The sequence below is a fragment of the Lepisma saccharinum genome, chromosome 4 (genome assembly GCF_977018435.1).
Source record: "Lepisma saccharinum chromosome 4, izLepSacc3.1, whole genome shotgun sequence".
Lineage (NCBI taxonomy): Eukaryota > Metazoa > Arthropoda > Insecta > Zygentoma > Lepismatidae > Lepisma > Lepisma saccharinum.
Genome location: NC_139232.1, coordinates 46,749,228 through 46,873,665, shown reverse-complemented (window position 1 = coordinate 46,873,665; position 124,438 = coordinate 46,749,228). Strand labels below are relative to the sequence as shown.

The window sequence follows — 124,438 nt, the reverse complement described above, 5'->3', positions numbered from 1 at the left end:
TACGAATGATGTCAACAGTTTGGTGAGGAACGTTGCTAACGATGAATCTCTAGTACAGTGGAGTAGCAAGTGGTGGGTGAAGTGGGCTACCAACCGGAGCCTCGCATCCCGTGGGGCTGATGCAAAAAAAAAAAAAAAATGTAATAAGTATAGAAGTGAGAAAAATATATGGAAAAGGCTATTGTTTATTGGCAATAAAACTGCAACATTGTTTTCTTTCATGGCTTTAAATTCTAGTTGAATGTTACAATTTGAATGACCATATTACATAATTAGTATTTTAGACTCCACAGTCGGTATAAATCAGTTAGAAAAAAATAATATATTGAATCTGTGACTATTGTTCATGTTAAGGTTTTAAGGAAACTCTGAAAAAAGTGTACTTAATGTGCAGAAAGGCTAATCGACGAAAACTTTGTAAGGTGTATCTGAATATTTGTATTTTGCTGAGAATAATTCTGACTGTTTCTGTACCTCCTACATCCGCTGAAAGAAGTTTTCCAGGTTAAGTTAATAAAAACCTAGGTCCGAACGATCATGTTACAACGACGATTGTCAGGACTGGCAATATTATCCATAGAGAACGATATTGCCTCAACTTTTTCAAAAGTCGGGAGCGAATTCAGCTCAAGGAAAAGCAGAGAAAGACATTTTTAGAGTGATTGAAATTATTAAATATCACTTTAATCAGTAATTAATATTATTATTGGTTTAAATTTGTAAAATACTTTAGCTGACATATATATGTCTGAAGACTTTGTATTGAACCACATTGAAATTTCAAATTTAAAGAACGGATGGGGGGCTCGCTTTTTAATCTCGGCCAGGGCTTCGCGATAAGTTGCTAGGACACCGCTCACATTGACACATTTGTCCAACTGGGACATGCAAGATGTTCTTCATGTGCACTTTTTATGTGGAAGGGTCATGAATAATGTCCAGTATTCCGGCACATAGATAAAGTACGCAATGCCATTCCCAAGAGAAAACCGGGGTTGTTGTCTGCGAATGTCATTCTTCACCATGACAATGCAAGAGCCCACATGGTCAATTTGACAGCAACAACTCTCTGAAAGGGTTATGCTCCATATTCTTACAATCTGGAATTAGTCCTCACTGATTATCAGATTTGTTTGAGCCACTAAAAGAGCATATGAGAGGGAAGAAATTGAAGACAGATAAAGCACTGACAAAAGATGTCCTGCAGTTTTTTCAAGAGCCAACTTCACCAAAGGACTCGGAGGAACTGACACAATGATGACAGCGGTGCATGGATGCTCAGGGGGATTCATTTGAAAAACTCTCATAGTTTGGTGCTTGTAGGACTTTCCATCTTTTCCCTACAAATAAGTCTCAACCTTGAACGCCCCTTGTATGTATTATTGACTTTATTCGCATCAATAAATGTTGAATTTACTTAGGCCACAAGGCCTTACACTTCCAAAGAGTAATGCTTCAGAAAAGTTCAGAATCATGAATGAAAAATGTTCAAAGGCTCCTTTAATCAAAAATTATCTATATTAAGTGTTCTTACATTTAGAATCTTATTGTTCAAAAAGATGCAGTGGTTCAGCAGTTATAGCCCGTTAATCTTCAATTTGGCCCCTAGTAACAAAAGGGAAACAAAAGACTTTTTCAAACTGTGCTTGTTAATAATAGTGACAATGGATGTATTGTTTTGTAATTCCAGTATATAATACCTTTATACGTAAACTAATGAACAAAAGAGACAGAACTAAAATACAGTGTATAATTTTCAAGAAATGGCATGTCAATTGTTGCCATGAACTAACACGTGGTCAGGGCAAATTTCAACAATTTGGTCTTTGCCTCTGCATCCCCCCTGAATCTGTAATTGTCAGATGTTGATTAAAATGTTGCTTTTTACTCCTTCATGCTTGTAGAATTTAATTTATTCAAAACTATGCAGTAGTTAACAAGTTATAGCCACTTTTAAAAATCGATTCCATAATATGGTGGTAACAAATGACTTTTTCAAACTTGGCTTGTGGTAGTAACAATAGATGTATTGTTTTGTAATTAGAGGATGTCATTCAGATGTACTGTATACTAAAGATAAAATCCAGAATTCAAAGGTTCATATGTGGCGGTTGAATTTTTGACCATACTGCCACTAAAAGTTAATCTTGCCTTTCACAGCATTTTCACTTGGTTATTGTGCTGCTATAACATGGCTGGAAGCAACTTTCTTACCAGCAGATTCTTCTGTAAGACCGCAACTCTGGTTCAGAGATTTTTAAAAAGTAATGATGTACCTTTGTCACAGTACCAAAACTTTTCACATTTAGAATACCTATGGTCAGTGTTCGAAAAATTTTCTTCAAAGCTAGGCACCAGCTCTGAAAACCAGGTGCCAGGAAACTACCTACTAGCAATTGTGCATCCTACAGTGTGTTTCGAAAGTCGCACAACCCAAACTTTGAAAATGTATATCATGAAAACCATAACAGGTATTTACACCAGGTTTTCTGCACTAAACTAATCATGTACGCTATCACTGGGTTAATAAATTGATGTTAGCATTTATCCAAATAAAAGCAATTAAATTATTTTGAAAAATATTGTTAATTTGCTGAAAACATCTGAGAATTGATTTTCAACAATATATATCAACGTAGAAAATTTCAGGGAAAAATGCAGGTTTGACCAGGACTCGAACACGGGTCTCTGATATACCGTGCCATTGCTTTAACCACTAAGCTACTGAGCCGGCCTGGCCTCGCCTGATTTTTCACTGTCCCCGTTTTACCTGCATGGAATCTTCTCTGCCAGTGCTACGACAATGGGATTTGTTGCCTTTGAAATACAGTAGACTTCGACGTTGCCTGGTTCCTCCCACCGTAGAGATGTTAATTATTGAAGATCAGGCACACACAGGAAATGTACTACGTAGAAATTTTCAGCGAAAATGCATCTCTATGCTGGGAGGAACCACGTATCTTGGTTTATACAACATTTAACCAATGGACAAATTTATATACACGTCCATAAAATTTAGGCGTAGGGATGTGACGACCTCATCGCCCAGTGACTTGTTCACTGCAATTAGTCAACCAACAGAGTGAAATGGTCAACATTTTGCTCTGTTGGGATTTACCGAGTTATCCTGTCAAGGCTCTATGAGCGTCCCACAATTGGCATCAGTGGGGTATGGTTGGTGGATTACAATTTGATCCTCCCAGCTAGATCCGAGGGATCCGCTGACCAATGACAGGTGCGGTCCTCTATTCATATTGGGGGTTAGGCGTAGAACTGACAACTCTGCACTGTAAAAAGACATGTCAAGAAACAGCAATATGAGACCATGGATATTCCGGAGGTAAAATATTCCCCCTTTCGAATCTCCGGGCGGGGACTACTTTCGGAGGTCTCTGGACTAAGGATAAGATCTACATTAGGAATAAGGATATTAAATTAGCCACCTGGAATGTTCTGAGCCTTTACCGGCCTGGAGCATTTCAGTGTACAGTTAATGAGATAGTTAGATGTAGTAGCTGAAAGCGGCCCCGGCGCCCACCCAGCGTCGAATAACATGGGTACCTGGGGGAAACACTGGGGGGTAAAGGCAGTCAGGGGCGTGATGCTGATCACATCACCCCCATTCACGACCGGATCAAGAAAGTGTGGGGCGTTACCCCCACATCCTCTATACGCCTTCATGGCATGGTGCTATGCACAGGGGAGCACTTTTTCTTTTTTTTAGCTCTCCAGAAAGTTAGGTGGCCAGGAGAAGGGACTGTAAAAAACTTTTGGAAGAGGCTTTTTCATAAATAATAGAATTATCTCGGCTCTTAAAACAGTAGAATTTATTAATGATAGGATATCATATGCAATTTTACAGGGTAGGTGGTGTAAAATTATTTTAATAAACATACATGCACCAATGGAAGATAAAGATGATAATACTAAAGACGATTTTTATGCAGAGTTAGAACAGGTCTTTGATAAATTTTCTCAGTATGATATGAAAATTCTGTTAGGTGACTGTAATGCACAGATTGGCAAAGAAGATTTAAACCCACGATTGGTAAATAAAGTCTTCATGAATTAAGTAATGATAATGGTATAAGATTGGTTACTTTTGCAACCTCAAAGAATTTAATTGTGAAAAGTAACACTTTTAAACATAAAGATATCCATAAATATACCTGGTCTTCTCCAGATGGTAAAACTCATATTCAGATAGATCATATTCTCATTGATTGAATTGAATTGAATTGACTTTATTGCTGGGCAAGGTTCAGCTGTTGCTGGTCTACCACCTAACCCCAAAAAGTACATATTAAAAATTAAAATAAAATAAAATTCAAGATTACAAAGAAAATGAACAAGAAAGTACAATAAAATACAAATGGAATAAAATCTCATACAATAGAATAGATAAAAACTAAAAATTAAAATTAAATTCAGATTACAAAGAAATTGATCAAGAAAGTACAATAAAATACAAAAGGAATAAAATCATATACATTGGAACAATATTGGCAGTGAATTAGACAATAAAGTAACTGAAGTCGAGAAAGTTGATAGTAAGAAAAAAAAAATTCTGGCAACTCACAGTATTTATCATTATTCATAAGTTGATTTACCCTGCTTCTGATCGTTGATCAGTGATTCACGGAGCATATCGCGAAAACGTCTGAAGTTTTGATTTTTGGTTAGATTTGGTAGTGCATTCCAGGCTTTGGGTGCTGCGTAGCTGAAAGAGGCCTGATAAGCTGAAGTTCTGCAACGAGGTAAGCTGAAACTGGCAGCGTTTCTGGTTGAATGCGAGTGAATTTTGCTTCTGAAGTTTAATTTTGAAAAGAGGTAGTTTGGGCTCTTGCTATTAATTATGTTGTGCAGTGTACAAAACAAGTGCAGTTTTCTCCGTCCTGCCATGGAGAGGATTCCGTGCTCATTAAGCACAGGGAGAATATGTTCATACTTTTTTGTTCTATATTACATATCTAATGCATGCATTTTGAACTTTCTGTATTTTTATTGGAAGCTTTTTCGTTATTCTTAGCCCGTAAACGACGTCACAATAGTCAAACAGGGGGAAGATAAGAGACTGCACTAGGTTTAATTTTATCTTAGGAGAGAGAAAGTCTACCAGAAGATAGAGGCTTTTTAATATCGAAAATGCCTTGCCACATTGTTGTATCACCTGCTCAGACCAATCGAGCCGCTGGTTCATGATCAGTCCTAGGTTTTTTACTGTTTCAGAAAATTTAATACGCTGTGTGTGAAGAATTATTTCGCATCCATTGATGTTAATATTAATATGTTTCAAGAGACTGCCTGTTCCGATAATTGTAAATATTGATTTGTTTGAATTTATTACTATCCCATTTGAAGCGCACCAATCGCTTATGTTCTTCAAATCTTGGTTTAAAAGTGCGACCGCGTCCTGCAATTTTGATATGCGTGTGGATATATACAATTGAGTGTCGTCAGCATAACAGTGAACGTTGCATATTTTCACAGACTTGACTAAATCAGCGGCCGAGAGCGTGAATAGCAGTGGACCAAGGATCGAGCCCTGAGGCACCCCAGCTCGTACGTGAAGTGGAAAAGATAGCTCCCCTGTCTTAACCCGCTGTTTTCTTCCACTAAGATAAGTTTCGAACCATTTAAGTGCAGTCGGCGAGAATTTATAATAATGAAGCTTGGCCAGAAGGAGCTTATGCGGTATAGTGTCAAAGGCCTTGCTAATGTCGAGCAACACCAGTAGCGTTAAGTTAGATTGATCCACCGATTTAAAAATGTCGTCGGTTACTTTGTGTGCTATGGTGAGGGCGAAAACCGGATTGCTGCCGGGGAAGGATATGAAGTTTGTCAATATGCTTTCGAATTTGATCATTTGCAATTTTTTCGATGATTTTTGAAAGCACCGGCAGAATGCTGATGGGCCGCAAGTCATTCACAGAAACCGGGTTCTGTTTTTTAGGGATGGGAATTACCGTTGCCTCCTTCCAAGAATCAGGGAAACTGCCCGTGTAGAGTGAGTAGTTGATTATGTGCGTGAGCGGTGGGAGGATATGATGAAGAGAGAGCTTTAACATTTTTATTGATATGTCATCGGAACCAGATGCATTTGATTGGATTTCGTATATCGCTTTCCTGATGCGAGAACCATCCACCTCGCAGAAACTGAACGCCTCTGCACTGTGGTCGAAACTGCTGGCGTAACATTTCTCATATTGCTGCGAGACTAGTTCTTCATTAATTTCAATTTTGGAGGATACGTTGACGAAATGTTTGTTCAGTGCGTTTGCGTCATTTAGTGCGAGTGGAAGGCTCTCCACTTTGTTTTTCCTGCCATATCCCAAGCTTCGCAGGTGTTACCAAATCTGTTTCGAATCGTTGGATGAATTAATGATGTATTCAAAATACGCCTTTTTTTCTTGTCTTACGACTGAAGTAGCGAAGTTACGCAATCTCTTATATTCATTCCAATGGTCAGGATTATTTGTTCGTTTAAATTTTAACAGCATGTTGTCGCGTAACCTCATAATTAATTTAACATTATCTGTAATCCAGGGTACTTTTCGTTTTGTTGCACGAAGGCATACTAGTATAATTGACCTTAGTACACATAGAGGTGCTTAGTAATTGCTAAATTAAGAGAAAGAAAGCAGTGATAAATCAAAAGCAACAAAATCTAAACGTTATAAAATTGAATATAGGAAAATTTGCTGATGAAAGAATTAAGAAAGATTACCACATTAAACTGTCAAATAGATTTGATGTTTTGCAGGATTTAAATGATGATGAAAATATAAATAAAACAGACGTAAATAAAAATTGGGAGCACATACATAATGCAATAGAATCAGCAGCTAAAGAAAGCACAGGATACCATAAACCAAGGAAAAGTAAGCCATGGTTTGGTAATGAATGTCATAATCTAATAGAAATTAGTAATCAGGCTAGACTTAGGTGGTTAAATAACTCTGATGATACAAATCTAAGCAATTATAATGTAGAATAAAGCGAGAAGTTAACCGCACGTTTAGAAGTAAAAAAAGAGATTACTTGAAACGCAAAATTAACGAAATTGAAACAAACAGCAAAAACAAAAATATCAGATTTATATAAAGGTGTAAATTAATTTAGAAAAGGGTGGCAACCTAAAGTAAACTTGATAAAAGATAAAGACTGATTTTCTAGCTGACCCAAGCAATATTCTAAATATCGTGCGTTCATTTCGATCTTCAGCCGAGAGATCGGGAGAAGCGTGGCGAGCAGCGCTGATGGAGATGTCGACATCTGCGGCCTGTAATGCCCGCTTATTTTTATGGACATATGCAGACATTTTTATAAATATTGCAAAACGAGCACTAACCTGTGTTGTAAGAGTTGTTCAAAGTGATGTCCACCTACATTCACACATTCCTGGCCTCGTTTGATGAAATTTTGATACAAACGCAAAAGTTCTTCTTCCGTAATTCTTCCAAGTTCTGCCGTTATATTGTCTTTTAGTTCGTCGATGCTATGAGGGTTATTTCGGTAGACTCGATTTTTTAAGGTTCCCCACAAATAATTGTCACATACGGTAAGATCTGGCGAACGTGAAGGCCATAAACCTCTAGAAATTATTGTCGTCAAACACCTCCCTTATAGCGTCCAAAGAATCAGCGGCGGTATGGGCTGTGGCCGAATCTTGTTGAAAATACCCATATTGTCTCTCATTATCTGAAAACAACTGAAAAAACGGCGTGAGTATTTGTGTGCGGTACCTCTCTGAAGTTATTGTGTCTTCAAAAAATATAGGACCTATTATTCTTTTTGCACTTACAGCACACCATACACCAATTTTTGCATCATGTAACGGAACTTCGTGTATTATTCAGGGATTTTCAGTGTCCTAGTATCTACTGTTCTGTGAACAAACATGACCACGCAAGTGAAACCATGCCTCATCCAAAAAAAATATTAACTGTGGATCAACAATATCATCTACAGAGCAATCCCTAACATTCGCTACGAGACTCAGCGGCAAGTGGCCCGGCATCAGCGCTTCTCTTTCCCGGTGAACGGGGTCCGCGACAGTCGCTAGAGTCGGCTATTAAAATTAGTTTTCATATTGTGTACTAACCTTGACTACAGAAGGTGTTGAAAATGATGTTCCTCTTCTGCAACAAATTCCTGACATCTCCGAATGAAATTGGCAATTACACGTGCAAGTTCATCTCCCGATTTCTCATACAATACTCTCTTTTAACTCACGGATGGTGTGCGGATTGTCTTTGTATACTTTATTTTTTAGAGTTCCCCATTTTTCTTTTCACTTTTATTCAGAACTGAACCTGTTACTCTAAACTTTTTTACGAGGTTTAATATAGTGGTCCTATGTGGAAAGGGAACTCCAGGAAATTTCGTTGCAAAAACGTCGTCGGACTTCTCCACAATTTCTCTTTTCGAAGTAACACTCGACAAGATAAATCCTTTGTTGTAATGTAAACTTTTGTGGTGCCATATTAAGCCACAATCTTCAACACACGGACACGACACAACACAACTTCCGAGGGAGGATTATACTGGCGTCAGTCTGCAACATCAACAGAAAGGGAAAGAGAGCGAAAAAAAACAGACTGTATGCGACTGTCGCGGACCTCGTTCACCGGGAAAGACAAGCGCTGACGCCGGGCCGCTTGATTCTGAGCCTCGTAGCAAATGTCAGGGAATGATCTGTATAATATTCTGCAAAACCCAATTACAGAAATTTACTCTACTTACGTTGTCAGGGGGCCGTAATTCTTGCACCATAGAAACTCTCTACAGTTTACATTTTAGTAGCTTAGTGGCTGTATGTGCTGATGATTCTGACACGCCCATCTCCTGTGAAACACGGCGTAGAGGTTTGTTTGGAGAACGTTCTAACGATGCACCAATTTCATCGAGTTTTGCTTCGATTAGAATCCGTCGTTTTTGCTTAGCTGTTTTAAAATTTAACGATCCAGTTTCTCGTAATTTAAGGACAAGATGTCTAACCGTATCTCTATGTGGAGGTGAAACGCCTGGGAATTTCTGAACAAATTGCCTACACACGTCTCGACACGAGTCTGTTTTCAAGTAAGTGTCATACATAAAAATTCTTTGTTCTAACGTGAACCTTGCGGCTGGCATTCCAATCGTCTCACTGACACAACACACATACACACTGCAATAACACAAACAAGTAACGGCAAGTAACCAAGAATAACACACTTGCGCACAGTACGAAATTAACACACTCTTGGTTTACATCTGCTCGCCACTATATTCACAGCTCTGTCTTCATCTAGTCACGAAGGAACCAAAAACTCGAGCTCGGAGATTTCGGATTGCCGGGAAGCTCACGAAAACCACTAATTTTTAACGGTTTCATCTGCAGCGTAATCTTGATACAGTGTTGCACATTCGAAACCTCCAAACGATCCCCATCGACACAAAACTCTTTCAAGGATATAAACTTAAGCAGGTGGTTACTGGTCAAAACTATGATTAAAATCTTTTATTATCTGTGGCTCTTAACATCGTTTCTAAAGCGTATTTATTTGTGTATATAAGGGCAGAACTTGGATGAATTACAGAAGAACTTTTGTGTGTTATAACACAGGTTAGTGCTCGTTTTGCACTATTTATATAAATGTCTGCATATGTCCATAAATATAAGCGAGCATTACATGCCGCAAATGTCGTCATCTCCGTCAGCGCCGCCCGCCACACTTCTCCCGATTTCTCGGTTGAAGATCGAAATGAACGCACTGTAGATGGAAGAACTACTTTAATGACCTTTTAAATGTTCATGTAGGAGATAAATCAGAAGTAAATGAAGTGCACACAGCAGAACCTTTAGTTCCAGAACCTAACTTGACTAGTTAAAGGTGCTATTAAAAGGCTAAAGAAAAACAAAGCACCTGGCATTGATTTAATACCAGCTGAGTTAATTAAATATGGTGGAATATGAATATGTCAAATTCATAAATTCATTTGTTTAATATGGAATAAAGAAGAAATACCTCAACAGTGGAAAGAATCCATAACACTGATAAACAATGAAATACTCCTTTAAATAAAACTAAGTGATCTTTATGTATTCAGATGTGCTGATAACGAATATCGCATCCGTTTTCCTGTATCACCTAAAGTTTTTTGCAGAACACCCACATTTTATTGTTTTATGGTTTCAGGTCTCCGCACCCTGCTCCGCATCCGACTTAACGTTTGGTTCCTAGCAAATGGATAAGAACTTTTCAGCGACCTTGTGTGTTTATGACTGGCACTTAAAATTTAGTGGAGGAAACATCTGGCAGTAGAGAAATTTCCTGTTTCTCTGTTAAAATTTGTTCTTTTGTGGGTTAGTCGAGTCTTAACTTCCTTTCCGATAACTTCGCGAGTAGCCTTTGCGAGTAGCCGTATTTTATGTTTGTGTATGTTCCTGAAATTGTGAATGTAGTATTGTGTATAGTGAAGTGAAGTGTAAGTTGTATTTTAACAAAATGATCAGAGCATTCATAATTGTTTTTTTTAAAGAAATATATTATAACTGAATTAATGAGTTCTCCATGTCACGCAAATGTGTGAATAACCCGAACTTGTTTTTTTATGTTTACGGGGAATTTACTCCGAAGTCACAGAGAAATACTATCTCTCCTATAGTGAAAAAAGCATATGAGTTGTATTTTAGAAGTAAAGTACTAGACGAGGGAAAAAGCTGGGCACCAGGTAAAATTTGTTGTAATTGTTCGCGAACTTTACGTGGTTGGCTTAATGGCACTCACAAATCAATGCCCTTCGGAAACCATGTAATATGGACAGAACAGAAAGATCATACTACGGATTGTTACTTCTGTTTAACAAACATAGTGGGATATAGTTCTAAATCAAAACATTCTATATTTTATCCTGATGTTCCTTCAGCCAAGAAACCTATGAGTCACGATTTTATACCAATTCCGAAGCGTCCTCAAGAATAGACAGTGGATGAAACAGAACCAAGCAGTGCTTCTCCAGATGACGAACCTGGACCCTCATATTCAAACACCGATCCAAATTTTCCAGATCCAAATATACCTCACTTTATTTCCCAATCCGAACTAAATGATCTAGTCAGAGACTTCAACCTTTCTAAAGTTCAAGCGGAATTATTAGGTTCTCGTCTCCGAGGGTGGAATTTATTACAAGATGGTGTTAAGGTGTCATATCGGAAACGACAACAATTACTGACACATTTTTTTTCTGTTAGTAATGAGTTAACTTACTGCAATGATGTAGTAGGCCTTCTGCAAGAACTTGGAAGGAGTCACAACCCAAACGAGTGGAGACTATATTTAGATTCATCTAAAATAGTTTAAAAGTAGTATTGTTGCATAATGGGAATATATACCCATCAGTACCCCTTGCCTATTCTTCCACCGTGAAGGAAACATATGAAAATATGGATACAATATTAAAAGTGATAATTTATGAAAAATATGGTTGGTATATATGCGGAGATCTCAAAATGATTGGTATACTGTTGGGCATGCAATCTGGGTTTACAAAATTTTGTTGCTTTTTTTGCGAATGGGACAGCCGGGCAGAAGATTAACATTACAACATTGTGAATTGACCCATATGAAAAAAGTTAATTCCTGGAGAGAAGAGTGTTAGGAATCACCCTCTACTTGAGAAATACAAGATTTTGTTACCACCGTTGCATATAAAGTTAAGGCTCATGAAAAAGTTTGTTAAGGCTTTGGATAAACACGGTGAGGGTTTTGGGTACTTGAGAAAAACATTTCCAAAACTCAGTGATAGTAAGTTAAAAGAAGGCATATTTTTTGGGCCGCAAATCCGTGAGATCATTCATGATGACAACTTTGTGGAATTGCTAACAGAAAAAGAGAAATACGCATGGTAAGCTTTCAGACAAGTATGCTGTAATTTTCTTGGAAATGTGAAAGCTGACAACTACAAGGAACTTGTTGAAGTGTTATCAGCGCATGGGGTGCAATATGTCCTTGAAAATTCACTTTTTACATTCGCATTTGGACTTTTCCCCCCTTAACTTGGGCGCGGTTAGTGAGGAATGAGGCGAGAGATTTCACCAGGATATTTCTGTCATGGCGAAACGATATGCAGGAAAATCGGTACAGAACATGTTAGCAGACTCCTGTTGGAACCTCAAGAAAGAGGTTTCTGGTGGCAGTTACAAACGACAGAGTTCAAAAAAGAAATTTTGAAAATGCCAGTAAAAATGTGTTTTTTTCCTTTTTTTTGCATGAAATTTCTTCATTGAACAGTCAAAATCGGTCCTATATATATTGTTTAATTTTTTTTTATATTTCATAGTTATTCACTTCAATATTTAAATCTTATTTCATGAGCAAACAAACAAAAATAATTTCAAATTTCGATGTATTATTACAAAGGGAATTCAATTTTTATTAGAAACAAAAAATGAAAATCCAGGGAAAACGATAGGTGATACAGCATTTCTACTTTCAGATTTGGATTCAGCGGGGTCGAATTATAAATAATCACCTATTTTCGTTCAAAGGAGCAAAAGAAAGTTTGAATTTGTTCATCAGTGTAATTGTTCCTGCGTTTAAAAAAGGTGATAAAATGAACTGCAATAATTAGCGTGGAATTTCTCTACTTTCAACAACATATAAAATATTATCTAACATTATTTTAGCAAGACTAACCCCATATGCTAATGAAATTATAGGTGATTATCAATGTGGATTTAAACATAACATCAAATTTTTCACATTACACAGACACTTGAAAAAAAGTGGGAATATAATCAAAATGTCCATCAGCTATTCATTGATTTCAAAAAAGCATATGATTCGGTCAAGAGAGATAGATTATATAATATATTAGTAGAGTTTGGAATACCTAAGAAGCTTGTTAGTATGATAAAATAAAATTCGTGTGGGTATTAATGTGTCTGACAAATTTACAATTCATGATGGGTTAAAACAAGGAGATGCATTATCTCCACTGCTCTTTAATTTTGCCTTAGAATATGCTGTTAGGAAGGTAAAACAAACTAACGCTAAAATTAAATGGTGCGACTCAGTTGCAGATGATGTAGACTTATTAAGGGATGATATAAATACAATTAAGAATAATGTTAAAATATTTTTCAAAACTGCTAAAGAGATAGGTTTGGAAGTTAACAAAGAGAAAACTAAATATATGCTTACAAGCCGAAACCAAGTGTTAGGTAATAATCAAAACCTAATTATTGATAACAACTCCTTTGAACCAGTTTCCAAATTTAAGTACTTCAGATTAATACTAACAAATGAAAATTAATTAAAGAGGAAATAAAAAGCAGGCTTAATTCAGGACATGCATGTTACTTCTCTCTTCATAAACTTTTGTCTTCTCGTTTAATATCTAAGAAACTGAAAGTTAAAATATACAAAACAGTAATTTTGCCTGTATTATTTATTGTATGGATGCGAAACTTGGTCCCTTACATTGAAAGAGGAACATAAATTGAGAGTAGTTGAAAAATAAGATCCTTAGGAAAATATTTGGACCTGAAAGGGATGAGGAGACAGGCGAGTGGAGAAGGTTACATAATTTGTATTCATGTCCAGATATTATTAGAATGATTAAATCAAGAAGACTTAGGTGGGCAGGCCATGTGGCATGAACGGGAGAGGAAAGAGGAGTTTACAGGATTCTTGTTGGGAAACCTGATGGTAGGAGACCTGTAGGAAGGCCAAGACGAAGATGGAGGGACAACGTTGAGATAGACTTAAAGGAAATCGGTAGGGATGGAAACGAGTATATAGATCTTGTTCAAGATAGGGATAGATGGAAGGCCTGTGTTGCTGCCGCCATGAACCTTTGGGTTTAAGAAGGCTAGAGAGTTAGTGAATTAGTTATGCTGGGAGGAACCAGGCAATGTCGAAGTCAGGGTGGCTACAAACAAGCAGAAATGAAATTCCCTGACTTTTCCAGGTTTTCCAGGACAAAATTTACATTCTTCCCTGACAATTACAAACTAAACTAAATTGCTGTTTTTGCAAATGGAAATAATAAACTCATACAGATCCACGTATGGTTTTGTTAAGTACCAATATTATATTCTATGAAATTGACTTAATTTCTCTATTCTCTATGATTTGAATTCAAACTGCAAAATAGTGAGTTTGGAAAATTATTACAATTCACAAGATTACGGAATTTTGTCATATGCAGTAAGTTTAAAATAAAATACTTGATTATTTTTAAAGTTACGACTAAATGAGATAAGAGTGATTGATTAAGAAATACAATTTGTAATTTATCAGTCTCCTTATACATTACCATGAGTGTGGACTCATTTTTCAATGCATAAAGCTACTTCTCTCTTCTCTGTAAAGCAAACAACTTAACTCTTGCATATAAGTGAAACAACTGAATCGAACAAAATAAAGTGTCATATTTCCTTCACATTATCAATGGGATTTCTGCTTCAGTACAGTATATCCAAGTGGTTATACCATTAATGCATACGAAAAGGGTATGTATTAGAAATGTAACGCAAGGAATTTATAGAATTGCATTGTATAGGTACCTCATTTAGCTAAGCACACATTAAAACAGGAACACACTAATAATAAAAGCTTCTGAAAGTTCATATACGAGGGGCATCCTGTAAAAAGCTCCAATGGTGCCTATACACAGCACAAGTGGTCAGAGATAGACACACACACATGCAGGCAGGAAGAGGTGGCATGTAGCTGTAATCTGGTACAGTTGCAATGCAGCCGTTTTAGGACAGTTCTAGGTTAAAGATTGCAGCTCTCAAACAGTCTCCCACCGATTGTGATGTAGCCCACATTGCACACTCAGAATTTGGCACAGAGCCACCAGCAATCGTGTGAGGTGTGCAGACCGGACGTCGTGAGTGATAGTATGGTCAGATGATGGTGCAGACAATTCACGGAAGGCCAATCGAATGTGCACAACCCCATAAAGCTGAGTACACACGGACCCTTTGAATCACTTCAGGTGAGAGATCTTGACACACTCCCTGTACAGCCCTGGCCTTGAATGTACAGACTTTCATCTCTTTGTTTAACTGAAGAGGTTTCTGGCAGGGCAAGGATTTGACAACTACGTACACTGCGATAGAGATAGTTCCAGTCTTTGCTGTCAGACACATATAACATGGGCATACAAAATTTAGTGCCATGCTACGACAAATGCCAGAACAACGTGGTGATTAAGCCGAAAATTAGGTTAGGACTCACTGTTACTAATGCAATAAATTACAACTGATATTCATGTTTTTTTTTTATGGCTAATCGGTAGGGACCTTGATATTTTGTTATTTCTTTACAAATTGGTGTATTTTCTTATTTTTTACTATACGGTGTTATTTTCCCCAAAATTCACATTTTCATTTTAGCGCATTTTCTGGCAAATATCTCAAATTATACCTTCATGGTGTTTTAAACTACTGTTTCAAATTGTAAGTCACATGGCTTACGGCTCTTCGTGAGAGTTTGATATCTTGAAAGTTATTTTGGAAAAGTTATTTTCCATACCCCTTTTTTTAATTTTATGCTAAGGATTTTAGATAATGGAATTATCCCCGTACATACTGAAGGGTGCATAATGACCATAAGTGGCGACGCACCCAAAAAATTATAATCAATCAATCTCACGTGACAGATACCGATATATTATGGCACCAAAAATTGGCATTATCTTCTTTTGACTTGTTAAAGTTACGTTTCCCAAAATTCGCGTTTTCGTTTTAGAACATTTATCTGCCAAATATACCGAAACTTAATACTGCATTGTGCTTTTAAACTATTATTTTAAATTGGAGGTCACATGGTCTAGGTATTTTCGTGACAGTTTGATATGTTGGAATAGATTTTTGAGGAAGTAAAAGTAAAGTGCTCCCCTGCACATTTCCATGAAGGTGTATAGGAGTGTGGAGTTAGGGCCCCACACTTTCTTGATCACGGCTGAAGGTGGGGGTGATGTGATCAGCACCACGTCCCTGGCTACCTTTATCCCTCAAAGTTTCCTCAAGGTACCAGCTTCATATGATGCTGGGTGGGTGCCGGAGCAGTTTGAATAGGTGTAAAACATCTCAGTTCTCGCCTGCAGGGATCAATCCCGGGGTCTCTTGCATAGTTGTCAGACGCCCTAAAGACTGAGCTCCATTATTACTCGCTCGATAAATGCCAATGGTGCGCACTTAGCTTGGTAATTCAAAACACATCTCGTGCGACAAATACAAAGATGTGGCTCCCGTGTGACGGTAGATACGCACTCGATCTCCTGTAAGAACCTTGCCACTTTGCTTTGTGATGCAAATGGTTTTGATAGAAGTTGAAAAATCGTGGGAAATACATGATTTAATGTGGCTGTCGGAATTATTCCATGTACGTATAACTCTACAGTTGACTCTTGAGTAAAATGTTGGAAAACTTGCATGTTCTATGTAGACAAACATGTCCTAGAAAAGACGAATGTTGGATTTCATTGAATTTTTCGTTGTTCTAGGACATTTCTTTTAAAAAAAATTGCTAAAAATGCCAACAATTCGCATTATTTTGATATTTCGAACGGGCGAAAAATGTGTCCAGACATGACTGCACATTCCTAAACGTAACTTCGCAGCAATTACCATTTTTCACAGTTTTGGCGTTTCCGAAAAATCAATGTCCCTACTAATCGGAAATTACTTTCTGGCTATCCCTCGTATAGCAGGGCTGTCAGAGAAACGTCAATTCTTGAAGAAAGTGATTTGCTTTTATGATTGAATGATTCGAGTAAATATATTAAAATATTTACGTAATTATTATTAGTATTTTATTTCATAATATTGGACATTGACCTTACTCAGTGAGAGATTAATGACCATCTCTCACGAGATTAAACAGACAGGACAGAGAGTGGCATTAATTTCATTGCAATACTAGTGTTGCAGTAAATTTGAGGTTGGGAGCATGCACTTGCCAATTTTTATAACGTTCACCAATGCAGATTTATGTTTCACTTTTTCGTGATAGTATTCAATATATATCCCGTTTGGTTGGAATCTTCTTGATATCTAAGAATAGTGCAATGCCATTGTAAACGTATGTTAACTTGTGAGAAACCAGTAATACGTCAGGATGATGAAAGAAAACCTTCATAAGCACTGCTACATTAAATAAGGTGAAGTGAGCCAGAAGAGTAATAACATTCCAGCAGCATATTTGCAGTCTAAAGCTCTTCTTGTTTATGCATTCGATTTTTGTTGGATGTTGCAGTCCATGCAATTTCTGTCGCATGTTGTAGTGAGATACTTTGTCGGGTGGCGATATTCGACAAAAATCGTATGTATCAATGGAACCTATTTGTTTCAATGTTCCTTCAGTTTGCCCAACAAAATACCTTACTACGACGTCCGACAACTATCAGACGGCGCCACCCACTCTTATCCCCTACCATCTGTTGACAAGTCCCCTTACTACTCCCATACGGACAACAAAAAATGATAATTCAATGCATTTTCCACGTAATATTTAGTCTTAACCTTTACTCCCCCGATGATATCATATGGTATCATCAGAGTAAGGTTATACTGGCCCGATGATACCATATGGTATCATGGTGCTGATTACGAAATGAATGTGCTTTTTGGACCTTCATTCTCTTATGTTTGGGTGGAAACTCTGACACAGGTCTGAAGCAAGCCTGGGAAATTCATATTGATGACCAACCTCCCCCCTCTCCACAACATATCCATGCCACATTTCTGAGCAGTTTCACATTTTAGCTCATTATTCAACTTGTATGGCACCCAGGAACATGAAACATGTTTCAATCTCTTTGGAAACGTCCATTCTTTGAAGAGAATACTAAGGTTTGCGACTTTTCCCCAAAATAGCGGGAGAATAGGGGGCAAACTCCAGATTTTTATGTTTCTTTTATTGAAATTTCGTGGTCACGCCCCCAAACCCCCCTTCCTCGGTTCGGCGTTCTGAATTGTACACGGTTGCATGCTCTGATGTTTTAGCTGCAAAACAAAACTTATCCGAAGTAGATTGCTCCCATAGTGCCAGAGTTATACCCAAAAATGCAAATTACCTATTTTTCGTAAAAAAAAAAAGAAAAAAGAACATTTTGGGTTATTATTCAACTTGTATGGTACCCAAGAACATGAAACATGTTTCATTCTCTTGAGAAATTTCCATTCTTTGAAAAGAATACTAAAGTTCGTGCCTTCTCCCTATAATAGCAGAGGAAGAGGGGGAAACTCCAGATTTTTGTTTTTTTCCATTGAAATTCGATGGACGTGTCCCCCCATGCCCTTCGCCGTCGGTCCGGTGTTCTGAATTGTACATGGTTGCATGCGCTGATGTTTTAGCTGAAAAACAAAACTTATCCGAAGTAGATTGCTCCCATAGTACCCGAGTTATAACAATTTTCCTCCAAAGAGTGTTTGAATTTAAATTTCCCGCCAAGAAGCCCGGACGAGAGAAATTTCTCTCTCTCTCTCCTCCTGCCATCACTGGTTTCTGGCGCCATGGTTGTGTTGCGCATAAAAGGGGCCTAAAAGTTGAGGCCGAAAGTTACAAACGAGATTTCCTGTTCCCGTTCAAAGTTCCATAACGACATCTTTAAATTAATTTAAAAAATAAAAATGAAAAAAGTCAATTAAGACTAAATTCCCTGACTTTTTTTGACGCCTCAAATTCCCTGACTTTTCCTGGTTTTCCAGATCTGTCGCCACCCTGGAAGTCTACTGTGTTTCAAAGGCAACACATCCCGTTGCGGTAGCACTGGCAGACGATTCCACACGGGTAAAACAGCGACAGCGAGAAATCATGCAAGGCCAGGCCGGCTCAGTGGTTAGAGAAATCATACGGTATGCCAGACACCCAGGTTCGAGTCCTGGTCGAGCGAGCACTTTTCACTGAAAATTTCTACGTAGTACATCTCCTGTGTGTGCCTAATCTACAATAATAATACCAACTCTTATCAATTTGTGGGATCATTTGTTGGTATTTGACTAGTTGTAAAACAGAAGCAGGGGATTTTACTTGAAAACCCTCTTGCACATGTGCATAAGAATGAGTAGTAAAATACTTTTCAGCAATGCACACACGCTACTCCAAATAATATGCCATGCTGAATCAATTAAAAGAACAGGATAGTAGCATCGAAAGTGAGCGAAGAGAATTCAGTGTAACCAGAGGCAGACTACGATTGATTCTCTCAAGAATCAAATTTCGGCACAAAATCTTTATGATTTTTCACGTAAATGTGTTGACAATATTTCAACTTGCTAGCATTGCCATATACTATATCCCAAAAATGGCCCTTTTTCACTCAACCCATAAAATCGCCAATAAAAAATCCAACAAATGTTGCACATGAGCAATATTGGTAGCAAATGACAGATTGACATGGCATCAGTCATCAGATATCTAATTATGACCCTTCGATAATTTCTTACGTTTCCTTCTTTCGAAAGAGCATTTCTGGAAAAATTTTAACGCTGCCTTCCACCAGTTAATTTACCTAAATTTTATGTGTGGAGAAAACTGACAATTTTAAGCATTGAAAAATATCTCAATGGATGAGACTTTATAATGCAGAAAACCGGTGTAAATCTCTCTTACTGTTTTCATGATATACATTTTCAAAGTTTGGGTTGTGCAACTTTTGAAACACTCTCTATAAGAAGCTGAGCATCACGGTATTCAAAACATTGCTAAATCATTCGAGAAAACAGGAAATGGGGTGTTTGGGGAAAAAAGAGTAAGAAATTATTACTCTGGAATGTTCACAACGCTGATTTTTAAAAAAAATTGCTAACTTACGCTGTACTGCAATTTGAACTTAGAATCATCAAAATTTCATACATATTACAGCATAAGATCACAGTCGTCAGGCTGAAATTTTTAGTCGCCATGGCGACCTGCCTTTTTTGAGCCCTGCCTATGGGGTAGCATTATAACACTTATCACCTTAGCAAACACTGAAGTGAATATAAATAATTCAACATGACACAACTCCATATGTAAGCAAATACAGACATTACAGCAGATAAGAGGTGCCACATTCCAAAGGAATAGATGTGTTCCTGATAAGCAGTTGTTCATCAGTTAACTCTACTGCAAAGGATTACTTATACAAGATTTCACAAGAAAACCACCTGCTTCGAGACACTACATGAATCATGTTCTAGTATCACGATAACCAAATGAATGCATTGCATTAACGAGGGAACAATAATCCATTCCACTACAAGTAGACCAATGCACATTAAATGAAAATATTGCATGGAGTTTGTTCATACACTAAAGCAGGGGTTCTCAACCTGGGGGAGGTGTGGTGAGCAATGAAAAATATATACATGAATTATCCCCTTAAAAAGTTGTGGCAAACACAAATCCCTTGTGTAGGTCTCGGAAAAGAAACTTCTGCAAATAGTTCTCTCTCATTCATTGTGTTCTTAAGAAATAAAACCAAATGATGTAGCTTAAAATTTTAACTGCAGTGAGGGCAGAATGCTTTGTAATGTAGGCCTATTAAGCACTTTTATTAATTGATGAAAATGTTCTATCAACAAAAGTATTAGTATTTTTTTAATATCTGTAATAATAAAAGCATTGTAAAATATTCTTTGAGTTAGATTTATTAACCCTAACAGCACAGTTTTGTACATCAATAATTCATTACGCCTAGAGGGAGGGGGCGTGGACTAATTTGAGGATGCAAAAAAAAAAAAAGGGGCGGTGCAGGCCCAAAAAAGTTGAGAACCTCTGCACTCTGTAATCCTTTCAGATGGGTAGGTGGGAGAACAGCTGTGTGCTGAACACACAACTTCATAAAGAATTTAAAACAAATATCCATTCTTACAGTTCACTAGTTCAACACAATATATAATGGCACACATTCTTATAAAAAATACAGGGGTTTCAGATATATATCCATTGTTCAATTATGTGCTATTATTTAATTCTAATTCTTTGCAAGTGAAATGCACATTCATATTGGACGATGAACTTGTGCAATATTAGGAGATTTACCTTTCTGTTTACAATTAGCTGTATGAATTTATATACACAAGCAGTTTCTAATCGAGTTTCTACTTGCCAAAACTTTTGTACACCCATCTTCATGTAAAGGGACATATATCACAATGAAAGGAAGCAATAAACACTTATGAAACAAAAAGATTTCCACCAAAGAAAACAGATCATAACTGTTGTTGCAGGTAAGCTAGAATCTTCATGTTGGGCTCATTTTAAAGCTAAAGGATTGTCCTTTTAATAAAAAATAAACTTCCTTAGCTGCAATCAAAGGCCTTTTGGCGCAAACATTAAATTCTTACACTTTTGACAAAAAATGTTATAACTCAGACTATGACCAATCTACTTCGGGTAACTTTTGTTTTGCAGCTAGAACAACAGGGCATACAACCATGCAGAAATGAAAATTCCGAAGTCAATAAGAGGGGTTGGGTGGGCTGCAGCCTCCAACTTTCAATGAAAAAATCGTAACAATAGGGTTTTTTTCACATATTCTATAATGTAATGCACCCAGTAACATAAAATGATTTTCATTCGGTTGAGAAAGAACCATTCTTTGAAAATAAGGCTGAAGGTTGTGTTCTCTTCCAAAAATAGAGGGGGTAAAATACCCATTTTTATGATTTTTTCATTGAAAGTTGGAGGCTGCGGCCCATCCAAACCCTCTTATTGCCATTAGCATTTTGATTACTGCAGTTGTATGCCCTGATGTTTTAGCTGCAACACAAAAGTTACCCGAAGTAGATTGGTCAAATAGTATACGAGTTATAACATTTTTTCAGGGTGGCTACAAACAAGCAGAAATGAAATTCCCAGACTTTTCCAGGACAAAATTTACATTTTTCCCTGACAATTACAAACTAAACTAAATCGATGTTTTTGCAAATAGAAATAATAAACTCATACAGATCCACGTATGGATTTGTTAAGTACCAATATAATACGTGGGCAGATCGGAAAGTAACGCACAATAATTTTTTTCTCAAAAAGTTTAATATGTAACAAAAAACAAACAAATCACAAATGAACTGACATCTTTGACCTACTTTTCTACATTGTCACCAAGTTTCTCAACACATTTCTCCCATCGTGGTACCAGTTTCAATATGCCCTGTTCGTAGAAGTCCGTTTGGTTGGAGTTTAGCCATCTGCGGACTGCTGATTTCACTTCCGCATCTGTCGCAAAGTGTTGACCGGCCAGGAATTCCATCTTGGGACCAGAGGAAAGTCCGATGGTGCCAGGTCCGGACTGAATGGTGGTTGCTGGAGCACCTCCCACCCAAATTCGGTGAGTTTCTCACGAACAGGAGCAGCAACATGGGGACGGGCATTTTCACGAAGAAGTTTGACACCATCAGCATGAATGTTGCGGCGTTTGTCACGAAGGGCACGACGCAACTTAACCAAAGTTTTAATGTAGACTGCAGCATTCACAGTGGTCCTGTGTTCAGCAAAGTCCACCAATAACACACAAAACATGTCCCAGAACACTGTTACAAGCACTTTCCTAGCAGATTGAGTCACTTTGAATTTTTTTCGTACTGGGGAACCAGCATGTTTCCACTAAATAGAGGCCTGCTTGGTTTCGGGCGTGTAGTGGTACGCCCACGACTCATCACCAGTGACGATTCCTTTCAGAAAGTCATGCCCTTCTGCAGCGTAACGCGTTAAGTGATCCATGCCTGTCATCATTCGCTGGCCCTTGTGGTGGTCTGTCAGGATCTTAGGCACCCAGCGAGCACTAACTTTACGGAATTTCAACGTGTCATGAACAATGTGGTACACCGCACCATAGGAAATGTTGAACGTATGCGATAAGGTTCGCAGGTGCACACGCTGGTCGTTCACAATTGCTGCCTCAATGGCACGGATATTCTGCGGAGTTGAAGCTGTAACCTGCCGCCCGGAGCGTGGCGAATCACTAAGGTTCACACGGCCCTCTTGAAAGAATGCACACCACCTGGACATTGCTACGGTCCAGACAGTCGTCCCCACGCATGTCCCTGTGAATTTCACTCGGTGTATGGTCTTTGGCTCATAAAAATCGAACCACACTTTGCTGCTCTTCACACGTGGACGACAGTAACATGCACGGCATGTTTGTTTCGTAGTTCAGGCTTCTCTCGCTAGAGCTGCAGAGGGGAAAAAAAATACCCTCTGTGGCGCAAACTTCAAACTCTCTCGTCGTACAATTTCAGCATTCCAGCTGCAATATCTGGGGAGAAAAAAAATATTGTGCGTTACTTTCCGATCTGCCTAGTATCTTCTATGAAATTGACAGTTTCTCTATTCTCTCTGATTTGAATTCAAACTGCAAAATAGTGAATTTGGAAAATTATTACAATTTGCAAGCTAGGGCAGGATTATGGAATTTTGTTATATGCAGTAAGTTTAAAATAAAATACTTTATTATTTTTAAAGTTACAACTAAATGAGATAATTTTTTGTTGTTTTAGGACAATTTCTATAAAAAAAATTGCTAAAAAAGCCAACAATTCGCATTATATCGATATTTTGAATGGGCGAAAAATTTGTCCAGACATTACTGCTCATTCCTAAACATAACTTCGCAGCAATTACCATTTTTCACGGTTTTGGCATTTGCGAAAAATCAATGTCCCTACTAATTGGAAATTACTTTTTGGCCACCTCTCGTATAAATCAGTAGATGGAAAGTGAAAATTTAGCAGGGCTGGCAGAGAAAAGTCAATTCTTGAAGAAAGTGATTTGCTTTTATGATTGAATGATTCGAGTAAATATGAATTAAAATATTTACGTAATTATTATTAGTATTTTATTTCATAATATTGGACATGACATTACTCAGTGAGAGATTAATGACCATCTCTCAGGAGATTAAACAGACAGGACAGAGAGTGGTGTTAATTTCATTGCAATACTAGTGTTGCAGTAAATTTGAGGTTGGGAGCATGCACTTGCCAATTTTTATAACATTCACCAATGCAGATTTATGTTTCACTTTTTCGTGATAGTATTCAATATATATCCCACCTGGTTGGATTCTTCTTGATATCTAAGAATAGTGCATTCCATTGTAACCGTACGTTAACTTGTGCGAAACCAGTAATACGTCAGAATGATGAAAGAAAACCTTCGTAAACACTGCTACATTAAATAAGGTGAAGTGAGCCAGAAGAGTAATAACATTCCAGCAGCATATTTGCAGTCTAAAGCTCTTCTTGTTGGATGTTGCAGTCCATGCAATTTCTGTCGCATGTTGTAGTGAGATACTTTGTCGAGTGGCGATATTCGACAAAAATCGTATGTATCAATGGAACCTATTTGTTTCCATGTTTCGTTCAGTTTGCCCAACAACATGCCTTACTACGACGTCCGACAACTATCGGACGGCACCACCTGCTCTTATCCCTTCCATTTGTTGACAATCCCCTTACTACTCCCATACGGACAACAAAAAAATGATAATTCAATGCATTTTCCACGTAATATTTCGAGGCTTAACCTTTACTACCCCGATGATACCATATGGTATCATGGTGCTGATTACGAAATGAATGTGCTTTTTGAACCTTCATACTCTTATGTTTGGGTCGAAACTCTGACAGGTCTGAAACAAGCCTGGGAAATTCACATTGATGACCAACCTCCCCTCTCCGCAACATATCCATGCCACATTTGCTCATTATTAAACTTGTATGGCACCTAGGAACATGAAACATGTTTCAATCTCTTTGGAAACATGCATTCTTTGAAGAGAATACTAAGTTTTGCACCTTCTCCCCAAAATAGCGAGAGAAGAGAGTTCAAACTCCAGATTGTTTTGTTTTCTTTCATTGAAATTCGGTGGTCTCACCCCGAAAAACCCATTTTTTCGGTTAGGCGTTCTGAATTGTACACTGTTGCATGCTATGATGTTTTACCTGCAAAACAAAACTTATCCGAAGTAGATTGCTTCCATAGTGCCAGAGTTATAACAATTTTCTGAGCAATATGCAAATTACCTATTTTTCGTAAAAAACAGTTTCACATTTCGGCTTATTATTCAACTTGTATGGCCCCCCAAGAACATGAAACATGTTACATCTCTTTAGAAATATCGTTCTTTGAAAACGATACTAAAATTCACACCCTCCCTGAAAATAGAAGGGGAAGAAGGGGCAAACTCCAGATTTTTGTTTTTTCCATTGAAATTCGGGGTTTGTACCCCCAAGCCCCATTCCTAGGTCCGGCGTTCTGAATTGTACACTGTTGCATGCTCTGATGTTTTAGCTGCAAAACAAAACTTATCTGAAGTGCTTGAATTTAAAATTCTCGCAGAGAACTTTCTCTCTCTCTCCTCCTGCCATCACTGGTTTCTGGCACCGTGGTTGTGTTGCGCATAAAAGGGGCCCGGGGCCGAAACTTACGAACAAGATTTCCTGTTCCTGTGCAGTTTCACAACGATGTATTTAAATAATTTTTTTTTAAAAAAATCAATGAAGATGAAACTCCCTGACTTTTTTTGACACCTCAAATTCCCTGACTTTTCCTAAACCTGGGAGAAGTTTGAATTCAGGAACACCTTTGACACCAGAACAACTTGTTGTGAAAAAGGTTTTCTACAGACATAAGTGAAAAACACCACACCAGTGTTGCCCTTTAGATGAAGTTCGTGGTTTTGTGATGTGTGTTCATGATCATGCATGGTGGTTGGATGTGTTGTCGATGTTTGTGAAAGTTCTTATGAGGTTATCAGTTTTCTCCATCCACATGGTTCTTGTCCATTGTATGTATATCCCCAACATCCAGACATAAGAATTCCCATCCAGAATGTTCTGACTAGTGTAGATCCAAGAACTGAAACTGGACGGACATAGACTTCAGAATAGAAGAATAGGAAATGCCACTATCTGCACTATACATAATGTTATTTGTAGGGGCATGCATATTTCGTTTTTGACGAAAAAACGAAATTTGAAAAAACTCATTCTAGTGTTAATTTTTCATGTTTTTGAAAGGTGTGAGATGCATTTTGTGACCATGTTTTGTCACGAAATAAACTGCAAAAAGCGAAATTAACTCTTAAACACGAAATTTAGGGTTTATTCACCGACGCGGCACCTTCTGAGGTCTGAATTATCCTGAGAGTTATGCAATTCCCGGGAAATTGATTCATTCTGCTGTTATTATTGGAGAAACAAAAATTGACTCCTTTACACAGAAATAAACTTAATACTCGGATAACTACATAAATGGGCTATTAGAAGTGAAATGTTAATTCTGTGGAATAAGTGTAGTTTTTAAATCAAATGTAGGATTATATTCACAATTTTAAAACCAAAATGTATTTTTATATACCACTTTTGATCCAATTTTTCACCGCTATAACACCGATATTTTATTTTATTTACCGCTTTTGAACCCGAAATTGACTAAGTTTTTATACCGAAATTTTGCTTTTTTATTTACCAAAAATATGTGCCTCTAGTTATTTGTTGTTATTATTATTGTGTACTTTTCTAAAAATGTAAACATTTTGCATCATTCCCAGTGTTTGTATCTCAGGCAATGCACAGTAACACTTTTTCGTTAAGTGTTCCCAATGCCATCCGAAGATGATATTTCTGTCACTTATAGACAACATATATTGTATTAAGTTTCAAAAATACCGTATTGAAAATATGACCTTGACATTTGAAGGTAGAGAAGTTTGAACAATCCTTTAGCTTTAAAAAGAGCCCAAGATTCTAGCTTACCTGTAACAACAGTTATGATTTTTTTTTCTTCCTTCGGCACCAAGAATCATATTTTCCCTAAGTTGGCAACCTTGCTACACAAAAAGTACGCATCGCTGTTGGCTGTTATTCTGTAAATATTATTTTCCTCAAATATTACTAACTCTCACATTTTCATGCAATTCGGAAATGGTGAGGTCGGAGGCTGTGTGATTTGTCATGGAATGGTACCATGCAGGAAGAGTACAAAATATGGAAATTTCATTTTATGGGTACAATTAATGTTTACATTTCCTTTCAATTTTGATTATGCACTCTTTTCCTTTCTTTTCGCTTGTAGATTTGACAAGAAAAATCTTGCCCAAGTAATCTTGTCTTAAACAAGTTCAATTAAGCATAACTTCAATGTTTCTTGTGTATGAATTGCATAATACTAAGATAGTAAAAAAGAAAGTACAAACATTTCATTCTCTGCACAGCTGTTTCACACATTTACCAGCAAACAAGAAAGGTTTATAAAAAAGGACACAGCACAGTTACATTTAATATGTTATATTTGTTTACATTGTTTAATAAATTTAAAATTTGAAAGAAAAATGCCAGGCATTTTAGAATTTCACAAAAGCAGACATTATAAATCAATTTAATGCAAATTACCAAAAATTGTGCAGCCAAACGTAAAACAATTTCTTACAATTTTAATTCAAATCAACCTGAAAATTCACTGAACCAATTAAAGACCTACATTTTTTTATTTGACATGACCATATACCTATGAAATTTTCTTAAAACTTTGTAGATTCTCACAAATGAAACAAAAAGGTCCAATATTGCATTACTCCAAAGCAATTATTCCTGAAAGTTCTCTCAGCACAAGTAGCTTCTCTCTGATGCTGATATTGTCCTACTAAAAAAATGATTTCCTTCACTTTTAATGGTCCACAAAAATGTCCGCAGCAACCCACATGTAAACAGTCCAGACTCACTGTTCTTCAATCAATCATCAGATCTTCAAAATCGTTGATGTCCCACAAATAAACACCACAGGAAGCTAACTATGTATATAATTTATTAAATGATGCACATGAAATTTGGCCATGCATTGACCACATTAGTAAGTAATGTGCACAATACAGGACCATTTTAAAAGTTTGTACCAATTCTGTACATAAACATGAAACCTAGCTTCAGCAAACACTTTCCTTTTTTTTTTTCTTTTTTCAATGACATTTTTTTCAGATGACAACATCAGTTACCAATACATGAAAACTTTAGATTCACGGATTTCAATTTCTCTTATTGGCTTCTTTAACAAAATAATACTAATGCTAAAATATCTGAAAACCAGATAGATACCACGGTAGCTCACTTTCAAGTATGCTATCTGTAAAAATGTCCTGTACACAAACCACAAAACAGTGAAGGAATGTAACTTTTGTCCAACTGTATGCAGTACTCAGATAAACAAGTAGTGCTGCATGAATATCTGATGGTTCAACACTATACTCATCAATCATTATGTGGATGATAAAAAACGAGATGGTGAAACTTGCTGTACAAATGACTTCATCTCCACTGTTACTTGCACTCTCAAAACCAACCACCAGTTTGCTCTTGATAAACTTCGATCACATCATCATTTTCCATCTCAAGCTGAAAGGAAAAAAGAAACAAAAAAAATATATAAATGGAGAAATATCCACGATTCCCTTCATAAAATCTACAACATAAATTCACACCTAGCCAGCCAAATATTGATTGGAAACTGCTTGGAATTAACTCGGAACATTTCTACAGAAACAAATTGACATAAACTGCCATACTTCACAGCAGCATTTACATACGAGACACTAATTATTCAATTGAATAGATGCATCATTATCTAAATATTCTAATCATGAGAACATGAATGTTATGCAGCATTTGGTGCATTTTCAGTCACTTGTGCCACCTGTCGGCAGCCAGCCAGCCAGATGGCAGCTCCCATCAAATCATGTGTGATATCTCTGCTACGGAAACAGCTAGATACTAAATGACTGGAACTGTAATTCTGAGTACCTACAGATGGGGGACAAAATAATACGAACACCTGTGAAAAATTCTGGTACTGAAGTCTGCCACCTAGTGGCCGTGAAGGGGAAGGTATTAGTCTGTCAACGGCAGTCATTGGTGGTGCATTCGTCTATCGTTCGCTCTCAAGAGACGCTGCAATGTCAGACCTGACAGAGTTCCAAAGAGGCATGATTGTTGGAGCACGTTCAGTTGGAGCCACGGTGACGGAAACCACAAACCTTGTGGGGTGTGCAAGGAGCACAGTATCAGCCGTTATGACAGCGTACACGACACAAGGTAAGATGGCGTCTTCAAGGCACAACAGTGGACGAAAGACAAAGTTTGCTGCTCGGGATAGGAGTGTGTTGAAGTGCATAGTTGCCCGAAAGCACAAGCAATCATTATCCGAGATAACATCTGAAATAAACAGGCATCTCCAGGACCCCATTTCAACCAAAAACTGTCAAAAGGGAACTCCATGCTGCAAACATTCATGGCAGAGTGGCAATTCGTAAGCCGTTGTTGCATCACGTAATGCTGTCAAGCGACGCCAATGGTACAGAGCTCACAGAAGTTGGTCTCCACAACAGTGGCAACAAGTAATCTGGTCTGATGAATCAACATTCGGGGATCATCTCCATCCTTTTGTCCAGACTTTATTTTCTGGGGAGCGGCCACTTTTTCAAGACGACAACGCTCCCATCCACACTTCTGGGTCTGTCCAAACATGGTTCGAAGAACATGACGATTAAGTAGGACATCCTGAATGGTCCCCACAGTCTCCTGACTTGAACATTATTGAACAATTTGTGGGGATATTTGGAGTCCAAACTGCATGCTCAAAGTCCTCCTCCAGCCACACTTTCGGAACTGGAGACTGCTATGGAGGAAGAATGGCTCCATATTCCCTTAAACATTGTGCATAACCTTTATGCGTACATCCCATGTCGCATACAAAGTGTACTTCAGTCACAGGGTGGTCCAACCCCATATTAATAAAGGTTTTCTCTAATTTCACAGGTGTTCGTATTATTTTGTCCCCCATCTGTATGTACAATCAAAACAAGCATGTACCTTGTCACAGGAGATGTTGTCCTCATGCATCCATACATTTCTGGCATGTTTTTAGGAAATTTCACGGAGCTTTGGTAAAAAGACATGCTAAAAGAACACCTAGCGGTGCCAGAACGGCAACTGAAACACATGGCTTTGCACATAACTTGTGAATTTCTTAACCCCATTCCACTTCAGTAAATTCAAGATTTCATTTCAGTCTTATTTGTACAAGTGTTAACATGTTAAAAGTGCTCTTGTGATTTTCTATTATTTATAAAGTGTTTATCAAGTGTTTAGTGTTCCAAATGTTATTTGTGTTTTGCTATAGCTTTAATAATGGTACATACATACACATTACAACAAAAAGTATATGCATCACACCCCCACACAGTAGGGGGAATATTAGGAGAGAAAATGAAGCTATTTCAGAAGCCTAACTGTTGCATGTAAATAGAAATTTCCTGAAAAGATGCCTGCTTATTTTCATTGTAACTGTAATTCTGAGATCTTGAAGTCATTTCAAAACTGGCAGCTTCCACAGCGAAGATATCACATGCAATTTGTGCATCTTTACATGCAATCTGTGCACCAATTACCACTTTCCTTTGTAGAAAAATAATTTGAAAATGCTGCAATTATATTAAGACACAACTCCAACACAGATTGCTAGAAACCAGTGGCACTCATACTCCTATACAGTTAGCTCTCGACTTTATGATCCTGGATATAACTACACTTTTTGCGGGAAGTATGAAAAATTGGCCGAAAAATAGGTTTGTTGCATTCATTTTATTCTGTCGTCATTCCTTTAATGAGCGCTCTACCCCTCGCAAGTGGGTCTGATCTAAAAATAGACACCACTACACCACGCTTGAGTGTGCTATTATGACTTGGATTTGTGCATTGTGTTTTGGATTTCTCTTGGTTTTGATTATGACGACTTACACTTTTTTTTTATACTTTCATTTGATTTTGTCAACAATTTTTGATGGTCCACACTATTTATTACTGATTTCTAATTTTGGCAAAATGAGTGGGAAGAGGACATTCTTGATGATGATAAAGTAAAGAGATCATCCAGGAAGTGAATGAAAAGAAAATGGCAACGACAGAGATTGAGCGACGGCATGGCATCCCGAAGTCCACGATTCTCAAAATATGAGATGAAATCGTGAACACAATGCAGAAGGAAGGCCACAATATAAAATCTAAAAATTTGAAGGGTGCGACACATGCAAACCTGGAAAAGACTATGCTGGTTTGGCCAGTATAGAGCACAAAACGTGCCTATTAATGGACTAATGATGCAGAAGGAGGCCAACGAATTTGCTCTGAAGGTATGGATAGAAAACTTTTAAATGTTCAAGTGGGTGGCTGGAGCATTTCAAAGTGTGTCATCGAATATCCAGCCACAAAGTTGTTGGTGAAAGCTCATAGGTCGATCCGCAATCAGTGAGTGACTGGCTGCCCTTTTTGGGTTTCATTTTCCAGCAATTGTAATGTTTTATTTTGTTAATGCAATTTTTTACATGGTCAATATATATGTACATATAAGGAGGTAGAATTATGCATCCATGACCTCCATTAAAAGCATCATCCCACCATTTGCTTGGACTTACTGAAGAAAAGCATGGAGAAACCTCATTTCACGATTATGTTGCTTTTGTTTTTTAAAATCATTCTGCATCTGAAATGTTGCTCGTGTGTCCATAGCATTGACAGGCTGGGAAAGCATCAAGTAGTGATCCAACCCCTTTCGCACACTATACTGATAAGACTTCTCTTCAACACCCGCAGTACCAGTGCCTTGTTCTTTAAAACTCATTCAACCACCTGTCCCCCCCCCCACCTTTCCTTCCAGCCAGACTGATCATCGGGAGACTGATGCTGCCTGGTGCCAGTGTTTTGTCTAGGTGGCAAACCTCCCCTGCCCTTATCAGCTAAGAGCCACAATGACTCATCCAGAAGAAAAATGACATGGCTTTGAATCTGCAGCTTCACAAGACTGACATGCTTTGATGTTTGATGATTATGAAATATGAACACCAGACACAGAGCAAGAAGTTAAAGATAAGCCAGTTTCTGTTCTTATGCTGCTTTCTGAAAAACATAACCATAACTATCTTGAAGCTAACACTATAATAAACAACTTGAACACGCAGAGCAGTGCAAGAAGGAAATGCAGGTTCTAAATATAATATAACATAATCGGTGCTTTTTCTTCAGAACCATTCACATGCTGAGAATAAGTGTCACACAACGTTCACCCTAGGAAAGAATGCCAAGACAGATAAAAAACAAAACAAAAAATATAATAAAATTTATAGGAAAACTATTAGTGGAAGGGGGAAGTTAGCCCTCTTCCTAAAGACAACAATAAAACATTAACTAACCTGAACCTAAATAACAATCCCCCTATTTTGACACATAAAAATGCATTAAGTTTGACAACTTGCTCTGAGGTCAGTATATGCTATCAGGCTGATCTTCAATGGATACATATGCATTTTAAAGTGGGATATGCATAACTGAAATAGTACACAACCTTAGGAGAATTGGAAGGAACACAAAAAAAACTAGACATACCTGCTTGGGTGTTTCATCATCATTTATTCGCCTACCATCAAAGAGAAACCTTAACGAAGAAACTGGAACACCCTGTGGAAAAGGATACAATAATGATTAAAAGGGAAACAAAAGGTAAGCTACACACATTAATAGGAAAAAATCTTTATACCTAGAGAGAGAAAATGGCGGACAGCACAGTACAAGCATAGCGAGAGCTCCCGAAACTTCTCTTCCACTAGGCTGGTACATTTAGCGATCAAAGTCTATTTTCCAAATAATCAAGTGCCAGCATTGTCAGGGTTCACGTCAAGCCTCTTAGTGGTGACGTAAACATCGTATAAAGACACTTTTACATAGAAAAAATTTTGTTGCATTCTTTTAAGACTTTGTTGAATGTGGTTTCAAATCTGGTGGAAAGCATGGAAGAGCGACTTCGGGAATTCGAGAATCGCCTGCGGGACGATGCCGAGCAGCAGCCATTCCTTGGAAGCACCGACACCGAAGTCCAGCCGGTGTTGCAAGATCTGAGCATGGCCTTCCTGGATTTCAAAAAGGAGTCCGAAGAAACGCTGAGATCCGTGAAGTTAAGACATCGAGACTCTCAAGAGATCTTCAAACGAAAATGCCAGGAAGATAGACGATCTGGAAATGTACTCCAGGAGGAACTGCCTCCTGTTTCATGGCATTCCCGAAACAACCAGTGAGAACACAGACGAGCTTGTTCTACTTCGGAGTAATGGCCACAAGATCTCGGTCACGATGGAGGACTTACAAAAAATTGAGTGAAAGTGGAGGGGAAAGGACACCCTGATACATGGACATGAAAATTCTCAGCATCCATTTTAAAACTGCATTGTACATAAATTGTGCAAGTTTCTTTTTACATATATTTTTTATTGGTTTTTGTGTTTCCGTGTTAGTGCATATGTTTATATGCATGTGCGTGTGACTAAGTGTGTTGCAAAGTGTTTTCATTGTTCTGCAAACATCATCTTTTCTGCCTCCTTGGTAAGCAGATTTATAATTCTATATATTTATAATAATATACCCCTCTAGATCATCCAATAATTTGATACTCAACTCTCGGCGATGCCTGGAACCAGTAAATTGCACACTGTAAATTTGGCAATGTCCCTGTCCAGCCCATTTGCGGAACTCTTTAGACTTGTCTCCCTCCCCAGGAAGTGCCAGCGACCCCTTCCCTCCCCCTTCTCAGCAGCTGATTACAAACTTTTTTTCCAAACCCAGGTCAACTTTCACCGCCGGCAACCTCAATATAGCACACATAAATGCCCAGTGCCCTCAAACATTTGCTCTAGATCCAAAATATGTTTTCACGTCCTTCCACGACACAGCGTCTGCTCTGAACATCTCCATCTGTCCTCTCAACCCAAATCACCACACTCCAACCTCCGAATCGTGGGTCGACTAATGCATCTCCAACACATCACGCGCAATAAGTACCCGGAATCTCTTACCACGACATGATATATTTATCTTATCAGCTGCTCCTTCCCAAGTACAAAGCCAAACTTGTGTGTTACACAGACATTAAAAACAAACGATGCGCAATTATATGTCGACGCTGCTCTTGATAAACGTACTAATAATAATAGTGTTAGGTAATAATCAAAATCTAATTATTGATAACAACTCGTTTGAACCAGTTTACAAATTCAAATACTTAGGAGTAATATTAACAAATGAAAATTATATTAAAGAGGAAATAAAAAGTAGGCTTAATTCAGGAAATGCATGTTACTTCTCTCTTCACAAACTTTTGTCTTCACGTTTAATATCTAAGAAACTAAAAGTTAAAATATACAAAACAGTAATTTTGCCTGTAGTGTTATATGGATGTGAAACTTGGTCCCTTACATTGAAAGAGGAACATAAATTGAGAGTATTCGAAAATAAGATCCTTAGGAAAATCTTTGGACCTAAAAGGGATGAGGAGACAGGTGAGTGGAGAAGGTTACATAATTTAGAAGTACATAATTTGTATTCATGTCCAGATATTATTAGAATAATTAAATCAAGAAGACTTAGGTGGGCAGGCCATGTGGCACGAATGGGAGAGGAAAGAGGAGTTTACAGGATTCTTGTTGGGAAACCTGATGGTAAGAGACCTGTAGGAAGACCAAGACTAAGATGGAGGGACAACGTTGAGATGGACCTAAGGGAAATCGGTAGGGATGGAAAAGAGTATATAGATCTTGCTCAAGATAGGGAAAGATGGAAGGCCTGTGTTGCTGCAGCCATGAACCTTCGGGTTTAAGAAGGCTAGGGAGTTAGTTAATATAATATAATCAACATTATTATTATTATTGATTTGCTTTATTTTACTTTGCTTCTTGTGCCGCGTTTGGCTCATTTGCAAAGATGGGGATGAGTGATATGATGAAATTCATGAATGGACAGTCACAAACATCCATGCCCAAGCCAGGATTCGAACCCACCGGGTCCAACATTGTTGTTGTTATTATTATTATTAGTAGTAGTAGTAGTAGTATCAAAGACTATTATCCTCGTAAATTATGCAAAAAGGGGGTAGACGTTGGTGCTAAAGCATTTGTGTTCGAGCAAATGATTTAAATTATTTTTTCTCCACAAGACACAGTAGTTTGGATCCCACTTCAAACCGTAGGTCCAGTCCCGATTAGCCTTTCTGTGCATAAAGTAGACTTAAAACCACAAATCAATCAATTTTACAACACTTTTAATTTAGATAGAGGGCCTCCCCGATGGCGCAGTGGTAGCGTTGTTGCCTTGCAAACAAGGGGTCCCGGGTTCAACACCCCGGATAATTCCATCAATCAATCATTCATTCATTCATTTAGATAGTTCGGCACGCAGGGCCGACTCCCGCTGCCTCCTAGCTATGGTTATGGTTATAAACTTGAAAAGCAGGAACTGCAAGCGAAGAGAGAAAGAAAAATTAACGAAAATAATTATTTGGAGAAAAATTCAAGTAGAATTCACGCATAATTCCCAGTAAGTAGCCACCCTGAATGATATTGCGAGTAAAGCTAACAAGAAAATTTTTAATCCACCCTTTTGCAAACTGAAATCACTATTGATTTAATAGGGCACAAATAATTTTATGAGGTGCCATGGCATTCTCTCCTTCACAACTTTTATCATTTAGATTGTTTGCCAGCCAGGGCCGACTGACTCCCGCCGCTCCCTAGCTACCGCTCGGAACTTGCGAGATTAAGAAAAGCAGTTAATGCAAGCAATGCCACCCTGCCCAATTGTTTGCACCACTTATATGCACACACAAATATAGTAACAATATGAAGTGTCTGTGTGATTCCAATGTATACAAAAATCCTAATTTAATTTAATTAAACGGTATATTTAAAACATTTTATTTGAGGTCCTTAGTTTACATTGGCCATTTCACATACTCAGACTCGAAATACATCTACAAACACAAGTCACACAAATGTTATGGTACATATTTTAATCTGCGAAAAATTGTTGATTGTGTAAGAATTACAAACTCAAATCTACCCGATCATCTTCAAGAAATCTTATCTTGCAATAATCTTCCTTCTGTCAGATTGCTGTACAAAGGACAGTACCAAAGTAAACAGATCGAGAGAATTCTGTTTTATTTTTCACACATTATATTCCTTCCTCGATAAAAATAAAAACTCAACTGTGAAAATCTTGCCTCAGGACAATTATCAATATGTATAAATTCAATAGGATTTGGATTAATAAAAGTTGCAATTTTTCACATCTACGGAGAAAAATTCAAGCAGAATTCATGCATAATTCTCGGAGCCAATAATAGAGTTCCCACAATTCAAGGAATTCCTGATGAGTAGCCACCCTGAATTAGTCTACTTTTAATATTCAGGATCATTCACCGAATTTTATTATCAGAGGTTGTATATGAATTTATGGCCTAGAAGAGTAAAGGAAAAAAACGATGAACTTTTAAAATAAATTCCTATTATTAGTTCCTTTACTTGTAATGAGTTAATTTTAAAGAGCAATTTAGTGAATGACAGTGCAAAATGTTTAAATTTACTACAATTAATACAGGAAATCCAAATTAAAATGAACCATAACACTCATTGGGTGGCAAGGTCATTACATCACATCTCAGTTCAACAAAGAAACATTTGTCAAGACAAAATTCACACATTATTCAGTCCGTCGCCACCCTGATATTATTCATTCAGTACTATGTAGGATGAATGATGAAATATTTTTTAACGGAATATGAAGTCCTGAAAACTTCTACCTATTATAATGTAAAACTACAAGGTCTAGAGCAAAGAAAAACTGCTTATCTACATAAAGACTACAAGTACACAAAACTTCATGGAAAACTGTGGCAATGGGTGACATTTCAATACATTATTGGATGAACTGACATGGAATGAAGCATATTGGAGGTTAAAAACTAAAAAGACTGCCCTGCCAAGATGTAAGCACAGCAATGGATGCTTCCAAAAGAAATACAAGGAGCATGTAAACTGGCCCAAAACAAATTGAAAACTTTATATTTTTTTTACCAAGGAGAGGACCTTAGATAAACCAACCTCACATTCAATTTCACAATTATTTGAATTTCCTTGTTTTTCATTGATTTTGTGTCAACTTGGGTTTGATTATGAGAATGATGAAGGCACAAACATGACAAAATCAGGTCTCATTTGGGACTGTCAATAGCAAGATTGGACTTTAGCAATCAAACCACCCCACCACTGAAGAAACCAAGCTTGATAATATTAAGTGATTCATGCACACAGATCAAAAATTGAATTAAAATCCGGATACTTACTACACGTTCACTGTAGGATTTCTTAAGTTTACCCATTTGAGTTGTCATTTTGACTCTGAAGTGTATTTCGTTGGAGTCCTGAAACAAAGGAACAATCATCAGAAATGGAAAAGTTCAAACCAAATGCTTACATGTTAAATGCACCACTAAACACTACAGGTAAAGAGGAAATAAAGGTAAAACTTATCGCAACGTATCACGTGGACATATGGGGGGTGTAAACAGCATGACACTTGGGCCACATTTAAGGTCACTATATTGAGGAACACACTTATTACTGGCCGCAGGACATTTCTAAAAAAAAAAAAAAACTCCGGCCTGATATATCTCATCTCTCTCTCTGAATTGAATCCAGGTGCCACTAGGCATGCTACCGACTGGACCATTTGTGCCTAGTGATGAGGGAGATTGGGGGACACATGATCCTACCATGCAGTGCTTTCCCAAGAGTTCTACAACACCTAAAAACTTTAAAAAGTATCAGCATCAAGGGTAATGTAGAGAGTTACAAAAATAAATTTTGGCTTCTTACTAATTACGGCTAACCTATGCCACTTGCAGTGTCAGTTAAGAGTTTTAGAGGTTCATGAGGCCATATTTTGGAACTACCTAAATAATTTTACATCAAGAGACACACATTGGTCATTTCTGCTGGTTACTAATTTGATTTTGCCGTATGTGAGTTTGTGCATTATCTACCCAATGACATAGTGGTAATACTGTATTATAATCAGGGAGTACCAGATTTGATCCCCAGTGGAGACATATTGCATAGCAATTCGGATTCAATTTTAAAAACTGTAGGCCCAGTCCTGATTAGCCCATCTGAGCATAAAATGAACTTAATCCAAACTTTCATGTGTTTATGTCATCGTATCATTGACCTTTTAGAATCAAAATGATTTGGTTATACTCAAGTTGCATTCCTGTGATATGTCAAAAATGAAGCAAATGCTAAGATTAAACTATTGGATGCTTCACGACTATTAAAAACTTTACTATTCACAATATGTACGCAGAACTACATGCATATATACCCCATTTAATACTTAAGATCAGTATGCTAGTACACTTCGCAACTTCTTATTTGACCGCCCTGAAAAATTTCAAAGTCCGGAATTCGTAAATTTGGCAGCATAGAACTTCAGAGCCAACTAAGAGTAGCCAACTTTGCAACATTTCTTCTTCCTGAATGAAAACGCTCGTGAATTTTTTTTTCATTCTTTCACATTCCATAAAGTAAAGATACCCTAAAGCACTAATAAAATACATGAGTAGACAAAAAAATGTTAAGTAGAAATACGAATGTTGAAAATATTTCAAGATTCCTCGCTCTGAATTTGAAAAGAGGTAAATTTATGTGCATTTTGAAACACTGAACAAGTTCTCATCCACTTGGAAAGAATTGCCGTCACATTTGAATGCAAGGAGGCAAATTCATGATGATTTTATACGAAATTTTTATGAAAGATACCTTGCACAACACCAAACGATTCTGCAAAGTGTGTCTTTTCCTTGGTTATTGGCGAAAAATGGTTCGAAACTCCGGCACAAGGTTTCTTCAACTGAGATCAACGTGCTTTACTGAGGTTTTCGTTAGAAATCTCCTGGAGTAGTTGGTTAGATGACAACACTTTTCATTTTTTACTGTTTTCGTCAAGATCGAAACATCGTAGGTTCAAATCCCACCCCTTCCTGATTATGTTTTCTTTTTTATTTACCGAATACGAAGTGTTGTAATAACGTAATATAAGATTATATGATATTACTGTAAATATTTATGCGATGCATACTCAGTGGCGGCGATTGAGTTCCAAAACTGATGGGGCAAGGTGTCAAAACTGGGGGTTTCCCTTGGGAGATAAGGTTTAGCATAGTGGGAGGGCAACTGTTCCTCTACCCCCCCCCCCCCCGTCTAATCGTTGCCACTGTGCATGCCTCAAGTAATATTTCTACTAATGTTCTTAAACTTTCAGTGATTGGCAGGATGTAGGAAAAACTTATCCTTTCATTCAGCTGTCATAAGTTATGTTAACACATACGCGTATTTTAAGAACTTATATGTCATTAATATCTGTTCTTAAACAGGATGTTGTAATCAAGGGGTCCCGGGCTCAACACCCGGTGGAGGCACGTTGCTTCGGATTCTAGTTTAAAATATAGATCCAGTACCGAATAGTCTGTCTGTGCAGCAAGTAGACTTAAAACAACAATAGAGAAACATATACAAATCAGCGGCGTATACTCTGGGTCATCTAGGTAATAGCAGATGACCCGGCTGTATTTCTTTTTTTTTTTTAAAAAAAAAAAAATGTATATATATACACATTTCTTCCCAATTTTCTTCCAAACCAATTTCGATGCATACATTTCCTTGCTTCCAGCGCGCGAATACTTCCAATCGTTTGCCGCCGAATGTCCGGGAACCTGTCTCCAGCCGGTGGAATGTCTACCGGGAATCTCACCCTGACGTCATTCCTCCCGCTTCCCTTTCAACCCTTGGCGAGGAGGGAGGAGAAAGGAAAGAGGGGGAGGAAACATTGCTTTTCAGGCGCGGTGATTCCGTGCCCAGGGTAAGCTCCTTCTTGTGAGAGTCCACCGGTCGCACTCTCAACCTTCAGAGCCTCTCCATTCCCTCCGCTGAATAGGGAAAACATACCCGGTAGAGTGCGAAGAACAGGAAAACTGAATAACATGGGCAAACCAATTCTACGCTAATTTTCACTTTACATTTGCTTCTGTCTTGCTGATTTCTGTTACTTGAACATAAATTTATCAAAAGGGAAAAACTTAAATATTGAAGATGAAGCAAACTGAATTAAAATTCAAAGCTTAAGAAATTAAAGCACCTATTTGCTGACTCCCCCCAATCCTTGTATTTACAAAAATAGTGATTGTTTCTCCTCTCTAATCTTCAAAAGCAGCGAGAATACTTATTTCACGGAACTGAATATTTTTTAAAGGGAAAGATATGAAAAATAAATTATATATATTAGTTAATTTAAGTTGCTATATTCCGCCTGTTTAGATTAATAGTGATGAAGATGAACGAATTAAACATAAACGAAAAAAACACATCAGGCACGTAACCAGGTGGAGGACTCGGGGGGGCTGAAACCCCCCCTCCCCGAAATCCTACAAATATCTAATTTAAAAAGTGTATAGTGATAATTAATTTTACTTCATTAGCAGGATTAAACACTTTGCATAATACGTTGTAATAATCTGAGATTCATCTTCAGGACTTCTAACCCCACTGTTTCAACTTTATGTGGCGGCTGCTAATAAGGGATGATCCCCATCCCGAAATAAAATTCTGGCTCTGACCTGCAATGATTCGAACTTTTAAAAACCTGTCATTTCGAGCTCGGAAAGGGATTTTTTTTTATCATTCATAGGGAATTTCTTTCTGAGCCAGGAGCACAACAACAGAAGTTTGGCGCGTGAAACTGAATGCTTGTAGTCGTTGGCTTCGTGTTTATTATTTATTAAGGTGTTAGTGTTTGTCGTGATAGTGCTGTGTTAAAGGGTAATGGATGTGATACAAGATTTGCTGGTGAAACCTTTTGGAACAAGATCTTTTCAGGAGAAGTTGCAAATTGTTAATACAGATAGGCCAGTGTCATCGCTTGAACTTATTTCTACACACAAAGACAAAAATCGGGAATATGTGAGGCATATTCGCAAGCAAATTATTACAAAACACCATGGTTGACAGGAAGTATAAGTGTTAATAAGCTTTGCATTTTTGTTGGCCGTGCTTACTTTTCGGGGCTGAAAAGAATGTATGGACGCGTGGCTGATACTGTAATCTTTGCAACACTTGTGTCAAACATGAAAAATCCAAAAGTCACATAACTTCCTTTGTTAAGCTGCAATCTTTCGCAAAGACACGTATTGACGTGAACTGGACAAACAGCGTGCTTTGGATGTGGTACGGCACAAGTGATCGGGTCCTGGAGTAAGTTGAATTTTGCACTTAAATTAATATTGCGGGTTTTTATTTTACTAGTGCACGTCTTTCATTTTATATTTCACAGGCTGTTTTTTATAGCTTTATAATACTGTCTTGTTTTATTATTTGAAATTCTACACGTATAGTAAACTGCAATAACGAGAATTAATTGATTGTGATCGTAGCAATAAGACAAATATTCCGACACAATATTCCTAAATCCAATATGGAGCTTGACATAAATTGCACGGAAACTTTTGGAGTTTGAGGATCAAAAGGTCGGAGATTACCCACTTGTTAGAACCAGCATACACCACTGATACAAATAGAATGTTCTTTGCTTGGAAGTTACGAGTGAGTAGCGTAACCCGGTCATAAAAATCTTCTATAACGGCTGAGGGCTCGACGTGCTGACCCCACGTCACCTCATACCAGTTGAAGAACTCACACCTCTAGGTAGAATTGTGGGAAGGAGACTGGCAGTCGGGAGATAGGCCAAGGCCCTATATGCTCGTCAATACTCGTCAGAAATTCAATCAAATTCATTCAGCTGTGCGTCATAAGTTGTGTTAACACACATTATGAGTCAATAATAATAAGTTAAGAAATTGACAAGACGTTTCTGTACTGAAGGTAACTAGAGGTTGTTTTCTTGTAACGTCGTTACTGTGTCCAGCTCGGCATTGTGATTAAAATTACTCTATCTGCATGTTCACTTTCCTCTTACATAAGTTTTCCTTTCGCGAAAACATCGTTCCATAGTTTCCAGTTTCTCAATATATTTTTCTATGAAGTGTTGAATATAATTCTAGCCTGCTTTCCACAAGCTACACAACTTCTTCCTCTCTCTCTCTCACTCAGAGGTGCAATGTAACATAATTTAAGAAGGCCATTGTTGCACAAACGATAAACGAACATGTGTTAAATTCGGTAAGATCAGCAGGTAAGGGAAGCTCGATTTTAGCTGCAAATCAGTGCCTTCGTTACAGGAAAATCCCCAACAAAGCAAGGAAATAACTAATGAATGGTTATGCTTTACGATCTTTAGGGTTAAAAATAGGTGATCTCAATCTTTAAAAGAAAACCGTTTTCCAGATAGAATAGGTGTATGCATGAATAGAAAACAAAAATTAAGATATTGTATTAGCTGTGGAGTTCATTCTGTTGTAGCTTTGTGGCACATCCGGTAAAGGCACCCATTTCCAGTTCCACTTGTGTCTTTGATTAGGGTTCGAGCCTCACTTCATCTGGATATTTTTATTTATATTGAGGCCTGTAAGACAATAATATATGAAAGGTTCCAAATTATTTCTTACACGAGTGTATTTTTTTTTTAATTTGTTAGTCCTGAAAAGGACTGTTTGGGAAAATTGAACATTTATTTAATATCTTGTCCAGTAGCCACCTGCATCTATGACATGTCTCAGGCGTCGAGGAACGGATTGCACAAGATGTCGAATATACCTGTGCGAAGTGCACACTTCATTCCACGCATTGTTGACGTGGTCAAATAGTTCATCACTTCTGCGAGGTGGTGGATCGGGCCAGCTTTCTTTCAAACATCGAACGACCTCGGCCCACATATTTTCAATTGGGTTGATGTCGCATCCCATGGGTGGCCAGTCAATTAGATGTATGTCGTTTCGTTCAGAAAACCAACGCTGAACGATGGCTGAATCATGGATGGAGGAGTGGTCTTGCTGGAAGTCAATATTTCCCTCGGGATACAAAGCTCGCACGCCAGGAACCATAACATGCTCCAAAATGTGCACATACTGTATCCCGTTGAGACGTCCTTCTATGCGGTGTAGGTCACCTCCGCCACCGAGAGATATCCAACCCCAGACAGGCACGCTCACGCGTCCACGCCGACGTGAGTTAGCAAAAAAATGGGGATCAAATCGTTGTCCTTGACGCCGGTAGACCAGAACCGGACCATCATTTGCAGTAGAAAATACTTTCTCGTCTGAGAAGATTACTCTATCCCAAATCCTATCAATATTTTCTTCAGCAAATGCTAGCCTATCAGTTCTGTGTGCATCCGTCAAGACCTCCTTCTTTGCTGCCCTTCGTGCCCGTAAACCAGAAGCAGCCAGCCTCCGCCGAACTGTCTGTGGGCAACCAGGAAAATCGGCCCTTGCCTTGAGTTGAGTGGCTGACTGGAATGGATTGGCTTCACACTCCGCTATCAGCCGATCGTCTTGCACTGGTGTCGAAACACGGCCCCAGCTCTCGCGTCTTTTCCGTGATGCCTCACCAGTTTCTTCGTATCGAGCCCACCACCTCCTTGCTGTCCGTGCTGGAACGCCATACTGCTCGCCAGCTAAACCAGGTGACAATCCAGCTCCCTCGATCAAACCGATCACTCTTTCTCTTGTGGATTTGTTGTAGTGCTCCATTCTTCGCGAGGTTTAAGAAAGAAATGTTGCATGCCTCTGTTTAGAGCGTAGTTCAAAGGAAATAAGGTCTTCTATTGGTATAGTTAATCACGTGATGCTGCAGTTGGTTCAAAGACGACTTCCAATTACATTCAGCCATGAAAAGTTTCGTACGAATTCATACCAGAAAAGGATGTCAAGAATGATAAAATAAATTTAACCATTATTTACAATTACATTACTTTCATTTAACAAATAAATAAAGAATAATTATGACAAATGTGCTACAACGAGTGCTCTTTACATCCATGTGTAAAAGTATTTGGTATTACTAAACACGCACACACGTTCGGAACATCTGTAGCGTAGTTGTAACGTTTCAGACAAGCATACATCTTCTTACGTTCATCTTTTCTCTTTGAGGTATTGGTTCAAACCCGGCTCAGCTTTCACGTTTTTTTTTATGTAATACTTAATAAAGTTTTTGTCACAATTTTTTCGTCCACAAAAAAACAATAAAAACAATAATTAAACGATCTTCTCCCCAAAACAATAATTGCAACATCATATTTATTCACATAATAAATCTATTCCACTCATAAAATTGATTCCTTCGGGTCTTAATGCAACATCACCGAAACATTCAAGTTTCAATGTTCATGTTGGAAATTGAACAATAAACAGTTTTGGGGACACATTGCTTTATATAAAACCTCATGTTATTATAGCAATATACACAAGACGTCGAATGAAAGTATGCGTAAGGAATACTCTTGAAACTCTAGAGTTGTAATCATGCGATTTGTTTTTCATAGAGTAATCTGTTATATTCAAGGTTAATTATTTCAAATTTTTTGTATTCAGTAAATATCGTACTTCTGTGTTCACTTCAACAGAAAAGAAATTGAGCGGCTAGGATTTGAACCTGTGATCTTTCATTTTAGATAAAAAAAATACACGTCTTACCAACTGTTCTACAAGGAAATAGACAAAAAGTTTCCTAACATGGTTGCGGCAACAACCACCTGCCAGTGCTCCAAACATTTCTTTGCCACAGATTGTGGATAAGTTCCTCTCTACACAAATGCCCGGTATTTTGCAGTGTATTTTAGCTCAAATTTTGCCTAAACTCATGCGAACTTTGATGAAGAGGATTTACCGGGATATCAACGAGGTTATTTCTGGATAGGCTTCCGAGGTTTCGAGAGCTCTTTTATCTTCAGGGATTGAAGGGATGACGGATAACGTGCTTGTTACTGGCAAGCGTGGTCGTAACTGCGATTCCTCATGCTGCCGAATTTTATTTTCGGAAGGAGTATGGTATCGGACGTAAAATATATATATACTGTTCTTGGATGATCTCTCTGTGTATATCAGGAGGTGGCAGTAATGATGAAGCGTTTAGAATTTTCGGAAACCATTTCAATTATATTACTGAATCACGTGCCACGTGGAATGGCAGAATCAAGTAACGTATAAGCAAGTCTGAGGGTGGCTGTTTTGAATATTGCGAATTTGGTGGAAAGTTCGTTAGATATACTTTCTGTTGAAATAACAGTATTATTTTGTTGAAATTAGACAAGTATTTTGGATATAAAGCAGTGCCGAATTAATGATCATTCTCAAGTTTTGCATTTATTAGATGTCACGTAATATATAAATAGTTATTAGTAGATTTTTATCGCATCGGCCTCGGTCGCAAAAGGTATTTACTTACGTTTATTGGGGATTTATTATTAGATTTAGATGCATTGGAAGATCGAAGTGAGGGGAACAAGAACAGTCATTACTAAATAAACGACATCACATAACCAATCTTAGCGAATTGAATACATTAAACTCTCCCGTTCGTTACAAAAATTCAATACATCAATGTAGTGGATTATTTCCTATTATAATTGTGTGTGTTTGTGTGTTAGTATTTTGAAATAATTAATATTTTAGTTGTGGAGTGAAGAGCGTACACAATACTTATCTTAAATTCCATTACTTGATTGATGATTTGGTTTAATTTACTTCGCCTTTGTGACGTTTTTGGTTCATCGCGAAGATGAGAATGGGTGATGGGATGATGAAATTGATGAAGGAACACTTACAAAGAACACCCATGCCTGACAAGGATTCGAACACAGGATTAAATACCATTACCTACAGCATCCTGAATGCATATATATTATATGTAAATTAGTCATAATGTGTGTTAACTCAGCTTATGACGAATAGCTAAAATACAAAAAGTTTTAACCTTAAATCCTGGCAAGCAACTGAATAAGCATTAACCTTCTTAGGGAGAGAATGTGCAGAAGAGATATCCCTTGAAGTGTGCATCGGATATTTTACAGTGTTGAAATATCAATTGTCTCTGTTTAGCACACACACACACACACACACACACACACACACACACACACACACACACACACACACACACACACACACACAAAAAAAAATAGAGGGTGGGATTTGAACCCGCGACCTTTCAAGTATGTTGAAAAATATGGATACCAGCGTCTAACCAACTGCTCTACGTTAACTTAATGACAACATTCCCTTATAAACACGTAGATGTTTATGATAAAATCGATATTCCTGTGTTCCAGCATGTTTTCTCCACAAGTCGTGACATAAATGATTTCTTTTAGATCTGTTCGATATTGTGCAGGGCATTGTAAATAAAATGTCGCATAAACTCCTCAGAAATTTGCCTCTTTCTACTCAAACTTGATGGCGATTTACTCCAGGTGGAGAAAACCCCTGTTCAGTGTTTCAAACCTATGTGATATCAAGTCGAGCATGCAGAATTGTTACAATTTCGCACGATTCTCATTCTTATTCTTATTTCAATTTACTATTTCAGTTTCAGTGTGTATTATATTAGCGATTGATAGTTTATAAGTTCATGGAATGTGCGAAATTGGAATCCTTTCACCGCAGCGTTTTTCGTCTAGTTGAATGACAAACTCAAAGTTGGCTACTCTCAGCTGGCGCTGAAGTGCAATGTTGCTAAGTTTACGATTTTCGGACTTAGAATTCTTTCGGGGCGGTCAAATAAGAAGTTGAGAAGTGTACAAAGAGCACAGTTAGCGCCCAAAGTTACTTATAAATGCAATTATTGTTGTTGGATAATGGCCACATTTTTGATTGGATGTTTGATACAAATAAAATTAATATGTTAATAAAATTCATAGGTCTATTCATAATGTATAAATTAATACTGTATTGTTACTATTACATGAAAAGGCAAAGAATAGAGATATAACAGTACATATTCATTATATAGCTTATGTGTAGTTAAGACCACCAAAATTTATACAAAACAACAGTACAGTTAAAAAAATTAGTGTCAAAAATAAATAGAATATTTATTGAATAACCAAAATGGATGTTACATCCAGTTAATGAAAAGCAAAGTTACTGATTAATATTTTCTTTGACACTGTCCTTGCCTTCCAATAAGTTCGATGGAAGTAAATAACTCAATTATACAACAAATGTTAAACAAGTATATTTTCATTATTTCATTTTTGAACTTTGTAAGTAAGTCTTTCGGGGTTGGGGGGGGGGGGAGTCCAGAAGCCCAAAATACGTACTTGGGGGAGGGAAAATATAAAAAAAATGTGGAACAAAGATAAGATCCACTATTCTGTAGGGTTCATTGAATTTGGTTATTTTACATCACTTTTCCGCCAAATTTAATTGTGACGATATGATGAAGGAACAAGTTCTCAACCAACGCCCATACCCATGTACCCATGCCGGGATTCAAATCCAGGACCCCTGGCATTGTAGCATGCTTTGCTAACCACTCTGCCACAGTGGTCGGCAATGCTGTTGGGAGTAAATACTAGAGCTAAACATGAAAGTGTAGAGTTGTAGTATGGGTCCAAAGCATCGGAATAAAATATACCCCCCCCACCCAATAATCAGAAACACATAGTCACTTACTGACAAAGGCTGTCACACAGCATACAGCTCGGCGCTTAATGTTTACATTCAATTCTCAGAAGTTTTCAAATAGTGTTGTGTTCCACAAATTAACAATGGTTTCAAATTTCCTTTAATTTTTTTTTATACCACTACCATTAAACAGCCTTGATAATTCTGTTGTTACAGGTTATCAATTACTATTATAATAAAAAATATGTCTAAATATGATTTAAGAAAAAAAAATATTTTTGCAAGATTTCTTCGAAAAAGCTGGGACAGGGATTAAAATGAATGGACTGTACCAACGAAATTGGGGCATCTGGTAGCCTTGCATCAATGGTTGTACAAACTAAAACTAACAATATTGCAGACTACTTTAACCTGCCTCTCTACACAACAAACATATTAAGCTATGAAAGGACAAAATCTAATATTTTTTAAACACATAAAAATCGTCGATGTTATTAATGTGGCTTTTTATAGGTTCACATTTAAATAATTCATAGCTCAAGGAGTGGGGGGGGATGGACCCTCCCCTGGGTATAAAGTAATTTTGTCACCTTGTAATCAAGAGGTTGGAGGTTCAATCCCCATTAAAGGAGTGGTTCAAGTCCCATTTTAAGCTGTAGGTCCAACACCAATTAACGAGTACGAGCATAACAAACGTGTATGACAAACCAGTGCTCGAAAAATCTTCTTCAGAGTTAGGCGCCAGGAAACCACATACAAGCAATTGTGCATACTATATAAGAAGCTGATCATCACCGAATTCAAAACATCGCTAAATCATGCGAGAGTTTAATTACAAAGTGCTTGCCAAGAGAAAGCAGGAAGAGGGGGTGGGGGACAAATTTCTTGACTGGTTGACACCCTGAATTTATCAATCTCTTTAGTCTTTCTTGTTATTATATTTTGATCAGGGTTTCGGAGCGGAGTGTGGAATGTACTAAAGGAGCGGCTCCAAAGTATCGCTTCTACTCCGCTCCTCGCCCTGGAGCAGATCGTGATGCAGCAGTACTCCACTCTGGAGCATGGTGCTTTTGATAGCATGCTCCGATCCGGTTGAGTAATTTTTTTACACTAATGCTGTAATGCAACTATGAATAATGGGAATGTGCAGTACATTAAAGCAGACTTCCGTAACAGAGTGGTTATAGTGGAACTACATGCAAAAGAACCCGCACTCTGGGGGAGGTGCATGGGAGGGGGAATTTTGGCCAAAGCTTTTTGGTTTGTGGTTGGTCTACAGCACAACGCCATACCACCGTGGGGTGGTTCAAATCCCCGCATGGTCTTGTACAATCTTTGTGTGCGTTCCTTCATCAATTTAATCATAACATCGCCCATTCCATCTTCACGATTAGCCAAAGGCAACAAAGAAGAGATGTAAAATGAATCAGTCATGCACATTAAACATTGATAAAAAAAAGTGGCCGACATCAATGCATGCAATCGGCTAGCGCATTGGCCTTATGCCAGTTTCAAGAGCATCTCAACACACACACTATTGCCCTTTCATTTTCATTGGATCTGTTTTATTTTGTTGGCACTGTGTTGACACAACTGTGTCTTGGACTTTTCCTTCTAATAGCTGTTAGTTTGGCAATAGCACTGGCTGCATATTGGCTGAATTTGCGTTCCTTCTAAAAGTGTACACAGTATAGTCGACAGAAGATTCTAATGAAATGTGATTTGAACTATTCTGGACAGTAAGAAAACTTATGACAGGTCATTACACACAATTTTAAAATAGTTTGTCACCACCAGTTTCAGAAATATTAACATTTTAAACTTAGCACTTATTTCTGCAAATAGTAAGTGTTCAAAACAGACGTTAATAAAAAAATTTCCAGGTCTGTGTGTGGATCTAACTGACACCTTCAATTAGCCATGAGCAGTGATTTTTAACATTTTGATTTATGAAATTGCTAAATTCCAAATGTAAAAAAATTCAGAAAAGAATGCTCTGCATTTCTGTTGCAATGTTCTCTAAGACCGAGCAGACATGCCACCCCAAGGGCAGGCACAAATGGTTAGTATGCCATTTAACTATACAGAAATCGGGCAGATATGACCGTCAACCAGTGTACTGGGTACAGATACATGCACAGCACCAGGATTAATGATCTGGGGGTGCTGAATAAAATTTAGGGGCTGTTATGTGGAAAATAAAGGATGAAATATTCATGCATGTTTTAGTAGAGGCACAACAATGATTTTTTGTCGGGGGGGGGGGGGGTACCAGGTTAAACGTGCCAATAATATTATTAGTAGTAGTAGTGTCAAATACATTATCATCACGCAAAAAGGAGAGAAGTCTGTACTAAAGTATTTGTGTTGCACAAACAACTTCAAATATCTTTTCAACACATTCAATTTCACATTAGCTAACAATTGAAAACAAGCACACAAACTGTATTCTTAAAGACAGAAAATGCATGACGAATACAATTCAATTTTGTACATATCAAATGTACAAAATTTAATTATATTAGTCATGCACTTTCTGTCCATCTGCAACATGGAGAGACGTAAAAAAATAAGAAAATACATATGCAACATGTTAACACTAAATTGTGTACGTATTCAAAGTTTCTCAGCAAAAATGATATAAATCTTTCAAATATGTGCACTTCCTTTCATCCAAACGATTGTTCATGCACTAGCAGGGTTCTAAAAGAGGTTTTGGATTAAAAGACGTAAAATTACATGACTTAAATGCCTTAAAGGCTTGGCAATACTTCTAGATTGATTGATTGATTTAAAAATTATTTGGGTGCATCGGCACTTTAGGCCATTTTGCACCCTTCCATGTATACGGGGAAATAGCCCCTTATCTAAAATTCTGACTTAATTCTTAAAAAGGGGTGTAAATAGCCCCTTGGGAAAAAATTAAAAATTAAAAGTGCAAGGTTGTAAAAAGACCTGCACGAGACAAACACAACACATTAAAAAGTCAGAAGAAACAAACTAAAAACCTCCTTACAGACGGTGGAAGAGTCCAGCTCTTCGTAGGAAACTAAAATCATTTGATAAAATGCTGCTGTCATCACCCAAGAGGGATGACAAACAGCCGGAAAGGTTAAAAGTCTGCCGGAGGTAAGCAAGAATGACACATTCAACGAGAATGTGACGAATGCTTAAAACGACATTACAAACATGACACAACGGAGGGTCCAGCCCTTGCAGCAAATGACCGTGCGTTAGACGACTGTGTCCTAGACCCATGCGGGTTAGAATAACTTCTTCTCGCCAAGAGGGGCGGGATGAGGAACGCCAAGCATCTATGGTGGGCTTAACAGCGTAAAGCTTGTTCCCCGTTTCCGCATCCCACTCGGCCTGCCAAGTGTCAAGAAGGGAACAACGGAATACATTCTGTAGGTCGCTAGCTGGCAAAAGGTGGACGAGAACGTCGCCATCTACATCAGCAGACTTGGCGGCAGCATCAGCTGCTTCGTTCCCTTGGATGCCTACGTGGCTAGGGACCCAACAGAAGTGTACATCCGCACTGGCAGATAAGGACACAAGCCGTCTGAATATGCGTTGCGCTACCGGATGCCGGGAATACGGCGAATCCAGAGTCTGCAACACGCTGGTCAAATCACAGCACACAAGGACCTTCTTCAGACCGTTGACATCTGAAAAGTCCAGTGCCTTTAGAATGGCGTACAACTCTGCCGTATAGATGGAACAGGCAGGATATAGCGAGTAACTGGAACTTTGAGAGTCTAGGATGAAACCACCCATCCGTGTAAAACACATTAAAATTGGGGTGCTTTGCACGAAGTTCTAAAAACTGTTGCTGGTATATAACCATTGGTGTCTCTGACTTTGGCAGGACAGTCAGAGAAAAATCGATAGAAGGTGCAGGAATGAGTGGAGAGACGCCAGGAAGATCACTGTCAACACAAAGTGCTGACAGGATCTTGTCTGCACGAACACCAAATGGTCTAGTGGCACTAGGGTGGAGCCGATACCTTGCCAGCCTATTCCGTGAGCGACAAAAGATCGTGAGGTCGTCCACATAGAGGAGGCCAAATACAGGGGATAGAATGTTTGCCATAACACTGTTCACTGCTATGGCAAACAGAGTCACACTTAAAACGCTACCCTGTGGGACACCGTTCTCTTGTTCGTGAAGATCCGAAAAGGAGTTCCCAACACGTACGCGGAAAAAACGATCTGATAAAAAGTTTTGAATGAAGTACGCCATATAGCCACGGACGCCCCAAGAATGGAGCTGCTTTATGATGCCAAATCGCCACGTTGTGTCATATGCCTTTTGGAGGTCAAAGAAAACTGCAACTAAATGTTCCTTGTTGAGGAATGCATCCTGAATGTGTGTTTCCAGCTGAACCAGATGGTCCAGTGTGGAACGGTTAGAGCGAAAACCACATTGAAAATTACTTATCAAGCAGTTTTCTCCAAAAACCAGGTGATCCATCAACTTGCACACACAGCTAGTTAAGGCAATAGGCCTATAACTCGAGGCTGCGTTGCGTTGTTTACCTGGTTTCAGGATGGGAACGATAATTGCTTCTTTCCAGGAGGAAGGGAAAGAGTCCTCCAACCAAAGCCTGTTGAATACCGTCAAAAGGAAATCTTTGGCTCCAATGGGCAGATGACGAAGCATCTCATAGTGGATCTTGTCCACTCCAGGAGCTGTATTCTTAGAATCTCGAAGCGCCTGATCGAACTCCCGTTCAGTGAATGGAGAGTTGTATGGCTCGGTGTTATGACTTCGAAAAACTAGAGGGCGTCGTTCCTGACGGTCTTCTCACGGCGGAAACGTGGTTCATAATTTTCCGAGCTAGAGGCTTCAGAAAACTGCGTGGCCAAGATATTAGCAATGTGTCCGGAATCGGTGTACAACGTCCCATCGTGCTCCAGAGCGCTCAGAGGAGTAGATGCACCCCCCTGGATGTGACGTACTTTGGTCCAAACGGCTTTCGACGAAGCCTGCTTCGTCAGAGAAGACACGTATTGGACCCAGCATGCCTTCTTACTGGCTCGGATGAGCCGACGGGCACGGGCACGATTAATGCGGAACTGCTCGAGGTTTGCGGCAGTGTGGTTCCTATTAAATCGATCTAGGGCATGATTGCGGTCCTTGATGGCTGCACTGATATCCGCAGTCCACCAGGGGACTGGACGTCGCCTCGCAGTTCCACTGGGATGTGGGATGGAGGTGCGTGCAGCATCATGCACCCTTGACACGAAGACATCTAAGGCGTCGATTGGTGGTAAAGTCGACGCAAGATCAACTTCAAGGTCCACTGCACGCTCGAAGGCAACCCAGTCGGCCCGATTGAGATGCCAGTGAGGGTGTTGTTCACGTGATGGCTGAAGATGTTCCAGAGTAAGAAAGAGTGGGAAGTGATCACTCCCACAGAGATCAGGGTGAACGCTCCAAGATGTGGTAGGAGCAAGGCTGGGACTGCAGAAGGACAAGTTCAACACAGAGTATGTGCCAGAGGAATGACAAATATGTGGGAGTTCCATCATTCTAGAGGAGCTGTGTTCCCATCCTACTTACACGGCTGACTAACCGCTGTTCCTGCATGTGTTACATTCCTTCCAATGAGAACTCTATCGTTTCCAATGCAGAGTTAGTCACTTCCCGCTCGACATGGAATTTCACAGACTGGTCATCGATTTTACCCCATTCTTTAAACATTTTGATCCATTTTTCATACAAATTGCTGTCATCCCTATTTAATTTTATCCCCGTTTATACAAATGCATGCTACCTCATGAACGTTTCTATCGGGTTGTTTAAAAACTCTACTTCTCTTTTTCTAATTTTATTAAAACATGCTTGTATAACCCCGTCTTCGTTACTAGTTCCTTTATGTGCTTGTCATGCTCATTTGAGCGTATTCCCATGTCTGTAAAATAAATCAATATTTTGGGGAGCTGTCATTCTCCCTTTTAATCTGAAGTCTCTTAGGATTCTATCGAACTTTTCCAACATCCGTTTTACACACGAAACCCACACATATTTGCATTCTTCATCACCTTTTTCTTTGATTTCACTTTCATTTCTTTCTCAGTCTTTATTCAAAACTTTGTGGGCCCCTTTCTTTATTCTTCTCACACGCACGAAACAGCGGTTAGTCAGCAGTGTACATAGGATGGGAACACAGGTACTCTAAAAGTATTGCGAAGCCTTTAAGACATTTTTAAGTCTTTTAATCGAAAACATTTTTACCCAATCCTGGATTTGTCCACGTGACGAAGTACACAACTAAGCAGTTTCCATCGATTACCGCGGGAGCTGTGGTGGGGGTAGGCAGTTGCACGTGGTCTGCCTTTGTTCAGGCGTTGACTCAATTTCAGTAGCTAAGATAATCTGGACCGGTGCACATCGTGGTTTTGCTGTTCGCGCGTATTATGAAAACAACAGATCTGTGATCGCTACAGAACGAGCTTTTCGGTGCCAGTTCAACATTCCACGCAACAATGCCGTTCCTAATGCAAACACAATTCGATCGTGGGTTCGGCAGTTGGAGGAAACTGGTAGCACACTAAGAGATACACATGGCCGACGCAGATCCATCAGAATGCCAGAAAATTTGCAGCAGGTGAGAACAGCAGTTGAACAATTGCCGCAACGTTCTGCTCGACGACATGCTGTTGCATTGGGGATTTCAGACCGCAGTTTGAGAAGGATTCTGCACTGCGATTTGAAGTTCCATCCTTTCAAAATAATGATTGCTCAAGAATTACGCCCAGCAGACTACGCCAACCGTAAAAATCTGTGTGAGCAAATGCTTGGTTAGATCCCTCCGAATGCAGCTTTCTTCAGTAGTGATGAGGCACATTTTCATCTTTGTGGGTGCGTGAATAAGCAAAACTTTCGCTACTGGGCTGAACATAACCCCCCCCCCCCCCATTATTCATGAAAGACCGCAACATTCTCCTAAAGTGACAGTGTGGTGTGCCATATCACAATTTGGCATGGTAGGCACTTACTTTTTTGAGGAGGAAGGAGTGACAGTGAATTCCACACATTATGTTTCAATGTTGCAAAATTTTCTGCAACCCAGAATGGACAAGATTGTTGAAGAACATGGACTGGGGGACTTGTGGTTCCAACAGGATGGAGCTACTGCTCACAGCTCAAATTTCACTTGATGTTTTGAGAGAAATGTTTCCGGAACGCCTCGTCTCTTTGAGGGGTGATGTCCGGTGGCCTGCGCGGTCACCAGATTTGAGCATTTGTGACTACTTTCTTTGGGGATATCTGAAGGAAAAGGTTTTCAAAAGCTGCCGTCACACCCTACCAGAGTTAAAAGAGCGGATTATTGACGAAGTGAATGCCATACCCCGCGATGTGTGTGCAAGAGCTGCTCGAAACTTCAGGGATCGTCTACAACAATATATTGATGCTGACGGCAGCCCATCTTGAGGTCATTATTTTCAAAACTAAATGAATGTAAAATGGTATATTGTACTAATTTAGAAAACAAATACATTTTTTATCTATACATACAGATTTACTTTTTATTGCTCCTTAAAACTGCTTATTTGTTTCTGCTGCACCCTGTATTATATGTACTGATTAAAATGAAACCTGGGTACTAGTTCCGTATAGTGGACACACGTAGAAATCAGTTATTTCACACTTCTTTACATTTCTAACATACAATTCTGCATTGCGGAACATTTCTCTAGGCATAATAATGAATTTCTAACGGAAATAATGTCTATTTCTTACATTTAAGAGTACTTACTGCTCTTCCTTCTCTCGGTTCTCTAACACGCAATATGGCGATAGCGTACTGGCTCATCACACGATGTGGCAGTGTATTGTCGATTTGGAGTGTGAATGCAGTGTTTCAACCTTATTCACCAAAAAATACCTATTTTTGTGGCCGGATTGGAAATTATCCTAATACCTTGTTAGCCTCACAACCCATTGGCTCCAGTAAAGTTAGGCAAACATAGTTAAAAAAAACTTCACGATGCATCCTAGACACTTCATCTTCTTGCGAAAACACGGCGTGGTTTGCAACACTCATTGTGGTTACATCATCTAAAACACGGAACATCGTGTTCACATGCAGAAAGCAAATGGCAGCAACAGCAATTCCGTGTCGGAGAGATTTTTTCCCAGAAGAAAATATGAATTGGCGTTGAAAAGGATAAAAACTACATTCCCGAACTTCAACAACGCTACAGACTTATTTTCGTTAAGTACTTTCTTGTGTAAAAGTAAGAAATCTGTCTCCACTATATGGAACCTGAAGATGCAGAGAATAGCTCTGCAAAACGTCGTTTGAAAGATTTTTTCAACAACGATACTCACGTAAGTGTTTATATATTTTTTCCTTTAATTATTTGGATATATGATCTTTTTATTTGTGTTAAATGTTCATTTCTAGGAAAACAACCTGAAAAAACTCACTATGACTTGTCTACATTCACTAATATTAGCATTATAAGCTCTGATAAGCCTTTTCTTTACATGTTTTCCAAAACAATTTTACAATCATAGAACCTCAAGTATTTAAAGCAATAATTTACATTTTCTGAAAAAAAACCTGCATGGGGAAAACTGGGCTGGGCCAACCCTGCCACAAAGTGTTCCACCATGGACTGCTGCTGCTGATACATCACATGATGTAGGGGGTATTATATATCTAAATGCTCTCCTTATTCCGTAAATACTTCCAACACATTATTATGACCTATGGTCTGCAGCACAGCTCCGTGTTCTATTCTCACCACTACCTAAAAGTGCCACAGCCACAATTTATTTAAACTGAAAGCAAATGTCTGCCCACAATAAGTTTATCGGAAAACTGCACACACTTCCAGGGATGGTGCCAACAGAATGGCTTGATGCTCTTGATACCACTGAATGCTACTAATAACTGCTGAGGGATTGTACCAAATGAGTTTTCATAAAGGCACGGATTTTAATGCAACTCACTGCCCAAGTTCCAATTGTTTAATTCCGAATTAATCATGGCACACAGGCATTTTTTACATGGTCCAATTTGTATTTATGCCTGTTAACACATACTTTTTTCTTGAGCGATTAGCCTGCATCATGTCTAGAAAACTATTATTTCCCCTCCATACACCCCTACATGACTGATTACTAGCAACCATTCATTTACTGTCATCTTGGGTGCACACATGTGTTGGATTTGAAAGGGTGTTCCATCACCAATGCTATTGTTGCTAGGTGAGCTGGGTTTAGGGCTTTTAGCAGTAATATAAAGTTCCTAAATAGTTCCAGCAACTATGACAAGATCTGCTCTCAACCAGGAAACTACCTTCAAGCCTTGCATAACCCCCTCCCCAATATCTCTGGCAGTGGAAAACAAGAATGGCTGCTCACTGTAAAGGGAGAAATTATCATATACAGCACGATTGCTTAATAACATTTTATATGCAACATAATTGTTCCACTTTGTAACCTAAAGCTTGTAAGTCTGTAACAAAGAATGTTGGCTAAAGCCTATGTATATCCCTTCCTTTATAAGCTAGAGTTGGGCAAAAGTAAACTGTTAGATCTCTGGGGAACGTATTTCTTAATTTTTACAGAAGAAACTACTGTATCGTACCCAAGGTATTGTGAGGCAAGTATTATCCTCCTCTTATCAATATCGGTTCAGTCATGGAGAGTACAGAAGCTCAATTACTGTACGTGTGAATTCTTGTGCCATAACTTTCGATGTAACCTTTCGCATACATTATACTTTAGGCTAAGCGAGTGATAACCATCTGAATGATGAATAACTACCCCACCCAATAATACAATCAAAAGGTTCTTGGTTCGATCCCAAACGCAGAAGTAACATTGTGTCATGTGATGTAAGCTGCATTACACTACTTACGGAAAGGAGTTCATGTTGCCTTATGAAAGGTGGAGGTGGTGTTTTCTTCCATTGTGCAATATATTTTGAAAGGGAAATATCTCTCAGATGCAAAGTTGCTGTTGCTTGTAATTGTTCTTTATGTGAACCGGATGCTACATGTGACGAAATAACCTCCTGTCAGTGTTTCCACCCACATCGTGATTTTCTGATGTTGAATTCCAATGCGAACCCTTTTTTTTATAACCATGTTTACCTAACCTTACCGTGAATGGTTTTTGGGGCTATGCGTGAATTGGGCTTTTCGGTCAAGAATGTTGGAAACACTGAATTCCACAACCTTACTCAAGCTGTGCCCGCCACATTGTGTGTGAAATAAGGAACAACAATAATTACTCGATATGTTGAAAATAGAAATTATTTTCGTGAGAAAAGCAAAATCCCATCTTAAAGAATCTGTCGCAATACAGAGTAGGTAAGGCTAACTGTTCAGATTGTTTAATGATTTCTCCTAGCACAAAGACTAATTATGGTAGAATTTTAAAAATCATTGTCACTCGAAATTTGAACCTTCAAACCTTCCTTAAAGTAATGAGCATTGTTTGGACTCGAGAAAAAGTTATTTATGTTGAAAAAAAAATAAATTGAAAATTACCTTATGCACTTCTCATGGACAAGATATTCTCAGTCGACAAGCGACAGTAAATATCGTAGAAGCATGGGAATGAATGTAGAAGTAAATCGGAACATTAGTAGAATGCATTTAGGGACTTTATTTTAATGCTAAGGGAGCCTAAACTAACCACGAAAGCATATATTAAACGAAACTTTAATTAATTTCTAAAACTCCGCACTGTGTGGTAACAGACGTACATCGAAATTGAACCTTGTTAAAATTGCATTCGTAGCAAGATGAAATCACAATAAAACAAAAGGAACTTGGGCTGCATAAAGTGCCGAAGACCAGAAATTACATGATTAAGTGTTGGGAAGTATTTGCAGAAGTAATTTTAATGACAATAGCCCCAAACCTGACCTACCTAACAATGAAAGTATTTTGGAATGTCATGTGATATATTAGCAGCACCAATCCTTATTGGAATACCCTGCAGTATTTTTTCAACTCCATGGGTGCAGTTCCAAAAGTCTTAACGAAATGAACAAAGATATGTGGGCTCATGAACATGGCGAAACCATTTATTTTCCAGAATTATGAGGTGCTCTTAGCAAAAGTTTCTGCATGGCATCCAGGGGAAGACATGTCCATCTGGCAGAAATAAACTCTAATGCGGATAACTGTTACTCATTTTGGAACTAATTTACAATACCAGATCCCTCGCTGATTTGTGTAATATTTCGCAACCTCACTAATTGAGGACTACTAATAACGAATTTGAAGTTAAAATTTGGGGGTCACATATAAAAATTGCAAAATAAGCAAAAGATTTTGCATCTCCAATTCTTAAAAAATGAAATTTACATTCATACCTGATATTACTAAGATGCCAAATTTTAACTATGTTTACCTAATCTAACCTTACTGTGATTGGTTTTTGGGTCTATGCGTGAATGGTTTGCACCGTAAAAAAAATGTCAGTTTCATAACACTTGAGTGAAAAAATTTAACTACACAATCGTGATCAAGTGTCCTAATATTATTGACTATGCGAAATATGAACGAATAACATGTATTATTAATATGTTCCCAATTCAAAGTTACTAAAAAAACTTACGAAAGAAATAACTTTATTTCCTATCTTCCACACACACAACTCAGATGATTTAACGCTACGTTGCACAAATATGATTTCCATGCTTGTATACGGAGAGGGATTGCAGTAATTGAAAAGCTTATTTTACAACTTCTGCACACCAAATAACAAATAACACTTCACCCCCAACATGTTAACCTTAGATACTTCATCGAGACTACGTATTTCGTGAGTATAAGAAGTAGCATAGAAATTACAGAAGGGTCCGGTATTGTAAATTTGACCCAATTTCCTTTTGTTTTATTGAGACTTCATTATGCTATGAATGCAATATTTACATGGTTAGATTTCGATGTATGTCTGGTAACACATACTGCGAAGTTTTAGTGATTACTTAAGGTTTTCGTTCAATATATGCTTTCGTGGTTAGGTTAGGTTCCCTTAGCACTAAAATAAAGTCTCCAAATGCATTCTGCTAAGGTTCCGATTTACTTTACATTCATTCCCACGCTTCTACGATATTTACTGTCGCTTGTCGACCGAGAATATCCTGTCCAAACAGTGCTCATTACTTTAAGGAAGGTTCAAATTTCATGTGACAATGATTTTTAAAATTCTACGATAATTAGTCTTCGTGCTAGGAGAAATCATAAAACAATCTGAACCGTTACCGTAAACTCTAGCCCTCATTTTAATCACATTGTAAGAACAGTTGAGGCACACTCCTCTTGTGCATGTTGTTTCATATCGCTGTTAAAATTTTAATAATTTTTCAAACTGTGCAGTATTGAAACCATCACGCATGTGCGTTGACTTGAAGCATCAGACTATTCTCACCGAACAAACCAGCCTCCTGGCCCGTGAATTCATGAGAGAACGAAGTTTACGCATCAGACTGTTGGGACATCATAACGAACCTCAAGGAGCATACAAAAGGGTACTACTTTACTATACCGGAGACACCTATCAATGATTTATTTCTCAATTTTTTACATTGCTAACGTACTCTTCTGCATTGCGGAACATTTCCTTACGTGAAATAATTAATTTATAACGAAAATAATGTCTATTTCTTACATTAACGAATACTTACTGTTGTTCCTTATTTTCCACAAACCATCCACGGGTAGCACCAAAAACCATTGTCGTTAGCCCAAAAATTCATGGTAGCCCCCGAAACATCACGGGGACGAGGTATGCCTATTAGGTTAGGTTCCATTAGCACTCCTTTTGTTCAATTTAGCATATACGGACAACATTGTGGTGGAAGCATCAATAGCGCATCGGAAATAGATTTTCGTAGAAAACCACATGCATTCGCATTAAAATGGATCAAAACTACATTCCCGAACGTCAACAACGCTACAGAAAATGATTTGCGTAAGTACTTTCTCCTGTAAATTTGAAGAAATCCGTCTCCGGTATAGTATACCGGAGACACCTATCAATGATTTATTTCGCAATTTTTTACATTGTTAACCTACTATTCAGTATTGCGGAACATTTCTTTAGGTGAAATAATGAATTTCTAACGAAAACAATGTCTATTTCTTACAACAACGAGTACTTACTGTTGTTCCTTATTTCCCACAAACCTTCCACGGGCAGCCCAAAAATTCACGATAGCTCCACGAACCATCACGGGGACGAGGTATGCCTACTAGGTTAGGTTAGGTTCCATTAGCACTCCTTTCATTCAATTTAGCATATACGGACAATACGGGAGCGTATTGTGCTCTCGTGCAGAAAGCAAATGGCAGCAGAAGCAATAGCACGTCGGAAATAGATTTTTCGTAGAAAACCACATGCATTCGCATTAAAATGGATCGAAACTATATTCCCAAACATCAACAACGCTACAGAAAATGATTTGCGTAAGTACTTTCTCCTGTAAATTTGAAGAAATTCGTCTCCGGTATAGTAAAGTGTTAACAAAAAATACACACCAGTGTAGCAGGGCAGAGTGTAGATCACGCATACGAGAAGTTTTAAATCTGGTGAAAATACCTCAATAGGTATTTCACCACCTGGTGAAAATAGTCTCTCCAAAATAATGATAAATAAAGATTGGATCAAATTCGACTTAAGGCAGTCAAATAATGGATGCAATTTGAATTGTGGATCATAATCATTCAACGAAGAGTTAGGGATTCATTTGATCACGTACAAACAGCTTTATACTCCTGTAAAACTTGCAAAAACAAAACATTCTGAAGGGTTGCCCAACTCACCACTCCTACAACACACATTATTATTATTATTATTATTCAATAAATAATCAGATTTAAAATGAGATCATCATTACCATAGCTACAATGGATATTGATGGAATTCAAGTGGCAAATTTCATGATTTTACCTGAAAATCTGTCTCCGATCGTCACCAAACTAATCGGCATGCTATTATTTATCCTCATCCTGCACACCTTGCAAAAAAAAATCATCCCGCATAAGCCATACGTCCGTTATTTTTAAACATGTCACTTTCAAACTGAACAACAAACACAAACTGAGACTAAGACTCCAAGGCACAGCAGCGCAAAATCCAAAATTTAAACAAAAAACATTATCACATACGAGTAGGAAGACAAGCTATCCCGTTTTGAATAATTTTTCAAATTTAATTATCACGTGTAAAAAGCTTAAACGAGCACCTGGTCTTACTATACATTCGATGTGTCTCTTAAAATGATTATATTCACACAATATTTCCAACGGATGTATTGCACACTCAAAGAAATACAATGGTAAGAGCTCCAATGACCTATCAATGCACACGAAATTGGAATTGCAGTGCATGCTTATAAGGAACATTTTCCGTACAAAAGAAACCATGTCCCGCCATTGGTAGTAGGCCTATCTACAAAGAGCACACAATCACGTGCATTATGATTGGCAATATTTTGTAAAACTATCCTCGACGACTCTTCAGTAACACATAATTTTTATATGTAGACTTCTACAACCTGCAATGGTACAATATTATCATTTAAAAAAATACATTACTTACATTTCCAACTACTTTTAGTTTAATGTATTCCGATCCGCCGTCACCTGTACCGGCTTCTGGTTTCTGTTCCTACAAAGAGAAAAAGATAACGTTTATTACCGTTAAACCTATATCAACAGAAAGTAATTTTATATCACAATTGTAGCGAGTGTATTACCAAGTAAGAAAATCTATTTTAAAAGCACTGGTATGTCCAATTACCTGATTATCCGACATTGTTCTGTACACGCGCTACAGAGAAGCTACCTCTTCGCATCCGGGCAGTATACAATATGGCGGTCAATCCTTGTCAAGTTTCTCAAATTACCCACAAGATGGAACCGTAGTGTCATAAAATAACTTAAACAAACGATTTCTCACGTGCGCAAAATTCGAAAAAAGTGAATAAAACTAATTATATTCGCGAAATAGAAATAAATGCAAAGGAATATTGCATTAAATAAGTTAACTTACCGAAGAATTTCTACTCATCTTTAAGCTGGCCACCACCAAACAAAATGCTTTGACCGCCCAAGTTTATGGCAACATTGACTTGGTTCCTATTGGTCATTGGTGAAGAACTAAAGGAACGCTTCATAACTATCTGCGCAAAGTATCGAAATTGCAGAAAACAATTAGTTTAATTGATTCCTGTCAGCACGACTGTCTTCATGAAGAGTATAACAACCGTTACAGCATATACTATGTACATACATTTTCGAACAATATGTGAGTAATAAAGATATGAATGAAAATAATACTTTTACTGATAATTAAAGGTGCGCCAACTCCTTAAGTTATATTACTGCGCATAATATTCAGCGTAATCATTTTGCACACTATTCGCAAAATGCGCTAAAAGTTAATTTAGAACTAGTCGAGATTGGTTCAATATTATCAATTCCAATACTATCACTAGTTCAATATCAATACTATCCCATGGAGTGGAGATTAAACGAGATTTCTCAGGGAAGGTCAATCATTGTACAGTGGGATCCATGAGTATTACCGTAAAAATTGTCCATGACTATTGTCATTAATGTTTCTCTCACATCCTATGCGTTTTTAAGCGATGGAACTTTATGTATGCTGGTGCAGAAGTTTAACAGCTTGTTTAGAGTTTTCTTTTAATTCTTAAAGCTCTTATTGAGTCAAATAAAGTGCACGAACATGGTGATGGACAATTTGCACGGTAATACTCATGGATCCCACTACTCTCTCCAAATATTACTTCCTGCCATACATAGCCTGAATTTGAAATTATAATGCCCTTACAACGAAGTTTTACCAGTTTTGATACATCATTTTTAAAACAATATTCGCTCTCAGGAGAAGGCCGGGAGGGGGGGCTGGGCTGGCCCTTAACTTACAGGCCGGTAGCCAGGATTTTATTTCGGTGGGAACTCATGCCTTATCAGCAGCCGCCAGGAAAAGTTTAGAAGGTAGAAGTCGAAGATGAATTTCACTATATAACAGCTTATTATACAAGCTGTTTAAACCTGCTAAGAAGTAAAATTGTTTACAACTACATCGAGGTGGCCCTCCCCTTGCTATGTGCCTGGTTCGCATGATTTTTTTCTACGGACAGGCAAGCAAGGTAATTTTTCCAGGGAGGCCAAACGAGGGCTTTCCCCCTCCCATAATGGTGTTGTCCTGTCATAAAACACTTCCTCAGATTGAAGTTATCATGTTGCTGCAACACTCTTCCAACAATTTACATAAATTATTGTAACTGAAATTAAATATGTATGTGTGTAAATATAAGTTTACGGTAACATCCATTTCCCGTGCGGGACCGTGGCCGGCCGCGAAATTTCTCTTTCCACATATCCCAGGACCCGCACCGGAAGTGATAATGAAATCCAGATTCCGGGGCCTCACAAAATCAGAGTAGCCAACCCAGAAAAATAAATAGCTTTAGAAAGAAGCTACGAACGTATGCGAATATGCCGTCTTCTTTAAACAAAAATGAGAGTTGTTAGTTAGCAACATTGCGGCTGAAAGGCGCCAGCACAAATTAGGGCGGATTAGGGACACAAGCAAGCGCAAATACAAACTTCATGGCAAAGATGTCGCATTTGCTTCTGGAAATTTTTCTCTGCGACATTTGTGCAAAAACCTACAAATAAATATAAAGGGCCATTGAATGCACATGCCAAATGAGCTCATAAATGTACAACAAATTAAGGTAATATTACATGTCAGTGGATTGCTGCAGCTTGAAATGACACCAGTATAAAGTGCTTGGAAATTTGGAGGAAGTTATTCACGTAAGAAAGATTTGGTGAATTCGATTCTTTGGAAGGGAAGTTATTTCATGAAACTCACGATCTTGTTGCCGAAAGTCTGGGCTTCGAACCCTAGCCAAGGCAAGGGCAGTTTTACCGTTCTATGCTTAGAGAAACTCATTTCCGTAAGTAGTTTCTTCTGTAAAAATGAAGAAATGCGTCTCTAATGTATGAAACTGTTACCGGCCTAACCTAACCTAGTGGGCATACCTCGTCCCCGTGATGATTCGTGAGGCTATCGTGAATTTTTGGGCTAACATCAATGGTTTTGGGGCCTACCCGTGGATGGTTTGTGGGAAATAAGGAACAACAGTAAGTACTCGTTAATGTAAGAAATAGACATTATTTTCGTTATTTCACCTTAGGAAATGTTCCGCAATGTTACTATACCTGAGACACCTGGGAATCATTTCTTTCACACTTTTTTACATTGCTAACGTACTATTCTGCATTCCGGAACACTTATTTAGGTGAAATAATTGAATTTGTTAGGAAAGTAATGTATATTTCTTACATTTACGAGTACTTACTGTTCTTGTTTATTTCCACACACAACATGGCGATAGCTTACTGTTGATCGTTCCTTGAGCCAGAAAAACCATTGACATTAGCCCAAAAATTCACGATAGCCCCACAAACCATCACGGGGACGAGGTATGCCTACTAGGTTAGGTTAGGTTCCATTAGCACTCCTTTCGTTCAATTTAGCATATACGGACAATACGAGAGCGTATTGTGCTCTCATGCAGGAAGCAAATGGCGGCAGCAGCAATAGCGCGTCGGAAATAGATTTTCGTACAAAACCACATGCATTCGCATTAAAATGAATCAAAATTACATTCCCGAACATCAACAACGCTACAGAAAATGATTTGCGTAAGTACTTTATCCTGTAAATTTGAAGAAATCTGTCTCAGGTATAGTAAAGTATTACCCAGAATAGTACTTTAGCAATGTAAAAAAGTGCAAAATATATGATTTCTAGGTGTTTCCATTATACTATAATAGTACCAAAATCTCAAAGTCTATACCAAGCCCGTAGCTAGAATTGATCTCAAAGTTCATTTTTTCCAAAATTTAACAGTATTAAATGTGTGTGTTGTTAGGGTAAGACTGCAGAATATGGGCTGCTTAGGAGGAACGCGGTTCATAATTTTTTGGTAATGTTTTGTAGTTAGTAATCGGGTAAAGTAAGTTTGAAGGTGCGGAATAAAAATTTTCGGTAAATGTCTGTTATATCGGACACACATTAAAATCGGATATTTTGTGTTTCGGATGGTTCATACGTATCAATTATGTATTGCGGAACATAGTTGAAGGTGCCATTATGCTTTTTACACAAAAATAACATCGATTTTTCAGATTACGAGTAAATCTTTTGGTTCCTTTCTTCCGTTGCGGAACATACAATATGCCACGCACAGCTGTGGATCATCGCGCGTCGTGCTTGTGTTTTGTCGATTTGGAGTGGGTATGCAGTGTTTCAACCTTCTTAACCGAAAAATGCCTACTTTCGTGTTCATTATGTCATCCAAACCATTGACGGATAGCCCCAAAAATCATTCATGATAGCCCCACGAACCATTGACGGATAGCCCCAAAAACCATTCACGATAGCCCCACAGACCATTTCCGGCAAGGTTAGGTAAGCATAGTTAAAAAAAATTCTCATAAAAAAAGGCACCTTTGGAAAAACTGGCGGGACTGCGTGACTTTCGACGCTCGCGCCATTGCAGGTACACATAATGGAAACAACAGCATAATGTTGTCGCTTTGCTCATAAGTTTATTATATCAAAAGTGCTTGTTTCTTGTTGTGCAGCATTCTACGGTGAGAAAATACCTCCACGAACTTTCCAAATGGTACAGAAACTCATTTCCGTAAGTAGTTTCTTCTGTAAAAATGAAGAAATGTGTCTCCGATATAACAGACATTTACCAAATTTTCTATGAAAGAAATGAGAAATTCGTATCCACGTTGGGTGTTCTTGGAAGGAAAAAGTGACATGGTGGCACACATTTCTGCACAAATCTAGTGAAAGCAAAAAGTGCCTACGTTGTTAGGTAGTTAGGATTAGTTCTCTTAGCCCAAAGAATAATTTTTCATTGTATTTATGCTAATGGAACCTAACCTAACCTTGCAGGCATTCCTCGTCTGACGTTGGAACACAAGGTAGCAAAACTCTTGTGCGGAGAGGAAGACCCCGAAACAAATGACAGCAACTGTGTGTAAACAATATGGACGCGAACAAATGGAGAAATGCATTGCTTTTAGTAGCAGGAAAAACTTTTTTTATGCGCAATAATATAATAGTAATCGGAAAAGTACCACCGGGAAATGGATGTTTCAGGGAATATAAATTTTGTTTGTCTATTTAGATGAAAAAAGCAGCCCATGTTCTGCAGTGAGACCGTTCCAAAACTGAAAATATCACAGGATATGAGAAACGAGTGGAAGATCGGTAAGACTGCAGTATATGGGCTGCTTAGGAGGAACGTAGTTCATAATTTTTTGGTAATGTTTTGTAGTTAGTAATCGGGAAAAGTAAGTTTGAAGGTGCGGACTAAAAATTTTCTTTGAAAGAAACTAGAAATTCGTATCCAGGTTGGGCGCTCTTGGAAGGAAAAAGTGGCACACATTTCTGCACAAATCTAGTGAAAGCAAAAAGTGCCTACGTTGTTAGGTAGTTAGGGTTAGTTCTCTTAGCCCAAAGAATAATTTTTCATTGTATTTATGCTAATGGAACCTAACCTAACCTTGCAGGCATTCCTCGTCTGACGTTGGAACACAAGGTAGCAAAACTCTTGTGCGGAGAGGAAGACCCCGAAACAAATGACAGTAACTATGTGTAAACAATATGGACGCGAACAAATGGAGAAATGCATTGCTTTTAGTAGCAGGAAAAACTTTTTTTATGCGCAATAATATAATAGTAATCGGAAAAGTACCACCGGAAAATGGATGTAGAAGGTACGTACTTTCAGGGGATATAAATTTTGTTGGTCTATTTAGAGGAAAAAAGCAGCCCATGTACTGCAGTGAGACAGTTCTATTTCATCTCATCGTTGCAATATCCTCTACAGCAAGGAAAAAATATATAAAAAAGATGAAAATCAGTCAAAATTTAAATGTATTTAAAATTAACAAAATTTAACAGTATTAAATGTGTGTGTTGTAAAACTAGTTTTTCTATGTATCTTCTAAAACATTTCTTGAGGTGTTAATTGACTGCTACTGACATCATCCTCTACTACACACTTGACTACTAAAATAATTTTGATGATACAGATATATACATCATACAAAATGAATGCACAATATTCAATCATAGTGCCTACCATGTATTCCGGCCCTTCCTTCCCAAAACCTGTGAGCTGTAGACCTTTGATGCAGATGTGGAAGGAATGTGGATTATGACATCAAGGTCAAATTCACAGATTTCTGTCTAAACGGGAGGCTGCAACAGGGTCAGTGAAGGCACAGATAAAGTAGCTCCCCTATGAAAGAAATTTCTAAAATCTAGAGAATCTAGAGATGGAGAAAGTGATGCCCATAACTAGATACAGAGTGGCCAAAAGTGGGAAAACATGTCATCAAAAATTTAAAATGTTTTCATCTTTTGGGAATTATGTATGGAATAAATTTGACCATATAACAAGATTCACAAAACTTCAAACTATACATTTCAAATCTTCCAAAATCAATATCAATTTTTTTATGATACAAAATTACATCTACAGTACAAAAATGTCTTAAGGTGACCATAACCGTTGCCGCAACGAGTTTACAATACTGGACCACTCTCCAATTTCTATGAAATGTCGCCTACTCACTAATTGTGAACTCCTAAACACGAATGTGCATGTAATAATTGGCGGTCAAATATGGAAATCGAGGAAAAAACTAAATAAACTATGTTTTCCTAACGTAACGTAACCCTACCATAAGAACAATAGCTCCACGGAAGATGCCATTTTCCCAACATGAAGAAATCAACAGGCAAGACAAGGTATAGTTCTCGTAGTTAAAATAATTTTTCTTTGTATTTATGCTAATGGAACCTAACTCAACAGGCCTAACCTAACCTCTTAGGTATTCCTCGTGTTACGTCAGCAAGATTGTTGTGCATAAAGGAACACCATTAATGAAATGCGAAAGAAAGATAGTTCCGAATTGCTGTGTAGGGACAATCACCGTGGTAAATCGCAAGGTTATTTTACAATTTCTAGACGTAAATGTACAATATTAACAAGTGACTGCCAAATATGAACTACAGTTACGTCATCAGGACACCGAAATTAGTAAGTAGGCGAAATTTTATAGAAATTGGAGAGTGGTCCGGTATTGTAAACTCATGCCCCGGTGCCTCCACTCTAATCACTTTCTTATAAATGAACACACAACATTTCAAATGACCATGCTTATTATTAGTTAATATTGTTTCATGCATACATGTGTGTATGTGATCAGGGGCGTATCCAGGGTACTGGAACTCCATCCCCCCCAAAGTTGTAAAATACTATGGTTGATTCATAATACTTCCCGATGAGACATGATGTAGCAGGTATAGAAGAATTCTTTCTGTGTGCATAGTTTGTGGATTCTGAGAATAATATCCACTAAAAGTTTACAAGTTTCACACTGGGTGGTGATATGTCAGTTGAAAATCTGACATCAGTTCTTTTTTAACAATGTCACAAACTTGGTCTTGACATGAAAAAAATCACAGGTCAAGGTTATGATGTGAGTGGCAGACGTGTTCAATCGTGAATAAATCAACAATACCCAAAAGGCATGTGTGCACACTGTGCCAGTCATACTGTAAATGTAGCCCTATCTTCAGCCATGTCGAACTCCACCGTGAGAAACTGTTTTGGTACAGTAAGTAATGTTGTTTTTTTTCCGTCAGAATAATACATGCAGTGGTGAATTCCTAAAAACAATATATTGCATTACTACCAGGCAGTAAGAAACACTATTTAAATACAGAGAAACTAATACTCACTTTATCCGCAAAACTGTTTTTTCTTCTTCGTTCTATTAAACACTATTTGTTAGTGTGTGAAACATGATTTTAAGCAAAACATGATTCACTTCGTATGTAGTAAATTTTATTATTATTAATAATAGATACGCTGTCGTCATTAAATACTTGATGTGGGGGGGGGGGGCATGCCATTGGGAATGGGCACCCCTAAGATTATATTTCTGGATATGCCCCTGTATATGATTATAGACATTCGCGTACACTTGAAAAATTACAAAGCCTTCAATAACAGAAGGCAAATATCCACAAGTAGAGATGAAGCAAACACTGGCTGGTACTTTGGGGAATAGTTGTTGTTCAAGGATAAATTAATCAGATTGGGTGTACTGTGATTAAGTCCATTAAGATGAGACTGAGGGAGATTTCATTGCAGGCCACATTTGATTGGTGAAATCATCAAGTTACAAGTGTCTCCCATCACTTGTCAGTTTGGTGTCACTTCGAAATGACGAAATGGTGTGAATTCTCCCTAAGATCTCTCAAAAATGTCGATTATTCTTCAGAACAAACTCAAGGGAACCTATGTTTACATTTGAACACAATAACTTTATGTGGATACACTGTCTGAGAAACGAATAAGAGTCTTGAAGGATGCAAATCTCTCGCACAATGTATTAGTTTTATTGCTACATGAATTTAAACCATGTGTATGGACCCACTAAGTTAAAATGCATATTAGTAAAAACAATTAAAACAAATATTCGTGATGAAGCCATGTTCGATTTGATGGTAAACGGTATTACAGAATAATACAAGGTCTCCAAATTTTTGTTTTCAGGTCTCTTTGGATCTGAACCACTGGGTAATGTATCTCCATTGCAAATTGAATGTGGGATCCTTTAACATGTTGACTGTCAAGCTCCTGAGCTAATGATATTGCTTGGGGCCAAACTACTTCCTGATATTTGCTTATATGATCAAAAGGCTTGTATCTAACATCGACAATACCCACTAAGAGTTTGAGTTTAAGCCCACTTTATTCACAGTAAGGATAATCACGACTGAATCTACTGTTTAATTTAAAATTTGAACCAGTATGTACCTCCACTGGGTTTCAAACGTGGGACACCTTGATTACAAGATGGTTACCACTACACCATCAGGGAGGTCCTGCCAATATGATAAATATGCATGTAGTGAAGGCCAGAAAAAATTGTTGGCAATGAAGCCTGCAGGCGTAACTTGCAGTTTGATGTAATATTTGCATTAAACTAGCACCTGAAGTTGAAAATTTTATCTGGGGCAGGGTGTCTATCAGTTAGGAATGTCAAGGAAGTCAAGCAATTAACAGGTAGGCCAAGAAAGTCAAGAAAAAGTCACAAAATTATGCTTGTGGTCAAGAATTGTTGCTATTTTTTTTACAGTATAGTGAATGTACATTGTACTGGGATTTGATAAATTCAGTGGCGTACGCAAGGGGGGGGGTTACGGGGTTTAAACCCCCCCCCCTTGAGCTTTTGAAATATTATGAAAAATGCTGTGGAAAAAATAAAAATGACCAATTTATCACTGTCAAGGACCTGCGACAGTAGTACTACTACTACTACTAATAATAATAATAATAATAATATAATTTGAATTATTATTCCCATGCAGCAGGAGAAAAGGACAGCATTCCAAACACGCGTCTTTAAGAGTGAATGCCTTGAAAATAAACACGAATTCTTGAAAATAATGTACAAGGGCAACTATGATTTTAAAAAGAAAAAAAGTTGTTTTGTATCTCTGCTGCAACAATGTTCAATGATCATTAATTTTTTTGTGTGAACAATGAGCATTAACTAAAGAAAGTTCTTGGTTCGTTGAAAGCGGCTAATGTATAGACAAAGGCTAGGCCTACAAGAATAACTCAGTCACCAGTCCACCTTCCCACGGCACGTTTGAATTCTGAATTCAAACGACAATAAGCTTAATTATTGTAAAATGTTTTGTTGGTAATAACAGTGAGACAATCCAGATGTGAATTATCGGGGATATTTATGCGGCGACAAAGCCGGAAAAATTACAACCAATTCCTGGAATCGAATCCGGATCTCCTGCATGGTTGTCAGATGCCCTACTGACCAGACCCCCGCAGCTTCTTGGATGAGTTCCGTAATTTCATTATTTCAAATTTTTTAAAAAAATATGTTTTCTTGTTTTTGTGGATTTTCTTCACACTTAAAATGTCTCATCTCGTTAAGTAGACAATTATTTTGTAAGAAAGAAAAAATGCTCTAGAATTTGTTAAAAATCGAATTACTAGAAATTAATTTCGTTTTATAGCTTTCATAAATACTATATTTATGTAGATCTCTACTACTTAATAGTAGTAGTGGTATTAGTAGTATTATTAGTAGTAATTCAACTAATTAATTAATTATAAGTATTATTAATTAATTATGAGTATTATTATTTAATTAAAGTATAATAAAACAATGGTAATGTGAATTTGGAGAAAGTTTTAGATATAACCCCCCCCTTGATGAAATCCTGCGTACGCTACTGGATAAATTGTATTGAGTTGTGGTAAAGATTTGTTCACTCTGTTTCTCAAGAATTACATTCTTGTATGCGTGAAGTTTTGTAAAACTATTAAAGTAATGTGGCCATTCCCCATCCAGGATGAAGTCTGAAGCATTAAGTTTTACATGTATTAATAATTAAAGCAAGTCTAAATCTCTTTTTAAAGTAGAGCTTCAATTTTCATCTTAACTGGCCTTGCGGTAGGGGTTTTTCATTGAATAAAAATATATATTTTCTTTACTACACCTAATTAGAGGACAATTAAATAAATGTTAAGAAAAAAAGGGGGGTCAAGAAAATGTAAAGTCACGAAAAAGTCAAGAATTTTGGATGTTATTGTGGTAAACACCCCGTGGGAGATGCTCTTATGGTTTGACATGGTGACAATGGGACTGTTGAAGGATGCTTTGGGAACATTTTGCTAGCTGGGGGATACCATGTTTACTACTGAAGTCAATAATGATTGGCACTGTGCCTAACAAGAAAAGATACACATTGTTTTCCAAACCTAGTGGATTCACAAACAATGGAGGAAGCTCAAAACAAAGAAATCAAGGAGACAAACTGAATAATCAATCACATCATTTGTTCATTCCACAAAACTTCTGGTCAAGCAATAGAGGATCGGTCAAGAATGATGGTGTCGATACTAGTAATTAAATAAATTCTTCCAATCAGCTAGTTTACTTCTGCATAGCAAATAGAAACCTGTCTAAATAGAAACCAGACATCATCCATCAGTACTCATCCCATTCCTGCTGCAGCCTCCGGCGAGGTATGGTTCAGTTTGTTTTGGATTAGTGTTCTGTTTTTACTGTCAGATTATGAACTGCACAACACTCATCCTTTTGCCAGATACAGCATTTAAAGAAATCAATATATATATTTTATTTGCTTTTACTAATGAAAAGTTTGAGACAGACACTGTCTCCCATCTCTATTGACACTCCACTACTGCAAGTATTTATTATTTGATGTGATGGTTCTTCTATTACCATGAGATTTTAATGCACTGATTACATTTCTTACAACTGCAAGCATGTACAATTCTTGTAGAATTTTTGAAGTGGAAACAGGAACTGAATAGAACCAACTATTTCAACAGATCAGGACAAAAAACATTTCAGGATGGATGCATAAAACAGTGGTATGTTCGTCAACTAGCAATCGAACGTGTAAACTGTCCAGCAAGAATTGAAACCACAGTAAATGAAGAAACTGGGCACATAACTGTATTTTATCATCATACTCATGTTGTTCATGCACAGCAACCACAAACCCTTCGTAAGCATGGCTATTTCAACTGAATTTCAACAAAATTTTAGTGTACCCCCTTCCTTATATGGAAAATAGGAATTATGGTTGTGCATAAATAAGTCTAAGGATTGGGTTTAGAAAGTTAAGATATTGTGACAGAAATCTACTTACAGTGCATGAGTCATCTAAAGAAAGATGGTAGTTGTCGTCCTCAGAAAAATGTCTTGACACAAAATTTTAGATTGAGTATACCAAAAAAATACTCGTACCAGGTGTTGTTAAACAGCTTCTTTGCACAGAATTTTAGTATAATGCCTTTGAAACATTAAAATAGCAACAAATATTTTGCCTCCTGTAATGTTCTTTAATGAGATTGGACTATTTTTTTGCAGGGTCAATCTGAAGAGTGTGAGTGTGTTACACACACACACATATGTATGTATATTGTAGTGTGGCATCTGGTTAATTATGGGATCGAGTCACGCCGGGACGTAGCTCAATTAAATAAACATAAGATTTCAATTTGGGTCACACTTGACCACCTCTACCCTGAATGGTGTGGACTAAGGACGTTGGGAGCCTTAGTCGGTTGAATGATACTCACCACTTGCGTGATGATTTGGCCCTCGGCTATTGGCGTCGGCGACAGTTGGGCAGAGATGGGTGCACTGGATATGCTGGAGACTGCTGGCCTAGATGTTGACAGCAATAGGAGGCGGCAGGAGTTTTGGTGGCTTATCGCTGGACCGCTACTTCTCCGGACTTGGGCTGGCTTCTTGGCTTCTGGCTCTCTGTAGTCCAGACAGCTGCAATCGTACCGCACGCTTGTTGCGACCTCGTGATGATGTGATCTTGTCAATCAGCGTCGATGGTGTCTATTTACCATCTCCAGGTTTATTTTTATACTTCAGAATTCCTTTGAGATGTGGTGGACTTTGCACCTCAAGATATTCACCAGGGGTATCCCTTGATGCTGGTGGAAAGTTATAGTGGAGGTGCAATCACTGCTGGTAAGGGTCGTTGCCTTGCTGACTGTGCAGAGCCGAGTGGAAATTTCTTATTACTAGGCTCTGCATCCGGTAGAAATTGAGCTGAATGAGCATTCAACCAATGAGCTTCAGAGCTATCCTTTAATAAATGAAGATTTCAATTTTTATGCTCCCAATTCCTTCATATCTCTCTCTCTCTCTCTCTCTCTGTGTGTGTGGGTGTGTGTGTGTGTGTGTGTGTGTGTGTGTGTGAGAGAGAGATGTATACACGTATGTATAAATGAAACAAGATGAAGAACTCCAAATAAAAAAGATGTGATATTATACCCAATTCATAACATGAAGAACTGTTCCAAAGAGAAAACATTATTGGCATGTATTACTTTCTTCTCATTACACATTGAGTGTTTGGGAAGGTGTTGAAAACAGAATGTTATAATACGGTGGCGCTTAATTGAACCTAATGACATGGAGAAAAATCTGACATGATGGGAAGAAATTTGTCATATCCTCCATCAGCATTCAAAATACTTCCAGAATCTCCTTTTGGTTTGTAAACAACCGAAATTTCCCATGTTTAAATTTAGTTTATTGCATTCTGTAATAAGTGTAATGGAATGGTGAATGTGAGAATTTTAATTGTGAAATTTTGAAAAATCCTGTCATGATGTGGAAAAAATGGATGCCATTTCTGTGATCTGCACTCAAAATACTCTTATACTTTCAGAATCGCATACTGATTTGAAATCATCCAAATTTTTCCCCCAAAATGGAGGGCTGTGTGATTATATAATTTCAGCAGTTTAAAATAAGAAAGTCTAGTTACTGAGTTATGACAACTCATCACATCACATTAAATAACTCCTAAATTGTTCTCATGTAGCATTATAGCACTTTAAAATGTCTTGTGACATTTTATGTGAACTTCTTTCTAGACCCACAGGATGCAAAAAGAAGAAGAAGTTTTTGAAAGTTTGCAAGCCTTTTTAAAGTGTTGCAGTTACACCGAAAAATTGGTGGATTATTATGAGTGTCCCTACTTCAATTTGATGTAATCAAGATTCTTGTTGTTTGGGTTAACCTGGAGAGGGAGGAAAATGGCATAGAAATATATACAAATACGGAAAAATAATAATGCTAATTTGACCAGCTCTGTTTATGCCCCTGCTGCCCATTCTTTTCTGTCATGTGCAACAAAAACAAGCCGCTGCAGTGTAGGTATCAGTCAGCAGTCCCACAAAAGACTTACACAGAAGGGTAGGAATCCACAACCCTCCCTCCACACAGTGACATTCATTCCTTTCTCAAGAACTCTGGAATCGGCCCACATGATGATAATGGTGGTTTTGAAAATGTCCACGTTCTTACCCAAGAGTTTGCAAGCAAGAATTGGCAATGGATGATTTGGTTCATTTTTCCACATAGCATTGACCACTAGGCAGTTACATGCCTTCGATGTCACATTTGGGTGTAGCACATCAGTTCTGCCTTGGTACTTGTCATCTGCTTTCCAGAAGGGTACAGCATTTCTCGAAAATCTACGAGGGGTGACTGAAAAGTTCTCGGCCTACCCATGATGCATTTATCGTAGCTGAATGTTACTTTAGCTAATCATAATATATGCCTTTGCAAAGCCCCATACCAAATTTCATAGCACTATCTTTTCTTGTTTTTCGGATTTTGATGTTTGAAGTGAAGACGGTGAGCATTTTCTGAAAAATGGATAAAGTGAGCATTCGTGCGGTTATCCAATACATCCTGAAAAAAGGCACGAGTGGACAGGACATCCACAAGGACACGATGGAAACATTGGGGGAGGATGCCCCATCGTATTCTACTGTGAAAAAGTGGGTGGCGGAATTCGAGGGGGGGAGCACCTCTGTTCAAGATGCACCTCGCAGTGGAAGGCCGGCAACGGGCTGTACTGGAAGAAAACATCACAGCAATACAGGATCTTGTTATGGCAGACGGGCGAGTGACAGAACATTACATCGCAGAGAAAGTGGGGATGTCCCAGGAATGCGTTTGACACATACTAACAGTTGTGCTGGACATGCACAAGGTGTCATGTCGATGGGTCCCGAAAATGTTGAGTGCTGAGAACAAACGTCGGAGACACCTCTTGTCTGCAGCAAACTTGACCCTCCTTCAGGCTGATCCTGAGACATTTCTCCAACGTTTTGTAACCATGGACGAAGCATGGGTCCACCACTTTCAGCCAGAGTCCAAGGTGCAATCGAAACAGTGGAAACACCCCTCCTCCCCTTACCCTAAAAAGTTCCAGTCGGTGAAATCAGCTGGCAAGGTGATGGTCTCCGTTTTTTGGGATGCGAGGGGTGTCATCCTGGCTGAGTATCTAAAAAAAGGTGAAACTGTGAACGGTGAGTATTATGCTGCTCAACTGAAGCGTTTGAGGCAGGCCATCAAGGTGAAATGTCGTGGAATGTTGAAGAAGCGCGTCCTTTTCCACCAAGTCAATGCACCCGCGCACACGTCCACCATTGCAATGTCCGCCATCGAGTCCTGCGGCTTCGAACTGCTTCGACACCCTCCCTATTTGCCAGACTTGGCTCCCTCAGACTTTCATCTGTTCCCTAAACTCAAGCAACACCTCGGTGGAATCCATTTTCCATCAGATGATGACGTCATGGCTGCGGTGGAGGACTTTTTTGCAGTGCAGGATGAAACGTTCTACAAGGAAGCTATCATGGGCCTGCAGCACCGGTGGCAAAAGTGTGTGGTGCTGAAATGGGGCTATGTTGGAAAATAGCCATGAACGATTGAGCTCCATGCAACCCTTCATGGGTAGGCCGAGAACTTTTCAGTCACCCCTCGTATGTGGAACTTCCTGTGTTGGACCCCCAAGTCACAAAGGTGAATGAACCTTTGAAAATTACATATCTTGACTAAAGAGTTGTTTCTCTTGGCTGCTCGTCTAGTCACTCAAGATCATTGGCAACAGTGGAGAAAATTCAAAAGATACTTATCGATACCAACATGGCTCCGTCCTACTGTTTTTATGAATTCTTGTTCAGATTTCTGGCCTCCCCGATGGCATTGTCACCTTGTAATCAAGGGGTCCCAGGTTCGATACCCGGTGGAGGCACATAGTGGTTCGGATCCCACTTTAAACTGCAGGTCCAGTCCCAATTAGCCTTAATATGCATAAAGTGGACTTCAAACACCAACTCAATCAAATTGTTCAGATTTCTGTACAGCAATCGCAACAATTTTTTCACAAGAATAGAGTGGTTTAAGGAGTAAAAAACTCTGGAGATACATTTATTTGAATTTGAACTTAAAATTTTGGGTGCGTCAGCACCTAGGCTATTTTGCACCTGTCACGTTATACGGGGTCCAGCCCTTACCATAACTAAAATAGCATAATTGCAATGTTGTTTTACTAAACTATTAAAATCTAAGATATGAGAAAATACCATGTAATTCAAGTGGTGACATTTTATGATAAATACTACTCCCTGTGTCCCATAATTATAGTCCGGTATGCCAAAATGGTAGTACAGGAATGACAGCCGAAGAGGCAGATGGAAAGCACAATTTGTACTGATCCTTGAGTAGTAAAGTTGTATGACTCATTCCCTTGTTTCATGTTCTTCTGCCTACATCAATGTCGCAGTTTGAATATTATGAGACAACAAACAAAGTTGTACTGGACAATAATTATGGGACAGAGTGAGTAATATTTTTTTGTGACTTGCAAACTGTAAGTTATAGTAATTACTGCCATGTCGAACAAAGTAAGGAAAGAACATTTGACTGCCATAACTAGGGGTGTCCAAGGATAAAAATTTGTGATGAGAACATGTGTAAAATTCAAGATTTTCACCATGTTCACAAATTTTGCAAGTTTCCCATCCCGAAACTGGTCCAGAAATGGCAAATTTTATCAGTTCCGTATGATAGGATTTCCCTCCCCAATCATGTTTTGGGAAACTTACAATATTTGTGAACTGTAGGAGCTGGAGTCATTGGCTGTGAGTATGCGACTATTTTCGCAACAATTGGCACACATGTCTATTTGATTAACAATAAAGAGAAAATCCTCCCCCATCTTGACGAAGAGATCTCACGGTGAAAATCTTGAATTCTACACACTATCCCCCTCCCTCTTAAGTGATTGTTTTTGCACTTCTGAAATAAAAAGCCATTAATTTCAAAAAATTTAGACACTTTTAGCAGAAAAAATACCAAGAAATAACCATTTCCCAACACAATCCTTTGGAATTTCTTGATTTCTCGGGATCTCGAAAAGTTGAAAATTATTTCCCCAAGTTGGCAATTCTCATGCTGTCATTTTGAATTACTTTTCTTTTATACAGTAACCTTTGATGCATAAAAACGTTGATCTTTGCTGCCACGATGGAGAGCAGATTAAGTGCTCTCTGCTTGATATCAATGCATCATGAAAAATTTCAAAATGATAAAGAATTGTTCATCATCAAAGTGATAGATATTTATGTAAAGGAAACAAGGCGAATCCAAATTCTATTTAAATAGTGGACTCAAGTCAGAATTTGTCAACAGCGCCAAGGTATTTTCACACAATTTCAATTTTATAATTTGTAACATAATAATAACAAGAAAAGGTAACAACTTCTGTAACTGAGGGTCAAGATATGAAATCTTACTTTGAGTCTCCCTGAGAAAAAATCCTGTGGACACCTTTGTACCACATTACAATTGTTAAGTTTGGATTGAACTCCATCCCTTATCACAAACCTCTATTTTACTTCTTTTGTATTGACCTGTGTTATCTCCCATGGCTCAATACTGTTGTCTTCATTACATTTAGCCATTGCATCATTCACCATAACATGTTTTTCCTTGTTCTTTGTTGTCTGACAAAAATTGTTGGCAAAGAACCACTATTGAATTTTCTGGGTGCCTTTGGATAATTCTATTGCTGTCTTGTTCCTAAATAGTATTCATTATTTGATTAGTTGACCTCTGTGGCAGCGGGTGACCACAGTGTGCTAAGATGGCGGGTGTCCCAGGTTTCGAATCCCAGTCTGGACATGAATGTTCTTTATGACTGTCTCTTCACCATATCATCACTCATTCTCATCATCATGAATAGACAAAAGTGACAGAAAAGTGATACTAAACAAAAATACATTTGTTTTTTTTGTTTAAACATTTATTTTTTTGTTTAAGTGATCTTGCAGGATGGCAACTTTAGGACCATGGTAATATTCAAGTATAATTCCCAGTTTTAAAGGCGAATTTTCCAAAAATTCAAGGGTACATGCAGACAGATGTTCTCTCTATTTCAATCCTACATATTAGTACAGTCTCTCACCACCCACACACAGATATAGTAACAATATAAAGGGTCTGAGTCATTACAATGGATCCAAAAATTCTAATTCAATTAAATGGTGTACATACTTAAAAAAATATTTAATTTATGGTGCAGAGTTTACATTTGCCATTTAACATACTAAGACTCGAAATGCATCTACAAACATAAATCACAAATGTTATGGCATATACTAATCTATGAAAGAATGTTAATTGCATAAAAATTTCAAACTCAATTTAACATCAACTTCAAGATATTTTAGCTTGCAATAATCTTCCATCTGTCAGATAGAATGTTCTGCAAAGGATACTAACAAAGTAAACGGATTGAGAGAATTCTGTTCTATTTTCCACGCAGCTTTCTTTTCCTTCTTTGATAAAAATGAAGCTGAACTGTGAAAAACGTGCCTCAGTGAATTTATAGACCTGTATAAATTCAATGGAATTTTGATTCACAAAAGTTGCTATTTTTACGTGCACAGAGAAAAATCCATGCAGAATTAGAATTGGAAATGGTCGGGAAAAAATGGCTTTCTGCGGATTTTTTCACAAAAGTGTGTCAAATCAATGAAAATACAGGAGTTGGCAGTATTTTTCCTGTTTCATTGTTTTCGTTTAGCTCCCTACTGTAAAGTGGACACCCATTTCATAATATAAAATGCAATTTACAATATGAAATTCGTAGCTAGACATAAACATTGTTGAAACGGTTCCTACCGAGTGTTATCTTTATATTTTGGTTGGCTTATTAAATAAATCTATGTAGTATAAACATATTCATGTAATTAGAGTAGTTTTGTATGTTTTTTTTTTTTTAATTTAACCTAATAGTATGATCAGTAAGATACTATTTACGATGTTTGAATTTGTTGTACGAACACGTTCATGAAGCAAAAAAGAAAATACTGCTCTACCTTTAGAAAGTCTAGTATCAAATCTCTTTACATTAAATTTTGTGTTCAGTAAAATATGTATATTTGTATTCTGGCTTTCCAGTACATCATGCATAATTTGGATAAATGGCTGCTAACCCTGGTCACAGAGAAACTAGTGGTGTATTTTCGCTGCTTGTTGCAAAATTCTCAACATTTGTGAGACCTCAGCCCAGTAAATTTATTTCTTACAAGTCGATGCCCTGATGCCAACAATTTCACTGATAAATACATTTCTGATCTTTAAAGTTTAGATGGAAATTAATATGCACCCTTAATTAATATTTATATATCAACTCTGGCATAATCATGGTTCAATTGTGTATAGACTTGCTGTCAAATATAAAATTTGATTTAAATTTGTTGTCAATCCCTGGGTGCAATGGATTTTTGCGGCCCAGCAGTTGAAAAACACTGGCACTAAAACTGAAGCAGAAGCAAATAAGACTGGTCGCAAATGTCAAGCAAAAAAATCCTATTTTAGAACTCTGGACTGGACCTACAGATTGAAATGAGATCCGAAACACTCTGACCACTGAGGTTCAATCTTCTTGTTACAAGGCAACATTAATAATTTATTCCACTCCAGAGGCCCATTTGTGATTATAAAAGGAAACTTCTATCAAAAAGCCGGCCTTTTTACAATAGTACAAGCAATTTGTTCTCTGTGATTTACAGGCTAAATTAAATCTTAATGTCTGATGAAGTAGCTAACAATCTTGTTAAGTTTAGAGAATATTCAGACCAAAGCAACACATGACAGTGGGGGGCCATGACAACTGACATGGGCCCTTCAGTCTGTAAGCAAGCATCCACCATGCATGCACAAGCAAGACCGAGGTGAAATGATGTGCGCCATTGAAGGAGCTTTCAGGTTGAAATGTCAGAGATGACGAGCGACACAGTCGCATTCAGTATAAAGCAAAACATTCACCGTGCATACCATTGAGAAAACAGTGTAGTCCGAGCAACATGCAAGTGACATGTTTAGGTCGTTGTCACACTTTGTTTTAAAAGGTTGAATGGTTTACTGAGAGTCTGCTTCCAAGTGACTGACACATGTCACTTGTTGCTTCGGTCTGAAAGTTCCCTGAGAAATTAGTACAGGCCAAGTAACAAGCGACACTTGCTTTGGGGTCATTGGATGTCAATTCATCCAGGTCATGTCACCCACCATCCCAGATTTTGATTAAATTCAGTATACTTATACAATGTTTAATGCTGATTACAAAAACGACAATATTTTTTAGATTGGTCTAGGGGTTCAGAAGTTAACGCACTTTCTAAAATCTCCGTGTACGCCACTTGCAGATCCACTTTGAATGACACGCATTAGGTTATAAATGATAGTATCTTTCCTCAGGTTTGCCGTAGAAACTTCAAGTTTCTTTTCTTTTGTTAAAAATGGTGTAAGCTTTCATTCAAATAAGGTTTCAGATGAATGTATTAATAACCATGTATTTTTATGTATAGTTCCATGTAATATTTAGAAGAATAAATTACTTCAATAGCAAATTTCGTGCAATACCCCCCCCCCTTTCAATTTCCCACCAATTTTATATGTGGGTAGCTCGGAGTATGTGCTAATGCCTGATGGAAGAATTGGGATGGGCGGTTCAGAGACAGGGTGATAAAAAAACCTGAGGGAAAATACCATCATTTATAACCTATTGTGTGTTATTCAAGGTGGAGCTGCAAGTGGCGTACACAGAGATTTTAAAGAGCACGCCAAGTTACAGGCTTGGTCACATGACAAGTGGAGTTGTTGTTAATTTGTTTGAAATTGCAGAGGTAGAAAGCCAGCAAGTTGTTTGTTGCAGTTCTTCAAATGTGTGGAAATGTATGTATAAGAACATTTGCTATGTGATTTCTGTGGTGAAACACAAGTGTTTAAAATGTGGAAAAAGAACGTGTTCTCGGTTATATCTACTGATCGTATTTGGCACTGCAGTCGAAGTGCAGTTTGAAAGATTTACACTTCCAGTCAACGCCTTCAAGACCACACTGCAAGATCATTCTCGAAGTATACTCGCTTCAAGTACGGTCTTGCATCTTTTGGACACGGCCTGATAGTCTCTTTGAATATTCCATAATTCATGTATTAATGTTAAATTTCAAGGGTACCTATTAATTAATGTATAAAGTTGGAAAAAAATAGGATGATATTTGCGAGAGAAATTGTTGGGATCGGAGCATCAACTTTCAAAATACGAATTTACTGGGCTGTGGGCTTAGAAATGTAGAGAACCACTGTTGTTCAGAGCATCCATTTTCTTGTTCACCTTCGATGCTTCATCATTTACAAATGATTTTCCTATGAGATCATGGCACATGGCAATGAAGGAGATTTCGAATCAACATTTTTAAAACTTTGTTTACATCACCTATCCCAATACATGTTTATAAACCTTTACTGTACACTAATGCCTTGCAATAACAAGTTAGTATTATGTCACTCATTAAGGAGAAGTCTGATTAGATAGTGTGTCTAACTTGGCTTGGATATCACCCTTTTTGTGCTACATTTTCCAGTGATTCTTCCATTTCTAGTAGATTCAGCCACATGTGAAGAATATTGAAATAATCTAATGTGTGTCTATTCAGCCGACCTGTGTTACTATAAATACCATGATCCTGGGTGGATTACAGTTGTAACTTTATGCACACAAAATATGCCTGTTGTGGCATGCAAGACCTTTTAACACATATTTTGATTTTGTATTTGCTAAACAAGCTGTGATTGATCAATAGTTCCAAAGTTATTGAACCTTGCAGTTAGCTACAATACTTATTGGTCAAATATGGGTCACAATTTTTGTTGTGCACCACCTTCTTCCACAGGCTATAGCTTGAGAACTATTTCTCAGAGAAACCTAATATTTGTATAGAACCTTTCCATACATAACTGGACCATCATCCAAATCCAAGACTTTCTGAAATTGGTCTGACAAGGAATGACCCATATAATTTCTTTACTGATATTTAAAAGTAGTTGCGGTAGCTCAGTCATTAAGGCATCTGACTACCATGTGAGAGACCTGGGTTCGATCACCGGCGGGGGAGAACCAGGAATTTTTCCACCTGTTCAAGCAGCTCCGATGCCCACCCAGCGTCGTATAAAGTGGGTACCTAGAGAAAACTCAGGGGGGGGGGGTAAAGGTAGCCAGGGGCATGGTGCTGATCACATCACCCCCACCTTCGGCTGTGATCAAGATATTGTGGGGACCTAAGCTCACACCCCCTATACGCCATCATGGCATGGCAAATAACACAGGCGAGCACTTTACTAATATTTAAAAACTGTTTAAGCTATGTATATGATGCATCATATCTGGTTGAAAATGTATGTAACTTTTTGAATTTGGTATTGCCTAGCCTTTTTATATAAATAAAGTTTACTATAAGTTGTCTTACTTCTGTGTACATGGACATCTCCAGGATCTTTTCGAGGGGGGTGGGCAGGAATATTTTTACCCCTCAAAAACACTATTTCAGTTTGAAATTATCATGTTTCTTCAATGAATTTATAATAAATAACATGAATTACGGTGACTGAAATGAAATTATGTGTAAAATATGTAGTTTTTAGGTGGACAGTCATTTTCCTTGGCTCCTTTCGGATGTCCATATCTGTGTATGTAAATTACAGTGGCACATTCTCCAATTACCACGTTTACATACATTACAACTTTTTTCATATTGTATTTCATTTAAAGTATGGTTTATTGCTCATTATATATTCTGCAAGCTACGAAAACAAGCTTCTAAACCAGAATTTAAGTAAATTATTTAAAAAACTTAAAAACTGGTCTCCATCACACCCTTCTGATGACCCGGTTTCCTCCCAGATTGTAGGTAAGGGAGATGAAAAGAAAGTAGGATGAGTGGTTATTTAAAAACATGAGGCTTCAGGGTGCTTGGCAGAGGCAGTGTTGTTATGTGAAGGGAAATTTATCTTGGTACAGGGAAACCTATGTCCAATTGTAGGTAAAGAAGTAATTTTATGAAAAATTAAAAAAAGCAGAAAATTTGAAGTTGTTGGATTTCCATTTTCTTTTATTTACTAGCATGCCTTCATTAGTGTTTTCTTCTATTACATATATTACATCTATTACATAGGCCTATATCTGGTACACCAGATCAAATTTTCAGAAACCTGTGCGTTACTGTATAAAAAGCAGGGTACCAGTTAGATATAGTGAAAACACATTTAACTCGTTTATTTCCGAATTATTTACATTTGTACTTACCTTATATGCATAGCGGAACATTTTTCAACTTGGGATTATGTTTTTTTTTCACTGAAAAAAAGAGTAATTTTTCACATTACAAGTATTTATTGGTCGTTGCTAATTCGCTTTCGTGACACACAATATGGTGGGCAAATCTTGACTCACGTTGTCTATCGTCAGCTGATATGCAGTGTTTCCAAACTTATGAACCGAAAAATGCCGCACAAACTATTCACAAAGGGTTTTTAAGCGAAAAAAATTGATCCACAAACCATTCAAGGAAGGTTAGGTTAGGTTCAGTTAGGTTAGGCAAACATAGAAAATTAAATTGGGGGAAAAAACCGCTCACACATCATCTTGTAAAACTACCGTGTGGTTGCTACACTAACACTTATTAACCGAAAAATGATGGTTTTTAGGCTAACATTGATCCACAAACCATTCACAGAAGGTTAGGTTAGGCAAAAATAGAAAATTAAATTGGTAAAAAAAAAAAAAACTCGCTCATATGTCATCTTGTAAAACGACTGAGTGGTTGCTACACTGACAGGGGGTTACATATTCGAATGCACGGAACATTTGATTCACATAGTCGACGGTAATGGTGGCACGAGCTATCGTGCAATGGAGATACATTAATGTCGAAAATGACATTATTTACCGGCCGAATAAGTTGCACGAATCGAAAGAACACTATTCCCAGCATCCAAAAGTCCACAGGAACTCAATTCCACAAGTACTTTCCCATCATTTCTCCTGTAAATTTGAAGAATTCTGTTTTCACTATATCTAACTGTTACCAAACGCAGAATTTATACTAGCATTAACATGAACTCATTTCCTAAAGTATATATTTTGGTCCTTTTCATCATGGACATAATGGCATATTAACTTAACTTTGTGTTCTGTAATTTATCATCAAATTCTAAACAGGGTCATTCCATGTGAAAATGGTAAAAGAACTAAACCTGACCCACCTAACTACGAAAGTATGAGTGCAAAATGTGAAAATTTTTCAACACCTTTAAATTGCAGTATTTTGGCAATCATGGCACCTGTAGAAGGGTATTGAACAAAATCTTCAAACATTTTGATACACGAATGACTGGTGTCAAGCACATGGGGCCGTTTACCCACCATACCCCTCCAGAATTACATTGAAATTTATATTAATCGACAGTTTTTGATGTTTTGCGTAATATAATATTAGTTGCAGCGTGTGGAAAACACAAATAACTGAGATATTCGATCATAAAGTATGACCAGCAAAAGCAAAAACCTGCCATTTTAGAGTGCTTCCGCCAATTTTTTATTATTGAAACCCTTTGTATGCCAACTCAAATAGCAAAAGAACAAGTCGATAATAACTATTGGTACGAAACCTAACCTAACTATGTAAAATTATACTTGCTGTTGTAGAATGTCGTTTTGGGTGCTAGATTCAATTGCACGAAGCTTTCAGGCTCTTATTGGTACATTATAGCACATTTTCGCGAGCTAAAATCAACTGAAAACGTTCAGAAACAACAAAATATTCATATACCATGCAAAACCTTTCACATTCTATAGGGGGTGTACACAGGGTCATGGGTACCAAACTCCACAGTGTGTGTTAACAGACGTAAATCGGAATCGAACCATGTAAAAATTACGTACGTAGCATGATGAAATCGCAATAAAACAAAAGGAACTTGGGCCCCAAAATCACTATAAATTGGGCATTTATGAAAAAATGTGGGGGTTGTACGGATATATCACTGCCTCACATAACACACTCATATCAACATGTTTCAAGAAGCTTGCACTAAAATATCATTAACTATTTAATGTAAAAAAACACAGTGCATTAATTACAACCCCTCACAGAAGAGGTTTATTCGGAAATATTAATCTGGCTAGGTCTAACATTGCATTTAGAGGGGTGTAGGGGTAAATTTACAGCCAAAGTAACTGTAAATTGGGCATTTGTGAAAAAATGTGGGGTTTGTGCTGATAAATCACTGCCTCGCAGTACATACCCATATCAACATGTTGCATATTGCTGGAATCTTGCACTAAACGATCATTACGCGAATGCTAAGGTTTCTCTTACAGACATTTCTTTCGTCACAGCTCCTCTTGCAGTTTTCAGTATCATAATTTTATACTCTAGTTACTGCATTATTGATTCAACTGTCTTGTCTACTCACTTTCGGTAGTTTGTATCTTGCAATTTTCAATATAATTTTATACTCCAGTTATTGCATTATTATCATTATTGATTCAACTGTCTACTAACTTTCGGGAGTTTGTAAAAGGATTTCACCTGAAAATGATATCAATTGACAAATTATTCACACTCTTGTTTATAATTAATATATATTCAATTGATATACAGAATAGGACAACAACAAACAACATGCTTCGGTATCTGATCTTCATTTGTTTACATGACGATTGCGCGAGGCCCCTTAATCAGGATTTCATCATCACTTCCGGTGCTAGTCCTGTCCTATGTGGAAAAAGAAATTTCGCTGGCCGGCCGCCTTGGCCCCTTCCAAAATGGCTTCTAAAATGATCGATATTGGGTCAGAATTTTCAATTCAATTCAATTCAAATTTTATTTATTAAAGGGCGAGGTTCAGCCTGTGGCTGTTCTCCCATTTGTGATCTAATACTGCGGCAACCTTCAGATACACACAAATGCATATGCCATTAAAAAAATATAAATCTCGATCAGGACTTGAACTTGGGTCTCTGACAAGTGCCATTCAGGCACGTATACAGGAATTCCTTTCGGGGGGGGGGGGGGGCTCAACCAAGACTATTAGAAGTAGAAGGCTGGGGCCATACCTGAACACGTGGTCCTTGACGTCAGGCGTGACGTCAACGGGCGGACAGATCGGTCTGCGCTCCGGTTTCGCAGCCGAATCAAAGCAGTAATTATGAACAAAAAAGAGCCGTAATTATGCCCCAAAGCTAATTGGGAGTGAATACACAGGATCTTAGGATCCGACAACGTATGTCCTTACAGTTGGATTACACAGCCATTTACGCACACATTTTACCGGTAGTTTATATGTCGTCACATTTATCTGGGAAACATTAGGTTTCATGTAAAATTGGTGTTAATACACCTAGTAATGAGTTTTGTTAGGGCAGAAAGAAAAATATATGTTGAATGCGTAAAATAATAAATGATTCGGACTTACCTATTGTTATACTTATGAAGTCATCTGTTTTAGAGGTGAGGGAGGAGCTGTTTCACTTCAACTTCTTCAATTTGTTGACTTTGCTTTTGCTATTGATATTCACTTCTTCGTTAACTTTCCTCATTCGAATTACAGTTCTGAGTCTTACGAATCTTTGAACAACACTTGGAGGAATGTGTGGAAGTTCTGTGTGTATTATATCACAAACACGTTTAACAACTTTCGACCTTAAACGAAAATTTTTAAGGCCATGGAATTGAAGAAAGTGGAGGTTCATTTTCTTTATGTCGGTAAAAAATGAATCAGTGGGATGTGAAAGTCCTCCTCTAGATAAGAAAGACAGCCAGTTATGTGTCTCCTCAGACGAGCTCTCTGCTTCTGCGTTCGCTGTTAATTCTGGGTGATTTCTATGCTCTTTGAACGCTATATACCCTGCTATGTAACGCAAACCTTCCTCTGGCATGTTTAAATAGTTTGTCAAACGCTTATCATTGACCCCTTCAACGTCTGCAGATTGACTGATTATTTGAAATTCTTCAGAATCTTCCTGGATTAATTCACACTCGTCCACATTGCTCAGGCTCTGTGTATTTTGAAGTAATTCACTGGAAAGCTCACATGAAAGGAAGATGTCGTCATCTGCAACTGAAACATTGGCGTCTCGGTTTGCCTGAACACTGGCACTTAGCAGCAATTTTCTCATTCTGTATTTTACATCGAGCGCAGTTGGATGGTCATACTGCCTGCCTATGGAACGTATGTGGGAAAACAAATTTTCCAAACAGTCTTGATTAAGTCTGCTTGTCAGTATGTATCGCACACCGTACACATCCTTTACATGGCCAAATAAGCCGAATAATGACGTTACTGATATTACTATACCTTCCTGAAATGGGAGCAGATGGTTTGCATTAATTTTTCTCATTCCCAATACGAGCAGCAGCATCTGTTGGAGAACCTGTGTCTGTTCACTTAAACGATTTCCGAAACCGCTTCTCAGTGGCTTTTTTAAATCAAAGGGGAGACGAGAATTCAAGACATCGAAAAATTTGTCTACAGCCAGGAGAAAATTTGCTACATTATTTTTTTGTGGAAATACAAAATGCACAGCTTTCGATACACTTTCAGAAAAAAGTTCAGTGGCGTATCTCACGCGTTGTTTGTTTGTTCCGCTTACATTTAAGTGGCTTTCACGCAACTTATGGCACATGCGAATTTCGTCGGAATCAATCTCTACAAGATTTAACAATGCCTGTTTTGTCACCGTGCACCCCGTTCCCAAAAAAAAAACCCTTTGACAAAAAATGGTTCCTTAACAACTTTACCATATGAGGAATGTCTGCGAAGAAGTAAATATTTCTGCTCTTGTCACACCGGTGGTCACAACAAGTATTGTTAATAGTTATGCCAAATTCGTTCCACAATCTTCTATTTACACCAGAAAGATCACATACTGAGACAACCACAATTAATCCAGCTCTTTCCAACTGCTGCACAAGATTAACAAATAAAGATTTGGTGAGCCGAACATTAAAATTATAATAAATAGGCTGCTTCCAGTTTCCCACAAGTCCTCTTGCCATCACAACTAACACCTAATCACACGGGCCATAAATGTTATCAGTTTGTTTATCGTAGCACGCCTTACGTAAAACTTTAATTTCATCGAACACAAGTACACAGAGCCTCTCCATGACATTCATTGACCCCACTTCCGCTTTTAATATTCGGAGGACTTGCGTCAAAAGTCCTGGGTTGCACTTGATCGATCGAAACCACCGACGAAGATTGCTTACACTGGGGAGCGGGTGATGTAGTTTCTCTCTAAGGAAAAGGTACGTTTTTTTACTTAAACTCCAGAGCGACAAAGCAATTGTCATGTCTTCTGGATTCCAGTGGGTTTTCGATTTGCAGTTGAGCAAACAGTCGATTTGGCCTGGTGAGAAACATTTCTGTAGGATTCCTCGAACTTGATTGAAGATGATTTTTCGTTGTTTAATGGGATTAAGTGTTTTCCGCTAAGTCGAAAGTTGTGCTGTAAGTGTTATGTTTCGTAACTTTTCTTCTTTCAGTTTATCCTCCAAGTGTTGTACGCGCGCTCTTAATTGTTCATTCTCCTCCTGTACAAAATTGATGGGGACATCATTGTGACAGGTCTCCTCTGTCCGTCGCTTCTTCTTGGGATTCACATCGTCCACCAACTGCTTCACACGCTTCCTTGTCTCCCTGGCCTCCTGTCGATCATTCCGGGCGGACTTCCTGGGGGAGCTAACACGAGGTAAATTACGCGAAGGTAAAACGCCCGTTTTTAGTACTTTTCTAAGGGGAAGTCCCATCAATTAATTTTGCAGATCTCTTTCAAAATCTTCTTCACAAAAATGTTCTGAACAAACCCTACTGTTTTCAGGTTTGAACCGGTCTTTTCGTTTACATCGCGCAACCCACGAATCACGAACAACAGTATCTTTTGGGAATTTGTGAAAACTAATATTCTTACTGTTTCTCCCGTTATTTTTGCACGTCGCGACACCGCACTCGGAAGGCATTATAAATGCAACATAAACTGCAACACTTCACATCCACACAAGTAAGAATTACGAGAAAAAATAGCCTTTTAAAGCACAAAGAACAAAACAGATCAGCCTTTTAAAACAGTAAACACGTTTCTTTCGGTATGGGATAAAAGCTCAGCTGGATTTTGTCCTCCCGTGACGTCACACCCTGGCCGGTCGCGGAAATGGGCGTGTCTGACCCCAGCCTCTTCCTCTAGTAGTCTTGGGCCTCAACACCATTTTTTAAGGGATATAGTAAGAACCTCACAATTGTATGTTCAAGACCAGTCGTGGCAATTGGGTTCCAAAACGGAGGGGGTGCGGAGGGCGTTGCAAGGAAAGTTTACTTTCTCTTGGTAGACAAGGCTTAACATTAAGAGGCCATAATGTTGAGGAAAAAAAATGGGGAGCAACTATCCCTTAAATCGTAGCCACTGTAAGGCTGTCATTTTAATCAGAACGTGTAATCGGAACATTTTTTACCACTCGACTCCTCTATTTCCATGCATTAACATCGTTTGCCGGAAGCATCTCAGTAGGTGTGTTTGTCTATTTCTTCCCACCAGGAATCAAAACATCTATGGTGTCTTTGAGTGTTTTTACGAAGCTGTTACACATGCACGGGATGGACAATCCACTCGACAACGCGAGATTCAAATTGTGGGCTGCGAACTGGACGCAGACAGCACTCGAATATTTCTCTCGGATTCGAGCCTGAACACAGGTGGATCACGAAACAACTAATGCACAGTGAAAACCCTTCCGTTCCCAACACATCTAATGTTTCGTCTCCCAGTATGATCAAATGCTTACTCATTTATCTCCAGTGACGTGCCCAAGGGAGGGTTGGTGATGTCATAACTCCATTTGACCCAGTATTCCTTTTTTTTTTTTAGAAAAAAAAGAGGAACGTCAAAAACAGGGAAAAAATGACAAAATCATGACTGACCACTAAAAATAGTATGCGTAACCCCTCTCCCTTCAGAAAATCCTGGGCACGCCTCTCTTTATCTCGGACACATTTTTTAAAATCAACTCACCAGAAGTTTTTATCATTCCGTATTGGAGATTGATGTAAGATGCGTTCTTCCTGCAGGTTTGGATATGATCCTTTAGGGTGCTGTCGTCTGCCTGCCTCCACACCTAACCTTAACAAGGCCCTAATTTTCCATCCTTGTGACTTGGATTTTCAAGACTTAGGAAGGTTTCAGATCAAAGGGACACGCGATACATGTCGATTGGAATGGGCCAATAAACAGCAACGTTTCACACCGTAGCGACACAAAAAACAGCACAAACCTAATCTTCAGGAGACACGGTCTGAAATCTCTCTTATTAGGCCACTGCCATTGTCACCTCAAAGTAGTAGCTCTTGTTGACCACAGAAAAAATTCTCCTCAACCGGTGGGAATGCTCCTCAGTTTTCTTCTCTCTCCTATACTTTCGTGCTTGTTCACTATACAGGCAACACCTTACGATTTGATATACACAGGACATGTACTATGTAGATATTTTAACAAAAAATCGGTTGAAGTCAAGAATGGCTAGGTGACTCTGGCTCAGTTGGTAGAGCCCTGATTTGGGTCCTGGTAGAGCCTGCAATTTCCGCCTAAAATGTCTACATATGCAACATCTTCCTGCTTTCTTTTCTGGACATTCATAAAATTTTCGGCTGTCTCTTTATGGTAGTTAAGTGTTTGAATGTGTTTCGAACCCATTAGGCTTAAACAAAAGTATTTTTTTATACCATGAAATTCTCGGACTGCATATACGAAATTTGTTCTGGCAAAACTAAATCATCACTCAAAACTTTGATTTTCAGCTAATCCATGCAGCTTAATTCTGTTTTAATAAACCACTCCAATATCCGGTACTGCTGAAATATTCACTTTAGATAGAGAGAGAGAGAGAGAGAGAGAGAGAGAGAGAGAGAGAGAGAGAGAGAGAGAGAGAGAGAGAGGGAGGGAGGGGCCTTGATCTCTTCGGCCCTCGACCCGAACTAGCACTACACTGAGGTCCCGGAAGTTCTGCTGACGTCAATGTCTTCATTTTCGAATCACTATATCTTATAAAGCAATCAGATGACGCTGACTGATCTGATCACCAATCGACTGTATGAATTGTCACACTTACCTCTGAAATCTCATTGACCGATTCTTTGTACAGATCAACCGAAAAATTGAATCCGCGTATTTATATCCTCATTATATTCTAGAACGTTCTGCAGATAAAACGATTCGTTAATATTGCCAGTAGTTGACTCCTTCTCTCATTCAAGAACGTACCCTCTCCCACCTTCCAGAGATTAGAAATTACAAAGAATCGCCCTACGTGTGGCGCTACCTTTGTTGTGCAGCTTCCAAATGCTGACAAGTCTCTACATAGTGCTCCAGTGCGCTGCGACAACACCGAAAGCGCAAAAAGAGTTTACGTGCAATATTATCAACAACAGGGTTATAGAATATTCTCCATCTTGCCTCGATAATTGTCTATCTCCTTAAATCATCGTCACATTATTAAAAAAGCCAAAAACCTAATTTTATCTAGTGTAAAATAAAAAAAATTCCTGGGGGTGCTCGAGCCTCCTCAACCCCACCTTGGATACGTGTTATTAACAATAACAGGGTTATATAATATTCTCCGTCTTGTCTCGATAATTATTTCTCCCAAATTATCATCACATTATTCAAGAAGCGAAAATCCTAATTTTATCTAGTGTAAACAGAAAAAATTCCTGAAGGAGGGCTCGAGCCTCCTCATTCCCACCTTGGATACGTGCTATTGACAATAACAGGGGTATGAAACATGCCTCGATAATTATTTCTCTCCTTACATTATTTTCATATTATTCAAGAAGCCAAAAACCTAATTTTATCTAACGTAAACTGAAAAATTTCCTGGGGGGATGTCGAGCCCCCTGTGCGCCATCTTGGATACGTGCTATTATAAATAACAGGGTTACAGAACATTCTCTGTCTTGCCTCGATAATTATTTCTCTCCTTAAATTATTGTCACATTATTTTATTTCACACCACAAGAAACCAAAAAAACTCATTTTATCTAGTGTACACCTAAAACTTTCGGGGGGGCTCGAGCCCCCTAAGCTCCCCTCTGGATACGTGCCTGGTGCCATTGCTCTACCAACAGAGCTACCGAATTTTCACAGACATACTGACAGAGACAATTCCACCCAAGCAAAACACCGACAGTGAAAAATTGGTTCAGCTGGAAGAGCAATGGCGCAGTATGCCAGTGACAGGATTCGAGTCGGACTAGCTGTGTTCTTGGTGAAATAATACATCTCCTGTGTGCTCGGATAGTGTTGTCCACGGGACGAGACATGTCCCGTCTCGTCTCTTCTCGGAAGTCTCGAAAAAATACAAACAAAATAATTAATCAGTTGCAAATAATTATTTACTAGGAATAAAGTATTCTTTTTGAAACACGAATCAGCGTGTATTACATCCAAAATGGCTATCCTACTTATTTTTAACAATCCTTCGAAATCCAGCATTACTTGAAATTTTCAATGTATTCAAGCTTAATGTATATTTTAAGTAGTACTCCAGATTCAAAAATTACCTATTCAGATATCTATTTCTAAAAAAAATGTGATAAGAGAACTGTTCTCGATCATTTCTTTGAGTGAGAAATTTATGAAAATATTGTAAACCTTACGAGGAAAATTACGGATTTGTCTCGTCTCGTCGCGTGAAAATGCTGTCTCGTCTCGAAAATATTAGTTTGTCCCGTCTCGTGTCTCGTCTCGAAGGTTGGTTGATTTGTTGTTTTAAGTCCACTTTATGCACAGTAAGGCTAATTGGGACTGGACCTACAGTTTAAAGTGGGATCCGAACCACTTGTGCCTCCACCGGGTATCGAACCCGGGACCCCTTGATTACATAGGCCATCGGGGAGGCCTCGTCTCGAAGGGTTCTGTCTCGTCTCGTTTCGTCCCATCTCGTTTTGTGTCGTCTCGTCTCGTGAAAGTAATCCAGGATATTATGCCAACAAAAGTTATAACTGGGAGACATCACAAATATTATTCACGAAAATAGACGGTGTTAAAGCCGGAGCAACTACGGAGCATGCGCACTCGTCTGGTCCCCCTCGAACATCCGGTTACGCTTCCGATGCTATGGACATTAATATGAAAGGGCAAAGTGGAGATTCTTTTAGAAGGAAATAGGGTGTCAGCTATGTAGCATATGGTTGCACAGTTCGATCGGGAACAAATTTATCGAGTCAAGTATCACTTCGTAGGTTTCCGAAGGACGTAGAGAGACGAAACCTGTTGATGCAAGCAGAACGAAGAAAGGATTGGTATCCGGAAAGGATTTTTACGACTTGCATTTTGTTACAAACATGTTGATCGTTTATCTGCGTATTGTGTTGTAGTGAAAAGCACGCCTCTTAGTGAGGTTTCAAACCGAAGCGACACGCTACAGCAGTGGTTCGTACCGAAGTGACAAGCGACACAGGCCCATTAAGGCTGTGTCCAAAAGGTACAAAGTACATATTTGAAGTACAGTCTTGACGGAAGTGACGTCACCTAGTGCAGTTCGAAAGCGCCAAGCAAACGAGTGTACAAGACCAGAGGACGCAGCACACGAGCGGTGCACACTTGCGATCTGTGCTTGCTTTTCATTTGTTAAAAAAATGGACGTCTGAAGTCAATCAGCTGGTAGTTGTAGCATAGAAAAGGTTGTAGTTCTTCCATTGTGTGGAAATGTAAGTAAACAAGTTTTTAAAATACTACGTAATTTTATTTATTAGTTTTATTCATATATGCGTGGTTTCTTTCTTCTTGAGAAGGTGTTTAAAAGTGAGAAAACAATTTCTTTTCCCGCGATCGTAAACCATGTTGCGGAATGTGTGAAAATTAATTTGAAAGAGCAAATTTCTTTCATATTTCTATAATTAATAACGTGTTGTGTTATATAAACTGCACGCCGAGTCATGTGTGTGTTGTTCACGGAAAACATGAGTGGCACATACAGTCGATGTTTGATAATTTTAGTTTCGAAGCAACTTTTGTTGCATTCCTCACTTGTGTTGGCGCTGCAGTCGAAGTGCAGTTCGAAAGCTTTCCGCTTCCAGGCTTCAAGACCGCACTGCGAGTATGCTCTCGAAGTATGCTCGCTTCAAGTATGGTCTTGCAGCTTTCGGACACAGCCTTAGTCTATAATTAAGCATTTACCGCTCATGGTAAATCAAGTCTCAGGCGGCACAAGCCACGCCATTGGTAATCTGAGCGACACGTGCAGCTTGTCGTGTCGCTTTGGTTAGAAAAATTTCATTGATCACTGATGATTCACTTTATTTTAAGTGTCACGGAGATTACACACGGAAGCGACAAGCAACAGCCCTTTACTCTAAAGGAAACAATTCACCTTGCATGCGAGCACAACAGAGCGAGGCGACACAATGTATGGTACTGAGAAAACAACAGTCCAGTCCAAGTGACACGTGCATTTTCTCGTGGAGAATTGGTTCGAAAGGAAGCTTTCAGACTGCAGCGATACTTCTCTCTTGGAAACCAACATTAAAAAATAAACAACACCTTCCGAAAGACAAATTGCAGGTGTCACTTGTCGCTCGGAATGGGTCGTTTTATCAACACTGTGCATTGTGTTGCCCCGGACTGTTATTTGCGCAAGCTTGACTGGTGAATAGTTTGATTTAGATCGAATGCTTTCTGTGCGAAATCCCTATATCGCTTGTCGCTTCAATCTGAAAACTCCCTTGTTGCTTGAAGTAAATTCGTGCTAGTGAAAGTTGCATGCCATATCATAGGTTTTCCCTAAATCCCTCAGGCGGAAAGGCGACGTTGAAAGCACATTTGTTATGTGTTATTACTTCTGCAGACTTGTTAGCAAAGATTCACATAAGCATACTTTATAATATAATAATATCACTAATTTTATAGAATTATCTTTCCCTCACTTTTTAGTTTACAAAATAATTGAATATATCTAAACGTTCGTCGTGCGTGTACATGAGATACTTGTATGTACGTACAGGCACGTATCCAGAGGGGGGGGCTTAGGGGGCTCGAGCCCCCCCCGAAAGTTTTAGGTTTACACTAGATAAAATGAGTTTTTTTTGTTTCTTGTGGTGTGAAATAAAATAATGTGACAATAATTTAAGGAAAGAAATAATTATGGAGGCAAGACGGAGAATGTTCCGTAACCCTGTTATTAATAATAGCACGTATCCAAGATGGGGCACAGGGGGCTCGACCCTATCCCCAGGAAATTTTTCACTTTACGTTAGATAAAATTAGGTTTTTGGCTTCTTAAATAATGTTAAAATAATGTAAGGAGAGAGATAATTATCGAGGCAAGACGGAGCATGTTTATACCCCTGTTATTATTAATAGCACGTAGCCAAGCTAGGTATGAGGTGGCTCGAGCCCCCCCCCCTCAGGAAAGTTTTAAATTTACACTAGATAAAATTAGATTTTTGGCGTCTTGAATAATGTGAAGATAATAAATTTATAAATCTGAGAGAAATAATTATCGAGACAAGACGGAGAGTGTTCTATAACCCTATTATTGTCAATAGCACGTATCCAAGGTGGGAATCAGGAGGCTTGAGCCCCCCCTTCAGCATTTTTTTTCTGTTTACACTAGATAAAATTAGGATTTTGGCTTCTTGAATAATGTCATGATAATTTGGGAGAAATAATTATCGAGACAAGATGGAGAATGTTCTATAACCCTGTTATTGTTAATAGCACGTATCCAAGGTGGGGTTGATGTGGCTCGAGCCCCCCCCCATGATTTTTTTTTATTTTACACTAGATAAAATTAGGTTTTTGGCTTTTTGAATAATGTAACGATGATTTAAGGAGATAGACAAGTATCGAGGCAAGACTGAGAATGTTCTATAACCCTGTTGTTGGTAATATTGCACGTACACTTTTCTTGCGCTTTCGGTGTTGACTCAGCGCACTTGAGGACTATGTAGAGACTTGTCAGCATTTGGATGCTGCACAACAAAGGTAGAGCCACACGTAGGGCGATTCGTTGTAATTTCTAATCTCTGGAAGGCGGGAGAGGGTACGTTCTTGAATGAGAGAAGGAGTCAATTACTGGCGATATTAACGATCGTTTTATCTGCGGAACGTTCTACAATATAATGAGTATATAAATACGCCGATTCAATTTTTCGATTGATCTGTACAAAGAATCGGTTAATGAGATTTCAGAGGTAAGTGTGACAATTCATACAGTCGATTGGTGATCAGATCAGTCAGCGTCCTCTGGTTGCTTTATAAGATATAGTGATTCGAAAATGAAGACATTGACGACAGCAGAACTTCCGGGGCCTCAGAGTAGTGCTAGCTCGGTTCGAGAGCCGAAGAGATCAAGGACTCTCTCTCTTTCTCTCTCTCTCTCTCTCTCTCTCTCTAAAGTGAATATTTCATCAGTACCGGATATTAAAACAGAAATAAGCTGCATAGATCAACTGAAAATCAAAGTTTTGAGTGATGATTTAGTTTTGCCAGAACTAAATTTCGTATATGCAGTCTGAGAATTTCATGATATAAAAAAATACTTTTGTTTAAGCCTATTGGGTTCGAAACACATTCAAACACTTAACTACCATAAAGAGACAGCCGAAAATTTTATGAATGTCGAGAAGAGAAAGCAAGAAGATGTTGCATATGTAGACATTTTAGGCGGAAATTGCAGGCTCTACCAGGACCCACATCAGGGCTGTACCAACTGAGCCACCTAGTCATCCTTGACTTCAACCGATTTTTCGTTAAAATGTCTACATAGTACATGTCCTGTGTATATCAAATCGTAAGGTGTTGCCTGCATAGTGAACAAGCACAAAAAATATAGGAGAGAGAAGAAAACTGAGGAGCATTATCACCGGTTGCGGATAATTTTTTTCTGTGGTCAACAAGAGCTACTACTTCAAGGTGACAATGACAGTGGCCTAATAAGGGAGATTTCACACCGTGTCGCCTGAAGATTAGGTTTGTGCGGCCTTTTGTGTCGCTACGGTGTGAAACGTTGCTGTTGATTGGCCCATTCCAATCGACATGTATCGCGTGTCCCTTCGGTCTGAAACCTTCCTAAGTCTTGAAAATCCAAGTCACAAGGATGGAAAATTAGGGCCTTGTTAAGGTTAGGTGTGAAGGCAGGTAGACCACAGCACCCTAAAGGATCATATTCAAACCTGCAGGAAGAACGCATCTTACTTCAATCTCCAATACGATGTAAAAACTTCTGGTGAGTTCATTTTAAAAAATGTGTCCGAGATAAAGAGAGGCGTGCCCAGGATTTTCGGAAGGGAGAGGGGTTACGCATACTATTTTTGGTAGTCAGTCCTGATTTTGCCATTTTTTCCCTGTCTTTGACGTTCCTCTTTTTTTTTCTTTTTTTTTTTAAAAAAAAAGGAATACTGGGTCAAATGGGGTTATTACCTCACCAACCCTCCCTTGGGCACGTCACTGGAGATAAATGAGTAAGCATTTGATCATACTGGGAGACGAAACATTAGATGTGCTGGGAACGGAAGGGTTTTCATTATGCATTAATTGTTTCGTGATCCACCTGTATTCGAGAAGACTTCCTTTGTTTCGTGCCGATATATAACAAGACAGCGAAAGCTGTGACAGGCATTTTTGAATACTTGTGAGTGCTAAGGCCTGAATCGGAACAATTTGGTGGGTTTCGGCTTTTATAAGAGCTGAAAAAATGGGAGGACAAGACACGTTAGTGGTGTTCAGGCTCGAATCAGAGAGAAATATTCGAGAGCTGTCTGCGTCCAGTTCGCAACCCACAATTTGAATCTCGCGTTGTCGAGTGGATTGTCCATCCCGTGCATGTGTAACAGCTTCGTAAAAACACTCAAAGATACCATAGATGTTTTTATACCTGATGAGAAGAAATGGACAAACACACATACTGAGATGGTTCCGGCACACATTATTAATGCATGGAAACAGAGGAGTCGAGTGGTAAAAAATGTTCCGATTTCACGTTCTGATTAAAATGATAGCCTTACAGTGGCAACGATTTAAGGGATAGTTGCTCCCCATTTTTTATTTTTCTGTTTCAAAATTATGGCCTCTTAATGTTAAGCCTTGGCTACCAAGAGAAAGTAAACTTTCCTTGCAACGCCCTCCGCACCACCCCCCCCCCCTCGTTTTGGAACCCAATTGCCACCACTGGTCTTAAACATACAATTGTGAGGTTCTTACTATACCCCTTAAAAAATGGTGTTGAGCCCCCCCCGAAAGGAATTCCTGGATACGTGCCTGTGTACGTAGTGTGCTATACAACTGGCGGCCACAAAGACACGTCATATTTTAGTAATCTGATTTGCAGTTGATCATCCGACGGATTCTAGACGTCCACTCCTTCATAGTAGATCTTTAACAAATACCTTTCTTGACTATTGTCGCACAACTGATGAAGACAAGCTCTCATTTCTTACTTCGTATGCCGGTGAATCTGCACTGGCAACAACGGGGACTGGCCTAAACCGGAAGTTCCGGGGGGAACGGGCAAGACATCACCAATGTTTATGTTTACATTTTTAACACGGTCTATTGGTTAAACCTGTAATCACTTTGCTCACTGCAGCTATAGTGAGAATAAATATGATTCCTTAATCATAAAAGAACATGAGTATATCAAATAAAGTTTGTTGATTATCAATAGCTAGGTAATGTATAGAATCTGCCTTGCTTTTCTAGCTCCCATCCACTCTTTATCCATCGTACACGCAGGGAACTTTCAGACAGAAGGAACACGCGACAGGCGACAAGCCACACAGGGGTTTACACTGAAGTGACAGGATCTCCTTCCGTTCCGTCTATGATAAAAGTATTCACCGCGCGGGCAGCACCAACAGATCGAGGCGATTCTACGCTCGATATTTAGAAAACGACCCAATTTGAGCGACACGCAAGCGACAAGAGACACGTGGTGCTTCGATTCGGAAGGTTACGTTTACTGAGGGTTCGTATCCAAGCGAACTTGTTCAATGTGACAAGCGACAAGGAAGTATCACACTGAAGCAACGAACGACAGGGACACTTCAGTTTATAAGCAAGTATTCATCACGCATGCGCGGATAACAACCCTCGCGACTATACACGGTATCCAGAAAACGGCCTAAGCAGAACAACAAGCAAGCGACATGCGAGACGTTCAGCTTCGGTTCGAAGAGTTTGCTGTGAGCAAGATTTCTTCACACCAAAGTTACAGGCGACAAGCGACACGAGTCGCTTAGAAGCGAACTTTCAGTTGTCAATGCAACCTTTCGAACAGAAGACACACGAAAAGCTGCACGTGTCTCTCGTAGCATCGGTACGTTGTTCACGGATGCGGGGTGAATGTTTTCCTTGAGACTGAAGAGGATTGTGTCGCTTGTCGCTTGGGTGTGAATTATACGTGTCGCTTGTCGCTTCGGTGTGAAATGTCCACAAGATAGCTTACAGGTTGAAGCGACAGGCGACAAGCGACACAGGGTTTTCACACCAAAGCAACGAGCGACACGCTCCTTTAGGGGGATTTCAGACCGGACGGACAAGTGAGACGTATAATTTACACCCAACACATGTTGCTTTGGAACGAGCCAATCAACAGCAACGTTTCACAGCGTAGGAGCATGGCAGGCAGCACAAACCTGCGTTCGATTGGTGATTGATTACTGTGGGTTCATTTCCAAGCGACACTTGTTGCTGTCGCATGTCGTTTATTACCCCTATGACTTCAGGCAATTTTATGTTCGTTACGTCAACGCAGAGTATCTAATTGCACTAGCTTTTTAGCGCCGCGTTGGTGTAGTTGTTAGGGCGTCTGACTGCCAGGCGGGAGAAACGGGTTCGAATCCCGGAGTGGGTGAATAAAGGTCTGAATTATTTCGCATTGTCCCCGTATAAAGTAGCTCCGGGGCTCAACAGCCTCATATCAATGGGTGCATGGGGGCAATCCTGGAGGGCAAAAGCGGCCGGAGTGTGATGCTGATCACTTCGCCTCCAAAATGACCTTTCCCCCACATCCCGTAAATGTACATTCATGGCACTGTGTTATATGCACTTGGAACTTTACCTTTACCTGGGTTTTTAGAGCGAAATCTTTGAAGTTTGCAACCAGCACTCGAGGCTGCTGTGGATTTTGAGAAGAGGATCGGAAATGAAAGAAGGGTCTGTTTGGGCGAGAATTTTATGACGATTGTCGCCAGTATGTCTGGAACAGGGCCGTAGAAAACAATGGCAGTGACTACCTCCGGATCGTTTTGCGCAAGGATGAATGGTAGTGAGCTCTTGGGGTAGCAGATAGTTGCCAGATTTAAGATATCCTGAGGAAATTTCAGTAGACCTTCCTGGGCGGCAAGCGTTTTGACACTGAAGAAGAAGTGAAAACGACCGTGACTAACTGGCTATCATCACTGGCGGCACAGTTCTATGAGAAGGGTATCCAAAAATTGGTAGTTCGTTAAGATAAATGTTTAAACCGGCAAGAAATTATGTAGAAAAATAGAGAAGTGTATGTAAAATAAGAAATAAATGTTTTTTTTTTAAAAAAAAAAATACATTTACTTACTTCGTTTTTATTACAAAACTGACCTTTACCTAAAAAAATAACCCTCGTATCCTGTCCTGAAACTTCACCACCACCACTGTCTGTCGGATCTCCTCATTCCTTATTCTATCTCTTCTAGTCTTCCCCAATATACTTCTAAAAAATTTTCATCTCCCCTGCATGCATTTTTTCTTTTGTCTCTCTTTGTCACTGTCAAAGTCTCTGCTCCACACATAATTATGGGCACATAGTATGTTATATATTACCTTCTTGCATTTCATATATGCTAGAACCTCTATCAAAATATATCGAGTTGCATTCCTTATTTCTAAAAGGCACTATGACAAGATCACCAATATTTAAAACTAAACTTTCAGGGATTAAATAATCCTAAGGAAATAATTTTGCCATATTAATCTTTGATATAGTCCACCACCCATTGTTACTCTTCTGTTTACCTCATATATTCTCCCACTTCTCTCAATTATACTTCCTAGATATTTGAAGCTGAAGCGGCGTTACACCAATAAAACACCTGGCGTAACTTTCCCAAGTCCAGGAGTGTGTTGATCTCGTGTTGGGTTAAAGAATGAAGTCTCTCATAGCTCATGAACACAAACATATATTATAATAACGGATATTATACACAAAGACAAAGGTTTTACGACGACAAAGTACCACCACTTGTGGTCACGTCGCGCTCGCTCTCTCTCTCTCACACACACACACGAAGACACTCGAGTTCAGTCAGTCCTATTGCGTCATGCATATGACACATACTTCACGTGGCAGACCTCCCTGCTATCTAGCGAGCAACTCTAACATAATTTTTAAATTTTAATTATATTACAGTACTGAACATCCTCCCCCACCTTCAAATATACATTTCAACATATTTTTAACCTTTAACACAATGATTATAAGCAGAGTTAGGATTTTTAGGGGAAAATTTCATTGGGAAAAAGGAAGGGAAAAGGTGCTAAAATAAGACCCAAAAAGGGGCAAAAAAGGTGCTGATAATTATACTACTTATTAAAAATTTCCCTCCTATTTTATTAGTCTAAGCTATTCACTCGAAGCTGTGTACACATCACACACATAGGTTGTGTTACAGTTATTCACCAGAGTCGGAGAAAAACACAAAGCTGTTGTACCTTACAACATTAAGCATTTCTAAATTTTTAAAAGTGAGTTTGTTTCTTTTCGGAGATAAAATATCTTTATATAAGCTGAAGCTTCTTTCTACATCCACAGAAACAAGTGGGGCAAACTTAGTATTCACTCGGAATGGCAACTCTGTGGAAGTGGCAAATTCCACAACATCCGGATTCTTGTCAAGACTAGCCTCAAGTTTGTCTCTGGCAAAGCCATCTAAATGCCCCTTCACAGTAGTAATGATATCCCATTGTTTTTCCTTTTTGACGCCTTGTTCCTCTAAGCTTTTGATGGCTGTCGACAGGTACTTGTAGGAATGTACACAAAATAGTTATTTTTGCAAATCATCTATCTTGTCTGGGAGGAGAAGTTGCTGTGCCTTGGAAATTGCACCTGCGTCGGTTGAATCCAGGGAAATCACAAACACCTTAATTTTTTCAAAATTTTCACCCAGAAATGCAGAACACGCAATCCATGATCCCCAGCGAGTAATGATGGGGAAATGTGGCAGGGGCAGGCAGGTAGTTTCTCTGTAGGCAAGAATGCGACTTTGGGCCTTAAGGAGTATTTTCTTCAGATCAGATATGAACTCATTTACAATGTTGTATTCGTTCTTAATAGATTCAGAAACCCTGTTAAGGGCATGAGCCAAAGAGGTTACATGCTTTAACTTAGGGAACAACGGCTTCAATTGGTTAATGCCGAAAGCATGTAGGGAGCCTGGTCAGTAACTACAACAACAACTTTTTCGAACTGAAATTCACCTGGTCACAGTTTTTGACAGAAATCCGTAAAAGTAGTGTTATTTGTGGTAGGATGAGCGCAAAAATCATACAAATGAAGAGCTCATATGATTAAACAGATTGATTTGGCTATACTTAAAACAATATCAAGATGTCTATATGAATCAATTGGCCAAGTGTGCACACAGTTAAATCTAAAGAACCTTGAGCCCTAGTGTACAAATGAAGAATCACACAGTGTACAAATGAAGAGCTGATATGATTAAACAGACCGATTCGGCTATACTTAAAACAATGTCAAGATGTCTATATGAATCAATTGGCCAAGTGTGCACACAGTTAAATCTAAAGAATCTTGAGCCCTAGTGTACAAATGAAGAAGCCTCAACAGATTGATTTGGCCATGTGTGCAAAAGCTGAATCTCTCAGTCTGTTGTCTGTAAGCCTGCTAAAGATATAGTATTCTTGATATTGTTATGGCTACACTTAAAACTAAGCCAAAAATGCTCATAAGAGCTTTTGCTTACACAGTAGTATAATGTAATATATGCTTAAATACTTGTTACCTGGAATATGCTCAATATTTTAATTGGACACCAGGCTCAACTCATATATCTAATACTAAGACAATGTAATATGCAGAGGCTTTCTAGAATTGCTCTGTTACTCTCTCATTTCTTACATCATAAATATATGATTTTTCACCTATAAGAATAACACTACATATGGTGTCATCAGGGAGTGTATCGTGGAATTCACAGATAATTTTAATGTTTGTCCTGTCATTAACCACAACTTGTTTCCTTTTTGAAGTGTTGATGACAAACATGGGTCTCTGTGTTTTAAATTCATCTGGTGTGTAATACATGTCAGTATTGCCAGTAGTGACCCTTTTGTATGCTGTAAATGCTTCATATAATTTAAGGAAATCATCCTTGGACATGTTTAAATTATAATTTTCTCTAGGGAACACCTCATTTCTGCCATTTTTAAGATATATGTTCTTGATGTTGCAGCTATCAAACTTACTTGAATTTTTTTCTTGGTTATTGTGTCTTCCAGTCTGAAACAGTACCACCACAAAATCTGGCATGTCATATTGTATACTGGAGAATGAATTTGTAGCATCAAACTCATAATAGCTACCAGTGGCAGGCTTCTGCACACATTGATATGTATAAAATTGTAAAGGCACCTGTGGATTTTTTAGGATATCTGCTTTGTATTTAAGAGCATAACTGGCCTCATATTCAACAACCGGATTCTTAGCTCCATAGTCTGAATAAGGCACTTGCCCTCATCAGGTAGGGTACTAGGCAGAGCTTCCCCAGTAGAATTTAATGAACTGTACCTCATCAAAGCATTATTATCATTGGCAGCTCTTCTAAATGTAATTCTTAAACCACCCTTCCACATAATATCTTTGTAATCTGAGAAGAATCCTGGCAACAGGTGCATAGGAAACAATACTGTGTGGCTTTTAGATATAATTTTATCACCAGCATCAAATCCACCTATTTTGTTGTAAGAAGCCTCGGTCTTGGATAATTTTAGTGTGGCCAAAGCTGTAGAGGTAATACCAGGGTAATCTACTCTGTTTATAACAACACCATGTTTTCTGATCTCAATTTCAGAGAACAGATGTGGCACAAAATTGTCTACCAATCTTATATTTGAATTTGCCGGATAATCTGTACCATCGAGCTTTACAACATCAAACTTGATGTATAGATCTGCTCTGTGGGGGTGTATAAAGCCATCTCCTACATCAAGATCAACCTCAATCTCTGTGTTGGGTTGATTTAAATTTGCAAAAGTCCTCCTGTTTGGGGGGAATGATTGTAGCTCATAACTCTCAATATTTTCCATTTTTTTTGTATGTATTTTTATTTAAATATTAATCTCTATGATTGCAGTTGTTGTGGCTCCAGCAAAATCAACTAATTCTTCTTTTTCATTAGTGACCATCAACTCAATGTAATCTATTCTATTATGGCACACAGGAAAATATAATGGTGTGATGGAGTGTAGATGATGGGCTCCATAAATTCAGAGTTAGGTTTGAATGTTGCAATGATGCCAGTTTGTTTGTGAGTGCCTATGCCATTTGATTTGGTGATCATACCCTCGGCCACATTACAGTGAATATTTAGAGTCTCTATGGCTAAGAATTTAGGTATATTAATAGCAGTGTGTTTGATGGCTGGTTCAAGTTTTCTGTTGTTCTCAAAGCCTAACAGCTCTCCTATAGTACCCAGATCCACTGTTTCTGTAGCAGACACAATCTCTACTCTGTGACAGAATTTTGAGTTAACACTATACCTCTAGGTAACTAAGCATTTAGAGTAGATAGATTATATTGCCCTGGAGTGATGACAATGTTTTGGTCACCAACTGCAATCTTGTTGTTGTGGTGTGTAATATTGGGGATCAAGTACATGCCATAAAATGCTCTGAGAGCTATTGTTTTGGGATACACTATATCATCATGTAATCTAAGTTTCAATATTGAATTTTGGCTGGTGAGATGGAATACTCCCATGACGTTTCAGATACCACAGGGCCTTTTGAAAATCTTCAATTGATGGTTTATTTATTTGAGACAGATATCTAAGAACAGATAAACACAGATGTCCAAAATTAACATCTTTGAAATTTTGAACACGGGCATTATTGTAATAAAGATTAGTTGATTTTAGATATTTTACTAAATTTTCAGGTGGAATACCTCCAAATGAATCAAACACAAATGCCTCATTTTTTAAATATTTAAGATAACGGATCCAGTGAGTGCCCTGATTTTTGTACTTATCCAAATTAACTATGCCACACTCTTTGTTGAGTGGTTGTTCTGGTAGAGAATCAAACATGTACACACCTCTAAAATTTTTGATGCCCAGTGGCTTGATTAAAGCTTCAATATCTTGGTTGGTAAGCGGCTCTTGTTTTTTTTAAACTTATTCATGGCTCTCTTAACACCTTTGCCTTGTTTCTCCATGGCCAGATTATGGCGCTTCAATTCATCTAATTCTGCCTTATTCTTCTTGGCATCTATTACTGTTTTTGCTATAGCAGCTGATCCCCCAGCCAAGCTGCCAACAGCCCCCAAAGCTGCTAAGATGGCCGGGATAGTAAATATGAAACCACCCACATGTGATTTTTTTCTAGATTGCTGTAATTTTTTTAATTGAGGGGTGCTAAGTAATAATTTCATACCATGGCCCTTGGCAAGACAAGAATTTTTTTTCATGCGCTGCTTTTTGGTTAAAAGACTATCAATAGTTTTAAGAGATTTAAGACCTGCATAAGGTATCTGATACATAACACCCTTGGCCTTCATCCTAGGTTTATTATATACATATTCTGGGATTATATAGCTTAATTAAGAGGCTTAAATTTATTTAATCTATCACAACCCCCACCCCAGTTTTTGTTTGGTGTTCATAGCTATGGTGGTCCCCAATGCTGCTATTCTTTCACCCAAAGAAGCATCTTTGCTTACAAATCTACCAAATGCAGCCTCTTCTAATTTCTTGTCTGCAACATGTTGCCTATCAAGATCAGAATGTGTGTTGTATGCTGTCATGGTCTCTACAAGCAGCATCTAGGGGATTAACACCAGGATCACCTCTGTTTAGTCTATGATCTAGTTTTGTGCCTGGACCACAATACTGATAGCCTGGAATATGTAGTTCAAATGGCAGCTTGTTTCTAATGTCATTAACCAGCCCCCGACCCTCAGAGATATTCCAAAATTTAGGTGGTAGAGTATTAATAATTTTTATAAGATATGCAATGCCCTTAGTGTCATTCACTATAAAATTAGACAATTTGGTGCTTATCATGTCCATAATTCCAACCTTTTCATTGTAAAAATTGTGGTTGCCAGCATTTTCTTCCCCAGCTATCACCAGCAACCTATCTACAAGTTTCCTGACATCATCAACCCACACAAATTCTTTAGGCAGGGTGTTGTATTGTTTGATTCCACTACCTGTCTTGATCTGTGACCATATGGGCTTGATTAAGTTGTTGTATTTTGCTCCACTGCTAGACTTGACTCTTTTTTGTGTGGGATCATTGTTCTGGTATAGAGCATCTGATTTTATTAATATTTCTTTGTAATGCTCATAATATTGATCTGTATAGCTGCCAGGCCTCTTCCTAGTCATCAGTTCCCACAATCCAGGTGTGCCAGGATACTTAACAAAACCACCTCTTTCTCCAAGATGAGATTCTAAATATACAATTAAATCATCTCCCATAAATGTTACTCTGAAATTGCCAATTCTATGTATGATGCTACCATCACGCTCTGTGTCAGCATATAAGCCAAAGACCTCATCTTTGTTGTCTTTAGGTGTGCTTAAATATTTTTGAGCAAGAAGACCCAATTCAATAGGATCCTGAGTAGCTTCAATTCTTTGAGGAGGAACAGGACTAGGTGTATGAATACTAGAAAGTGGGGTGATTGGATAATCTAATATGTTCCTAGCAGCTACAGGTATAAGCTCTGTGATTAAATTTTGATTTTGTTCTGTAACAGTTTTGATTTTTTTACCTAATTCACTAATAGCATCAATAATAGGCTGTTCTGTTTGCTTGTGTTGTTCATAGATTACTCGGTTCTCTGATTTCCATCCCTTAAACCTTTTTACAAGATAATCTCTTAATTTAAGATCATCAATGATTGGCCTTTTCATGGTTATTTATATATGTTTCAATGTCTAGAAAATTGTTAATTTTATTTCTGTATTTACGACTATTGGGTTTCCTTGTCATATCAATTGTGACAAACCCATAGCTGTCCTGGTTCCAGCACCTACTGCAAAACTTGGAAAAATCATTGTAGCTCAAGTCACCACCTACATATTCATCATGTATGTGTTTGAGGTTGGTATGATCTTGATGAAACACACATATAAAATTGCTGTTGTCTCGGATCAGCTGCTTCGGTATTTTAGAAAAAGTTTGTGCCAGGTAGAAGCAATCAATGTTTTTGTGTCGGCCCTGTGTAAAAAAATTTCTAACCTTGTTTTGATTATCCAGTATAATGTCATCAAACACAACAACAGAGTTATCAAGACAATCATGGAGTGGCTTAACATCTGATTCAAAAGTGGCTATATCCAGTCCATCATATAGCTTCATCAGCTGCTGATATTTTAATTGTTCCAAGCTCTTAGAGAAGACATACAAGTGCCTGTTTCTCCAGTCTAACAAGTTGGGGGCCAATAAAAAATTATCAATCATTAGTGTAGTTTTACCACAAGCCGATGGCCCAACAATAAGACATCTAATATTATCAGGCAGCAGCTTGCCATTTCTCTTAATCTGCTGTTCAGGCTCTGGCAGTCTTTTTATAACATCCCAGGTGTTCATAGTATCACTTTGTCTGCCTCGATCCAGCTGTGTTCTGGGAGTCCTAGCCATTTGACAAGTATCTTGTTGCCTTTTCTGCGGATGATTTTTTCTATGAGATATGTGTCAGGCTGCTTAGTTTTGCTGAGTTCTTCTTCATAAAACCTGCCTTTGAGAATTTCTCCTCGGTGATCTTTTATTATATATGTGTATCGGGTCCCAGGTTTAACTTGAACCACTGTAAATAATTCAGTGCTCCAGTTTCTGGTAAAGCCTCTTTTGAATAAGTGCTTATATTTGCTGATTCTTACTTGATCACCAACCTTGTATTTGGCTTTTCTTGTTGTTGGCTGGTATCTAGGATAATAAACAGTACTGATCAATTTTTGCTCATCAGATGAAGTTACCTCAGAGGGTTTCATGTTGATTGTGGAATGGACCGAGTTGTTATATTTATGTAGAAGTTCTGGTACGATACTGAGCCATTTATAATTACCTTGGAGGGTAAATTGTTTATACATATGATTTTTTAGGGTTTTGTTGAATCTTTCTACAATAGAGGCCTTGAGATCACTGTAACTCGAGTAATGTTGTATTGACTGGCTTTTAATAAATTGTTGGAACACAGAAATATAGAATTCTTTGCCATTATCTGTTTGCAAATAGCGCGGTGATCTTCCACTCTGATTGATGATTGTCCTGAAGGCTTCTGTAACACATTTTCCAGTCTTGGATTTGAGTGGCACAGCCCAGGCAAATTTTGAAAATGTATCTATGACAGTGAGTAGATACTTGTAGCCCTTGTTGATCTTGTCTAAGTTTTTCAGCTGTCCACTTGCCATCTCAACCAAGTCACACTGCCATAAATCATCTATGCCTTTTGTAACCACTGGCAGTCTCTTATAATTATGCCTGGCTTGTCTGTGTAATTCATCAACAATAATTTGTCTAGACATAGTATGTAAACAAGAATATTGCAACTATGGGATGTTCAGCAGCTGATACTACAGGATTTTCTAAATATAATTTGTCTCCTATTTGTATATTAAATTCCAAAGAACCATCATCTTCAGCATAAGATGTCTCTAATGTATTGGGATCTGTAAAATCCTCTAACTCTACACTGGTGATTTTTGCTTTGTTGTCAGCATTTGTTATTGATAAGGTAGGGTAATGGTGTGCCTGTGGTTGTAGCCAATATTTGATCTTGATTGGTCTAAGTGTGCCCCCAACAAAAAACTGGTAATAAAATTGTGCAGGGGACAGCATATATATTTTGCCACCTGGTGTAAATGGTGAATCATATTCTCTGTTGGGGATACTGTACAATTCAAGAATTACTGTATGTTTAGGATTCTCGATTATGCCAGTTATTTCTTTTTCTGCTGTAAGCAATCTACTTGTTACAGATTCAAGGTGCTCATTGATAGTCCTAACAACATCATCATGGCCTGGCTTGATTTTTATGTCCACAACAAGTTTTTTGTATTGTTGCACAATCTCTTGAAGCTGTGTGGCAAAAACAGACAGAGCATTTGCTTGGTTGGATTCCATGCTCCCTAGCTGTTGCTTGATATTAGCTACAATTTGCCGTAAATTTTCAACAACTGCCAATTTTGAATTTTGAGCACTAAGATTATGGACTTGTCTTCTGATATCCTCAAACAAAGCATGCAGTTCATTAATATGTTGATTAGTTGGTAGAGTGGCCACTGTCTGAGTAAGTTGTTTGATCTCTGTCTGGATATTCTTGATATCTTCTGATTTCAATATGCGATTCACAGCTCTCTTAATATTTTTAAGTTCCTGTGATGTAGGCAGATTTGATACAGTATTCTGCAAAGATTCAAGTGCCCATTTCACATTATTTAATTCAGAAGCATCAGCCACACTTTGCATAGCATCTTGGAGCAGGGTTATGTCTGCCTGAGTAGGTGTTGATTGTTGTAAAATTTCAAGCTTTGTTTGGATATCATCGATCAAGTGATGAAAATGAGATAGCTCAGATTCAGTGTTGAGATTTTCAAGTTTTGTGATCTGTTGCTGGACACTGACAAGGGTGTCTACAATACCAGGCAAGCGGGATTCTAGAGATTCTTGTACATTTGTCAGATCACTTTGCACTGCTGCTATTGTACCCTCAAGATGGCTTATGGTACTCTGAATTTTTCCAAAATCTTCATATGTTTCAAGTTGCAGCTTAATGTTGGCAACACTCCGAGTTATAGCACTCAAAGCATCAGAAGTTGGCAAGTTGTTCATAAAATTTTCAAGTGTCTCAATTTTTTCTTTAACCTCGGCTATGGCATTGTTCAGAGGGTCCAGATTAGGTATCTGTAGTGATTGAATCTGTTCCTTTAGAGTGGAAATCACTAGATCAAAATCTTCTTGTGACTTTATGCTTTTGACAATTGTTTGGAGCTGTGTCTGGACATTATTTATCTGCTCTTTAAATTGTTGTTTCAATTGCTCAGAGTTGGTAGCCTGAGTCTTAAATTTGGCTTGAAGAGCTGCTACAGCCTCCTCTAAATTTTGAAAATTATCCAATGTGGCCAAGTCAGTATATTTTTGAAGCAGCAATTTGAGTTTTGAGTCAATTTTAAGAAGAGGGTCCATGCATTGTGATTGTAAATTTGTAATTTCTAGTTGAAGACTGGCATTGAGTGTGGTTTGTAAAGCTTGTAAATCACTTCTTAATTTTTTGACTCTGACATCAAGCATCAGAATTTCATCACTGTGATCTTCATGTCTTGTATGGCCAAATATATCATTAGGCATTTTTGTTTTAGTGGTTATTTATTATAAAATATCTAATTCTTAATTCTATAAAAAAAGGTATAAGCTTGTCATAGGATCCCGGGACCTCAATATATAAACAATCACCAGCAGAAACAGTATATACAGTGCCAGAAACCATGTTTGAGTGCTTTATCCTGTAAATATTTTTGCCTATTGAAATCTTGACATTACCCTCGGGAGTTGTAATAAATTGTAATTGACCACCTACAGGTAATTGGTAATGATTTAAATTATTGTTAATTATGTACAATGTTTTACCTGTTTTATCATCAACATCTGTAAGTATGCTGTTCAGATGAATAATTAACAAAGCACTTAGTTTAGATATTATATCAGAAGAGGGTGCTGGTTTTGGCAGGTCCATAATAGCCTGTTTTTTGAACCCAAATAAGTTCATAGGCATGTTTATTTATTTCAAATCATGCTTTGTAATTGATTACCACTTTTCAAATCACAATGACCCCATGGTAGAGTATGTATGCCACATGACAAAATACATCTCTTATCATCATGTGGGTCCAGAGCCACTTTTCTTACAACATTTGTAGTCAACAAGTGATCCACACTCTGAATTCTGCATTCTGATGTTCTGATTAAACTCTGTGATTTGAGACAATCTTCATAATCTTTAAATTGGAGCTCTTTGTCCACAGTTACTCTGCCAATGCCCTTGGCCTTTTTGGCAACAGCACCAATACATGTTTCAAAACTGTACATCTTGGCCCTTAAGCCAGCAAATGCCACAATAACATCACCAAGTGTCTCATCTTTTAACTTGCCAGGCACCTTTTTGTTGTGGGGTTGAATCCTTATATGTTCACTGGTATCAAAATATTCAAGCAATGCAGGCTGTGACATATCTTGATAGACATCTTCTGTCTGAATATCAAGAATAAAGCTATCTGTGTCCATGTACATCAGTTTTACACGATCATCATAAAAAGGCTTCAATACATCATAATAGAGCTTTAACATGTGTAATTTAGCCAATTCCAATATCACAGCCCCTACATAAATAGGCTTATCAAACTTAATTTTTGTTTTTTCATATTAAAAAGTGCCATATTGTCATCATAAATTCTTCTATAATTGAAATTAGGCTTTGCAATCAATTTTTTGCTCCGGCTGGGGTCAGTAATTAATTTAACATCAGTATGTTTTCTGACATTTTCTATGGTTTTGCCATACACTGAATTTACCATCAATTTAAACAAAGTTTTATCAAATTGGCTCATTGCAGATGTTCGAAGCTCTGTGTTTGTATCAATATATGGCTTCAACCATGTTGAGTGCCTGAACCTCAAAACTTTGCCAACTTTGGTCACTTGAACACCATGATTCATCAGGAACTGGAGGTTTTTGTAATATATGACATAACCCTGTTTTGGCTCCAGAGTCATCATGAGCTTCTTCTGTTTAGAGCCAGGTGAGCACTCAACCTCAGGAATTGGGGGCAGATCAGAAAATTTGTTGTGTAAATCATCAGGAATTGTCAGATCAACCTCTAAGAACAGGCCATAGTTACTGTCATCAAAATCCTGAAGATCTTCAATATTGAAATCTTCAACCCACTCAAGCCCTGCATATGGCAGTTTATCCATCATAGCATAACCATAGAGGCTGTTGGCATCTACATACAGTATATAATTTGATGGGGTTGCTGGATCATAATTGGGAATATACTTGTTATTTGCTCTGGCATATCTCTGAGAACATTGCACCATGCCTCCTCTTATACATTGTTCCATAAACAGATACATATCTTGATCTTGGATCAGATCCAATTGCATTTTAGTGTTTAAAAACATTGCAGACCATGCTAGGCCTGGTGCACTGTAAAAATACATTGGATCCAGCTTATAATTTTCCATCGATGATTTTCTAAATGCCTGAAGTATATCAGCTAAGAGAGTCACATCAAGTTTTAAATATGCCTTATGATAATCACCAAATTTCTGGCATTTTAAGTTGCTCCACATCAACTGGGCATGGTGATAATCATCATCAGTAATTCCAGATGCCCTGAGTTTACTGTAGAATGCTTGTTGTGGTGGCAGAGAACACTCATCAAATTTAGAAAAATCTGTAACATAGTCATATGGGTATACACCCTTCCGCCTAATTAATTTCAGGTCCTGATTTGGAAACAGGGCACATGTGATTTTGAATTGATCATCAGATAATTGACTGGCCAGTGTAGCCAGGCTAGCGGACAGAATTCTGTAGGAATCAAGAAATCTTAAGTGAATGGGAACACCATTAACTTTAATTATCTTGCTAATAGCTATATATTTCTCATTATTTTCTGCTAAAATATTTAAATTCTGCTTGTCAAACCCCTCGTACCTGATCAAATGATGAAAATCATAATTGGATGCACCATGGCAAAATATAGGGACAAATTTTGGTCTATGGATCTTAATATTACAGCTATTACACAGGACCATTTTGAATTTACCATCTGTATGAGAATGGTGTTTCACCTTGATATTTGTATCTGAAAATTCAGAATCACATACCGGGCATTTTTCTGCATTGTTGAAATCTTCAATCTGATTCTGTGTTAAAGGCAACATAGGTTTTGATTTTAATAAGACATTAGATGCTATGTTATGGCACTCATTTTCTATTCTATGTGCAAATTCTTTGATGGCATCTGATCCCATGTATAAATATTCTTTACTAACAACCCCATCCTGTACAACCACATAATAAAAACTAGAAGGTTCATGTAACTGGTATGATGTAATTGAAGATTCATCAGGATCTGGGCTGCAGAATGCAAGGGGTTTGAGGTTTGATTCAAAATCACAGACTATATATGCTGGGTGTTCCAACAAGGCTTCAAATTTTTTGAATTTGGCATTTTCATTTGGGTTAGGCATAAGCATATGAACAGGTTTATGGTTGCCACAGTATTTTAAATGTTCAATTAACTTGTTTTTAGCAATTTCTGCATTCTCTTCACAAACACTATTCACCATTTTTCTACCATCAAATACAGTCAAACATCTTCTACACAACTTGAATATTGTCTTAGATTTGTCTAGTTGTTTTCTGACTAAAGCTTCAAGACTGTGTATCAGAGTGTAATGGTGTGTGTCATCCCCTTCAATTAAGAGCAGATCAATCGGAACAGCAGAATCATCATCAAGTGTACTGATTCTGAGAGGTGCTATCAAGCAATTGCCACGGCCAGTAGAACAAATAAAAACATTAATAGATAATTCTTTGCCATTGATATCCCTGGCCTTTTTTTCAAATTTATCAATATTCTGAACAGACATTGGATATTCTAAGCCCTCCATAGCATCATCAAAATCATGTTCATGTTGTTTATAATAAGTTATTCTCTGAGGATCCCTTAAAACTGGATACAAAGCAGCTAAAATACACCACAGAAAACATTTCTCATCATTATTTTTTATGTTAACCACGGCTTTTTTGTTTTTAATATTGGCAGGTAATGGCAGATATGTAGAACCTTGTAGTGGACTGAATTCAGAAATATTAATATATAACTTGTGTGGAGATCCACATAGGCTCCATCCTGATTCTTTTGCTGCAAATTCAGAGTGTTTAATATTCAATTGCTCTATCAAACTGCTTATTATTTTGTCTAAATTTGCATTTGAATATACAGCTACAGTTTCTGTTATGTGGGGCTGTGTAAATTTTGTGCCATTTGGCTTCTTATATTGTGTAAACAATTTGAGGGACAGCTTATAAGAGCCATTTTGTGCATTTAGAATTGCCTGCACATCAGGATTTATACTGTTCGAAAAATTCTTAATGTCACATCTTGGTTCTGATTCAAAACAGTGATCCCTAAGTTGGCCATTAAAACTGCTATGGATAGGTGGTGCATAGCGTGGCTGCTTTGCTGCTCTAGCATTAACAGGTGTTTCATGCTTCCTTTTCAGACCAGATGTAGATGGCTGTGAGGGCAATGTTGATGACTGTACATAACAAGTACACTTATGCCTATTGTAATATGCTTTGCTTAATATTTTATGGCATCTTGGACATATTTTTGTAGCCTTTCTGCATTTCTTAGGATCACAATTATGCCGGTGCCTAGCCCAATTAGAACTAGATATATTTTTATTGCATTGATTGCAATATTTCAAGTTTGGCATTTTTATTGTTTGTTTATATAAAATTTCTTGGTCCAAAAAACAGAACTATGGATAGTATGCCAAAACAATTATAACAGCAGTTAGTGGCTGAGCTGGTGCTTTTATACCCAGACAACAGCAGTAACTAGGCTCTGGTGATCCCCAATATAAAATAGTTTTGCTCTATTATGCTGTTGTATAACACACTTTACCAGGTATCAAACCTGGGAGCTATCAGCTGGATATCAGCTAAATACAGTCAAAGTTGGACTTTAAATCTGCAGTGAATATTCTCAAAGTCTCACGTGTGGGGATATTATTCTGCCACATGTATTTCAATCTCACACATTTTACCAGGTATCAAACCCGGGAGCCTCTTGATTACAAGGCAATAATACCAACACTTTGCCATCAGGGAGGCCTACACACTTTACCTGGTATCAAACCCGGAGCCCTTGATTACAAGGCAGCAAGACTTCACCATGGGGAGGCCTCAAACCCAGGAGCCTTTGATTACAAGGCAGCAATATTAACACTTCTCCATGGGGAGGCCTCAAACCTAGGAGCCTTTGATTACAAGGCATATAAGCCATGGGGCTATGCCCACACACTCTATCAGGTTTCAGACCTGGGAGCCTCTTGATTACAAGGCAGCAATATTAACACTTCACCATGGGGAGGCCTCAAACCCAGGAGCCTTTGATTACAAGGCATATAAGCCATGGGGCTATGTCCACACACTCTACCAAGTTTCAGACCTGGGAGCCTCTTGATTACAAGGCAGCAAGACTAGCACTTCACCATGGCGAGGCCTCAAACCCAGGAGCCTTTGATTACAAGGCAGCAATATTAACACTTCTCCATGGGGAGGCCTCAAACCTAGGAGCCTTTGATTACAAGGCATATAAGCCATGGGGCTATGACACGCTCTACTGAGTATCAGAGCCCAGGAGCCTCTTGATTACAAGGCATATAAGCCATGGGGCTATGCCCACACTCTCTACCGGTCTTCAGACCCGGGAGCTCTGAGCTGGATATCAGCTAGCAGTGAATATTTTCAAAGTCTCACTTGTGTATATATTATTTCAGAGCAAAGCCTTTTAGAATTGGACTCAGGCTTGCATGCTGTTATGCAAAGAAGTAATGTCCTTTTAGTAAGAATTTCCCCTATTACTCAGAAATATTAATTGAAGTTTCTTGCCCTTCCAGTGAATTGGAGTCAATGGCATGTGTCAGGCCTGCATAAGAGCATGCAAAATAAATTTTCTCTAGAATTACACAGAAATATCAATAATGCCCCCTTTCAACTTATTTTTTTCTGTGTAGATTACCTCCCATGCATGACAGCAATAATGGAATATAAAAGCCCCCAAGCGTGCATAATTTATTACCGGGGCAAGCAATGCATCGATCTCCCCGATCGAAACTGTCTGACAGACTAATGCATTTCTGAGCTAAGTAATTACTACCCCAGGCATAAAACTGATCAAAGATTAGGAAGAAAACAGGTAACAGTTCTATTTGCAGCCTGCCTTTGTCCAAGGTAATCCTGTATTGTATTAGATATCTTTAGCAGGCTTACATCAAACAACAATCTCACAGATTCAGCCTTTGCACACATGGCCAAATCAATCTGTTGAGGCTTCTTCATTTGTACACTAGGGCTCAAGATTCTTTAGATTTAACTGTGTGCACACTTGGCCAATTGATTCATATAGACATCTTGACATTGTTTTAAGTATAGCCGAATCGGTCTGTTTAATCATATGAGCTCTTCATTTGTACACTGTGTGATTCTTCATTTGTACACTAGGGCTCAAGATTCTTTAGATTTAACTGTGTGCACACTTGGCCAATTGATTCATATAGACATCTTGACATTGTTTTAAGTATAGCCGAATCGGTCTGTTTAATCATATCAGCTCTTCATTTGTACACTGTGTGATTCTTCATTTGTACACTAGGGCTCAAGATTCTTTAGATTTAACTGTGTGCACACTTGGCCAATTGATTTATATAGACATCTTGACATTGTTTTAAGTATAGCCAAATCAATCTGTTTAATCATATGAGCTCTTCATTTGTATGATTTTTGTGCTCATCCTACCACAAATAACACTACTCGTAAATGACTGCATCACTGTACTGGCATTGGTTTTATGCAACTCATACATGTTTAGAAACATGGGCTTAACTTCCTCACCTGTCACAGGAAAAACCAAAATGTTCAAAACATATCGTTGCATTGAGTCTGTCGTCTCATCCAGAATGACACCTATATCGCAATCTGACACTTTCACCTTAATTTTACGAACAGTTTCTTCATACACAGGTTCAATATAGGTTTTCCTTAACGTACTCTCATCGGGCACTGACAACCGTGCGTACATTTCAAGGAACCCTTTCAAGGCCGGATGGTTCACCTTGTTGAGTGGAATCCCGGCCTGTGTATAAGATGCACACAAATCAACATTAAATTCCTTTATATTTTGGTTCTTGGAAGAACACTGCTCAAATGCATTGCGTAAGAGAGGCTGCCGAGATTTACTTCCTTGCAGATTCTTGTTCTTTTGATGCTTAGAGCTGGAAATATGTTGCTGGATGCGATCTCTCTGGTGTTTTTCATCAATGTGATTCTCGTATCACAAATAAGAATAAGAGTTCCATCACTTTCTATGAACTCGTACTTAAATTCTTGAGTCAACATTAAATTCCTTTATATTTTGGTTCTTGGAAGAACACTGCTCAAATGCATTGCATAAGAGAGGCTGCTGAGATTTACTTCCTTGCAGATTCTTGTTCTTTTGATGCTTAGAGCTGGAAATATGTTGCTGGATGAGATCTCTCTGGTGTTTTTCATCAATGTGATTCTCGTATCACAAATAAGAATAAGAGTTCCATCACTTTCTATGAACTCGTACTTAAATTCTTGAGCCAGACTGAAAAATCGGGATCTGGGCACATTCGGTGTGGTAAAGTACATTCACTAACAGGATCTAACAGAGTGAAAAAGCAGGTAAGTAACTTACATCCACAAACAATCAGCGGTGTATACTCTGGGTCATCTAGGTAATCGCAGATGACCCGGCTGTATTTATTTTTTAAATATAAATATATATACATACACATATACATTTCTTCGCAATATTCTTCCAAACCAATTTCGATGCATACATTTCTTTGCTTCCAGCGCGCAAATGCTTCCAACCGTTTTCCGCTGAATGTCCGGGAACCTTTCTCCAGCCGGTGGAATGACTTCAGGGAATCTCACCCTGACGTCATTCCTCCCGCTTCCCTTACAACCCTTGGCGAGGAGGGAGGAGAGAGAAAAGAGGGGGAGGAAACACTGCTTCTCAGGCGCGGTGATTCCGTGCCCAGGGTAAGCTCTTTCTTGTGAGAGTCCACCGGTCGCACTCTCAACCTTCAGAGCCTTTTTCCCGTTCCCTCCGCTGAACTAGAGAAAACATACCCGGTAGAATGCGAAGAACAGGAAAGTTGAATAACATGGGCAAACCAATTCTATGCTAATTTTCACTTTACATTTGCTTCTGTCTTGCTGATTTCTGTTACTTGAACATAAATTTATCAAAAGGAAAAAGCTTAAATATTGAAGATGAAGCAAACTAAATTAAAATTCAAAGCTTAAGCAATTAAAGCACCTATATGCTGACTCCCCCCATCCTTGTATTTACAAAAATAGTGATTGTTTCTCCTCTCTAATCTCCAAACGCAGCGAGAATACTTATTTCATGGAACTGAATATTTTTTAAAGGGAAAGATATCAAAAATAAATTATATATATATATTAGTTAATTTAAGTTGCTATATTCCACCTCTTTAGATTAATAGTGATGAAGATGAACGAATTAAACAAACGAAAAAAACACATCAGGCACGTAGCCAGGTGGAAGACTCGGGGCGCTGAAACCCCCCTCCCCGAAATCCTACAAATATCTAATTTAAAAAGTGTATAGTGGTAATTTACTTCATTAGCAGGATTAAACACCTTGCATAATACGTTGTAATAATCTGAGATTCATCTTCAGGACTTCTAACCCCACTGTTTCAACTTTATGTTTCGGCTGCTAATAAGAGATGATCCCCATCCCGAAATAAAATTCTGGCTCTGGCCTGCAATGATTCGAACTTTTAAAACCTGTCATTTCGAGCTCGGAAAGGTATTTTTTTTTTTTAATCATTCATAGGGAATTTCATTCTGAGCCAGGAAAACAACAACAGAAGTTTGGCGCGTGAAACTGAATGCGTGTAGTCATTGGCTTCGTGCTGTGCTTCGTGTTTATTATTTATTTAGGTGTTAGTGTTTGTCGTGATAGTGCTGTGTTAAAGGGTAATGGATGTGATACAAGATTTGCTGGTGAAACCTTTTGGAACAAGATCTTTTCAGGAGAAGTTGCAAATTGTTAATACAGGTAGGCCAGTGTCATCGCTTGAACTTATTTCTACACACAAAGACAAAAATCGGGAATATGTGAGGCATTTTCGCAAGCAAATTATGACAAAACACCATGGTTGACAGGAAGTATAAGTGTTAATAAAGCTTTGCTTTTTTGTTGGCCGTGCTTACTTTTCGGGGCTGAAAAGAATGTATGGACGCGTGGCGGATACTGTAATCTTTGCAACGCTTGTGCCAAACATGAAAAATCCAAAAGTCACATAACTTCCTTTGTGAAGCTGCAATCTTTCGCAGATACGTATTGACGTGCAACTGGACAAACAGCGTGCTTTGGATGTAGTACATACAGCACAAGTAATCTGGGACTGGAGTAAGTTGAATTTTGCACTTAAATTAATATTGCGGGTTTCTATTTTACTAGTGCACATCTTTCATTTTATATTTCACAGGTTGTTTTTTTATAGCTTTATAATACTGTCTTGTTTTATTATTTGAAATTCTACACGTATATTAAACTGCAATAACGAGAATTAATTGATTGTGGTCGTAGCAATAAGACAAACATTCCGACACAATATTCCTAAATCCTATATGGATCCTGACATAAATTGCACAGAAACTTTTGGAGTTTGAGGATCAAGGGTCGGAGATTACCCACTCGTTAGAACCAGCATACGCCACTGCAAACAATATCTGTCCACTGCGCACACATGAAACGTGAAACCCACCACTTCAGAAACACATTGTTGCTTCATTGCTTCCAAGACAAAACTGCGTTTCCTTCTCACTTCTATCTTAAAAAAAGTAACGGCGATCTGGTGCATATCAGTAGCGGTCTTTCCATTGTTCATTTCAAATAGGCAACAATCAAGCACAGTTTAAATACATTCAATTTCAGTTAACAATGTGAAAACATCTTAAAGAGAAAAGTGTCGCGAAAAAAGAAAATAAAAATTCAATGATTTGCTGAGGAAATATATTTAACAACACCAGTAAAAGGACACAAAAAGGGGAGGAAAAGCGATTAAGAACACAAAAAAGGGTGTAAATAGATAAATGTCCCAGAAAAGGGAGGGAAGGGGAAAGGTTATCAAAAAAGGGGAAAAAGGTGCTGGAAAATTAGCTCCATTTTCACATTGAGGTAACATTTCATACACTGAGTCCTTCCAGAGAGGTCTCACTTTCACTACTAAAAAAAGGTGCACAACTAAAAATCCTAACTCTGATTATAAGATTGAAATTACAATGTAGGCTAACATATATAAACACTTCAAACATAACTCCTGATATTGAATATTTGACATTAACATATAGATTTCTCAAGTTTACTTCTCTACTTCAAATGGTAGCAATGATAATTTCATGATTGGTCTCTTACACAGTCCATTTACAGTCTTTACTGTTGCTGATCGCACTCTTCCATCTCGTCTGGCATGGACCACTCTCCCCAGTTTCCATTCTTGTGGAGGGATGTTATCTTCTCGAACAATGACCATGTCGCCCTCTCCGAAGTCTCGATCTTTCGAGAACCATTTGTTGACGCTGCTGAAGTCTGGACAGATATTCCTTTGACCACCTCTGCCAAAAATGTTGCGTAAGTTTCTGCATTAGCTGCCATCTTGATAGTCGATTAAGAGGAGTCTTATTGAAATCCCTTTCTGGTGCCGCTACTAAAGAATCTCCAATGAGGAAATGACCTGGAGTTAAGGCTTGCAAGTCATTTGGATCCTCCGACATTGGGGATATTGGTCGCGAGTTGAGGCACGCCTCAATCTGCGTGAGAACAGTGTACATTTCTTCGAATGTGAGAATTGTGTTTCCAACTACTCTCCTCAAATGGTGTTTTACAGACTTCACACCTGCTTCCGAAAGTCCACCCATATGAGGAGCTCCTGGTGGATTAAAATGCCACTCGATCCCACTGGAAGCAATGAAATGCGATGTGGTTTCATCACGTTCTGCTCGTTTTATCACTTCACATAGCTCCTTCAGTTCCCTACTTGGTTCAACAAAGTTAGTACCAAAGTCGCTATACATATCACTAAGTTTACCGCGACGTGAGATGAATCTCTTGAGGGCCGCTAGGAAAGCTGCTGTAGATGCATTGGACACCAGCTCTAAGTGGATAGCCTTAGTGCTGAAACAAACAAATAAAGCTTTGTATCCCTTGCATTTTCGAGCACTTCTTCCAACCATATACTTCAACTGAATTGGGCCAGCATAGTCTATACCACAGTGTAAAAATGGTCGACTAACAGTCACTCTTGGCGGTGGCAAATTACTCATTATCTGTTGTGATGTCACGGAAGCATATCTGTGGTAGATGACACACCTTCGCAGCACTTGACGAACCTTGTCTCGGCCATTTCTTATCCAAAATGTTTGTCGCAGTGTTGACAGGACAAGCTGCCGACCTGCATGTAAGTTAATGATATGCTCGTGTGTGATTAACAGATCTGTTAATTTGTGTGATTTTGGAAGCACAATTGGATGTTTGACGTTATGTGGAAGGTTACTATGCTCCAATCTTCCTCCTACTCTAATAACACCCATTTCATCAACAAATGAATTCAAGTATTGTAACTTGCTCTTTGAAGGTAACACTGCTCCTTTTTTGAGGGCTTGAATCTCACACGAAAATTCTTCTTGTTGGGCTAGTTTTACTAATGCAACCAATGCTAACCACAGCTCTGATGCGCTCAATGGACCACGAAGCTTCTCGACCCTATGCTTGGCGTTGAATGCAAAGCACCTACAAAATACTGCAACCCGCTGCAATTTACTCAGCGATGAGTAATTCTCAAATAATATATTTTCAGCTGTCCTCACCATGGCTACAAATGACTCTCTCTGCTCTGATGTCACTTCATCAGTATCACATGTGTAAGACTGTTCCACTATTAACACTGAATTTCTTAAGAATGGGTGGCCAGTCCACCATAATGGATGATTAAGTAAAGCCGAAGTCGAGATTCCAGGGCTCGCAGAGTCTGCTGGATTTTCCTTGCTAGCAACGTGCGCCCACTATATTTCTCCTTATTCCTGTATCTTCGCCACACGGTTTCCCAAGAAAGTTTTCCATCTGCTAGGACAAGCACTAATCCACGACAAAACAATTTGAGAGTCACAATAAGCTGTGATGGTTTTCAAGTTGACAGACAATGCTTTTCGCACTAAAGAAAGCAGGCGAAGTAACAGCACAGCTGCGCAGAGTTCCAACCTGGGAAGGGTTATAGTTTTAAGGGTGGCCACTTTTGTTTGCGATGCTACCATCTTAACTTGCACCTGCCCATTAGCACCTACACATCTCACGTAGACCACTGCTGCATAAGCTGCTTCTGACGCGTCACAGAATCCAACCAAATGAATCTCCACGGTGTGTCGAGGAATAATGCATCGCTCCACTCCGATATATTTCAATTGTGGCATATCCTGGCAGTATACAACCCACTCTGCCGCCAAATTGCTTGGAAGCTCGTCGTTCCAATCAAGCTCCAACTTCCAAAGCGTTTGCATAAACAATTTTGCCTTCACAGTCACAGGAGAGACAAAATCTAAGGGGTCAAACAGCTTCGATATCTCGGAAAGAACCAGTCTTTTAGTTATAATCGCTCATTTGCTCGGATTCACCACATCAAAACAAAAGTAATCCATAGAAGGATTCCACTCTATACCTAAAGTTATCTTCGCGTCTTCTACATTGAATTCGAACTGCAGATTTGTTTCCAACTAGTTACAGGGGATAACGTCCAGCACTCTCGAATCGTTTGACCACCACTTCCGAAGCTCGAAGCTGCCCTTGCTTAGTAACTGTGTCAATTGATGATACAACTCGATTGCTTCTTCAGTAGAATTGGCTCCTGTTAAAAAGTCATCCATATACACATGACTAAGTAAGCTCCTTGTGGCGAGAGGATAATTCTCTCCATCGTCATTCGTTAACTGTCGAAGCACTCTTGCGGCGAGAAAACCTGCAGGCTTAGTA

The 124,438-nt window shown here is 38.4% G+C and overlaps 3 protein-coding genes across 4 annotated transcripts; all 3 read right to left on the bottom strand.

Annotated features, from left to right (window-relative positions):
* Positions 1-22,592: 22,592 nt before the first annotated feature.
* On the bottom strand, positions 22,593-22,997 carry LOC145986915 (protein GVQW3-like). The gene has a single exon (XM_083121382.1). The coding sequence runs from the start codon at positions 22,995-22,997 to the stop codon at positions 22,593-22,595; it is 405 nt and encodes a 134-aa protein (XP_082977508.1).
* A 4,264-nt stretch (positions 22,998-27,261) lies between these two features.
* LOC145987143 (small ubiquitin-related modifier-like) lies at positions 27,262-62,554 on the bottom strand. 2 transcript variants are annotated; one of them, XM_083121642.1, is made up of 5 exons: positions 62,467-62,554; positions 62,014-62,082; positions 37,203-37,280; positions 32,420-32,491; positions 27,262-28,378 (listed from the first exon to the last, which is right to left on the bottom strand). In XM_083121642.1, the coding sequence occupies exons 1-5, from the start codon at positions 62,482-62,484 to the stop codon at positions 28,316-28,318; spliced, it is 300 nt and encodes a 99-aa protein (XP_082977768.1). In that variant the 5' UTR covers positions 62,485-62,554; the 3' UTR covers positions 27,262-28,315. The 2 variants fall into 2 exon arrangements, with proteins under 2 accessions (XP_082977768.1, XP_082977769.1); XM_083121643.1 differs by lacking the exon at positions 62,467-62,554 and adding an exon at positions 62,215-62,317.
* Positions 62,555-121,926: 59,372 nt separating this feature from the next.
* Positions 121,927-123,285, bottom strand: LOC145986914 (uncharacterized). The gene has a single exon (XM_083121380.1). The coding sequence runs from the start codon at positions 123,283-123,285 to the stop codon at positions 121,927-121,929; it is 1,359 nt and encodes a 452-aa protein (XP_082977506.1).
* Positions 123,286-124,438: the final 1,153 nt, after the last annotated feature.

What these genes read in the sequence shown, in the direction of transcription:
- LOC145986915 (XM_083121382.1), bottom strand. Translation starts at nt 22,997, where the DNA reads ATGTCCAGGTGGTGTGCATTCTTTCAAGAGGGCCGTGTGAACCTTAGT.
- LOC145987143 (XM_083121642.1), bottom strand. An exon ending in AATCCTACAGTGAACGTGTA is followed by an intron (nt 32,492 to 37,202) that starts GTAAGTATCCGG and finishes CCTTTTCCACAG; the next exon opens with GGTGTTCCAGTTTCTTCGTT. An exon ending in ATGATGAAACACCCAAGCAG is followed by an intron (nt 28,379 to 32,419) that starts GTATGTCTAGTT and finishes TTTTCCTTTCAG; the next exon opens with CTTGAGATGGAAAATGATGA.
- LOC145986914 (XM_083121380.1), bottom strand. Translation starts at nt 123,285, where the DNA reads ATGGTGAGGACAGCTGAAAATATATTATTTGAGAATTACTCATCGCTG.